General features: G+C 35.5%; 6 protein-coding genes across 7 annotated transcripts; 2 read left to right on the forward strand and 4 right to left on the reverse strand.

Annotated features, from left to right (window-relative positions):
• Positions 1 to 5658: 5658 nt before the first annotated feature.
• On the reverse strand, positions 5659 to 12400 carry srd5a2a (steroid-5-alpha-reductase, alpha polypeptide 2a). Its single transcript, XM_056456535.1, has 5 exons — positions 12050 to 12400; positions 8786 to 8949; positions 8034 to 8135; positions 7334 to 7484; positions 5659 to 5924 (listed from the first exon to the last, which is right to left on the reverse strand). The coding sequence occupies exons 1-5, from the start codon at positions 12322 to 12324 to the stop codon at positions 5858 to 5860; spliced, it is 759 nt and encodes a 252-aa protein (XP_056312510.1). The 5' UTR covers positions 12325 to 12400; the 3' UTR covers positions 5659 to 5857.
• A 3671-nt stretch (positions 12401 to 16071) lies between these two features.
• On the forward strand, positions 16072 to 27642 carry psen2 (presenilin 2). The gene is made up of 11 exons (XM_056456542.1): positions 16072 to 16193; positions 18691 to 18831; positions 19199 to 19419; positions 21676 to 21817; positions 22365 to 22432; positions 22598 to 22818; positions 24197 to 24295; positions 24392 to 24442; positions 24808 to 24927; positions 26173 to 26288; positions 27201 to 27642. Exons 2-11 carry the CDS (start codon positions 18700 to 18702, stop codon positions 27354 to 27356), a joined length of 1326 nt encoding a protein of 441 aa, XP_056312517.1. The 5' UTR covers positions 16072 to 16193; positions 18691 to 18699; the 3' UTR covers positions 27357 to 27642.
• spast (spastin) lies at positions 27324 to 59812 on the forward strand. Of its 2 annotated transcripts, XM_056456536.1 has the most exons (18): positions 27324 to 27415; positions 40991 to 41480; positions 43817 to 43900; positions 44600 to 44683; positions 46170 to 46250; positions 47807 to 47973; positions 48057 to 48196; positions 48890 to 48983; positions 50337 to 50411; positions 50502 to 50573; positions 52205 to 52280; positions 53335 to 53426; positions 53624 to 53703; positions 54020 to 54062; positions 56091 to 56170; positions 56255 to 56325; positions 56417 to 56457; positions 59206 to 59812. In XM_056456536.1, exons 2-18 carry the CDS (start codon positions 41174 to 41176, stop codon positions 59329 to 59331), a joined length of 1713 nt encoding a protein of 570 aa, XP_056312511.1. In that variant the 5' UTR covers positions 27324 to 27415; positions 40991 to 41173; the 3' UTR covers positions 59332 to 59812. The 2 variants fall into 2 exon arrangements, with proteins under 2 accessions (XP_056312511.1, XP_056312512.1); XM_056456537.1 differs by lacking the exon at positions 46170 to 46250.
• dpy30 (dpy-30 histone methyltransferase complex regulatory subunit) lies at positions 35659 to 39690 on the reverse strand. Its single transcript, XM_056456541.1, has 5 exons — positions 39626 to 39690; positions 38923 to 38963; positions 38800 to 38847; positions 38216 to 38364; positions 35659 to 35876 (listed from the first exon to the last, which is right to left on the reverse strand). Exons 1-5 carry the CDS (start codon positions 39633 to 39635, stop codon positions 35804 to 35806), a joined length of 321 nt encoding a protein of 106 aa, XP_056312516.1. The 5' UTR covers positions 39636 to 39690; the 3' UTR covers positions 35659 to 35803.
• A 2303-nt stretch (positions 59813 to 62115) lies between the features above and the next one.
• ugp2a (UDP-glucose pyrophosphorylase 2a) lies at positions 62116 to 85044 on the reverse strand. The gene is made up of 10 exons (XM_056456540.1): positions 84733 to 85044; positions 81101 to 81228; positions 79217 to 79324; positions 73817 to 74002; positions 71699 to 71832; positions 69023 to 69320; positions 68680 to 68877; positions 64282 to 64524; positions 64100 to 64204; positions 62116 to 64003 (listed from the first exon to the last, which is right to left on the reverse strand). Exons 1-10 carry the CDS (start codon positions 84746 to 84748, stop codon positions 63896 to 63898), a joined length of 1524 nt encoding a protein of 507 aa, XP_056312515.1. The 5' UTR covers positions 84749 to 85044; the 3' UTR covers positions 62116 to 63895.
• Positions 85045 to 91070: 6026 nt separating this feature from the next.
• mdh1aa (malate dehydrogenase 1Aa, NAD (soluble)) lies at positions 91071 to 107827 on the reverse strand. The gene is made up of 9 exons (XM_056456543.1): positions 107719 to 107827; positions 107044 to 107142; positions 104965 to 105061; positions 100203 to 100378; positions 98380 to 98502; positions 97269 to 97445; positions 95691 to 95804; positions 95200 to 95289; positions 91071 to 91501 (listed from the first exon to the last, which is right to left on the reverse strand). The coding sequence occupies exons 1-9, from the start codon at positions 107719 to 107721 to the stop codon at positions 91379 to 91381; spliced, it is 1002 nt and encodes a 333-aa protein (XP_056312518.1). The 5' UTR covers positions 107722 to 107827; the 3' UTR covers positions 91071 to 91378.
• Between the last annotated feature and the right edge of the window lie 36352 nt (positions 107828 to 144179).

The following is a 144179-nucleotide window of genomic DNA, read 5'->3' on the forward strand; positions in this document are numbered from 1 at the left end:
CAGGCGTAGCAACAGTAACTAAGAAGGGCGGGGCTTAGTGAATGGTAGAGTAAGGAGGGAGAGTTTTTTTTTTTTTTTTTTTAGAGAGAGAGTATTTCTACAGGTGGTTTGTCAGGCCTACTCACCTGTGTGAAGCACACTTCATAAATGCACTGTTTTTATATAATAATATATAATATAATAATACCTTCCCATTGACAGAAATTCTTCCCACTTGCTGAAACACATGCTTAATATAAAATAACACTCACAAGTTATACTACTTTCCTTTATTGAATTCTGAAATCACTTCAACTGCGATCAACTTGGTACCCTGACCAAGGCAATTTATTTTAACTGCACTAATGAATGTGATGTCTAAGGTCTATAATCATCTTCTCCTCTCCTTCTGCTGTTCAGGCATCAGTCTGTTCACGTGTTGATAGACATGAGTGGGCTCCGGAGATTCTGGAATAACTATAAAGTGCTGCTTGTTATGGTCCCTGGGCTCGGCTTGCTTCACTGGGGCTGGTATTCGATCAAATCCAACCCGCTGTTGAAGAAGGGCAGAGACGACGAATATATTCCTGAACCGGGTATAGTGTCGTACGTCACGCAGCCTGCACCGGCTCTGCCCCCTCTGCCCGAAAAGAAGAGCAAGAAGACCAGAGATTAGGAGTAACTGGAGCTGACTGTTTATTGAGGTGAAGTTGGTTTTATATTCACACATTCAGACTTTCTCCTTAACCCTTGTATGCTGTTGGGGATGTTTTCATTTACTCTGGGGTGATTTTGAGTCCTAATTTGGCCATAATTTTCTCTGTGTTTCAGTAAATGGAATGGACAAATCTTATTTTGACACATTTTGGTAAAACGCTTTGAAAATTTTCCAAAATTCAGCAAAACTATGCAAATGTACTACCCTTTCCTTATGTTCGGGGCTGTTTTTGCTGCATTGACTTCCATTTAAAATGATTTTTTTATTGCAAAGCCATGACTGATGGCTTATGCTCAGGTTTTAAGTGGTTTAAATGTATTTATGGTAATTGTAAATGATAATAATGTTCATTTTCTTGCACAAACTTTTTGTGTTGTTTCATAAGGATTCTAAGGACTATAGCCACGGATATTAAAGAGAGAGTTTGCCCAAAATTTTAATCATTTACTCACATTTGACTTCTATGAGTTTCTTTCTTCTTTTAAACACAAAAGTAGATATTTTGAAGAATGTTGAAAACCTGTAACCATTGACGTCCATAGTATTTGTTCATACTATTGTCAGTGGTTGCATGTTCATTGTTGACAGCTGTTATTTTGACATATTTTGGTCAAATGAAATTGAAAGTTTTCAATAACTCAACACTCTGTTTTGGTGACGTATCTTATTTTGACATATTTTAGGAAAATGCTGTGAAAATTTTCCAAAATTTTGCAATACATTCTGGGCAAATTGACTACCTTTCATTATGTTCAGGGCTGTTTTTGCTCCAATAACTTCCATTATAAGGACATTTTATGATTGGAAAGCCATGACTGAGGTCTTGTGCTCAGACTTTAAGTGGTTTAAAGGTATTAATGGTGTAATAATGTCCATTTTCTTGCATAAACTGAATTTATTTTTGTTTCATAAGAATGTATGCATCATAGCCACGTTTATTAAAGGGAGAGATCACCCAAAAGTCTGTCTTTATTTACTCACATTTGACTTTTATGAGTTTCTTTTAAACACAAAAGAAGATATTTTGAAGAATGTTGAAAACCTGTAACCATTGGCGTCTATAGTATTTGTTCATACTATTGTCAGTGGTTGCATGTTCATTGTTGACAGCTGTTATTTTGACATATTTTGGTCAAATGAAATTGAAAGTTTTCAATAACTCAACACTCTGTTTTGGTGACGTATCTTATTTTGACATATTTTAGGAAAATGCTGTGAAAATTTTCCAAAATTTTGCAATACATTCTGGGCAAATGGACTACCTTTCGTTATGTTCGGGGCTGTTTTTGCTCCAATAACTTCCATTATAAGGACATTTTATGATTGGAAAGCCATGACTGAGGTCTTGTGCTCAGACTTTAAGTGGTTTAAAGGTATTAATAATGTAATAATGTTCATTTTCTTGCATAAACTGAATTTATTTTTGTTTCATAAGAATGTATGCTTCATAGCCACGTTTATTAAAGGGAGAGATCACCCAAAAGTCATTATTTACTCACATTTGACTTTTATGAGTTTCTTTTTTCTTTTAAACACAAAAGTAGATATTTTGAAGAATGTTGAAAACCTGTAACCATTGACGTCCATAGTATTTGTTCATGCTATTGTCAGTGGTTGCATGTTCATTGTTGACAGCTGTTATTTTGACATATTTTGGTCAAATGAAATTGAAAGTTTTCTATAACTCTACACTCTACACTCTTTTTTGGTGACGTATCTTATTTTGACATATTTTAGGAAAATGCTGTGAACCTTTTTTCAAAATTTTGCAATACATTCTGGGCAAATTGACTACCTTTCATTATGTTCTGGGCTGTTTTTGCTCCAATAACTTCCATTTTAATGACATTTTATGATTGCAAAGCCATGACAGAGGTCTTGTGCTCAGACTTTAAGTGGTTTAAAGGTATTAATGGTGTAATAATGTCCATTTTCTTGCATAAACTGAATTTATTTTTGTTTCATGAGAATGTATGCATCATAGCCACGTTTATTAAAGGGAGAGATCACCCAAAAGTCTGTCTTTATTTACTCACATTTGACTTTTATGAGTTTCTTTTTTCTTTTAAACACAAAAGAAGATATTTTGAAAAATGTTGGAAACCCGTAACCATTGACCAAAGTATTTGTTGTTCAAACTATTAAAGTCAATGGTTGCTTGTTTTTTGGTGACAGCTTATTTTGGCAAAATGGTTTGAAAATTTTCCAAAATTCAGTAAAACTGCAAATTGACTACCTTTTTGATATGCTGGTGGCTGTTTTTATCCCATTGACTATCATTATAATAACTTTTTTGAGTTCAAAGCTATGACCACGTATAATCATGCAATCTTGATTGTTGCTGGTCTTCCCTCTTGGGAAGAGATAAAATGTTTAAATATTACTGTTGATCATCGTTTGCTGTGCAAAAAAAACGTAGTTTCTGGCTTAATTCTATGGTTCTATGGCATAAGTCTCAAACTTAATTCCTAGAGGGCCGCAGCTCTGCACAGTTTTGCTTTAACCCTAACCAAACACAGCTGATGCAACTAATTAAGGTGTTCAAGACTCTTGAACACTCTTCTATTTGGATTAGCTTTGTTTTAATAGGGTTGGAGCAAAACTGTGCAGAGCTGCGGCCCTCCAGGAATTGAGTTAGAGACCTGTGTTCTATGGAGTGTAGTTTATGATAGTGTAAGAGACTTTTTGATAGGACTTAACACTTGGCATCTCAGCTCTCAGACCATTGTAAGCATAGTAAGTGTATTTATGCACACACACTGTGTTGTTTTTACTCCATGGAGCTTCAAATAAAAGCCAGAAACTTTTTTTGCAAAGGGTTAATGTTGCCAACTGATAATCAACATTATGTTGGGGCAAAAGTAGAATGAAAGGGTTGTCAATTTGAACAGTACACAAGGGTTAATAATATAATGTCATTGCTGATTTTATCAATCACAAATTATGACAGTTTTAGCTTAAAATCTTCTATCTCTTTAACTGGTGTGTGTGTGTGTGTGTGTGTGTGTGTGTGTGTGTGTGTGTGTGTGTGTGTGTGTAATCTGTTATCAGTCACTCAGGTTCATGTCTCTGGTTGTAGTTGTGTACATGTGAATATGAATGAACGCATGTGCTGCTCTTTCCTCTGCATGGTGAAAGGTGTGTGTTTTGTCTTATCTGTGAAGATAAGAAGACTTTCTTAGTAATGTCAGATTTGGTCAAAGTGTAGAGAGTGCAGGATTACGATGGCAGTTTTCTGCTTCTCCTGGGCAAATTTGCCACACATTCTTGTTTAAATTATATTTTATATTGTTATGTTTTTGTTTTCATTTAAATCTTTTAGTCTGTGTGTTGTGTTTGTAAGGCCTTGTTAAACTAGTAGTTTTCATTTTTATCCCAGCTTTATGTAAATCTGATTAAGCTAAATAAAAATGAGCTTGGTATGAACTAAATTTAAGTTTTACACAAGTAATAGTTCTTTTTTTTTGTAGAAACATTTGTACAATTGTAAATGTGTCCTTTTAAGAATTTTTTTAAATATATTTATTTATTAATTTTTTTTTTACTTCTATCCTGGGTGATTCACACTTGAAGGATTTAAAGCCGGCAGCTAGCTCTCTGTAGCTCTCACATGGTCGCCAACTGAAGCTAAGCAGTTCTGAGGCCAGTCAGTACCTGGATGGAAGACCACACTGGAAAGCTAGTTTGCTGCCGGAAGTGGTGTTATTGGGGCCAGCAGGGGGCGCTCAACCTGTGGTCTGTGTGGGTCCTAATGCCCCTATATATATATATATATATATATATATATATATATATATATATATATATATATATATATATATATATATATATAGGACCTTGTGCTGGGAATTAGCACCTTAGTTACCTTAGTGCTATGTATCAACGCTCAAACCACTAGGCTATTGGCGTTGACGTAACGCCCCAGTATATTGATGTGGACAATATACTGCTCAGTGAGCGCCGTCTTTCGGATGAGATGTTAAACCAAGGTCCTGACTCTCTGTGGTCGTTTAAAATCCCAGGATGTCCTCTGAAAAAGAGTAGAGGTTTAACCCCGGCATCCTGACCAAATTTGCCCACTGACCTCTGTGCAGTCTGGCACAGTATGGCTGCATCGCATCATCCAGGTGGATGCTGCACACTGGTGGTGGAGGAGGTGATCCCACCCCCCTTTGTAAAGCCCTTGTAAAGTGTCCTGAAAAGCGCTATAAAAATAAAAGGAATTATTATTATTAATAATTTAAATATATTGCTTAAGGGGGCTAATAATTATGACCTTAAAATGATTTTTAAAAATTTAAAACTGCTTTTATTCTAGCTGAAATAAAACAAATAAGACTTTCTTTTGAAGAAAAAATATTATAGGAAATCCTGTGAAAAGTTCATTGCTCTGTTAAACATCATTTGGGAAATATTTTAAAAAGAAAAATCACAGGAGGGCGAATCATTTTGACTTTATATTAACTGTATATTAAAAATAGCTTCTATATTTTAGTATTTGGTAGCGGAGTTATTAAAACCTTCACTGTTGGCTAAAAGTCAAGTCTAGTAATCTTCTCGCTTGCATTTGCAGGTCCCGTATCGCTCCTCCTTTCCTGAAAACCCTTCTGGGCACCAAGGAGATGAGAACCCACAGCTGGCTCAGGAAGAACTGGTTTTGGGTTGCCGGAGGTGCATTCGCTGGGATTCATTTCTGCACGTGGATCATGCAGAAGGCCATGAAGAATTCAGTACAGTCTGAACGGCAGCTCAAAAACAAGGCAGATCCAGGAGAGTAGAAAATACATGAGTGTCTTATCACAGTTCATTTAAGTGCATTAAAGTCTGTCGGGTGACAGAAATGCACTGTTTCTGATGCACACAAGATGAGACTTAATCTCTGAAATCAAATCTACTGATTATAAATGATGAAGGAATGAATAATTTAATGAGGGAAAAACACTTTTGTAGTGACACTTGAGTGGTTGTAATCATTTATTACTGATCAGTTGTTTTTGTGAGTGTAGATCGGTTAGCGTTGTTCACTTTATACAGATGTAAAGATGTATTTAAAAAAAATAAATACAAGGAATGTAGAAATGTCTCTGTCTTATATATGACTAGGAGAGTTAAAACATCACTGCACTTATTTTAGGATGTGTTTCTTTTTTAGATTTCTTATTATAACAGGAAAGGGATCACTGCCTTTCTTGATTTGGGGTAATCCTTAAATTTCTCCAAGTAATACCTGTTGGGGAAAAAGAGGAGGTTTTAGTAACTGTTATGTTTTGTCAGTTTAGTGGCTTCGCACGAGTTCAAACGTATGAAAATGTGTGATTTTTTTTTTTTTTTAAAAAGGAGGCGTGGCACCAAACCCCACCCCTAAACCCAACCGTCATTGCAGAATGAGCAAATCATACTAAATTGTACAAATGAGATCATACAATTTTATACGAATTAGCCGCTAAATCATAAAGTTACGTATTGCCATGAGATCGTGTTTTCAGGGTCATATATTTACAGTGGAGAATATAAGTTTTGAATATGTCACAATTTTTCTCGGAAAACATTTCTAAAGGTGCTGCTGACTTGAAATTTTCACCAGATGTTGATAACCAAATCAATATATGCAATGAAAACAAATCTAATTAGTTTACAAATTAATTTGTGTAATACGATTAATTAGATATAATATTTTCTATTGGAGGCGGTTCATTCCTCTGTGGCGACCCCAGATTAATAAAGGGACTAAGCCGAAAAGAAAATGAATGAATTTTCTATTGGATTCGAGTCAGGTGATTGGCTGGGCCATTCTATAGCTTGATTTTCTTTCTCTGAAAGCATTTGAGAATCTCCTTGGCTGTGTTTTGGATCATGGTCTTGCTGAAATGTCCACTGTGGTTTTCATCCTCCTGCTCATGTAGATGTTGGACTGAAGCAGCGAATATTCATTTACACTGAGGAAGGGCAGAGGGCTACTGAAGAACAACTGAGAGATTTCAGCTGCTGTCTGGGCTTTCACTGCCTTCCTACACCTCCCTTTCTTTATGTGTTCAATACTTTTTCCCTGCGTAATTTCATATAGTTTTATTTGCATATATGGATTTCTTTGGCTGTTATCAACATCCAGTGAAAATGTGAAGAAGTTTATCTGTAATTTCTTTAAAGCTACATTTAGTTATAATAGGGTTTTTCATGATCTGAAAGTGCTCTTTATTATATCTTTATATCTCTTTCTATTTTTTTTTTAAATAATTTTGGATATTATAATTTTTTTAGATCTCATACAAGTACATTTTGTGCAGTAATATCACTCAAATTATTTTTGCTGCTTGTTCAAACTATTTAATACAAGTTGTAACACAATTTGTAAGGTTTTTTGGGACAACTTAATTGTTTAATGTTGAATTCAGTTCAATTTGTGAAAACAATTAAGTTAACTTGATATATGATGGTACAACATGAGGAAACCTAATCACCTAGTTAACCTAATCATTTTTACTAAATTAAGTGGATTGAATTTAAAACAATTAAATTGTCCCCCCCAAAAAACATACGAGTTTAAACATTTTAAATAAATACTTTGAACAAGCAACAAAAGTAATTTTTAATGCATGTTTATTCTAGTATTCAGGAGCAGGATTGTTTGTGCAGCACCTGTGATGATGGTAGGCTCGAGGCCCGATGGAGCAGATGGTAAACAAGGCGAAGGAGAAAGCAGGAAATGACCAGCTGGCCAGGGCGTATCCGCACCATTCAACAATCTCCCCGAAGAAGTTAGCGCCGGACACCAGCTCAAACAGTCCTCCTAAACGTATGTCATTAGATAGAGAGAAAAAATGATCAAGAATATGTTGATGTTGGCTTGAGAAATCCATTTGAAGAAGTTCATTAATAAAATTATTAATAATATTATCATTATTAGTAGTAGTAGTATTAATAAAAAGCAGTTCAGATAGATTGTTGCTATGGTACTTGGTGCAATGGTTGCTAGAGAGCTGCTTAAAGTCAAAGACTATTGAATACACAAGACATGTCACTCGTATGATTTTGAATGGGGAAAACTGTAAGGCTCAGTATGGCGAACAATGCCCCGCCAGTTCCTCAGGGTTGCTTTTGTTGTTGGTAGGATATTAAATGCAGTTGCTAGACTTTACTATACAGTTGCTAGTATGTATTATTGTATGTGTTTCAAATAGTTCGAGAGATCGATCAATAAATGAATATTTTGTAGATTGGCTGTTTAAATTTTAGAAGAAAGGGAGAGAATAAGTCACATTTTTACATACAGTTCTATTCCTGAATCAGTTTGACGTAAGAATATAACAACATGAGCTGGTCGTGAAGACATACTGACCTCTAGGGATTTTATAGCTGACCTCTCCAGGTTTCCTCAGGTTTCGTAAAATATAGTCACTGTGGATATTGATGGCCATTCCACAGAAAAACACCAACAAACCTGTAAGAAACATTTGTTTTTATTGAGTATGGAGTGTTTATGTGAGTTGAAACCAATGTTGGGTTTAATTAGTTACTGTAATTATATTACTTTTCCATTGAAAATGTAGAGTAAGGGATTGCTTTTCATTTTTAATTTGATTATGGTTACAGCGACATGGTGGCGCAATGTGTCCCTTATTTATCAGGGGTAGCCACAGTGGAATGAACCATCAACTATTCCTGCATGTGTTTTACACAGCGGATACCCTTCCAGCTGCAACCTAGTACTGGGAAATATCCATACACACTTATTCACACACACACACACTATGGCAAATTTAGTTTATTCAATTCACCTATAGTGCACGAAACTGGAGCACTCGGAGGAAACCCACGACAACACGGGGAGAACATGCAAACTCCACACATAAATGCCAACTGGCCCAGCCGGGAATCGAACCAGCGACCTTCTTGCTGTGAGGCGACAGTGCTAACCACTGAGCCATCGTCACCCTTTACTAAATTTCAGACAAAGTAATTCTAAAAGTAGCTTAAACACAATTTGAATCAGTAATTAATTTGAGTTTTGAAGTAACCAATGCGGCAGCGGCCTTCACTGACTGCGTGTGAGTGAGTGATTTATTAGATGAAAGAGAAGTGATGCTGTACCGGTGATGAAGCGTGTGTCTGTGAGCCAGTCGCTGCTGTAATGTGTGCAGTGCAGCATGTAGTGACCCTGCAGAAAGCCATTGATGGAGCAGAAGACCACCGCACTGACCACAATATGGAGAGGAGATGGACGGCCTTTAGTCAGCAGCGAATACACAAACGTCCTGCAAGAACAACAGATACGAGGATTGACTTTCATTCTGGAGGATGCTCATTTCGACTGACATGTGAGTACTCAATTTTTTACATAAATTCATCTTTGTCCGGGACATGGGGGCATAGTCCCTCCAGCATGTCATGGGTCTTCCCCGAGGCCTCCTCCCGGTGGGACATGCCTGGAACACCTCCCTAGGTAGGCGTCCAGGAGGCATCTGAAACAGATACTCGAGCCACCTCAGCTGACTTCTCTCGATGTGGAGGAGCAGCGGCTCTACTTCGAGCTCCTCCTGGGTGACAGAGCTTCTCACCCCATTTAAAAAGGTGCGCCCTGCCGCCCTGGGAAGGAAACTCATTTTGGCCGCTTGTATCTGAGGTCTTGTCCTTTCAGGCATGACCCAAAGCTCATGACCATAGGTGAGAGTAGGACTGTAGATTGACCGGTAAATCAAAAGCTTTGTCTCTCGGCTCAGCTCCTTCTTTAACACAAAAGACCGGTACATAGACTGCATTACTGCTGCCGCTGCACCAAACCACCTGTCAATCTCACGTTCCATCCTTCTCTCACTCGTGAACAAAACCCCAAGATACTTGAACTCCTCCTGGGGTAAAGACTTTCCTCCATCCTGGAGATGGCACCATGGCCTCGGAGGTGTTGATTCACATCCCAGCCGCGTCACACTTGGCAGCACCCCAGTGCATGCTGAAGGTCCATGTTCGATGAAGCCAACAGAAGAACATCGTCTGCGAATAACAGAGATTAAATCCTGTGGTCCCCGAACCGGACCCCCTCCTGCCCAAGGCTGTGCAAAGAAATTATGAACAGAATTGGTGACAGGGCAGCCCTGCCGGAGTCCAACATGCACTGCAAACAAGTCTGACTTATTGCGGCAATGCGAACCAAACTCCTACTCTGTTCATACAGGAATGAGACGGCCCTTAACAGAGCGCCTCTGACCCCATACTCCCAGAGCACCCTCCACAGAATGCCACGAGGGACATGGTCGAATGCCACAAAACACATGTGGACTGGTTGGGTATACCCCTATGAACCCTCAAGTACCCTGGAAAGAGTATAGAGCTGGTCCAGTGTACCACGGCCTGGACGAAAACCGAATTGTTCCTCCTGGATCCTAGGTTTAACAATCGGCCGGATCCTTCTCTCCAGTACCCTGGCATAGGGCACAAGCACGCTTCAGCATGGTTCAAGGCAACTGTACCTAGTGTGAGTACGCCCTTAGGCAACAGGTTAACTCACTTTTTTAAAGTAAAGTCAACTTTATCACTTTAGGCAGCAGGTTTGCTCCCTTTTATTGAGTCAACTTTGTCATTTTTTAGGCAACATTTTTACATTTTTTAAGTAAAGTCAACTTTTTTGCTTTTTGGGCAACAGGTTTTCTCACTTTAAGTAAAGTCAACTATCACTATTTAGGCAACAGGTTTACTCACTTTAAGTAAAGTCAACTATCACTATTTAGGCAACAGGTTTACTCACTTTAAGTAAAGTCAACTATCACTATTTAGGCAACAGGTTTACTCACTTTAAGTAAAGTCAACTATCACTATTTAGGCAACAGGTTTACTCACTTTAAGTAAAGTCAACTATCACTATTTAGGCAACAGGTTTACTCACTTTAAGTAGAGTCAACTTTATACATTTTTAGACAACCGGTTTACTCAGTATTTTAAGTAGAGTCAATTTTGTTGCTTTTCAGGAAAGAGATTCACTCACTTTTTTTTACGTCACCTTTATCGCTTTTTAGGCAATAGGTTTGCTCACTTTTATAGTAGTATAGTATAGTCAACTTTGTCACTTTTTTGGCAACATTTTTACTTACTTTTTTAGGTAAAGTCAGCTGTATCGCTTTTAGGTAACAAGTTTACAAATTTTTTAAATTAAAGTCAACTTTGTTGCTTTTCAGGAAAGACATTCACTCACTTTTTTAACGTCAACTTTATTGCTTTTTAGGCAACAGGTTTGCTCAATTTTATCAAGTATAGTCAACTTTGTCACATTTTAGGCAACAGGTTTACTCACTTTTTTAAGTAAAGTCAACTTTATTGCTTTTTAAGCAACAGGTTTACTCATGTTTTTTAAGTATAGTCAACTTTGTCAGATTTTAGGCAACAGGTTTACTCACGTTTTTTAATTAAAGTCAACTTTATTGCTTTTTAGGCTACAAGTTTACTCATTTTCTTTAAGCATCTCAAACCACTGTAAATGTTTTTATATGCTCACAGAATACATCATTAATTCATCACATCATCCATCTTTAATTGCAGCGATTCGGTTGCATCTGCTTCATTTAGCAACAAGGGAAAGGAAGTGAAGTAATTTTCTTTTTGCAGATGAATAGAGCGGAAACCATTGACCTCATATTCTCATATCCTTCCTATTCGTTTTTCATAACGGAGCTGCTCTGTAACTGAAAGTGAAGATATTTCTGCTTTATACTGTAACCTGCAAAATCTAAAGACTGACAGATGATATGTCAACTGTTGAACTTTAGACATCCAAAGTACATTTGCACAGGTCACTATGACATAAATCATTCATGTTTTTGCATGCATGCTACTCACAATGAAATCAGTTGTACTACTAAATATCTAATAATAATAATGCATTTTATTTATATTGTATAATTATAACTGTATAACGGTACTTATTCATACCATAATACAAAAAATATTAATAAAAAGCAAAACAAAAACTGAAATATGAACAATCTTAACTCAAACTTGACCTTGATTAATGATCATAAACAATTTTCAAACAGTTTTAAACTCTCTTATCCTTAATCCTGGTTGTTTTGATGTAATATTTTCTGAATAATTTACTTGTGAACTTGACCGTCGACTCTAAAATATTTCAGATAATTCATAAAGTCTAATTTAAATGCTATTTTGTAATATATAATATTGTTGTCTACATAGTTTGCTTTTGAAATTGACCATCTACACTTTGATAACTATAATATTTATCACAGATTAATTATTATATTACAACGTTGTTTACAAGATCTGAGACACTCTAGAACATTCTCTGAAAAAATAAATAAATCTGTATATCTATGGTATCATATATGTGTGAAATGTGAGATTCATTACCTTTGAAAGTAGTGCAAGCAAAAAGTGCAGAACAGAATGTGTTTTCCAACGCCTGGCAAACTTTCGGTTGCAAAAAACAACAGCACGGGCACTAAGAATGATGGAAGTTCCTGTATAAACCAGCCTGCCCTGGCAGGGACCATCACCCCAGGGGATTTTGTGTCCACATAGCGTCCGTACGCCGTTTGCGTGGTCAGTTGTTTCAGAAGGTAAAGCAATCCACCGACTACAAAAGCCCAGCTGCCAAAGTTAACAGTGTTTTCCTGGCAGAGCATTGCTGTGTGTGTGTGTGTGCGTGCGTGTTTCTCAATGCCCTGCTGCGTTCTCCGTCTTGTTATGTGCCGTGAAAGTGACACCACTCTGATGTAAAATCATAAGGTTCCTCCCACGATGATTTATTGGTTCTGGCATGAAATGTACAAGTGCACATAAACAACTGCAGTTAATAAATGACTTCAGTCATGTATGAAGAACGTACTGTCAGCTCGGAGACTCTGGTGGGCTGGGAGCGGTCCCTAAAAGATCGGGACGTTCTGGCAAAGACTGCTGAAATACAAGTCTTATCTAGTCACATATTTGATGGGTAAGAGCTGAGTGTTGTAGTAATGATGTTGTGGATGATTGATAGGTGACGTCATGCAGGCTGTGTTCTCCATTTCTTTCTGTTTTTACTACAGCAATTTGGAAATGGGTGGCACGGTGGCTCAATGGTTAGCACTGTTGCCTCACAGCAAGAAGGTCGTTGGTACAAGTTCTGTGTGGAGTTTGCATGTTCTTCCTGTGTTGGTGTGGCTTTCCTCCGGGTGCTCCGGTTTCCACCACAGTCCAAACACATGCGCTATATGTAAATTGAATAAGCTAAATTGGCCGTAGTGTATGTGTGTGTGTGTGAATGAGTGTGTATGGGTGTTTCCCAGTACTGGGTTGCGGCTGAAAGGGCATCCGCTATGTATAACATATGCTGGAATAGTTGGCGGTTCATTCATCTAACACAGAGGTCGGGAACCTTTTTTTTAGCAAAGAGCCGTTTCTGATGTTTTTGGCAAATGCATTTTTTTAAAGACCCACGTGACTTTATATATATGACTTTATTAATCAGGGGTCGCCACAGCGGAATGAACCGCCAACTTATCCAGCATATGTTTTACATAGCGGAGAGTAGGACTGGGAAACATCCATACACACTGATTCACACACACACACACTATGGACAATTTGTGTTCGGACTGTGGGGGAAACCAGAGCACCAGGAGAGATAGATTGTATCCTATTCCTCTTATACTCCTCCACCTACTCTTTTCTCATACTCTTCTACTCCACCTACTCATCTGTTTCATTTTATTTTACTCCACCTCTCCTCTACTCCACCTACTACTCCTTCTCATTTTGTTCTTCTCATCCTTCTCCTTATCTAGTCCACCTACTACTCCTTTTCTACTCCTTCACCTGCTCCTCCTCCTTATTTTCCTTTACTCCTGTTTTACTCCACCTACTACTACTACTACTCCTCATTTTTCTTCTACTCGTCCTTTAATCCACCTACCCTCCTTTTCTCTTACTACTCCTTTTCTACTCCTCTACCTACAACTCCTTTTCATTTTTCTCTTACTCCTCCTGCTTCTATTCCTCTATTTCATTTTTCTCATACTCTTCTATTTCACCCATTCTTCTCTCATTTTCTTTTACTCCTACTCTCCTCCAACTCCTTTTCATTTTTTCTTACTCCTCTACTCTCCCTCCTCATTTTGTCCTACTTATCCTTCTCCTCCTCATCTACTCCACCTACTCCTCCTTTTCATTTTTCTCCTACTACTCCTCTACTCCTCAACCTACAGTATTTCTCTTTCTCATATTCTCTTCCTCGTCCTCTACTCTTCTGTATCATTTTCTCCTACTACTCCTTTTCTACATCTCCACCTGCTCCTCCTCCTTATTTTCTTTTACTCATCTTCTACTCAACCTACTTCTTTTCATACTCCTACTCCTCCTCCTCAATTACTCCGCCTAGTCCTCCTATTCATTTTCAACTACTACTTCTCTACTCCTCCACTACTCCTACTACTTATCCTCCTCATTTTCTCTTCTTACTCCTCTACTCCTCCTTTTCTTTTTGCATACTTCTCCACCTACAACAACTTTTCATTTTGTCTCACTCCATCTTCTACTCCACATACTCCTTATTTTCTCTTACTACTCCTCCTCTACTCCTCCTCCTTTTAATTTTTTCTCTACCTGTTCCTCTTGTCCTGTCCACTCCATCTTCTACTCCACATACTCCTTATTTTCTCTTACTACTACTCCTCTACTCCTCCACCTACTTCTCCTCCTCATTTTCTCCTCCTCCTCCTCTACTCCTTCATTTCATTGTTCTCCTCACCCTCATTTTCTTCTACTCCACCTGCTCCTCCTTATTTTTTTTTTACTCCTCTTCTACTCCACCTACTCCTTTCCATTTTTCTTCTTCTCGTCCTCTACCTTTCCCCCTTCCCTTTACTACTCCTTCTCTACTCCTCCACCTACTCATTTTCTCCTACTCTTTCCCGTCTTTTACTCCACCTACTCCTTTTTATTTTTATTTTACTCCTTCTCTACTCCTTTTAATTTTCTCCTCCTCCTCCTTCTATACTCCTATTCTCCTTTTCTCTTACTCCTCCTCTACTCCTCCACCTAATCATCATTTTATTTTTTCCTACTCCTCCACCTATGTCTCCTTTTTTTCCAATTCTACTGCTCCACCTTCTCCTCTTTCTTATTTTATTTGACTCCTCCTCTCCTCTACATGCTCCTCCTTTTTGTTTTTTCCTCTCCTGTATTGCTCATGTTCTCCTCCTCCTCCTTTTCATTTCTCTCGTACTCCTCCGCTACTCCTTTTCATTTTCTCCTACTACTTTCCCACTCTTCTGCTTGTTCTTCATTTTCACTTTTCTTCTCCTCCTCCTCTGCTTCTCCTCCTCATTTTTGTTTACTCCTCTTCTACTTCACACACTCCTTTTAATTTTTCTCCTACTCCACCTACTACTCCTTTTACTTCTACTTCTCGTCCTCTACCTCCTTCGTCTCTCTTACTACTCCATCTACTCCTCCTCCTCATTTTCTCCTACTCCTCCCCCTTTACTCCATCTACTCCTCCTTTTCATTTTTCTCCTACTTCTCATTTTTCTTCTACTTGTCCTCTACTTCAGTTACTCCTCCCTGCCTCTTACTACTCCTTCTCTACTCCTCCACCTATTCCTCTTTTATTTTTCTCTTACTACTCTTCTACTCCTCCACCTACTTCTCCTCCTTTTCACTTTCTCATACTCCTCGTCCTCTAGTCCATCTACTCCTCATATTTTTTATTTCTTCTCTGCTCCTCCTTTTATCTTTCTTCCCCTCATTATCAGGGCATAGGGATGAGCCCTTCTGAATTATCTTCCTCCTCCTACAACTATCACATCTTAAATACTGCAAACTATTACAATAATAAGCACTGCTAATTGTACAATATATAAACAATATAAACAAATAAAAAGACCGTAATTGTGCAAAATATAAGCTTATCCCCATACTTATTTCCTCTCTTGATTGCTTCATGATCTAGCAGCTTAAACACTGACATATATATTACTAGCAGTGTTGGGTGATGTATCGTTCTGGATGAAAGCTGCATAATGTTAATAATATTAGCAGAAATCATAACATTACACAGCAAAACACACGGAGACCAATTAACAAAACTGTGCGTTAAAATATCTGTAGTAAAATATAATAACATCGCATTAAAAATCGATAATTTTAATTAAATATTACAACAGATATTACTACAAATTACCGTTTTGATTATTATTGAAGTATCCCATGAATGTTTTCCCAGAGATGGGTTGCGGCTGGAGGGGCATCCGCTGCGTAAAACATGTACTGGATAAGTTGGCGGTTCATTCCGCTGTGGCGACCCCGGATTAATAAACGGACTAAGCCGACAAGAAAATGAATGAATATCCAATGAATGTGTTCAGGTGACATCACGCGCTGGCGTGCCACGTGATGCGCTGGGGATCAGCTGATGGGGAATCACTTCCTCACTGAATTGGCGATGTTTTGACGGAGTATTTCTCCATAATACAGCGCTGGATCATCCTTCATGTAAATTCAGTCACATTTAAAGGTATTTACCACCTCACCTCTCATCATATATCTTATTTTGACGCGGGAAGGAACTGGTTTTTCAGACATATTAGACGATGTTTAGCAGTCATGGATGATGAATGCTTTCATCTTTCTTTGAGGAACAAAATGAAAACATGACAGCAAAATATATACATTATAACTGCGGATTAACGCATATATTTGGCCCACGATTGTCGTTTGTTAGTTTGTATAGATCCACATTGTGTGTGTTTTGTGCTTAATCCCCTTACACAAGCATTGTAGAATGATGCTACTATTCCAGAGGGCTAAATAGAGCTATAAATATATATATATATATCTATATTATTTTGTCTGTTGTGTTTACATTAAACCTTCTCGTAATCTGTAATATTTCATCTTTAAACTAACGCCACTATGGAAACATGATACATCAGCATCATATCAGTTACTCAGTTGCTTCATTTAGAAGACATATTTCCTCCTTTTTTAAGCTTTTCTATGTTTATAAATTAGTTTGTAAATAGTTTTTGGACATCATATTAAAATAATTAGCCTAATTAAGCATCGTTAAACTTGAAAAATACAATAATAACTGATTTAAACATGTTCAGACTACTGTACAACATGTAAACAACTGCCGTAAATGTCCCACACAGATTTTGTTACTGATATATTGTGTATTAATCAGGAAAGTGCATTAAGAAAAGTAATATAGCTGCTCATCATTGCTTATGCTTCACATAATATAAATATTTACATTATGCTTCACATAATATAAATATTTACATCATGTTATGTTTTTACATTAATTTTTATGATATTTCACGTTGATACTAATCTCATAAGGGAGAATTTGCCAAACATATACAGTCAAGCCGAAAATAATTTCAGGCTTGACTGTATATATATCTGCTAGAAATGTTCTTTTAATCCTTTTGACAATGTAGTTAGTTTGTAAAAACTCTCATTTTGTGTGTGTTTTGAGCTTAATCCACTTACACAAGCATTGTAGAATGATGCTACTATTCCAGAGAGCTAAATAGAGCTATAAATATATATCTATATGACTTTGTCTGTTATGTTTATGCTTTTATTTTTAGATGTTCTTTAGTGTGTTATATTATGCAATTTAAACGCTTCTGTATATGTTCAGCAAATTCTCTCTTATGAGATCAGTAACATAACAATATGATGAAAATATAAAATATTTATATGTGATTTATACGTGAAAATAATTTCAGACTTGACTGTGTATGTATATATATATATATCCAAGGAATATTCTTTTAATCCTTTTGACAATATTCATATTTACAGCTATTTTGCTTTGTTTTGTAAAATGTGGGAAAATGTCTTTCAAATATTGTTATTTAGAGCAGTGTTTCCCAACCCTGTTCCTGGAGGCACACCAACAGTACATATTTTGGATGTCTCCCTTTTCTGACCCATTATCTTCAGGTGTTGGAGTCTCTTCTGATGTTATGATAAGTTGATTCAGGTGTGTTTGATTAGGGAGAGGTTGAAAATGTGTACTGTTGGTGTGCCTTCAGGAACAGGGTTGGGAAACACTGATTTAGAGCATTGTTTCTTACACTTTTTTTCTTTTCTTTTTTTATGGTAAACCATTTTGTTTAGTGGGTTATTTCACCAAATATTGCTTGAATATGAATAATGATGATTAAATGATGAACAGTGTGTCCCATAAAATGCTTTAAACTATTTTTATGACATGTTATTCATTATTCAAGCACTATTTAGTAATTGCATTACTATTAATACTTTAGCTATTAAAACCATTATGTTTAAAAATGAGGTTAAAAAGTAGTTTACAGAATAAAACAAAAATGTTTCACTCAAACACATGACTACTAAAAATAAACTGGGAATTTTCAAGCGGTCTCTTGATTTTTCCATTGCTTTATCTCGCTTAAAAGGTATATTATATGTCAAATTAACACATTTATTCAATATATTTAATGCACACAATGTCAGACACAGCGTAATACAGTTTCTTCAAGAAAGCAAAAGAATAAAAAGGGGGAAAAAGAGAAGAAATCCATTATATAGAGAAGTGGCTCAGTGTTTAGCACTGTCGCCTCACAGCAAGAAGCTCCCTGGTTCAAGTCCCCGCTAGGTCAGTTGGAGTTTGCATGTTCTCCCCATGTTGGCGTGGGTTTCATCCGGGTGCTCCGATTTCCTCCACAGTCCAAAGATATGCACTATAGGTGAATTGAATAAGCTAAACTGGCCGTAGTGTATGAGTGTGTATGGATGTTTCCCAATACTGGGTTGCAGCAGAAAGGGCATTTATGTGTAAAACATAATAAAAGGACAAATCTGAAGGAAAATGAATGAATATAGAGAAGTGTGTCGGCTCCACAACTTAGCACTCGCCAAACCAATTTCTTACTGCATCATTTAAAGACATGAAGCGTTGGTAGTGTTGATGTGTTGTAATGTGTGTTCAGAACTCTGGTCATCGATATGTGTCTGTGTGTTTGTGTGTGTGTTAGTTTCTCTTCATGAATACCTCAGACAGTGAAGAGGACTCCTACAACGAGAGGTCCGCTCTGGTCCAGTCCGAAAGCCCAACCGTGCCCTCATACAACCAAGATCATGCCATGTCTCTCCCCCAGGACACAGACAGCAAACGGGTCAGAGCTCAACACTCTTTACAGTCTGTGCTGTGTTGTATGTATATTACGGTTCAAAAACCCTTGTAATAAACTGCCAGTACATTTTCTGTTCTTTTACAGGCTTATTCCTCCATATGTTATTATTTCTTATACATTATATTATTATTTTACACTACTAAGATGTCAATAAAAGTCACTTTGTTAAACTGGTTTAACTGAGTTAAATTCGCAACATCAAATGTCGACAGAGCAGAGATCAACATCCCATAATGCAATTCACAACCCTTAAATAAGCACTTGTAAATCCCAAAATGCTGAAGCTGTTAATCAGCAGATGTTTATTCCAGTGTGAAGTTAAAGCTGATGTGTTTGTGGTCTCCTCCAGAGTGGTGCGGTTCGCTCGAGGTCCGCCTCGGGCTCTGGAGATGCCGGGCCGGTGGATAGAGAGCGCACAGACACCCCTGATGGAGAAGAAGAGGAGCTCACACTCAAATACGGCGCGAAACACGTCATCATGCTCTTCATCCCCGTCACGCTCTGCATGGTGGTCGTAGTGGCCACGATCAAGTCCGTCAGTTTCTACACCGAGAAGAGCGGACAGCGGCTGTATGACCCGCATTACCTTTCAGTTCACATAATATCACCACTGTGGCTATTTGTGTACTCTCATGTTGCTTTAAATGCAAATTCTGTTTTTCTCTGTTATTAAGGAGATTAAAAAACAGACAGCTTTTCTCTTTTGGCAGACAAAAAAAGTTCAGAAAATATAAGAATTGTGGCTATATTTATTCACCCTCACGTTGCTCTAACGTTGGTATTTTTTATTTATTTTTTTCTGTTGTTAAGGAGAAAATTGTACACCTTGCAGACAGCAAATGAGAGTTGATAGTGTCTCCAGTATTAGGTGGATTAACAAAAGCTATTATTGGCCTACACTAGTATTATTTTAATATATGTACTGTATAATTTAATATATACAAGTGTTGGTATGTCAGTAAAAGGTATTTTTATGTACAGTTTAAATGTATATTTTTCTATTTTTTATTTGTGTTATACTTTTTAATACCTGAGGATAAACAATATTTTATCTTATTTACTTTACTCACTTCTATCAGATGTCACCACAGCAGGATGAACTGACTTTATTTTACTTTTTTGTTTTGCTTTGTTTTTGTTTAGTTTTTAGTTTAGTTTTGTTTTGATCTTTGCTTTGCTTTTTGTTTTGTTTAGTTATGTTTTGTTTGTTTTTTGTTATGTTTTTGTTTACTTTTTTGTTTTTGTTCAGTGTTTTGTTTAGTGTTTTTGTTTAGTTTTTTGCTTTGCTTTTTGTTTTGTTTTATGTTTTTGTTTAGTTTTTTGCTTTGTTTTGTTTTTTGTTTTTGCTTTTGTTTTGTTTTTTGTTGTTTTTGTTTTGTTTTTTGTTTTTGCTTTTGTTTTGTTTTTTGTTGTTTTTGTTTTGTTTTTTGCTTTGCTTTTTGTGTGATGCTTTTTGTTTTGTTATGTTTTTGTTTTGTTTAGTTTTTTTTTTGTTTTTTGTTATGTTTTTGTTTAGTTTTTTGTTTTTGTTCAGTGTTTTGTTTAGTGTTTTTGTTTTGTTTTTTGCTTTGCTTTTTGCTTTGCTTTTTGTTTTGTTTTATGTTTTTGTTTAGTTTTTGCTTTGTTTTGTTTTTTTTTTTTTTTTTTGTTTTTTGTTATGTTTTTGTTTAGTTTTTTGTTTTTGTTCAGTGTTTTGTTTAGTGTTTTTGTTTTGTTTTTTGCTTTGCTTTTTGTTTTGTTTTATGTTTTTGTTTAGTTTTTTGCTTTGTTTTGTTTTGTTTTTTGTTATGTTTTTGTTTAGTTTTTTGTTTTTGTTCAGTGTTTTGTTTAGTGTTTTTGTTTTGTTTTTTGCTTTGCTTTTTGCTTTGCTTTTTGTTTTGTTTTATGTTTTTTTAGTTTTGTGCTTTGTTTTGTCTTTTGTTTTGTTTTTGTTTTGTTTTTTGTTATGTTTTTGTTTAGTTTTTGTTCAGTGTTTTGTTTTATGTTTTTGTTTAGTTTTTTGCTTTGTTTTGTTTTATGTTTTTGCTTTTGTTTTGTTTTTTGTTTAGTTTTTTGTTTTTGTTAAGTGTTTTGTTTAGTGTTGTTTTGTTTTTTGCTTTGCTTTGCTTTGCTTTTTGTTTTATGTTTTTGTTTAGTTTTTTGCTTTGTTTTGTTTTATGTTTTTGCTTTTGTTTTTTGTTTAGTATTTTGTTTTTGTTCAGTGTTTTGTTTAGTGTTGTTTTGTTTTTTGCTTTGCTTTTTGTTTTGGTTTATGTTTTTGTTTAGTTTTTTGCTTTGTTTTGTTTTATGTTTTTGCTTTTTTTTTTTTTTTTGTTTTGTTTTTGTTCAGTGTTTTGTTTAGTGTTGTGTTGTTTTGTTTTTTGCTTTGCTTTTTGTTTTGGTTTATGTTTTTTGTTTTGTTTTGTTTTGTTTGTTTTGTTTTTTGTTATGTTTTTTGTTATGTTTTTGTGTAGTTTTTTTGTTTTTTGTTCAGTGTTTTGTTTGGTGTTTTTGTTTTGTTTTTTTGCTTTGCTTTGCTTTTTGTTTTGGTTTATGTTTTTGTTTTTGTTTTGTTTTGTGGTGTTTTTTGTTTTGTTTTGTTTTAGCACTCTCCTCATCTTATTACCTTTTTTTTTAGGGGTAGGCGCACTTTACATGAATCCCCTTTTTTTACCTTATTTTATATTTATGTGAACCGTCTATTTTTTTTTTTTTTTCAAGTTACAAAATAGCCATTACTTTCATAGCTTTAGTTTTTAAATCACTAAATAACTGAACAACATAATGTCTAACAATAAATCACAAGCATCACCTCGATTAAAGTGTGAGTGTGTTTGTGTTTTTCAGCATTTACACCCCTTTTGAAGAAGACCCGAACTCAGTGGGCCAGCGTCTGCTGAATTCTGTGCTCAACACTCTGGTCATGATCAGTGTGATCGTCTTCATGACCATCATCCTGGTGCTGCTCTATAAGTACCGCTGCTATAAGGTGAGACTTGCTTTACTCTTACTATAAAACTATTGCTGTTTCCAAAATCATCCTTATACCTTCATGTTTCCTACAATAATTTATTAGTACAGTAGGGATAGTTCACCCAAAAATGAAAATTCCCTGTTAATTTACTCACCCACAGGTTCTTTCTTCAGTAGAACATTATGGATTAAAGATTTTGAGCTGAATTTGTGGTCCTTGGTGATTTATGTAGTGAGTTTTAGAGATGCATACAAATGCATACAAATGAGACCAAATCAATTGTTGTGGTTCCTGATGACACACTGAGGTCTTGTAAATCCAAATGATCGGTCCGTGTAAGAAATTCGACATTATTTACAATGTTATTAGCTTTAATCCACAGCCTGGTCAAGCATGGCATGTGTGAATGTAGTCCGATTACTGTCCTGATGCTTTAATGTTGGGTTCTCCCTCAAAAAAGTGCACTATTTAAGGGTTTAGGGAGCCATTTTGGATACAGCCTATGATTATAAACACTCGTCAAGATAAAAACCAAACCCTGTGTGTGTGTTTGTGTGTGTAGTTCATTCACGGCTGGCTGATTCTGTCCTCACTGATGCTGCTCTTCTGGTTCAGCTTCATGTATCTGGGGTGAGTTCTGCTTATTTCCGCTTCTTGTTTTCTTTTATTTTGGTTTATTTCCTTTTCATTTTAATACTGTTTAATATTGACTTCTAAGAAGGTCGCTGGTTCGAGCCCCGGCTGGGTCAATTTGACTTTTTTTTTTAGAGTGTTCAGAGTTTTGTTGTTTTTCAGAGAGGTCTTCAAGACGTATAATGTGGCGATGGACTACCCGACGCTGGTGATGATCATCTGGAACTTCGGTGTGGTGGGCATGATCTGCATCCACTGGAAGGGTCCGCTGCGGCTCCAGCAAGCGTATCTCATCGTCATCAGTGCCCTCATGGCCCTCATCTTTATTAAATACCTGCCAGAGTGGTCCGCCTGGGTCATCCTGGGAGCCATCTCTATATACGGTGTGTTTTGGGGTTTTAGTTTCAGTGTGAAGTTAAAGACACATTTTTTCAGTTCAGCATACTCTAAGAAATGCTTGTTGTGGAATGTTTTTAATTTAATGTTTGTACTTGGTTGTCCGTGTTTTTTGAAATATTTAACATTTTAACATTTTTATGTGTTATGTGAAGCACTTTTCAATTCACAATTCACCTTGCAGTTAAATGTGCAACATAAGTAAAGAAGTTGAAGTTGAATTATGTTATTTTGAATGAATGAAATATGTAATGGACGTCAATGCTTATTTAAAATTTCTTTTATGATTCGTAGAAGAAAATAAGTCATTTAGCTCGTATCCCTTTTTTTTCACTTTACTTCTATCGGGGTAACCAAAGTGAGATGAACCACCTTTATTATTTTATTTTATTTACCTTATTTCCTTCTTTATCAGGGGTCACAACTTTACTTTACTCATTAAAGGGGGATGAACCACCTTTATTTCTTTTTTAATTTAATCTAATAAAAAAAGTAATAAATTTTTGCACTTTTTTCATCTTATTTTTTTATTCATCAGGGGTCTCCACTTTACTTTACTCATCAAAAGTGGGATGAACCACCTTTATTATTTAATTTAATTTAGATTAATTTTATTTTATTTTAGCACTTTTTTTCATCTTATTTTTTTATTCATCAGGGTCTCCAATTTACTTTACTCATCAAAGTGGGATGAACCCCCTTCATTATTTAATTTAATTTAATTTAATTTAGATTAATTTAATTTTATTTTATTTTAGCACTTTTCTTCATCTTATTTTTTTTATTCATCAGGGGTCTCCACTTTACTCATTAAAGGGCGATGAAACACCTTTATTTTATTGTTTTCTTTAATTAAATATAATTTTTTACATTTTATTTAATTTTATTTTAGCACTTTTCTTCATCTTATTTTTTTATTCATCAGCGGTCTCCACTTTACTTTACTTAATTTATTTACTTAATTATTTTATTTTATTTTTTCCAAGTAGCCATTACTTTCATGGCATTAGTTTTAGATGACTAAATAACTGAACAGCATTATGTGCAACAAAAAACACAAACATAATTCAATTTAATTTTAAATGTTATTTAATGTAATTTAATTTAATTTTGCATTAAATGTAATTGTACTTATTACTTTCTTGTCCTCATTTGCTTTTTTATCAGAGGTCGCCACCTTAATTTTATTTTAGCACTTTCCTTCATTTTCTTACTGTCTTTATTATTGTTTATTACTTTATTAGCATCAAATGTAAATTGTACTCAGTTTTTCTTTTTTTAATTATAATTTTTTTACTTTTAATCACTAAAAATGCTCATATCTGCTGTATCCGATTATGTGAGTGTTGTGTGTTTGTTTTTCAGATCTGATCGCGGTGTTGTGTCCAAAAGGCCCGTTGAGGATGCTGGTGGAAACGGCTCAAGAAAGAAATGAGCCCATTTTCCCTGCGCTCATATATTCATGTATGTCCTGACCAATGAAACTCAGCACAGAGAGACTCAAAGTTAGTTTAATCAGTATAAATTCAGATACATACTAATAAATGTTTATCATCTCAGCTGCCATGGTCTGGATGGTTGGAATGGCTGACTCTAATAATACAGATTCAGGTGAGTGCTATATATATTGCTAAACGCCCAAACTATTATCCCAAATGATGATTAACAGAGCAAGGAATTTTTCACAGTATTTCCTATGATATTTTTTCTTCTGGAGAAGGTCTTATTTGCTTTATTTCAGCAAGAATAAAAGCAGTTTTACGTTTTTTGTTGACCATTTTAAGGTAAAATTATTAGCCCTCTTAGGCAATATTTGTTACCGATTGTCTACAGTACAAACCATCGTTATACAATGACTTAACCTGCCTAATTAACCTAGTGAGGCCTTTAAATGAATAATTTAACTGTAAATATAGTGGAATATAGTTGTTGTATTTTGGAAAATAGTGAATTATCTGCCGTTTTCTTCCTCTCAGCTGGTGGAAGGCGGCGCAGTGGGGGCGGAGTTCGGACACAAGAAGGGGTGGAGTCAGAGGATGATGCGCCTCAGGCAGGGAGGAGGCAGTATTCAGCAGAAGAGGACCTGGAGGAAGACCGTAAGTGGTCACATACATGCTTCAGATACATTTGGTTAAGACTTCACCTTTTAGTGCTCAGTTCTGTTCTGTAAAATTTACGGAAGTGGCAACCGCATTCTGCATGCAAATGAAATTCTGAAAAAATCAGGTAGTGCCAAGCGTGTTTACAAAACTGTGTGTGCAGAAGTGAACTGGACTAGTTGTTAATGAGATATTTGAACTGTGTATCAAAGTACTCTCTCTGGTTCAAGAAAAATCACAACGAAGGAGTTGCATGTTGACTCATTAGGGTTGCCAGAACTTGGTTGAAAAATACATCTGAACAAGAACAAGCCAGCATCTTTACTTTAGAACTAAGTCGCATAATAAAATGTGACATGAACTGCTTTATTGCGGCATGGTGGCTCAGTGGAAGCAAGAAGGTTGCTGGTTCGAGTCTCGGCTGGGCCAGTTGTTGTTTCTTTGTGGAGCTATAAGCGAATTGAATAAACTAAATAGTTTATCAGTGTGTGTGTGAATGAGAGAATGTATGGGTGTTTCCCAGTAATGGATTGCAACTGGAAGGGCATCTGCTGCGTAAAATGTGCTGGAATAGTTGGCAGTTCATTCCGCTGTGACGACCCCTGATAATCAGGGACTAAGCCGAAGGAAAATGAATGAATGAAATGCTTTTCCTAACTCCACAAACTTGATCATTTTAGCTTAAAGGTGCTTCATAAATGTAGCATAAATTAAGAGGACATGGCAAAAACTCAGTGACTGTTGATGTTGGTTTAGTTAAAATCATAAAATGATTATTTATTAATTAATCATTTATGGTTTATAAATTATTAGTGCTGACAAATTATTAATTGGGATTAATCACATCCAAAATTAAAGGTTGTATTTACTTAATTTATGTGTGTACTGTAAATATGTGTGTATGTGTTAATTTTTAGATACTGTATATACATAATAAAATTACACAGGTACTCTCGCATTTTATGTGTTATTATACGATTCATCGTTTGGCAGCTCTGTTTATTATTAATATTAGTACTATTATTTTGGTAAAAAATCATCAGATCATAATCAGTTCATATTGTTTGATTACAGCTTTGCTTTAAAGACTTGAGTTGGGTAAATGTGCATAATGAAGTTAAAATGCCTCAGGATGCGAAGGCAAACTAAACAAACAGGTTTAAGGTTTTCTTGAGTCTCCTGTGATTAAAGCTTTGTGTGTGTGTGCGTGTGCGTGTGCGTGCGTGTGTGTGTGTGTGACAGGAGGAGTGAAGCTGGGGCTGGGAGACTTCATCTTCTACAGTGTGCTGGTGGGAAAAGCAGCGGCGACTGGAGGAGACTGGAACACCACACTGGCCTGCTTTGTGGCCATTCTCATCGTAAGTCTAACAACTACTCATTCACTAACAACTGCTGAACTACTTTAACAAGTCTGTTATTTTGTCCTGTTCTGCAGTAGTTTGATTTTTTGATTTGTATCGATATTATATAATATATAATATTCAATATTGCAAAATTGTATGTTAGGGATAAACATCTGTTATTAAAGAATAAAGCCTAACAGGTTTATCAGCTGCCCGACTGAAGTCTGAAGGGATTTATTTATTTTGCGAAAACAACCTGAAATGAAACTAATAAACCTACTTTATTCGGCTTATTACGTGGCTACTTGACACAAATGATAGATATTAGACATAAAACATTGTTCTGAGTTGTAATAGTTCATTAATTACTTAATTAAACGCAAAGCTGACAGAAAGGAAAACAGCTGATGGAGTTTACATTAACCTGCGCATTATTCAGTCACAAGATGGCGCCAAAAGCTCAAAACCGCGAAGCTGACTGAAACGAAACTGACAGGATGAAGAATGACGAACATAAGTATTATTCAGTCTCAAAACGGCGCCAAACTGTTAAAAACCGCGGCGTGACATAAACAGATACATATGAATGTGGAAGTAAGTGGATGTGTTTTGACGGTCAAGATAGTTCGAAGTACCCAGAGAAGCGTGTTCAGCGGTTGTTACAGTCGGATGGAGACGGACAGACAGATAGATAGATAGATAGATAGATAGATAGATAGACAGACAGACAGACAGACAGACAGACAGACAGATAGATAGATAGATAGATAGATAGATAGATAGATAGATAGATAGATAGATAGATAGATGAACACAGAAAGATAGATTGATAGATAGAGTGAGCGAGCTAGCTAGGGCCCCCATTTCACTGCAGCTGCCCCTGACTGAAATGTGTAACTGTGCTGCTGGTGTCTGTGTGTGTGGTAGGGTCTGTGTCTGACGCTCCTTCTGCTGGCCATCTTCAAGAAGGCTCTTCCGGCTCTGCCCATCTCCATCACCTTCGGCCTGGTCTTCTACTTCTCCACAGATAATCTGGTGCGGCCCTTCATGGACAGCTTGGCAGCGCATCAGTACTACATCTGACAGACTTTTAAGAGCCCTCATCAGGTCACACACTCAGAGCGTTTTCTGAGACGCTCTCGGTGAGTCCAGCACACCTGTAAATATATCAAACCATCTTCTACGTTTTGGTTTCGCTCACATCAGCACTGTGGAGTTGCTATTTTTTTTTAACATGGTAAACATTAAAGTAAGGTGGTTTTTCTTAAACAACGACGACTTCCAAAGAGAAAGAGGAAAATGCTGCTAGATTCAGTAAATGTGGCCTACGTGTTTGGTAGGTTCAAGCATAATAAACGAATGACACAAACACACGTTTTCCCAGCTAGTTTTTATTTGACTATTTTACTATATTATTTTACTAACATTAAAAATATATATATTTAGATTTTGGCATACAGTTAGTCAAAATTATTGTTTTTTTTCTTTTTCAAATATTTCCCAAATGCTGTTTAACAGAGCAAGGAAATTTTCACAGTGTGTCTGATAATATTTAATTCTTGTGGAGAAGGTCTTATTTGTTTTATTTCGGCAAGAATAAAAGCAGTTTTTCATTTTTGAAAAAGCATTTTAAGGTTAATATTATTAGCCCCCTTAAGCGATATTTGTTTTGATTGTCTACAGAACAAAATACATGTATACAATACTATATTGATACAAGCCCCTTTCACACAGTGATACCAGTAAATATCCGGAAAATTGCTGGAACGACTTTACCGGTAATTTAAAAAAGCGCTGTTCACACAGGCAAGAACGTTCCGGAATTTTTCCCGAAAAAATTATTCACACATCCATTCCAAAAACCCTGTAAATTCTGACATCATTAAACAGAAATGAGCTCTAAACGACTGCGCTTGTATTTGTAAACATAATAGGGGTCGGGCTTTTGTTGATGGTTTCACTTTTATTTAAAGCTTTAGCATTCATGCAGCTGCTTTGTCCTAGAGACATCCAACGGCAGAAGTTAATGTTAACACATTACAAATTCTGTGGATGGATAAGTATTGTGAACAACTTGGATGAAAACATATGGAGGAACACTTTCACCCCGGCTCCTTCACGTGCACATGCGTCAAGCAACTGATGCAGAGCTTGAAGGTAAACAAACGGCAGTTTATCATAAGCATTTTATCGATAATTTTTTACACAGTTGGCATTAAGAAGGAACATAGAAACGTTATCTGACTAATAACTAGCAGCTAAATGTGTCTGGAAAATATTCAAAGGCTTTTATTTTCATAAACAGCGCGGATGTGAATGCATCTGAATGATCTGATTGGCTGGAGTAGACGTCTCATGTCAGCGCGGTTCTAATCGTGACCACGCTCTTTCCGCCAATCTTCCCTCTGTTCACACAGCGCAGCATTCTAGCAAATTACCAGTAATGTTACAGCTTCTCTTTCCGGAAAATTGCCAGAACCAATTTACAGGTATTTTCAAAAAGGGCCTGGTCACACATACAAACTCTGTATTTGTGAAAGGGGCTACAAGCCCCTTTCACACAGTGATACCAGTAAATATCTGGAAAATTGCCAGAACGACTTTAGCGGTAAATTCAAAAAAGCGCTGTTCACACAGGCATGGACGCTCTGGAATTTTTCTGGAAAAAGATCATTCACACATCAATTCCAGTTCCATCCAATCCATTTATACTAGTAAATTCTAATTAACCAGAAATGAGCTCTAAACCGCTGCGCTTGTATTTGTAAACATAGAACGGGTTGGGCTTTTGTTGATGATTTCACTTTTGTTTAAAGCTTTAGCATTCATGCAGCTGCTTTTGTCCCAGAGACATCCAACGGCAGAAGCGCGAACCGCAGCTAAATGTTTACACATTTGACTACATTACAAATTCTGTGGATGGATAAGTATTGTGAACAACTTTGATGAAACATATGGAGGAACACTTTCACATGTCGAGATCTATGTGTGTGTGCTGGCGCTCACCGGCTCCGTCACGTGCACACGCGTCAAGTAACTGAAGCAGAGCTTGAAGGTAAACAATCGGCAGTTTATCATAAGCATTTTATCAATAATTTTTTACACAGTTGGCATTAAGAAGGAACATAGAAATGTTATCTGACTAACAACTAGCAGCTAAATGCGTCTGGATAAGTATCCAAAGGCTTTTATTTTCATAAACAGTGCGGAAGTGGATGCGTCTGAGTGTTCTGATTGGCTGGAGTAGACGTCTCACGTCAGCACGTTCTAGACATGAACACGCTCTTTCCGGCAATTTTCCTTCTGCGTTCACACAGCGAAGCATTCCGGCAAATTACTGGCAATGTTACAACTTCTCTTTCCGGAAAGTTTACCAATTTACCTGTATTTTCAAAAAGGGCCGGAAAATTGCCGATAATTTTCCGGAAAGGTCTATATGTGTGAAAGGGGCTAAATTACTTGCCTAATTAAGCCTTAAGTTTAGCCTTTAAATGTCACTTTAAGCTGAATACTAGTCTCTTGAAAAATATCTAGTCAAATACGATGTACTGCCATCATGGCAAAGATAAAAGAAATCAGTTATTAGAAATGAGTTATTAAAACTATTATGTTTAGAAATGTGTGTTGGGAAGTGTTTGAAAAAGATAAACAATTTCGCAAGAGGACTAATGACTTTTGTCTTCAATTGTAACTACGTAATTCAACATTTTTTGTTAGATAACATGTAAACCACTTTTTAAATGAAATGTTAATATTTTAAGGATTGCCAAAATAATCAGTACCAAACTGCAATATGGAGAAGTTACATTTAATTCACAAAGACATCAAACGTGACCCTGATAAAACACTGAAAATCCTGCTTTCCTGGTAGGTTTTTTAGGTTGACTCAAAGACATCAACATAACCTTTGACTATAAAACAGACCGAACTGTGTTTTAGGAAAGAAAGAAAGTATGCATCGGACGAGTATAAAATTGTGGAGCCCTAAAAAAACCTGTTTGCTGGTTTTTATCTCACAATTATGACTTTTTCTCTCTTATATAAATTCACAGTATCAGGAAAGAAAAGTCAGAAGTTTAAGATGAAAATATTTATTATTATTCATTTATAATTATAATAATTCTGATAATAATATTATAATAATATAACCATTAAATATAGTTAATTTTATTAATATTATTTTAGAATTTTGTGGCAAAATTCCAAGAACAAATGCCAAAAATGTAAACTCCGAATTTCTAAAATAACTGAATCGCAAGAATGTTCGGTTGTCCTCTATGAATAAGCAATTGTGAAGCAAAAGTTGATGATTTACATTGGTTATTTTTATTCTGTGGCTAAAACAGGTATCCATAAGATGTTAATACAGTAATATTTTTTAATGATCTGTCTCATTTACCTCAGTACCAAAATTGTCATTTTATTAGTCCATTTTTTTGTCAGTCAGTTAAAAAAATGTTCTCTAACATCCCTGCATGCCTTTATTTTATACAATAAATTTGAGTTTACATATGTTGGCTTAGTTGTATTTTATGTAATAATTATAAAAAAAAAATATTGGTGCAGTGTTGAAGAATCATTAACATTTAAAAAAAACTACATTTTTTACATATTATAGTTTTTAATATAAACAAATACCACTACCAATTATTAAATATAGAAAATATAGTACTTTTATTAGGCGAGGAGTCATATAGAGGAACTTCATTGGCTTCGATTACAATATCATTAGTCATAAAACTTCAGTGGTCCTGTAATAACCCCCCAGTGGCACTCCAGGTATTTTATTTTCCAATGAGTGTTATAAAGGGTTCGTGATTTTCTTTTTGCATTGTTAGTTCATGTTAAAGTTAAATGCAAACTGATTATGAAGTGCTGGGCAAATACATATCAGTGACTACTTTTACATGGACATCAGTAATCAAATTATTTGCCTTAATGTGAATAAAACAATAATATGATGAAAGTGTTTACATGAGCTGTTTTTTGATCGTTCCTTTCATGGTCCCATTTCACATGTTACAGCACATAGATCGATTAACATCATTATCACCAGGCTATCCACATTTCCTTCGGCGCTTAATGTAATTTCGGGCTTCATTTTTAGTTTTTTGGCTTTAACTGCAGTTTGGCACTTTCACTTTCATTTAGGAACATTTCATTCATGCCCCCTATGACAAAACCAAGATATTGGATGCGAGTATGAAGTAAGGACTGCTGGAAGAGTGTAGTTTTAATGCAATTTGAGACCGCACGCCAAATGAGAGAAATAAATTCTCTGCATTTCATGGTGTGCGTGTCTGTGGTCCTTTACTGACTCAATAGGTGCAGAGAATAGTGTCAAACAGCAGTGTGTGTATGGACTATCTTGTTGCCAAATGCGGTGAAAAGTCCTACACGATGGTAATACGTCGTTTACATGTCTGTACTGCACTTTAATAATGCCACTAAAATCAGCATCTTAATTCGATTTCTGTTTAGTTCGATTATGACCTTAATCGGATTAAATGAATCAAAAATCCAGACTCTTCATCAGAGTATTGTCTTATTCATATTAAAATCAGATTATTGGTGTCCATGCAAACGTGATTACTCTCAAACTGCTGTAAAGTTAATGATGACGGCATTATTTCCTATCTGTATCATCCAGCCCCAGTCTTGAAGCCACTGCAAAATCATAATCACCAATTTTTTGTAAAGATTTGAAGGGTGTTTTCTTTGGTTTACATAGATTTAGAAACCCTCGTCAAAGGTACTGTTGAAATGCACACACTGGGAATGTGAGCCTCGTCGTCGCTCCATTTTTTTTCTTCTCAGCTTGGATCAGGTTTGCAGCTCATAGAAAGTGTTGGTGCCTTGCTTTATTGTTTTGTTTTTTTCAGTGCCATCAAAAATGCACACCGAGTTACTGAGACAAAACGGCATTTATTACTTGAGATTCAGGTCAATAACAATGTTTTCCTTAAAGGGACAGTTCACTCAAAAGTGGAATTTACTCAGCATTTTCTCACACAGTTGCACACTTTTTATTCGATAAGAAAAGATGTGCATCAACTACGATGGAAACACTTCTAGCGATTCCAGTATGCGCATTAAAAAGTCATGTAATTTCGTTATAAGAGATCACGTGATGATAAAAATGTGTGTGAATGGACAAACCAGCAGGCTGAGCACACTGTAAAACATCTGAAATGTTGATTTCGTCATTCTAAACCGCTGTATTGACCTTATTCTTCAATGCGGAAGTGCGCGCGTTTTTGCGATTGTTTTAGAACTTCCGATTCAGCTGCCTATGGGAGAAATGACTAGGAATAATAAACGGCAGAAAACGGTCAAACTACTTACTCCACAGACAAGTGTTTGCATTAGAATACAGACAAAGTAGAATAATATAATAAGAAAATATCAGTTTGCAACACCAAGCAGCAAAACGAGCTGTTTTTAACGTTTAAAAATGATTGGAAGTGAATGAGACTGGAAGTTTCGAGCCAAAATGATTCAAATGGCTGCGCCCACTCGAACGCAGAGAATAAGGTGAATTGTTTCAGTATTAGTGTTAATATATTATTGATTGCGTCCAGAATTGTTAAGAGCGTCTGTGCTCCACATCTCACACCTTCAAACTCATTTATTAAATAAGGAAAAGATTCACGCAGCTTCTCCTACCACAGTAAATTCAGTTCTTATTCTTGATATTTGGCGCCAGTTAATCAGGAAGTGACGATTTTGTCTTTGACTCATTGGATGGAAACACTGCTTTATTACGTCTTTTATGCGATATTTCAGTTTTGCACTAATTTAATTCACATCTTTGGATGGATACAGCTAATGGCTGTATTTTGCCGACATTCATCAGTATATCGTTATCTCAAGGCCCCGGTGTACTTCAAACAAACGTCAAACTAATTCAATAATAACTTCATTTTGGCTGGATCTTGTTCGAAATTGTGTAATTTCAGTTCTTTTTTCGATTTTGTTTGATCTTTGATCTACCGGGGCCTTTACATTGTGTTCAACTGAAGAAAGAAACTCACACAGCAACAGGTGAGTCAATTATGACGGAATTTACATTTTTGGGTGAACTATCCCTCTAACATAAAGTGGCATCTATAACTACTTGACCCTAGTGTGGGTTTGGAAACGTGTTTGTGGCGTGTAATTATAACAGGCTAACGAGAGTTATTCCCTGTACGATTCTCTCTCAGCTGTATAAATCTCTTGTTTTTTATTAGCTGTTAACTGGATTGAAACAAACATCACTTTCAATGGTTTTTATATGGCTTCATGAGACGGTTCATGGATTAGAGCTGCCTGAGAAACATGTGTGGGTGGTTTAGGAATATTTTGCAAATGCAGAGTGCGTTTTATCTTTATACTGAAGAAAAGAAATTATATTTACTACAGATTAAAATTTGAATTGTTTTTATATGTTCACCGTTTTTTCTTTCGTCTTTGTTATTGTCATGCACAATGCTCAGTGTCGTGTAATAATAATAATTTAAAAAGTATACAAATAAATAAACCAGAATGAAGGATTTTTCCTGAGCTGGATTTCTGTGGATTTTCCAACAGTTTGTTGCATAAAATGTTTAGAAGTACTACTGTGTTTTTTACTTTATTACTTTGATCATGTAAAATCTTTGTGTGTATCTGACTTAATTTTAAGGGGACCTATTATTCCCCTTTTTACAACATAAATCTTTGATGCCCCTAGAGTGTGTATTTGAAACAGTCCCTTTGCTGTGTTCACACCAGATGTGAAACATGCGGATAAATCGCTCATAAATGAATATTTTGAGTTTACTCGCTTCATTCGCGCGTCAAATTCACTTCAGAACAGATGCCGATTCGCGTCATCGGGAGGGCGTCTGTCTGTCTGGTGACTGTAGCTGCATTGCTAAATAGCTAACATGGATTTTATTGAGAAAATAGCTGTGTTTATGTGCTTTATGAAGGCTGAAAAACAGCGTCAATTCGTTTGGAGCCGTGTCTGAGTCCACTAGATCCTTTCAGAGGTGCACCCAGCTCTGTGAACTCATAACCTCCTCCAGAAACTTAACCTGGATGATGGAAGCATTTAGCGGCGCTTCTGACTGAGCCGAGCCCAATTTGAAAAACTGTTGTCGGTGTAGTCAGGAGGATTTTCCCCCGGGACGCCAACAACAGGCGCTACATCATAATCACGCCCCTACAAGAGCAAGCTCCTGATTGGTTAACATGACGCGAATGTCCGCTGAAGTCCAGATATTCGAACTTGAGTGATTCGTGCATAAAACGTGCCGCAGGATGTCTATTCGTCTCTCTGCATTGACTTAACATGTAAATCACTCGCGTTTGGCGCGTCTTCTGCGTCTGGTGTGAACGCAGCATTAGTCGTTGATCCAAATTGTCGTTTTGGTGACTGTCGCTTTAAATTCAAATGAGACTGTGCTCTTTTCAAAAGAAGGCGGAGCTACAGATGTCTATGTGTCAGCATAGTGGCAGATTCAAAACATGACTAACTTAATGTACTAATGAGTGAGAAATTGTCACTAATGGGCGGGGCTTCCCACCTCTGACGACACGAACAACAGGGGAATGTCAATCAAATTGTTTCTGCAGACTGTTTTTAACAAGTGTGATTATAAACAAATTAAATTAATACATTTTGACCATTAGAGGCTGGTTATATTCACAGACTATTGCCACTCAACTGTGTTTAAACCCCTTATTTTTGCCCCTTATTATTCTTTAATACTCGCCAACCACCATTCTGTGCTTTCATGAGAGTTTAAACTGACAGGACTTTAGAACACATGCAGAAGTTTTGCTCAGGGAGTGAAGCTGCAGTCGCACTGCACTTTTTGCCCCATAGACTTCCATTCATACGCATGCCAATGTGGCAGACCAGAAACGTAACCTCTTGTGACAATTTTCGCAGTTTGCTGCATTGCAAAGTTCAAGCTTGGAGAACTCTGACCTGCGAAATCACATCATTTGTCTCTGTGGGACCAATCGAAGATTAAAACGTGACCTTTCTGGACAAAACTGTAAAAAAATGTACCAATCCCTCGCTTTTTTAAATGTCTAATCATCTAGTTTAATCCCGCCCCTTTTCGCAGTGCCATCCAACAGAATTTCGCATGCTAAAACTCTAGCGTGACCACAGCATAACTAAGAAAAGCTGTAAAGGCTTCACCCCTCTTCTGGAAATAAGGGCAGGGAGCAGCTGCCCACTTGCATTTAAAGTAACTTAAACTTTTAAAAAGACTATGCTAAAACTAAAAAAGGGGCATTTAGGGTATAGCATAATAATATTTGAGCTGAAACATTCTGTGAATACTTTAGCCAAAACATTTGACTATTTTGGTGCCCAGCAATAAAGAAAAGCAACACTGAATACATATACAATTGCTGCTTGAACGTTTTATTAGTTTAAAAAAACTACAGTGATGTTGGCAAAACAAAACAAGAAGTGAAGTGTGACACCGTAACATTTAAATTCACAACACACAAACTAAACAAAACCCTAATTCCTCCACGATGTGCCTTTAATTCCGCTCCTCAAACTGAGATTTGTTCTTCAGTAAGAAAGCTGCTAAAAACTCGATGGGATTTGGAGGCCTGGAGAAAGACGGACAGAGAGATTAAACACTTCATTGATCAGGGAGGACATTTAATTAGACAATAAACACTTCGGTCACACTTTATTTTGATGGTCTGTTTGTTGAATTTAGGTTACATTTGCATCTACATGCCAACTAATTCTCTCATTAGATTATAAGTAGACTGTTACGTTGGGGTTAGGGTTGGTGTACATTGACATGAAAGTTATTTATAGTCAGTTAAATGTCTGTTTAGCAGCAGTATCACCAGATATTCAGCAGACAGTCTACTAATACTCAAACGGACCATCAAAATAAAGTGTTAACAACATTTCAATATATATATATCCATGCATTATTGAAATCAATATTTTACAATCAGGTTCCAGAAGTAAAAACTGCATTAGTTTTCTCTACAGGGAAACTAATTTTTATCAATTACTTGTGGTAACTTTTAAAGACAGAATTAAGGCTGATTTAAACTTCTGCGTTGAGTGATCAGCATAACCCAGGGGTGGGCAAACTCGGTCCTGGAGGGCCGGTGTCCTGCATAGTTTAGCTTCAACTCTAATAAAACACACCTGAACATGCTAATCAGTGTCTTCAAGATCACTACTTATCTATAAGCAGGTGTGTTTGATCAGAGTTGGAGCTAAACTGTGCAGGACACCGGCCCTTCAGGACTGAGTTTGCCCACCCATGGTGCCTGCCTTGCGCGTAGTCCTGCATTTATACTTCTGCGTGCTGTTCGCAGTACGTTATGTTATGTTTCTCTGTGTCGAGTTTCTTCACTGGTGTTTTGTATTTTTTCAATGGTATCTTACTGTACAAATAGCTAAAACTTGCTCATTCAGAGGCGGGAACCGGCGGACATGCAACAACTTTAATCATAAGGTAAACACAGAACAAAAGTTTCCATCTGGAGCTCCTTCACGGGACTCAACACTTGTTAACACTCGCACCATTGGGCTCTCAGCACTGCCCACACGTCACTGTTACCTAGCCAATCAATCATAGCTTGCGCTACGCATTGTTGCGATGTGTAGTTAAATGATTTGAGAGATGCGCATCATCATCTGCGACAAGCAAAGGCTGGACCGGTGCATATGCGTGCGCTTGACGCAGAAGTATAAATCAGCCTTCACTGTGAGCTTTGAGGATGATCATCAATGGTTTATGCTTTTCTTCAAGCCCTCTGTTGTAACACTGCAAATTATTTTTTTAAATAACCAAGTTTGATCTTGAAATTTGTGCAGAAAAACTTAATTACCCATGATGCTTTACTGAAAATTACACCAATAGCAGTTACAAGTACACCAAAAGAGCTTCAGCTCCACCCACTCTCACTAATGTTTGAGATTTTTGTCTGTTTTAAATCATGTGGTGGTAAGTTTCCAGACTGGTTGGTTTGATTCAGGGCTTTTTTTTTTCTTTTTTCTTTAACAATTCTTTAACAAAAAGTTTTTTTATATATTTAAATATTTAATTATGTACTTTTATATATAGTTTAAGGCAAAATAAGTAGCCCTCCTGTAAATTTTAATTCCCAAGTGCTGTGTAATATGATTTTTTAGCACATTTTTTTAAACATAATAGTTTTAAATAGTAATTTCTAGTAATTCATTTCATAATCTGATGAAAAGACATAATATTTTACTAGTTTGCAAAATTTAAGTAAAATTTAAAGACTTTAATTAGTTTAAAGTCAGGATAATTAGGTAAGTCATAAGACAATCTTGGTTTATTCAGCAGCCAATCAGAAAAAGATCATCAAGGAAAATAATAATATTAACAAAAGTATTCAAACTGCTTTTATTCCAGCCAAACTAAAACAAATAAGACTTTCTCCAGCATAAAAGATAAAATAGAAAATACTGTGAACATTTCTTTGCTCCATTAAACATCAATTGGGAAATATTTGAGAATGAAAGTTTTATAGGCGTTTAGCTGTATCTCTATTGGAAAACAACTGGAAAGAATTACTCTGGGAACCTCAACAAGGTCTGTCTTTCAAACGTTGATGGAAATCATAATCTATGCAAAGAAATTAATTATGATGTTTGTGAAGAACACAGCAAGAAGTTAAAGGCAAAGTTCACCTAAAAATAAGATTGACTATTTACTTGACTTTAGAGTTTCGTTCTTCTGTTAAACACAAGAGAAGACAATTTGAATAATGCTGAAAACCTGTAACATTGACTTCCATAGCAAGTAAAATGAATATTATTGAAGTCAATGGTTACCGGTTTCCAGCATTCTTCAAAATATCTTCTTTTGTGTTTAACAGAAGAAAGAAAAGCAAGCAGGTTTGAAGCAAGTAAAGGAAGCGAACTATCCTTTAGATGAACTAATACAGACCTTTCCTTAGCCAGAACCGACAAGCCCTGCAGCAGAATAGGAACCACCGTCTGATCCAGATACGCTCGTGTGGGAAGAGTCTGCAGCGTCTGAGGGTCCACCTTCTGTTTGCCCACTTTTTCAGCCGTTTTCTCATTCTCCGCTATTCTCTGGAGAAACATACAAATAAAACATGCGACTGCGTTAAAATAATAATATCCAAATATAATATATCCAGATACCATTAATATATCAAAAACTAAAGTATTTTATATCGAGATGCAATGTATAATTTATGCAATGTATATTTAACTATTAGGTATTTTAATTTTAGTATTTGGATATTTAGTATTTGGATATATTAGATATTTCTGATCCCTTTGCTGCACATTTTTTTCATAATTGTTTTTTTTTTATATATACATCTTTTAGCTATTTTAATTGATTTATTTGCTTTAATGTTTCAGATATTTTCATTTGTGTTTTGGTCTTCTTGTTTTTCACTTGCAAATAATGCATTAAAGAACAACTTTTTATTTATTTGTTCATGTTTCTCAGATATAACCAAAACATTTGTCAATGTAACAAAAAGCAAACCATATTACCTGGATGTTTTCCGTGAGGCCATATTCTGCATGAGGATTTTCAGGGACCTGAAATAAACCGAAAAACACAAGAATAAACACAAACTCTCTTACTTTATATGAACTTCGACTAATGATACTTACAGCAGTGTGTCCCTCCATGCTCTCCCCGGCATCAGTGTGTTCTGTAAGGGCCAATAAAATGGATTATTAAATCATATTAATCAGACCATTTCGATGTGGTCATGTCATTGGCCTGCTTGTTATCAAACTATTTCATAACTGTAACAAGAGGCAAGTCAATCATAACTCAATGTTAAAACAGCGATCATAACATTATTTATCAATATGTGACTCTTTTTGGATTCTCGGAAGCTATAGAAATTAAAAATGTAAAACAGGAAATTTGCTGGGACCACTGTTTTTGTTTACATCCCTCATAATGGTGTATATTAAAGTTAAACGATGTCGTTACATTAATATGATTGATTAATATGACTCCGTTTAATAAAACCGGTCGGTTTCAGTAGTGTTTGAGCATATGAGTTAGTCATTTTTGCTACTGCACAATAAAACCGCCCATTAGGAAATATTAAATACATTTAATTTAACAACTAATACATTGCAGTACATTCTGAGTCTTGCATATGTGCATGTGAAGTTACATACTGTAGTCAATGGCGGGATTCAGTGGGCCACTGCAGAAAAGCTCATTACTTAAAACAAGCAGAGATTTAACGCTCTTTGTCGTTTGCTAACACTGAGGAGAGCTAAAAGTGTGGTAAATATAGTAACTGGATAATTCATGAGCGTAAGATAAAGCACAAAGCTCAGAAACTGCACTTACCGTCCGCCATAGTTTGTTGTTGGTTTCTACGCAGTGGACGTTGCGCATGCGCAAAACGCGCGCTTGAATGACGCGAAGTAGGATCTAAACCGGGCGTGGCCTGCAGAGACTTTTTGTCTGCTCTGGTCTGAATCGATCCCTCCGTCAGAATGAGAAGTGAAAGCAGGAGATGGGCTGTGTTTCAGGACACGGATTAGATTTAATTCACCTTTATTTGTATAGCGCTTATACAATGTAGATTGTGTCAAAGCAGCTTCACATAAAAGGTCATAGTAAATTGGAACAGTGTAGTTCAGTTTGTAGTGTTTAAGTTCAGTTCAGTTTTGCTCAGTTCAGAGTGGTTTAATAATCACTACTGATCAAGATCACTACTGATCAAGATCACTACTAGATCAAGTTCAACAGGTGTATAGTACATTTCCATACACACAAACACACGCTCTTTGTCAGGAATACCAGTGCGGTCACTTGTCCATCAATGTAGAAAAGTGATGTAAAATTATAATTTTCGTAATTTAAAAAAAACATTGCATATTGACCGCCGGGAAAACTCCCAATCATATATATATATGTGTATATATATATATATATATATATATATATATATATATATATATATATATATATATATATATATATATATATATATATATATATATATATATATATATATATTAATGGCTCTGGATGGCCACAGTCCTCCACTGCGGGACCAAGCTGCAGTGGAGGACTGTGGCCACCCAGAGCCACACACACATATATATATATATATATATATATATATATATATATATATATATATATATATATATATATATATATATATATATATATATATATATATATATTAATGGCTCTGGATGGCCACAGTCCTCCACTGCAGCTTGGTCCCGCATTCATTTCAAAGGAGCCCTACCCTGTACTAAAATGGCGGCTCTATTGACTCTTTCTTTCCAATGGGGTATATGCCGAAGCATGCTAATAGGAGTTTTAATTTGACAGTAACCTGGGTTAATCGGTCTGCTTTCTTTAAAAATCAGCGATCTCCACTGGCTAAAGTGATATCAGATATAAAGTGGGTCTTAGATTGTACAAGAAGCACTGCATTAAATGACATTTTCCCCCGCCATGTCTTTATAATATGAGCATTTATTTTACCCCAATATATTCAAATGAGTGTGTATGGATGTTTCCCAGAGAAAGGTTGCAGCTGGAAGGGCATCCGCTGCGTAAAACGTGTGCTGGATAAGTTGGCGGTTCATTCCGCTGTAGAATTAACAAAGAGACTAAGCCGAAAAGAAAATGAATGAAACACATTTCTCATATTTTTATTGCTAAATTTATGTCTGTTTTGTGAAAACACAGTGCTCCGCGACGCGAGGTCTTTGACGTCATCAGCGCGAGACCGGTTTGCTCCAAACACAAACAGCAGACTTCCGCGATCGATACGGTCGAAAACAAACTGGACAGCTGGACATCACCCTGGAATAAACTCTCCTTTGCCCATTATCCCGGTCCGTTATGGTATGGAGAGCCCGAGTAGGGTGAATGAATTCTGGGCACAGAGTGAGACTCAGAGGAGGACGCGCCTGCGGTCCGGTGTCTGACGGGAGCGCGCGGGGGAACCGCCTGCGCTTTTACACCCGCTCCCTGTCCAGGGTCCCGGAGTGGTTTCTGCGAGTGCTCCTATTGCTTCTCCGGTGGCTGTGTCAGCCGATCCGCCGAGCCATGGCGGCCCGGGCCAAAGAGTGCGGCTCCGACGGCAGTGAAGAGACAGGAGAGCGGATCCGAAACTACCACAAACAAGCCTTCGAGTTCATTTCTGTGGCTCTGCAGATCGACGAGGACGAGAAAGGTAACTTACCTGCTGTTATATCTATTGAAGTCAAGTTGGTTTTATATTCGCACATTCGTTCAGTGACACGCTCCCTATATTGTTTAACATGGTACTTTATATATGCGGCCTGAAATCACATGTAAGTATGACTTCAAAACAACATTAGCACTAGTTATTTAACTGTGAACAGTGTTGTACTTTGATAGTCATTGGCTGCTAATGCGATTCTACTGTTTAAATTAACAAAGATAACGTTTCTGAAAATATATTCTTAAGGTGAAAGTCCAAATGTGTGCGTATAAAACTACCTCAATCCATTATTGATAAAAAGTTGGCTTTATATTCCTACATTCGTTCATTTTTTTACACACACACACACACATATATATATATAGTTAGTTTACCATGCTACTATGAATATTTGGTCTGAAATTGCATGGAAGTATGGCTTCAGAGCAACATTAGCACTATTTAGTTGACTGTGAACAATGTTAAAATTGGATAGTCAGTGCTAATATGGTTGCTCTATTTAGGATTTGCAAATAATACTTTTTAAAAATAATATTATTAAGGGGAAAGTCTGAAATGTGTGAATATAGAACCAACTTTACCTCATTCGTTGATACTTATTGGCTGCTGTTATGATTTCCCTGTTTAGAATTTGCAAACAATACTTTTCTGAAATTATATTATTAAGGAGAAGGTCAGAATATGCAAATATAAAACCAACTTTACCTCACAATATGTTACTTTACCCTTATTTGACGGGTGTTTGAGTATGGTTTTTGCAAAAAATATTAAATTGAGCCTACGAACACGTTTGTATGTGAACATTACGAATACAGTTATTAATTATCAAAGTTTCATTAAAGTGAATACTATCATTGTTGTTAAATGCGGTAGTTCAGCCAAAAATAAACATTTCCTCTGCCTTTACTCACACTAAACGTGGTTATAAATATTTGTGTGTTTCTTTCTTCTGTCAGACACAAAAGAAGATATTTTGAAGAATGTTTGGATAAAAGCAGCCATTGACATCCATAGTGGAAATGAAAAATACTATGTAGGTCAATGGCTGCTTTTTCCAAACATTCTTCAGTATTTCATTTGTGTTTAACAGAAGAAGTTAATTCCGAGAGAGGTGTAGGATGAGAAACGGTTGGGTGAACCACCTCTTTAATCCTATTTTCATTAATTTATTCATTTTCCTTCGGCTTAGTCTCTATTTCAGAGGTCGCCACGGCGGAATGAACCTCCAATCCTATTTTTACTATGCAAACACATCATAATATTTTAAAATGATGTTATTATATTATTATGTTAATTATATAATTCATCCAAAGTATTTTAAGTTATATTACTGTTTCTCACCTGCAAATATTGCAATAAAGGAGTTATCTAAAACATTTTAACAGTTGATCTTTACATAATCATCTGTAGACTTGATTTTACATTAATTTAAATAGGATATTAGGTCTCCATGCTATATAAATAAAAATATAGTTTGTATTGTTTAGTCATTAATTGTATGGCCATGATAAGAAGGCTTCATTTTGTTTTATATAGGTTGGAAAAACAGGAAGTATCTGACTCTAGCATTCAAGCACGGTAAAGTGGGCCACGGGGTGTTTTTACTGCTGGTTTTACTTTCATTTCCAGAGCTTAAAATTATCATGAATAATGTTTGCCTTCAGCTCCGGGAGCTATACCTGATATAGGTGTCCAGTATGTACTGGGAAAACATGCAGTATTGTTAAGTTTTGCAATAACAGTATAACATTGTGATTTCAATTTTTTAATCAAGTACTGATCATACTAAAACAAAATATAAGATATTTTTCTGATATGATAAAATCTAATCGAGGCAAAAAAAATAAAAATGTTTCAAGGTGCAAACATTTATACTTTAAAACTACATGACTGAAAATATGTAGTTCTATGTTTAATAAATTATATTTAAAAAATGTTGAATTAAATTGTGAGCTGGATTTGCTCCGCTGCTCATATCACGTGATCATGTTGTTTTTGTCTGTGTAGTTTGGAGAGATGCCAGCAGCAGCATCAGTAGAAACAAAGAGCTCAGTTCAATAGCTTCATCATCATCAGCAGTGTCCCATCATGCCCAGGGCCACATGGCTAAGCCATGCATGACTTTTAGCACGTACTGATTTATTTAAATACATTCTTTCCAACTTTGAGCACTGACAATATAATATAATAGAATAATACCTGTGAAGTGAAATGTATCTGAAAGTTTGAAAGTGGTCTGTGAGATCGACTGTGGCGTGTTAGTTTTGGGTGGTGGTCTTAATATTTACTGTGCTTTACTGTGTGTGGTCTGTGTTTTGTTGTAGGTGATAAGCAGAAGGCGGTGCAGTGGTACAGAAAAGGCATCGCTGAACTGGAGAAGGGCATCCAGATTCAGGTCACTGGAGCTGGTGAGATTATTCAGTCATATTGATTTCTGTCAGTGTGTAAACACATTATTACACGGCTTATTACAACACTGCAAGAAGAAAGTCAAAATTGTGAGATGTAAATGTCAGTGTGTCTGCGGGGTCTTAATATGTCTTAAATTTTAAATATTAAATTTTAAGCCTTAAAATGTCTCAAATTTACTGATAAAATGTCTTGCAGGTCTTAAATCACTTTTAAATGTTCATGTAAGTTTATTTATATTTAGTTTATTATAATATTTAAAGCTTCTTCTTTTAAAGAAAAGCTATGTTGAAAAAAAGGCTTGTTTTGACACATTATTTAAAATGTGGCTAAGAATTTTTTTTTTATAGGGCAAGTTAAAGACAATTCTAGTGGCCCAACCAGGCTATTAGAAAAAAAATCCTTAGCATTTAACCGTTTAAATCTAATATTTAATTCATAATGGTCATAAAAGACCTTAAAAAGTCTTAAATTTCACGTGAGGAAACCTGCAGACACCCTGAAATAAAAAAAATGGTTAAAATAGTCAGAAATGTGAGATGTAAATACAAAATTACAAGAAAAACATCAGAATTGTAGGACAAAAAGTCATCTTTAACATAACATTTTTATTCAGTGGTGCATATTGCCTTCCATGTTTCTGTTTAGGAGTTATTGCACTTTTGTAGGAGCTGACAGAAGCTGTTAATCTGTTTTAGGCGAGAAGGCAGACAGAGCCAGAAAACTCCAGGACAAAATGATCACCAACCTGACCATGGCCAAAGACCGGCTGGAGCTTCTGGGTAAGCAGAGACTGCGAGGATTAGGCCTGCATGATATTGGAAAAAAACAGACATTACGATATTTTATTTTTATGCATTACACATTATAATTTTTTTGTACATTTTCACCAGAGGATATGAATGGCTCTATTTAGAAAGAATTCATAATTTTAGATTGATTGGGTTGATTCTGTAGGGCAATTAAGACTATTCTAAGTCTTTCTATAATGATTCATGTCACATTTATGCTTGTGATTGAAAGGTGATCAAAGGTGAAGGTGTGTTTAGTGTTTAGCCCTTCACATGTTATGGCTGCTTTATAGTCATCTCTGTTAATAAAAGAAAGATAGGAGAGAGCATTTTTAACATGCTTTATTGAATTAATCATTGTTTACTGACTCTATTCCTTCTCCTCTCTCAATGTACAACACTTTTGTTGGGTTTCTGCTTTGGGACCTGCTTAAATCTGCCAATAAACCAGTCAAGAAAATGTCCAGGTTACTTAGAACAAAGCAAAACAAGCCTCTATTGTAATTGAAATCAAAATTAAGTATTTAATTTCTATTTACATCTTTATTCTGTGGCATTTGTTTAAAAAAAAAGCCCTACAAAGTGATATTTACCCTTTTCTGTGAGGCTTAAAATATTTTTGTAGGAAAATGTTTATAAAATTGTACCACTTCATACATGCATACATAGCTATGTGTTTTCTGTATAGTACTTTACAATTAGTTTGTTGTATCCTCCTTTTATTGCAGTTTCATACAAAATACATAAACTGGTCATTACTAAATTGCTATTGTTTTATTTAATAATGCTCAATATTAAAAAATCTGAAATATACACTACCTGGCAAAAGTCTTGTCATTGATCCCAGTTGTAAGAGCAACACATAATAACTTGACTTCTAGTTGATCATTTGGAAAAGTGGCAGAAGTTCGATCAATCATCACAAATACTGCAGAAGACCTATTGGAAGATTCTCATGGAAATCAGTCAAGTTTGGTGAAGGAAGAATCATGGTTTGGGGTTATATTCAGTATGGGGGCGTGCAAGAGTAGATGGCAACATCAACAGCCCGAGATATCAAGACATTTGTGCTACAAACCACAGGAGAGGGCATATTCTTCAGCAGGATAGCGCTCCTTCTCATACTTCAGCCTCCACATCAAAGTTCCTGAAAGCAAAAGTCAGGGTCCTAATTACATAATAAAAATCAGGGCATGTTTTATTTTGGTAAAATAAGCGTATTATAGAGGCTTTTACCTTTCATATAAACCACTTCTGATACCAAATGATCAACTAGAAGTCAAGTTATTAATTGTTGTTCCTAAAACTTGGATAGGCGACTTTTGTCAGGCAGTGTAAATATGTATAATGTTTATAAGTGTAACCTGGACATATTCTTCACTATTTAATCATATCTTTACTGATTTCCTCTGGAGTTTTGGTTTCTCCTCAGATATTTCTCTCTCTTCTTTCTGTTTTCTGTTCTTCAAACACAAAGGCAATCTGCTCTCAAAGTCTCCAGCAGATAGCAGCTCTGATGATTCTTTCTGCTCTTTCTCCAACGGGAATCTGCGTCCAGGTGGGTGTGTGTTAGGGCTGAGCACAGGATTCTGGGAATTCTGTGTGCCGTATTAAAGGCTCAGCAGACAGACTTTAGAGCAGAGGTTGGCTGATATGTGTTTTTAGGGCTGATTCTGATTATTACAGTTCAAGTAAAATGATAACTGATATTTAAGTTTGGCATAAAAATAAAGAAAAAAAGGCTTTGACAAAAGACTTTTTAAAATGCTTTAAAACATATATTTATAATATTATAATTGTATTATGGTCAAGTATATGCAAAGCTAAACAATGTAGCTTTTAATTCTGCACTGAATACTATAAAGTAAGGCATTTTATTCCTTAATAAATGGATGAGAAAACATTATGGCACTGAAGGATTTTATATAAAAAAAACTTGACTGATGTTGTGCAGCGGGACTTAAAACATGATATTAAATATTATTTGTTCTACAAAAGGTTAATAAATGCTGCTTGTGTTTGAAGAAATATGTTGCTTTTTTAAATGTAATGCAAATTATTAAATTATTAGCAACTTTAACTCTCAGTGCTTTCAGATGGAGCAGCCTTTACTACTGGTTTACTACAAAATTAAATTATATTATCTGCAAATCAGTTTTTTAAAATTGACCCATTCAGATTACCATAAATATGTTTAACATTGACATCGATAATTAGTCAACCCCTATTCTAATATTGCATTTTTATTAATGTACATCAGGTTTTTAAATTGAACAATACAGATAAGCTAAAATATGTTTAATATCAGCACTGATAATCAGTCAAGTGCTATTATACAGTGACAATTCTTTGAATGTACATGTTTTTTGTTGACTGATACAGATAACCTAAAATCTGTTTAATATCGGCATTATAATCAGTTAACCCCTATGCTAGGGTACAATTTTTATGAATGTACATCAGGTTTTTAAATTGACCAATACAGATAACCTAAAATATGTTTAATATTGGCACCGATAATCAGTAAACCCCTATTCTGTAGTGACGTTTCTATGAATGTACATTAAATTGACAGATACAGATAACCATAAATATGTTTAATATCGTTACCCATAATCAGTCAACCCCCATAATATAGTAACATTTTTATGAATGTACATTATCAGGTTTTTAAATTGACTGATACAGATATCCTAAAATATGTTTAATATCAGCACAGATAATCCGTGAACCCCTATTCTAGAGTGACATCTCTATAAATGTACATCCTGTTTTTTATTGATGATACAGATAACCATAATTATGTTTAATATCGGCACCAATAATCAGTCAACCCCTATTCTAGTGACATTTCTATGAGTTTACATAATTTTATTGACCGATACAGATATCCTAAAATCTGTTTAATATCGGCACTGATAATTGGACAACCCTTATACAAGAGTAGCATTTCTATAAAAGTTCTTTTTTTTTTTTTTTAATTGACCAATGCAGTTAACTATATATATAAAAAAATAATAATTACAAAAAAATAAAAAAAAAGTTCATATCGGCACTGATAATTGGTCAAACCCTAACATTTCAATGAATTTCTTTCAATGTGTTTTTTTGTAGCCCCAGCTGCTGGAGCAGTCTCCAAAAAGAAGGACACTCTTACAATCACAAATCAAACTTCTTTGCGCCCCAAAAATCCTCCCAAATCTGCCCCGAATGCATCAGGTCTGAACCGCACTCCTTCAGCAGCTCAGAGTGGCAGGACTGGCACTCAAAACAATCAGAAGGTTTGTCTCACAGGGTCCGACTTCACATTCGGTCTATACAGGGAGCACAATGTGAACTGTGTAATTGTGTTTGGTTTTTTTAGGGGCCCACGGTCAAAGGCAAAAATAATATTAAAGCCGGCACCACTGCCACTGCATCACCTCAGAGGAAAAGAGACATGAAGAACTTCAAAAATGTGGACAGCAAACTGGCAAACCTCATCCTCAACGAGATCGTGGACAGGTAGAGTTAGAAACATTAATATTTAAGTGTTGAATGTTTTAATACAGATTCCAGAATTGATTTGTATTATTATTTAGGTTTGGGTGCATATTGAAGTTTATTACAAGGCATTATTGTTTTGGTGCTTGTAAATAAAAATTTGATACTATGTGGGATTGATTTATTTATTCATTTAATAAAAATAGTTGATGAACTTAAAATATTCAGTTTATTAAAATAAAATTCAATTTTAGAATTGTTTCATTAAAAAGTCATGTTCACGTGTGTGTATATATATATATATATATATATATATATATATATATATATATATATATAAAATTATTATAATTTTTTTATTTTTTCATGCAAATCTTAATGTTTTTTGTTTGTAATACTCTCTTATAATATTGTTTTTAAACTGCTGTCTACTAGACTGTTATTTAAATATAGAATATTTTTATTATCAATGTTTTGGTGCGTATTCTAAATATTTATATTATATAATAAGTTAATTGCTTCATATTTTTACAATTTTTTTTTACCCCGATTTTTTTCAAAAAGTAGTTTTACCCCAAAAAACAAGCATTAAAGACTCTTTGAGAAACCGTGATGACAGTGTTAATTGCTATTAGATAATGTAACAAGTATCAGAAACATATGATGGCAGAAAAAAAAGTTTTCACATTGAAGCTGATGTTTTGTGTGTTTCAGCGGGTCTGTGGTGAGGTTTGATGATATAGCAGGACAGGATTTGGCCAAGCAGGCTTTGCAGGAAATCGTCATCCTGCCTGCTCTCCGTCCAGAGGTCTGTTTTCACATCTCTTAACATCTGTACGGCCTCGAGCTGCTGGAGTTATTAAAGATCTAAGCCTGTTTCCAACAAATCTGACTTACAGAGATAATTCATCCAAAATGAAAAATCTGTCTTCATTTACACACCCTCAAGTTGCTCTAAACCTGTTATGAGCATCTGCAGGACAAGCTACTACTGGGTTATTCGCATTCTGTATTCAAATATATTCATTTGTGATGGATAAAATGAACAGAATGACCACTTTAAACCCCATATAAGAGATTTTCTACAGTGTTTTACCCATTGAACATGTTTTACAAAACTGGGATTACTGGCATTGTTGGATTTATAATTTTACTTCGTTTAGTCATTTAGCAGACACTTGTCTAAAGCGGCTTACAATTAAAGAGGCATTCAGTGATTCAACAAGTAGAGGCAATACACACAACAAGTGCTAGTTATACAAATACCTGTTAGTTCTCAGAGAATTAAGTGCTAGAGTTAGGAAGGAGGAGTGTTTTCTAGAGTGAAAGAGTGTTTCTACAGGTGGTTTGTCAAGCCCACTCACCTGTGTAAAGCTCACTTCATAAATGCAGGGTTTTTTAGATGTGTGATTGTAAGAAAGTGTCTAGTGCAATTGTGCAAGAGTTGGCTAAAATGTCAGAGAGATGAAAGAGTATGTTTTCTACAGGTGGTTTGTCAAGCCCACTCAACTGTGAATTGCATAATGTTTTGAGGTTGTGTGTGTGTGTGTGTGTGTGTGTGTGTTGTGGGGTTTTTAGTTGTTGTTTGAATAATACTAGTGAATCAAGCAGTCCATGTGGGAATGGGAAGATTGTTCCACTAGCGAGGAACTTCGAATAAAGGTTTTTAATGAAAATGACATTTTCCCTTCACCTTCAAATGAATGAATTCAGAAATATCTGGACTTAATATGTAAGGTTACTTCATCCAGATTTTATAGAAGCATAAAATAATTGCTGCATGGTTTTATTCAGCATGTTAGGCATTTTCTAATTTAATAACCAGTAAGCTTTCTCTCACAATCACCTCTTCAGACTCAGAACAAAGATTTCATATTATTTAGCATAGACTTTGACTATTAGGTGTATATTTGACCTTCCCTGAATTGTGCAAATTGTTTTACTAATATTGTTTACATTATCACTTTATTGTTATTGTTATTATTTACTTTGTATATTTAATGTATTACATTGTGTTTTGTTGCTTTACATTGTATAAAAAAGTGAAATGATTGCCAGTGAAAAATGTATCTGCTTTTAAGCTAAAATATTGTATTGGTTATGCTGCTACAACCAATATAAAAGAAAAGGTTGTTAATGGCTTTATTGTGGATCTCCTCAGTTGTTTACTGGTCTCCGGGCTCCAGCTAGAGGACTCCTGCTCTTCGGCCCTCCTGGCAATGGGAAAACCATGCTGGTAAAACTCCAGAAATATGTTTATTTGTGGATTTGTGTATATTTGTGTACATTTTCAGAACTATAAGTGAACTCCTTAATCTTGTTGCAGGCGAAAGCGGTTGCAATGGAATCTAATGCTACTTTCTTCAACATCAGCGCTGCCACTCTCACCTCCAAATATGTGAGTATTCATGAGATGTTGTTTAGAGATCGCACACAGTTGACTAATCTGCTTTAATTCTTCGGAGAAGAAGGTTTATTTCATGAATTTCATTTGCTTCATAAAAACATTACCAACCTTTGGTTTCTAATCAGGTTAGCACTGTGGTTAGCACTGTCAGCTCACAGCAAGAAGGTCGCCGGTTCACATTTCAGTTCTAAATTGGAGTGTGTGTGTGTGTGTGTGTGTGTGTGTGTGTGTGTGTGTGTGTGTGTGTGTGTGTGAATGAGTGTGTATGGGTGTTTCCTAGTACTGGGTTGCAGCTGGAAGGGCATCAGCTGTGTAAAACATATGCCTGAAAAGTTGTCGGTTCATTCCACTGTCGCAACCACTGATAAATAAGAGACTAAGCCGAAGTAAATGAATGAATGGTTTCGAATCTGTGGTTTTGTGGTGCGTATCAAATTGGCAAGGTCATGTGATTCCAGTAAACGATGCATCGTTACGTAATTCCTGTTTCAAAATGTTTCGAATATGTTATAGTTCTTTGCTTGGTGACGATCTGTATAATACCATGATATACATAAGAATTACTTGACTTCATTCAGATTGCTACCTAGTGGTGAATTAATGAACAGGTTTCAGTTTTTACCTGATCTCAGATCAGTTTTACGAGTTTGTAGACATTTTAATGAGACGTTTGAAAAAATTAAAAGGAGTTAATAGTGTCTTGTTGGCCTGCTTAGCAGAGCCCACCATGGAGCAATCAATATATAATCCTTGAAGATATCTAAATGAACACATTTTTCAGACACAAACTGTTCAATGATATTAGATGATAGGCTAAGAGCATTTATAGGTTAAACTTTCACTTTAAGTTTCGCGATATGTTTGAAAAAGCCATTTGTAATCCATGTTTTGACAAGTTTTTCTTGCATTCACATGGTTTTGACCAGCAGGTGTCTTGAACACAAGGTGTTTCGAACACTTCAAAGCTATAAAAAGAGGATTTTTGGATTTGACCAAGCCGCACAGATATGACGCAAATATATTTTGATGTTCTCTAAAATAACAGAAAATACATTTTTCCAACATTGGCCTGGCCGGTTGTCTTGTAGTATTTTTATCATAGCATGCTAATCTCTCGCTAATGCTAATGCTAATGCTATTCTTAACTTATTAAATGGTTAGCAAGGTAACTAATGCTGTTGTGTGTTCATTCTCACTCTGAAAGGCATCAGAGAGAGAGATGGTGTGTCCTTACCATGATAGCCAACCAAACCAACGGAAGGTTATCTGTAAACGACTGTATCTCTTTCATTCTAATCTATAATTTTTTAGCATGCAATAATCTCTCCCCTGCGTCAGAACAAGCATGTTGTGAATCAGCCGAATGGTTTTGTGATTAAATCCTCAATGCTGCAACTTGTGTATTGCTGCTTTTATTATGCTAAATAAGTTCTATATATACATGTGTATATATAAATATATTATTATTTGCAGTTATAAAGGTTTCTTCTGCTGGTCCATGTGATTTTTCGTTTGCTGAATGTTACTGTTATTAATACATCCATCTTTTTATTTGTGTTGGAATGTTGTTTATCATATTACTGTTGCTGTCATTTATATGCTGTTTTCTGGTGTGTGTTCAGGTGGGAGAGGGAGAGAAGCTGGTTCGAGCTCTGTTTGCGGTCGCTCGAGAGCTGCAGCCGTCGATTATCTTCATCGGTAAGAACTGAGATTCAGTCCAGCTTTACCGCTCATATGGTCTGTGAATTGAAAATACACATAAAATATGTCCATTTCCCCAAAACTGCCTCACATTAGGTGTTTTTATTTGGCAACATTATAATTGATTGTTTCACAAAACAATTTCATTTTTATTTATTTATTTTTTCATGTATCACATCATGTGTGCTATGCATTTATAGTACAAACGGGTTCTCTAAGAGCCGGTACACACCAAGCTGATAAACAAACAACTAAAGCAGACGAAACCTGTGTTGTCGCCTCACGTCTGGTCCAAAAAGCTGCCCCCGGAACACACCAAACAGATGACAGCCGACTGAAACGACAGTGTGCGTTCTGCATCTGTGTGGGACGGAGTGTCTTTCTGCACCACGGGAGGAGAGGGGGTAGGGGGGGTTGGGGGCAGGTTATTTTCTCCTTTACAATGGGAACGTGGAACTTCCATCGTGTGCGTGCAAAGCATAAACAAAGCAGTGTTTGGTACCATTATCACAGTATTTGTCACTCACCACATAAGGATTCACTCATGCAAATATGTTTGATAATCTAATAATCCATATCGTTTGCACATGTTTGAGAAATGTAGTGAAATTACAGCCTTGAATTGACTTGAATTGTTTACTTGCTACGTCACTTCAATAAATCACACACACATTCTGATTCGTTGCTGAATAACCAATCAGAGGTGTCTTTAGCCGATGGCCCTCCGCCAATTCTACAGGCTGAATCAGGCCAAAGAACCAAACCAACTAGCTGGACCGACGCTGACTGACATCCCGGCGAGGCCCAACGAACGATTAAAAATTGTATATTTATTTTTATGGGCTTATTTATCAGCTATCGGCCTCCAAATCTAAAGATTTTAAAAGAAAGATGGGAAAATTATCATTTATTTATTGAATTATGAAATAATTCATATAAGAATGTTTCTGTGTAAACTATGCCGTTAGAGTCATTTCGCAATTCGTTTTTCAACATTTAGAAACTGAAATGTGTTGTGTAAGTGTGTCTGTTTATGGTGATTTGATTGCAGATGAGATCGACAGTCTGCTGTGTGAGAGGAGGGAAGGCGAACACGACGCCAGCAGAAGACTCAAAACTGAGTTTCTCATCGAGTTTGATGGAGTGAGTCTGTGTGTGTTTATATCAAACATCTTTTCTGCCTTCCCATCACAGGTGACTGAAGTGTGTGTGCATACGTGTGTCTGTGTCGGTGTCTTTATGTGTGTGTCTGTGTCTGTGTCTGTGTCTGTGTGTGTGTGTGTGTGCGCGTGTGTGTGTGCGTGTGCGCGCGTGTGTGTGTGTGTGTGTGTGTGTCGTAGGTGCAGTCAGGAGGAGATGAGCGTGTGTTGGTGATGGGAGCCACTAACAGGCCTCAAGAGCTGGACGAGGCTGTTCTGAGGTAAAGTTTCCCACAAGCACAAAGCTTTTTAACTCGCTGCTTTTCAGTCAGCAATACATATAAATGTAAAAATTTTCACATAACACATTACATACTGGCTTATTATTAATTGTTTGGGCACATGGCAACCATCAGTTTTGACAAAAAAAAATGAAAACCAAATATAAAGCTTGTGAAATAAATATGTCTGATTGGTGTGTGAGGTATATGAAAGTAGCATTTCTGTTTTCTCTTTACATTATATGTGTATTATTATTCACAAATATTGAATAATTCTGCATTCACTAATGGTTCTGCTTGTTTGTTTCTTCCACAGGAGATTTGCTAAACGCATTTACGTGGCTTTACCTACAGAGGAGGTATTATTGCTTCTCTTTCACTTCATCACATAGAAGAATATGAATGTTTCTCCACTGTGGATATCATTCAGGGAACGGAAGTAAATTAGCCAGCAGCTAGCTCTACAAATCTCACATGGTCGCCCACTGAAGCTAAGCAGGGCTGCGCCTGGTCAGTATCTAGATGGGAGACCACATGGAAAAGCTATAGGTTGCTGCTGGAAGTGGTGTTAGTGAGGCCAGCTCAATCTGTGGTCTGTGTGGGTCCTAATGCCCCATTATAGTGATGGGGACTCTATACTTCTCAGTGAGCGCCATCTTTCGGAGGTCCTGACTCTCTGTGGTCATTAAAAATCCCAGGATGTCCTTTAAAAAAAGAGTAGGGGTTTAACCCCGGCATCCTGGCCAAATTTGCCCACTGGCCTCTGTCCATCATGGTCTCCTAACCATCCCCATATCATAATTGGCTTCATCACTCTGTCTCCTCTCCACCAGTCAGCTGGTGTGTGGTGTGCGGTCTGGCGCAATATGACTAGAATCCAGGTGGATGCTGCACACTGGTGGTGAATGAGGAGACCCCCTATATAAATGCACTATATAAATGTAATAATTATTATAGTTTTTTTTTATCATTATTAAAATGTCTATATACAAACTAGTTTAAAAGTTGGTCATATTTTTGAAAGGGCTCTCTTTGCATTTCGTTGATCATAAAATACTATGAATCTTTTCCACGTTCCCGTGTTTCTCAGCAGCTGAAGTCATCATGGTTGGGTAAACTTGAAAGGGAGAGTACTACAAATAATTTTTACAATCCTATTAGCTGAAATAATGAAAGAAAAACTCCTCAATTGGGTTATCAAGACTTTCAGAAAAAGGGGAAAACAGTGTGAGGGTACTTTCACACCTAGACTTCAGTTTTGGAACGTGTCTCGTTTCCCCAGTTAGCGTGGTTCATTTGGCATTTGTGAATCCAGCAATTGCGCTCTGATCCGCGTCAAAACAATCGGTCCGAGAACACCTGAATGATGTGGTCTCGGCTCGATTGAAACGAACTCTGGAGTGGATCGATTGTATTGAGAAAGCAAAACGATCTGAACCAGGCTATATTACAGTGTATTATGGATATGTAATAGACATATAATTCTCTCTTCATAAAGCCGTATATATGAGTAACGTTAAGGCAGGATATCATTGCTAAATGTGCGTTTCATGTCAAATACGAAAGTGAAAGCATTTTAACTATTAACGAGAGCTGTTGATCCGAAAATTGACCGAACAGCAGTCTTGGTTTATCTGTTATTTCTCTCTATAATGTAAAGCCTATAATGCATAAGCCAACTGCTATATGTGAGCAAGTCTTACCTCTGATTTATATCTGGTGACGATGTCTGTTGGTGTCACCATTCAAAATGAAATTGCAGCTTTCCACTTATATTGTCTTATTGCTCATTGCCATAAATTAAAATAAAGACGCATGACAGCTGAGCGGGACTCTGCAAAATAAACCGTGGAACTCTGACCAATGTGAGGAGAATTTACTCGCACGTGACTTGTTTCGGCTCTTTTGGTCCATTTGGAAACTTTGCCGTGTGAAAGCGAACCGAAGATTAAAGTGCAACATTGTATAATTTTTATCCGTTTCGGAACAAGAGAATCGATCCACAGGTGTGAAAGCCCCCTGAGACGAATGACGGCAGCCAGAAGAGAGAACAACATCAAATGTACTGTCCCACCCTCATAGACACTGCATTAGAAACGTCTCGCATAAGCGGAAATTAGTTTTTTGGAACTTGATGCAAAGATGATGTAACACACACATAAATACATATAAATGTTCATGTTTTTTAATCTAAATATTAAACATTTTGAAGGATTTAAGATGCTGATGAACGAAACGTCTCATAACAGTCTTGTGAAAAGGTCCATTTAAGATTAAAGTCCATTAATATTTATAATGTTATTATAAACCACATGTGTGTGTGTGTGTGTGTGTGTTTGTGTGTGTGTGTGTGTGTGTGTGTGTGTGTGTGTGTGTGTTTGTGTCAGACTCGACTGAAGCTGCTGAAGAATCTCCTCAGTAAACACAGAAATCCTCTGTCTCAGAAAGAGCTCAGTCAGCTGGCCAGGTAAAACACATTCTGCTGTGTTCTGTGTGTGTTCGGTGGGCTTTTACATGTAATTTTGTGAGTTTCATTTTATGTTTGTTTAAGGATGACCGACGGTTACTCTGGCAGTGATCTCACCTCTCTGGCTAAAGACGCTGCTCTCGGCCCCATACGAGGTGTGTTGAATCAGATGTTGAGAGTTTATTCAAAGATTAGTTTTTGGTTTCGGCGTTGAACATTTTGCCTGATAATTCTTCCTCATCACAGAGCTGAAGCCGGAGCAGGTGAGGAACATGTCAGCTAATGAGGTACAGCGTTTACTCTTCTCTCTATTTGTTTACGTTTTACTTTAAAGTCGGTGTGAAATTGACTGTTTATTTTGCTAGCGCACATTGTTGTTCTTTAAGTGAACAATTTTTTATTGAAGGAAATATTTTTTTGTACATACAATACCACAGTAAACCGTTTCCTTCTTTCTGTTTTTGTTTTAACCCAAGACCTGAACATTCCAAGGCAGTTTAACAAAATGATTAGGATCAAATACAATAATTACAGAGCCATGCATGTCATGACATAACGGTGATGATGGATTTTTTAAAAATAAATAATAAAAAACAAATGACAACTAAAAGGGGGAAGAAAAAGTGTGTAGGACAAACTACATTAAAGACGAGATAAAGACAGATTATTTAACAGCTGGAGAATTCTTTCAGATTTTTAAAATATAATAAAATAGGTTCCCAGTATATATAAAACCTGGGGGGGGGGGATCGGTTGAGAACACGGATACAAGTGAAAGGAAGGGGGGGTGTAGGGGCGTTGTAGGACCCTTGACAAACTGTCTCTGGGGGCCCCTAAATGTATGGGCCCTTAGAATCGTCCTAACTTAAACCCTACCCCCCACCCCCAGCGGCGCCCCTGGTTTAGGTGGACAATTAGTCAGTGCAAGTTAATCCACTGATAAAAAATAAAGTTTGTTTTGGTAATCTTCAATCAAAATCCGAACATTTGCTTCAGCGTTTGAAGTGGCGAATCTTCTTCGATGATGTCAGTTTGACGCTTCAGACGCAATATTCATAGCCATGCCCCTTTTACCATTAGTTTGCTATGAGGTAATGATGTGCAAATAGAAAGCCCCGCCCCCTACTCAATATTCCGTTTCAGTTGGAAGTGCATCAACATGCTGGTGTAAGTGACATGCCAAATTTTTTGTCAAATTGAATGAAAAATGCTAATTAACTATAGTCAGTGTGAAAGATTAACACGCATGGTATTGTCATGTGGCAATCATGTAACATTAGCACTAAGCACAAACTAGCCATGTTTGCATCCAATTAAAGTTATATGCAAAACTGAAATATCATATAAAACTGAAATATAAAACATTCTCAAATAAAGCACCGTTTGAGTCCAAGAAAACAAAATCATCACTTCCTGATAAACTGGCATCTTAGAACATGTAGACGAAACGCAATGTCTTATATCCTTTTAGAATCATCTCCGCTCGATTTAGTTGACAAATCTCTATCTCAAGAGCAATCAAGTGGCCTGTCTGAGATATAAAAGTTATTGACTCTTCTAAAACATTAAAATACCACAATATGTTTGCATTTAATACAGAAACATGTTAAGTGAAAATCCTTGTTTATCTGAAAAACAATGCTGAAGTCAGATATTCTGCTTTGAAAATGTGCGTTATCGGGCCGGAACGTCTGTCTTTGTGTTGGTCATTTAACCCACCCACTGCCAGATTAGCCAATTATATTTCAGCACCCCGAGTTGCCTTGGTGGAAAACAGCGTATTTCATTCATTCAGTCAGGAAGGCTCTCAAAGTGTGCGCCCATGACCGAAATGTGACCTCCAGTGTACAGTAGCAGCCTCCGAAATGAGGCGCAGATTCAGAGTTCCACATGATTGGACTGGTATTTATTCATTAGTAAATAATACAAATATTACAAACGTAAACATTAGTTGAGCAGGTTACATTTTAACCCTGTGTTCACCTGTAAGAAATAGAAGCTGTATCTAAAACATACATTTCAGGTGTTGGTTAGGACAAACTCATTTTAGTATGGAAAGTATTCCTTCTATCATATTCCTTTGCTTTGAGTTAGAAAATGGTTCAAATCAGCCTTAAATTGGTCTTATAAATAAAGATAAATGATCTGTTGATGCAAAATCACCTGACTTTTTTGATGCGCATTCTGGAATTTATTCAGTAAATGCGCTTCCATCATAGTTTATGCACATTCTTTCTTATCTTATAAAAAGTTTAACCTTCTCAGCAGAATTTTAAAATGTATGCGGATCTTGGCGTTTCCATCTAAGGTTTTTTTAATGTGATATTCCAAAATGCTCTTAAAATAGGTGGACTGAAACGCAGATCCTGATACTTATTGTATTTCTATTTTACATGTAGTTTCTGACAAAATGAAGGCTAACGATTTTTTTAAAGTTTGCACAAACTGGAAATTGCTGAGACTTTTATTTCAGTATGTTGGCATACTTCCAATGGAAACAGAATATTGGGCGGGGCTTTCTATTGCGCATCATTCCCTCATAGAAAACTAACAGTAAGAGGGGCGTGGCTAGGAATATTGTGTCTGCAGCATCAAACTGACATCATCACAGAAGATCCGGCTGTCCAAACGCAGAAGCTAATGCTCAGACTTTGATTGAAGATTACCAAAACAAACATTGATTATCAGTGGATTAACTTGCACATATTAATTCTTCAACAGAAGAATAACAATGTGCGCTAGTAAAATTAACGTTGTAAATTTTGACGTCACACAAACTTTGAACTCAGCCTCTAGCAGTGTTTCCAAGCCCTGTTCCTGAAGGCACACCAACAGTACATGCTTTCAAGCGCTCCCTAATCAAACACACCTAAATCAACTCAGAGCATAACTAGAGACTCCAAAACCTGAAATGAATGGGTCAGATAAGGGAGACATCCAAGAAATGTAGTGTTGGTGTGCCTTCAGGAACATGGTTGGGAAAACACTCCTCTAGCATGTGCAGTTTCTCCTCACGTCTGTGTGTGTGTTTGCAGATGCGTGACATTCGCTTCTCTGATTTCCTGGAATCTTTAAAGCGGATCAAGCGGAGCGTCAGTCCTCAGACCCTGGATCAGTATGTGCGCTGGAACCGCGAGTACGGAGACACAACCGCCGTATGACAACACGCGCTTCTACCACAGACACAGAAGTGAATTTTCAGTCTTCTTGACTTCTTGACTTCACTTTTGACCTGGAGCAATTTTCTCTGAGCCGCAGATGAAATTCAGAGGATTTCTATGCACACTCAAATGTTTTCTTGATGAGTTTAATTCTGCACCTTGATTTGAGTATAATGAAAAGCACTTGTGATCGGGAGTTTCTGTGCTGTGTGTCTCTTCTTTATGTGTTTCACAGGAATCAGTGTGTGCTGGCAACAATCTAATAACACACTTGAAGATTTGAGGATGCATATTTGGCTTGGTTTGACTTTATAAACACTCCTGAAGTTCCAGCAGGGGGCGTCATCTTAATGTTTTCCTCAAGAACTTAAACTCTCTTCAAGTACGAATGTTTTTTCCAAGTTTGCGGTTTTTAATGATGTCAGATTTTGAAATGTTGGGATTTGATTTGTTTGTAAAGTGCATCAAAGATTTATATAAAGATTGAGTTTACTGTGGTGTTTTCCATCCAAAACGTTTGGAAATAGTTGAAATTACTCATATTTCTCATGTTAAACAGGGAGATTAGCAATATTTTTGAGCAATTTCATTGAAATATTTGGTCTAAACTTTACTTTTCTCAATTCTGAGTGTTTCGCAATTAAGATTTAAAGACGATTAACTACACTGTAAAACTCCAAAAGTTAAGGCAACTCAAACTGTTTGAGGAAAACGATTGCAACAAACCATTTAAGTTCAAAAACTTATCCTAATGAGTACTGTGAACTTAATCCATTTGAGTAAACGAAGCAATTTGAGTACTGTAAAACCAAATAAGTTATGGCAACTCAAACCATTTGAGGAAACCGATTGCAACAAACCATTTCAGTTAAAAAACTAATCTATGTGAGTACTGTGAACTTACTCCATTTAAGTTGAAGTAATGAGGTATTTAATTAAGTCATTACCTTCAACACTGAGTTCAAAACCCTTTTCAAATGAGTAGAATTAACTTTCAGTACATTTTGAGTTAAATACACTCATTTGATAAAGTTGACTGTTGGGTTTTACAGAGCAGAGAGAAAAAACGTACTGTAACCTTAATAAAAACATACAGACATGCTTAATATTATTAATAAGGTTTAGTCATTTTGGTGAAGATGTGTATTTGTTGTGTTGTGCTATTTCTATCGACATTTAATCTAAACATGTCTATATAGCTTTTATGTTGCACAAACATTTGGAAATATTTGAAACTACTCTTATTTCTTATTTCATTAACAGAGATTCAAACTATTTTTGAATAGTTTAAAATATTTGGCCAAAATTTGGATACACATTAAAACTTTCTCACAACTCTGAATATTACAATAACGTAAAAATGTTAGAATTTTGAGATATAATATAAACAGACATAAAACAAACTAGTATTACCTTGTTTATAAGCTTGTTTTTACTAGTTTTTCATTTTTATCTGCTCTAGTAATGTTGGTTCAGTTCTTTTTTTTTGAAGTTTGTTTGTAACATTTCAGATTAGTAATACTTTTTAATTTTGATTAATTGAATTTAGAATAATATCAGGGCGTCCGCTGGGTTTTAAAATGTTTTAAATTTCAAAACCTGATTTTAAGACCTTAAACAGTCTTAAATTGACTGACATTGTCTTGTTGGTCTTAAATAGTTTTAAACAGGTCTTTCGCTTTGTCTAAGTAAAGCGACTCAATTTGGGCCGATATCCATCCAATGACCAATACATCTCAATAAAACCTTATTTTTTACATTTAAGTTTTTATTGCAAAGAGATTCACAATTCACAAGAGCTGTTTTTACGTCAAATACCCCAAATTAAATTCCCAAATCAGGGAAAATTTAAAAATTACACCATTCTTCATGATAATACTGAGCCATTAGGAAAAAAGGAAAAAAAATCCTAAAAATTCAGATTTCAAATTTTAAAAAAAGGCCTAAAATTTCAGTCCTTGTGCTCTTAAAAAGTCTTGAATTTGATGCTGAAACCTGCAGAAACCCTGAATATTTATGTGGACAACTCAATTTTCTCACAATTCTAACTTTTTTTTTCTTCCTCAGTTGTGAAATATATACTCAGAATTGTGAGAAAATTGAGTTTGTCCACATAAATATTCAAAATTTTATGAATTAAAATTACAAATATATTCCTAATCTGTAAAATTAAACTAAATAATAATAATAAATGATGCCGCCATTATGTATGCTGTCATTAATAGTATCGGTTTCCGTCATTTTGGTTAAACTAAATGACAATGTTTGTTGGGTTTTTCAATATTGTTACGTTTTAATTTAAAAAAAATTATTACGTGATTATTATTTCACCTTCATATATTCATATGTGCTGGTGACAGTGGCTCAGTGGTTAGCACTGTCAGAGCAACTGGTTCGAGTCACAGCTGGGTCAGTTGGCATATCAGTGTGGAGTTTACATGCTCTCCCCGTGTTGGTGTGGGTTTCCTCTGGGTGCTTTACATTCCCCAACAGTCAAGACATGCGCTATAGGTGAATTAAATAAACTAAATTGGGCGTAGTGTATGAATGTTTCCCAGTACTGGGTTGCAGCTGGAAAGGCATCCGCTGTGTAAAACATATGCTGGAATAGTTGGCGGTTCATTCCGCTCTGGCGACCCCTGATGAAGGACTAAGCCGAAGGAAAATAGATAAATAAAATAGAAAATGCTCAGTCTGGTCTTCCTTTGCCCCAAATTGTGTTCAGGCTTCCATTATAAAATATCTTACTCTTATATTAAAGTAATTTGTGATTTAAAATAAAAATTGATCTTCAGAATGGTGCTTTTTTTATTTTTATTTCTATGGACAGATGAGGTTTTAAAGGGACAGCACCTGTTTCCAACCTCTGCCATTACTGAGAGCTACATAGCAGCAAAACCAGTCATGCTTAACCTGAATATTCAGCCCAGCTCACTGTCATGTCTGATGGGCACTTAATGCTGGTCAGATGGATGGCTTTTGATGGCCACACTCACATTTATACACACACATAAATGATAAATGCCCCGGTGACATGATGGAGGCTTTATGCTGTAATCATAGTTGTGTTGTAGTAGTCATGCTGTAGATGTGTTGTAGTAGTCATGCTGTAATCATGTTAGAGTTGTCTTGTTTCAGTTATGCTGTGGTTTGTAGTCATAGTGGTGGTGTAGTAGTCATGCTGTAATCGTGATTCATTTGCGCTGTAGATGTGATTTAGCATTGTAGTCATGTTCTTGTTGTAGTTGTGATGTAGTCATGTTGTAGTCAAGCTCTAGCCGTATTGTTGTAGGCATGCTGTAGTCGTATTGTAGTTGTTTGTGCTGTAGTTATGTTGTAGTCATATTTTAGTTGGTCAAAATGTTATATTTTAGTTGTAGCCGGGTCGTTGGTGTGTTGTAGTTGTGTTGTACTCATGCTGTTGTTGTTGTACTGTAGTCAAAATGTCACATTTAAGTTTTTGTGTTGTTTGTGTGTTGTAGTTGTGTTGTAGTTATTTTGTACTCAAAATGTCATACTTTAGTTGTAGTCAGGCTGTTGTGTTGGGTTGTAGTCACGTTGTTAGTGTGTTGTAGTCATGCCGTTGTAGTTGTTGTGTAGGCATTCTGTAGTCAATGTCATATTTTAGTTGTTGTGTTGTGTGGTAGTCTTGTTGTCGCTGTGTTGTAGTCATTTTGTAGTCAACATGTCATATTTTAGTTGTTGTAGTTGGGTTGTTGTGTTGTAATCTTGTTGTTGGTTTGTCATAGTCATGTTTTTAGTGTGCTGTAGTCATTTTGTACTCAAAATGACATTTTAGTTGTAGTCAGGTTGTTGTCTTGGGTTGTAATCTTTTTGTTGGTGTGTTGTAGTTATGTTGTTAGTGTGTTGTAGTCATGCTGTTGTAGTTGTTGTGTAGGCATTTTGTAGTAAAAAAGTCATTTTAGTTGTTGTGTTGTAGTCTTGTTATTTGTGTGTTGAAGTCACGTTGTTAGTGTGTTGTAGTCAAACTGTCATATTTTAGTGGTAGTCATGTTGTTTGTGTATTGTAGTTGTGTTGTAGTCATGCTGTTGTAGTCGTGCTGCAGTTATTTTGTAGTCAAAATGTCACATTTAAGTTGTTGTGTTGTGTTGTGTGTTGTGTTGTAGTTATTTTGTACTCAAAAAGTCTTTCAGACTCAAAATTGTAGTCAGGCTGTTATGCTGGGCTGTAGTCACGTTGTAGTTGTTGTGTAGGCATTTTGTAGTCAATGTCATATTTTAGTTGGGTTGTTGTGTTGTGTTGTAGTCTGGTTGTCGGTGTGTTGTAGTCACATTGTTAGTGTGTTGTTGTCATGCAGTTGTAGTTGTTGTGTAGTCATTTTGTAGTCAAAATGTCATATTTAAGTTGTTGTAGTTGGGTTATTATGTTGTGTTGAAGTCATGTTGTTAGTGTGTTGTATTCATGTCTTTGTAGTTGTTGTGGTGTAGTCATTTGTAGTCAAATATTTTAGTTGTTGTAGTCGTATTGTGGGTGTGTTTTTAGTCATGTTGTTGGTATGTTGCTGTTGTGTTGTAGTCATGCTGTATTTGTGTTGTGAAGGCCTCAGTGGTCCAGGATGCGCAGGTTTCCAGAAACGATCTTGTTCTCCAGCATGGCTCCGGCCGGGATGTCGATTCTGTCTCCATGATTAGCGATGATGATCACTGTTCCCTGTCACACACAATCGTTGTGTTACATTATACAGTTATGAACACAGTGTTTGCTGAAGATCACGTCAGATGTGTGTGTGTGTGTATGCGTGTGTACCTTCAGTGTGAGCTGTTTTCCGAAGGTCACATCTCCTGATACAGTGAGGTGGTCCAGCTCCAGCATGTCCGGGATGCTTTCAAACCGCTTCAGGAAGTCTCGCACCTAGAAAAAAAGTATTTTAGTATCTAAAAAAAGCATCTATCTGTTTGTCTGTCTGTCTATCCATCTGTCTGTCTCACCTTAGTGAAGGAGCTGCCCAGTTTGACATGTGGTGTTGTGGGAAACTCTCTCTTAGGGCTCATGGTCAGCGATCCGGCGTTCATGCTGTACAGGTTGGACATGACCAGCAGCAGGTCAGACGTGGTTTTGACTGGCAGGAAGCGGCTGCGGGGAACATTAATGCCCAGTGCGTTGTCAAAACTCTTCATAGCGGCGCCGACAGCCGTTTCCAACTGTATGACATTCAGACCACCGTCTAGAGTCTGGAGATTAAACATAACAACAGAATTAAACGTTCAAATTCTAGATAGCTACATGATCACTAGTGCTGTTTTTTTAATTCACCTACTTACACTACACCCTAAGTGTGTGTACCTTTAAGTGTGTGCTTCATTATTAACACACTGTTCTGTTGCTTAGATAAGTGCCGTGTCAATCATCTTGCCTCATACATTTTACAGTACATCAAATGTAGTCAATGAACAAACGTGTGATATTTGAAATTATGACTTACCAAGTTAAAATTACGAGATAAAAAGTCAATTTCGATATTTTATCTTTTATTTTGCGAGGTAGATTTTAGTCATAATTTTGACTCTATCTCATAATCTCTACATATGTCCTAATTTGAATTTTTTAGGTCACAATTTCGACTTTAAAAAAAAAATTGACATACTATGTCAAAATTATGATATAATCTCATAATTTCGATTTAGTAAGTCATAATTTCAACATAGTGAGTCGAATATTTAAACTTTTTGTCAATTTTGATTTAGTAAGTCATAATTTCGATATAGTGAATTGGAATTTTGACTTTTTATCTCGTAATTTCAATTAAGTCATAATTTTGACTTTTTATCTTGTAATGTTTATGATAATTTGGACAGTGAGTCATAATTTTGACTTTCTAAGTCATAATGCTGAATCATAATTTAGACTTTTTTAAATCAAAGTTTTATCATTTAAAGGCATAATTTTGACATGTCATACTTTAACTTAAGTCATAGTTTTGAATTTTTATATCGTAATTTCTATTTAGTGAGTCAATTTCAATAGTGAGTCAATTTCGAAAGTATGAGTACAACAGAGTAAGTCAATTTTAACTTAATCGAAATTATGCCATATGACTTATGACTTAAGCCATAACTTCGACATAGTGATTCATAATTCTTAACTTAAGTCTTAACTTCGACTTTGCTACATCATAATTTTGACTTAATTTCGACATAGTATGTCATAATTTCATTATGACATTATTTCTTTTTATCTCGTAATTTCGATTAAGCTAATTTTGATAGCAAAGTCGAAACTAGATATTAAAGTTTGAGGACAAACTTTATGGTGGCTTGAAAAGCCGAGTCTGAATTAGCATGTTACTAGCATGAATTAGCAAGTAACTAGCATAATTCTAACATAAATTAGCATGTAACTAGCATGATTCTAGCATGAATTAGCATGTTACTAACATGTTTCTAGCATGAATTAGCATGTTACTAGCATGTTTCTAGCATGAATTAGCATGATTCTAGCATGAATTAGCATGTTACTAGCATGTTTCTAGCATGAGTTAGCATGTTACTAGCATGTTTCTAGCATGAATTAGCATGTTACTAGCATGATTCTAGCATGAATTAGCATGTTACTAGCATGTTTCTAGCATGAATTAGCATGTTACTAGCATGTTTCTAGCATGATTTAGCATGTTATTAGCATGATTCTAGCATGAATTAGCATGTTTCTAGCATGAATTAGCATGTTACTAGCATGATTCTAGCATGAATTAGCATGTTACTAGCATGTTTCTAGCATGAATTAGCATGTTACTAGCATGTTTCTAGCATGATTTAGCATGTTATTAGCATGATTCTAGCATGAATTAGCATGTTTCTAGCATGAATTAGCATGTTATTAGCATGATTCTAGCATGAATTAGCATGTTACTAGCATGATTCTAGCATGAATTAGCATGTTACTAGCATGTTTCTAGCATGAATTGGCATGTTACTAGCATGATTCTAGCATGAATTGACATGTTATTAGCATGATTCTAGCATGAATTAGCATGTTATTAGCATGATTCTAGCATGAATTAGCATGTTACTAGCATGATTCTAGCATGAATTAGCATGTTACTAGCATGTTTCTAGCATGAATTAGCATGTTACTAGCATGATTCTAGCATGAATTAGCATGTTATTAGCATGATTCTAGCATGAATTAGCATGTTACTAGCATGATTCTAGCATGAATTAGCATGTTACTAGCATGATTCTAGCATGGATTAGCATGTAACTAGCATGATTCTAGCATGAATTAGCATGTTACTAGCATGTTTCTAGCATGAATTAGCATGTTATTAGCATGATTCTACCATGAATTAGCATGTTTCTAGCATGAATTAGCATGTTATTAGCATGATTCTAGCATGAATTAGCATGTTACTAGCATGATTCTAGCATGAATTAGCATGTTACTAGCATGTTTCTAGCATGAATTAGCATGTTACTAGCATGATTCTAGCATGAATTAGCATGTTACTAGCATGATTCTAGCATGGATTAGCATGTTACTAGCATGATTCTAGCATGAATTAGCATGTTACTAGCATGAATTAGCATGTTACTAGCATGATTCTAGCATGTTACTAGCATGTTTCTAGCATGAATTAGCATGTTACTAGCATGTTTCTAGCATGAATTAGCATGTTGTTAGCATGATTCTAGCATGAATTAGCATGTTTCTAGCATGAATTAGCATGTAACTAGCATGATTCTAGCATTAATTAGCATGTAACTAGCATGTTACTAGCATGATTCTAGCATGAATCAGCTTGTTTCTAGCATGAATTAGCATGTTGTTAGCATGATTCTAGCATGAATTAGCATGTTACTAGCATGATTCTAGCATGAATTAGCATGTTACTAGCATGACTAGCATGTCACTATCGTGTTGCTAGCACCTTTCTAGCAAGATTAGCATGTCAGTAGGATGTTAAAACTGTTAGCGTGTGTTAGAATAGCTAGTCACAGTCTCTGGGACAGTTGCTAGGGTGCTGAAATTGGTTGCTAGGGAGTGGCTAGTAAGTTTAAAGGTAATCAGTGATTGGCTGCTGGCTAGACTGAGTTGAATGAGGCCAGACTCTAGTCTGTAGGACAGTCTGATGCAGAGTTATGAGCTCACAAAGGTTGATCCAATGTTAAGTAAATGGGAGTCTTTTACAATGGAAGTCTATGGGACAGTTGCTAGGGTACTGTAAGTGGTTGCTAGGGAGTGGCTAGTAAGTTAAAAAGTCATCAGTTATTGGCTGCTGGCTAGACTGAGTTAAATGAGTCCAGTTAGAAGTCTGTAGGACAGTCTGATGCAGAGTTATAAGCTCACAAAGTTTGACCCAATGTTAAGTCAATGGGACTTTTGGGATTTTTCTGGGTCGTTTTTCGGAAAACCCAAGGTCGGATCAGTTAGAAAAGATATAGCAACCCGAGTCAGACCAGTTCGAAGGTTTGACGAAAGTTTGAAGTATGTAGCTTGAAAGGCCTAGGAGGAGATACACTTAGAAATTAGTCTCAGAAGAATAAGAAGAAGAAGAAGAAGAAGAAGAAGAAGAAGAAGAAGAAGAATAAGTTTAAGATAGATAACAGTATGCTGGCTTTTCAAGCCACCATAATTATGACTCACTAAGTCATAATGCACAATTAAGTCATAATTTTGATTGTTTATCTCATAATTTTGAGATGATGTCATAATTTTGAATTTTTAAAGTCATATCTTTGAATTAGCTAAATCATAATTTTACCTTTCAAGCCATTTTTTTTTCCTTAGGTGGGAACGAGCTTCCATAAAGAACAGTCAATCTCAATGAACTTGTCTTCGGAAAAGATAATTTGATTCACTTACATTAGAAACGGCGAATCCCCTTCAAAAACTGGCTGTCATTCTTACTTCATTGTTTTGTAATAATTCATATTTTTTTTGACCCACCCACTGGTGATGGCCAGCATTTTATGCAGTTCATTTTTACTCTTGTAATTTCGACATAGTGAGTCATACTTTCAAGACAGTATGTCATAATTTCAACTTTTTACCTCATAATTTCAAGTCATAATTATGACTTTTATCTCGTAATTTTAATTTAGTAAATCACAATTTCGACATCATAATAATTTTGACATAGTGAGTCATAATTTGAACTTAAGTCATAATTTCGATTTTTTTTATGTTGTAATTTCGACATAAGTCAATTTCACCTCTACTAAATCATAATTTTGACTTTTTACCTCATATTTTTGACTTATTTCCCTTATAATTTTTATTTAATAAGTCATAATTTTGATATAGTGAGTCACAATTTCAACTTTTTTAAGTCATAAATTCTACTTGGCCACGCCATAATGTTGAAGTGTGTGATGGAGACTCTTCACCTTAGGGTTGACGATGATCTCCATGTCCATGGCGTTCTTCTCGTGGAGCCGTTTGATGGCTGGCAGACTCATCCACAAGTTGTTGGTGTTGAAAATCTTGAACTTGGTGACTGATTTGAACTCGTCTACATGAGCTTTGGGCACCTGAGCAATCTCCAATAGCCGGAGTTTACCGTCATACTGAGTCAGTGTACCACCCTGAACACAAACAACAGCAGAACAATGAGTGAATTCAGTGAATTAATACAAAGATTTGCCTAAAGACCCTTCCTCACCTAATTAACCTACTGTAGTTAAATTGCACTTTAAGCTGAATACAAATGTCTAAAAGTTCTGGTCTCACCTTGACATCAGCTCTGGTTTTATCGGTGACCTCCATCACGAACTCGCAGCGTTTGTCATTGGGTTGGCTCATCAGGTGGTTTAGGATGTGCAAGTCCACCGTGGCGCCCAGATTATCAATGTTGGACACGAAGATGTACTCTTTCCCTTCGGCGATGAGCTTGTCCAGCAGGCCTGAGTTGTAGAAGCTGGCGTAAATGTCTCCGTGACCCGGTGGGTACCAGGCCTCCTCATTCTCTCCCGTCAGGCTCATATTTGTGGCCACCGGTAACAGAGACTCCTTGTTGATTCTGGGGTACCTGTGTGGGAGATTAGTAATGTGCTATGAGGGAGTAAGCTTTGATTACTGATGTTTTATTCTGTCCCTTTACTTACTTTCATACTTATTAATTGATTGTTTTTTCCAATTTAATCTCCTTTACTGTGGCTTTGAATACTTGCATTAATCATTATATTAATCATTAGCAGTATGACTTAGCAAAGTCGAAATTAAGACTCACTATGTCGACTGTGGGGGAAACTGGAGCATAGAAATGCCAACTGACCGAGCCGAGGCTCAAACCAGCTACCTTCTTTCTGTGAGGTGATAGTGCTAACCACTGAGCCACCATGCCACCACCTTTATTAATTTTTCCATAGACATTTTTTTTTTGTTGCATATTTACAATTTATGATATTTTGGGGGGCTGAAACTCATGAATGGACAAAAACTCATTATTTTCTTTTTGTGTAGTTATTAGGTGTTTAAATTTTAATCTATATATTTCAATAAGCACTGAAACATTTTATTTAATTTAATATTTTTAATAAAATGATTGAGCATTCATGTTTGTTTGGACCAGGGGAACATTTGTATTTACAAACATATACATTTTTAATAAGAAAACAACATTTTGCAAATACCATAAACTTACAAAAATACAACCGTTATTATCAGAAATGTGTAGCTGTGCAGAGTAAGGTTGGGCGATGTCGATCAATTTGGCATCGTACGATGTCTAATGTGAAACATCGTGATGGACGATGGCATCGTCATCATAGGCAGAGGTGAATTAATTATTTATGAATTATTAATTCATGTTGAATTAATTATTTGTAGCCTACCGTTTCAACTACCTGACCCACATGGTCTTTGGTTTACCCATAAACAAATCATAAATAAATAAAGAGAAGTTACACACAAATTACCACCAGTCAATCTCTTTTTCAGTGGGACTCTGGCATGAACAGGCAGAGTGATCTGTGTTGTTATAATGGCGTCGACAAACTTGGTCGGTAAAAAAGGTGCACAGCCAACAGTATCTGAGGTTTAGCCTAAAATTATTAAGCACAAGTGTGAAAGTGAAAGATTGAAGCAGTGTACTGATGCTGTGACACGCTATCTTATAGATTTAAAAAGACAGAAGAGTCGTTATATAGAGACAAGATTAATTAAATATCACGTTTAACAACTATAGTGAGACGCAATCCAGCGGTACATCCTTGATAAACTGTCCGATGTGCACTGCTCTCTGGAGCTCAGACGAGCGTATGACAGCGTGTGTGTGTGTGTAGTCACGTGATGTGCGTTTTCAGTGGACGGAGGGCTGTTCAGAAATACAAGGTAAAACACAGTGTGTATGTGGGTCATTTTTGTACTTAAATACCATTTTAAAACTAAGACCTGTTAGTGTAAACGTGGCCTAAGTGTGTATTTTTCGCGAGCGGGTTTGTGACGGGGGCGGGGTTGAGGATCGGCGATGCCGGCTCAGCAGCGTGTTGTCTATCGGCCATCAGCATCGTCTGTCGACCCAACCCTAGTGATGTTCCCTAAATGTGGCTCTGAGATATATATATATATATATATATATATATATATATATATATATATATATATATATATATATATATATATTTGAATATTTACAATGTATTACTTTTGGGCAAGATTAAAATCAAGAAAAAAATTATATATTAGATATTTTCTATTTAAATAAGAAATGTTACATTAAAATAAACACTGGAATCGTTTTTATAAGTAAATGTGCATTTCACATGTTTTGCCAAAAGAAAGATATTTGCAAAAAAAAAAAAACATCATGTATTATACTATTATATTAAATTATACATTATATTATCTTATATATATATAAAGAAAACAATAATGAGTTAAAATGTTGTCAAATTATGATTATTTGTGTAATGTGAAAATAGTAGAGAGATTTTGAATATGTTATTAAGGTAAAAACTGCTAAAATATAGATTTTAATAAGTTTTTTATAAAATAAATCAAACTTGCATAACAATATTAAGATTATATCCACCACTTTATGATATTAATCAAGGCATGATTGCATGACTCCAAAATACTCCAGAAAATATGGTATTGTATGATTACCTGTATAAGGAAGATGACAAGTGTGTGTGGGTTTTTGTAACCTATCAGAACACAAGTCTGTATAATGACATAGGTTTGACACAGGTAGTACAAGGATGTGTTGAGTATTTCTCAAAAATATCAACCACAGAAAGAGAATTAGTTTTTCTTTTGAGATAGTAAAACTGTACTGTTTCCTCTGAGGGTTGGGTTTAGTGGTAGGGTGGGGTGAGGGCAATAGAAAATACAGTGTTTACAGTATAAAAACAATGGAAACCTATGTAATGTCCCCACAATTCACAAAAACAAATGAGTGTGTACCTGCTCTGGTTGAAGGTGTGTATCTTGACGCGGTGATGTGTGTATTTCTGCAGGATCTTCTTGGTGTCTTCGTCAGTGTTGAATGAGTTCATCAGCACCAGCGGCACGTCGGCATTATACGTTTTATTTAAATGCTGAAGCACACACAGAGAGAGAGAGAGAGAGAGAGAGAGAGAGAGAGAGAGAGAGAGAGTTCACCAAAAATACATCATTTAACATCACCAGAAAAGCTACAACCCCTTTATTTGTACAGGGCATCTGAAATAAAATGAGTAAAAATGTTATACCATGTTAGATTTAGTTTATTACATTAAAGCATATGATGGCATGAAGAAAGTGAATTCTCAATGTTAAAATATGTGCTTCTCAAAACAAGCAGGACTTGTACGCTGTAAAAGTTGCATTAGAGGTATTCTGTATTGCATAACAAACGGCATTTCTCAAGAGATTTTACGAACGGCCTTCATTTTTGTTGAAAAAATTGTGATTATGCAACTTTGGGGTAAACGGTCACTGACATGCAGAGAAAACTGTACCAAGGTCTGAAACTGTAAACAGGGTCTTACCTCATATGAAACAGATTATATAAAAGGTAAAATAAAGCATACATCTAATATTTATAAATAGATGTTACATGTAATTCAAGGCTGTTAAACTATAAATACTTCAAGAAATGCGTATTTTAATATATAACAAAATAATATAATTATAAATATACTCTCACCGGCCACTTTATTAGGTACACTTGTCCAACTGCTCGTTAATGCAAGTTTCTAATCAGCAAATTACATGGCAGCAACTTAATGCATTTAAGCATGTAGACATGGTCAAGACAATCTGCTGCAGTTCAAACCGAGCATCAGAATGGGGAAGAAAGGGGATTTAAGTGACTTTGAACGTGGCATGGTTGTTGGTGCCAGCAGGCTGGTCTGAGTATTTCAGAAAATGATGATATACTGGGATTTTCACGCACAACCATCTCAAGGGTTCACAGAGAATGGTCTGAAAAAGAGAAAATATCCAGTGAGTGGCAGTTCTGTGGGCGCAAAATGCCAGAGGTCAGAGGAGAATGGCCAGACTGGTTCCAGCTGAGAGAAAGGCAACAGTAACTCAAATAAGCACTCGTTACAACCGAGGTCTGCAGAAGAGCATCTCTGAACACACAACACGTCCAACCTTGAGGCAGATGGGCTACAGCAGCAGAACTTCATTCATTGGGTGCCACTCTTGTCAGCTAAGAACAGGAAACTGAGGCTACAATTCGCACAGGCTCACCTAAATTGGACAATAGAAGATTGGATAAATGTTGCCTGCTCTGATGAGTCTCGATTTCTGCTGCGACATTCGGATAGTAGGGTCAGAATTTAGTGTCAACATCTTGAAAGCATGGATCCATCCTGCCTTGTATCAACGGTTCAGGCTGGTGGTGGTGGTGTAATGGTGTGGGGGATTTTTTCTTGCCACACTTTGGCCCCATGAGTACCAACTGAGCATCTTGTCAATGCCCGGAATTAAGGCAGTTCTGAAGGCAAAAGGGGGTCCAAGCCGGTACTAGTAAGGTGTCCCTATTAAAGTGGCCAGTGTGTGTATGTTGTTATATAATAATGTTAATATAATATTTTTAAATAAAATTCCATATTGTAAATGTTTATTAATTTTATCTATATGGAATTTTATCTAAAAATTATTTAGATAATAATTATTTAAAATCTAAAAATGAAAAAAAACATATATATATATATATATATATATTTTTTTTTTTACATACATTATTATATAACCATATTATAATGCATAATAATGTATGTTTTACATTTCTGTAGATGTATGGTTTATAGTTATTTATATGAGTGACACATACAGTATATTATTATTATTATTTTGCTTTGTAATCTAATTAAAATTCTTCATTTTTAACAAGAATGTTGTCATTTAGAGCATAAAACAACAAAATATGCCTTCAGATATGTTTATATTCATTATTTATTTCTAGACAAAAAATAACAACCTATGATTTAACTTCAGCAAAGTTTTTACTTATTTGTCGAGTACATAAGATGTCAAATCTACCTCAAGCGTTTGTACTGTAATGTGAGGAAACAGTAGGGAAGTAAATACCTCAATCTGCTGTACAGTCAGGTCCAGGAAAGTGTTTTCATTTCGGACGCTGATGAGACTTTTGGGCCCTTTGCAGCCCATGCTGGTCCCCAAACCTCCATTGAGCTTCAACACGGCCAGTTTATTAAGACTGGATGCCACATCGGCTGGAAGACCCTTCAGCTTGATCTTCTCATATGGCTGGATCTGTCCAGGCAAAAGAAATCAGACATTAACTTAAATCAGTCCACATCCGCTTTTTTAGCATTGGGCAACAATTACAATCTTTAATCGCATGATTTTTCTGGGATTTATCACAAATAGTTAATAATAATAATCATAATAATAAAGCCTAAATTGTAGCATTTTTTTATTTTCAATGTGAAACAAAATCCAATAGAGGTGAGAAATGGACTTTTAAAATAATCAAAATAACAATTGTCAGCTTCAGTTAATGCAATAACGTGATCATTTTTACTTGATTAGAAATGTACTACAGGTCTATAATCTATTGTTACAGTACCTTCTGAGGTTACTTTAAAATCAAAGCAAAGACGTACAATCAAATGAGGTCAGAGAAAGGCTGAAGTTTATTTCTCGGCAGGTTTATTTACTCCAGTCAAACAGAGCAACGTTGAAGGTCCTTCAATCTGACCTAAAAAATTACCCTTTAAGCGATATCTGCAAACACTCCTGTTTTTCTAAGTAGTGGTACAGCCCATTCTAGTTACGAAAAATCACTTTTTGTCCATGATTGTCAAGTTGCCAGATCTTGTATGAAGCTTGTCGGGTCACACAATTGACTAAATATTAAAATTTTAAAGCATTTTTACCTCAATTTGACAACCCAGTTGTGCTGTTAATTTCTGTGCAGGTGGTATTGTGGTGGTAGACAATACTGCAATACAACCCTGAAAAGCAAAGTCTACTAAAGGAGGTTGAGCCTTCTCATTTATGGCGCCTAAACTCTGAAATAACCTTCCTGATAATGTCTGAGGCTCAGAGCCACTCTCGCAGTTCAAAACTAGATTAAAGACCAATCAAGGACCTCAAGGACAACACATACGAGGAGATGAAGAGATGATGCAAACCATCGAGGATTTTGAGGAGACCACATACACTTAAGACACAAATACACTTTATTAAACATACACACAGACTTCCCCTATATGCTATAAGATTGCAGGTTAACTATGTCTGTATATAATCATTTCTATTTGATTGCAGCTTTAACTTAATCTTAGGTTTGCATGTTCTCCCCATGTTGGCGTGGGTTTCCACCGGGTGCTCCGGTTTTCCCTCACAGTCCAAAGACATGCGCTATAAGTGAATTGGATTAACTAAGTTGGCTGTAGTGTATGAGTGTGTGTGTGCGAATGTGAGAGTGTATGGATGTTTTCCAGTACTGTGTTGCGGCTGGCATCTGCTGTGTAAAAAAAAACTTATGCTAGAATAGTTGGCGGTTCATTCCGCTGTGGCGACCCCTGATAAATAAGGGACTAAGCCACAGGAAAATGAATGAAGTTTGCAGATATGAAGGAAGTAAACCCAGAATCGATTTACTGTATAAACAAAGATATGCCAATGCTTGAACCTACGAGCGAACAGATCAGACCATCCTACCCGAGTGTACAACACACCATGATGAGTGAGGGATTTAAGATTTGTTTAAATATTGTTTAATATTTGTTTAAAGTGACTCACAGTAAAGCTAAACCAAGTATAAAATTTTCAGACGGCACCACAATGGAATGAACCGCCAAGTATTCCAGCATATGTTTTTACGCAGCGGATACCCTTCAGCAGCGAACCCAGTGCTCATTCACACACACTCATATACTATGGGCAATTTAGTTAATCCAATTCACCTATAGTGCTGTTTTTGGACTGTAGGGGAAACCGGCCAACACGGGGAGAACATGCAAACTCCACACAGAAATGATTATTGGTCCAGTCGGGACTCAAACCAGCGACCTTCTCGCTGTGAGGCAACAGAGCTAACCACTGAGCCACTGTGCCACCCCAACACAGTTCCAATATAATGTTTCAGCCTCCCTCTCCTGACTGCACGACCTCCAATGTGACAAAAAAAAAACAAAGCACTGGAGACGTGCACCAAGGAAACGGACACTCTTCCAGCTGACCCATCAAGCATTCAGCCAATGAGTGCAGAAACCGAAATAGAGCCATTGAGAAATACACTTCACTCCACAGCACTGATCTACAGTCAGTTGTGACGTTTATTTCATAATGGGTTTGATATGAGCATCTGTCCGCCAGAGCTGATTTCGGATCATTTGTCCTGCTTTACTATGTGCTGTAATATGAGTTTCCGAGAGGCGGCTTGAAAAGAAATGTCAGCCAAGGTTGTGGGACGCTGGAAGTGCTGTGCTATTCATAGTTTAACCTTCAGTGCATTTCTAGAGGGGCCGTTGGGTTATTTGGAGAGGGGATCAGCGGGGAAATGTCATGGACTTGATAACCACTCGCACACGCACGTTCTTTGTGTTTGCGGTGACAGTAAAGTCACAGAAGCAAATGTAGCCCTGCCTCAGATACTATATGTAAATATATTATTGATGTAAAACATTGGGTATGATTCAATTCATGTTTGAAATTAAATATATATATATATATATATATATATATATATATATATATATATATATATATATATATATATATATATATATATATATATATACGTATGAATACATAAAAATAAATCATCATTCAATGGATTCAATGGATCCCCAGAAGATAAAATACAATAGTAAATACTATAGTGTTTATGAACCATACTACAGTGCATCCGTAAAGTATTCATAGCGCTTTTTTGTTACAGCCTTAATCCAAAATGAATTAAATTAATTTATTTCCTCAAAATTCTACACACAAAACCCCATAATGACAATGTGAAAAAATATGTTTTTAAACTGTTGCAAACTTATTAAAAATAAAAATCCTGAAAAATCACATGTACAGCAGTATTCACAGCCTTTGTCGTGAAGCTCTAAATTGAGTTTAAATTCTGTTTCCACTGATCATTCTTGAGATGTTTCAGCAGCTTAATTGGAGTTCACCTGTGGTAAATTCAGTTGATTGGACATGAAAAGGCATACACCTGTCTACATAAGGTTCCAGGGTTGACAGTGCATGTCAAAGCACAAACCAAGCATGAAGACAAAGGAATTGTCTGTAGACCTCCGAGACAGGATCGTCTCGAGGCGCAAGGCTGGGGAAGGTTACAGAAAAATTTCTGCTGCTCTGAAAGTTCCAATGAGCACAGTGGCCTCCACCATCCGTATATGGAAGATGTTTGGAACCACCAGGACTCTTCCTAGAGCTGGCCGGCCATCTAAGCTAGTCAGGGAGGTGATCAGTAATCTGATAGTCAGCTCCAGATAGACTCTGTCTAGCTCCAGCGTTCTTCTGTGGAGAGAGGAGAACCTTACTGAAGGACAACCATCTGTGCAGCAATCCACCAATCAGGCCTGTATGGTAGAGTAGCCGGACGAAAGCCACTCCCTGCTTGGAATTTGCCAAAAGGCATCTGAAGGACTCTCAGACCATAAGAAACAAAATTCTCTGGTCTGATGAGGCTAAAATTAAACTCTTTGGAGTGAATGCCAGGCGTTACATTTGGAGGAAACCAGGCACCGCTCATCATCCCATCCCTACAGTGAAGCATGGGGGTGGCAGCATTATGCTGTGGGGATGTTTTTCAGCAGCAGGAACTGGAGGACTAGTCAGGATAGAGGGAAAGAGGAATGCAGCAATGTACAGAGACATGCTGAATGAAAACCTGCTTCAGAGTGCTCTTGTCCTCAGACTGGGACGACCCAAAGCACACCGCCAAAATATCAATGAAGTGGCTTCACAACAACTCTGTGAATATCCTTGAGTGGCCAAGCCAGAGGCCAGACCTAAATCATATTGAACATTTCTGGAGAGATCTGAAAATGACTGTACACCATCCTTTCCCATCCAACCTGATAGAGCTTGAGAGGTACTGCGCAGGGGAATGGGCAAAAATTCCCAAAGACAGGTGTGCCAAAGCTTGTGGCATCATATTCAAAAAGACTTGAGGCTGTAATTGCTGCCAAAGGTGCATCAACAAAGTACAGAGCAAAAGCTGTGAATACTGATGTACATGTGATTTTTCAGGTTTTTTATTTTTAATAAATTTGCAACAATTTCAAAAACTCTTTTTTTCCATGTTGTCATTAAGAGGTTTTGTGTGTAGAATTTTGAGGAAATAAATGAGTTTAATCCATTTTGGAATAAGGCTGTAACATAAAGAAATGTGGAAAAAGTGAAGCGCTATGAATACTTTTTATATGCACTGTACATAAAATATAAATAAACGTAAACCGTAAAAAAGACAAAGGACAGTGGACAGATCATTAACTAAGTAGATGAGTAAAGTTTGATGAACTTTGATGTTAGTCTTCTAGGTCTAAAAGATAAAAAAAACAAGAATGGTTAACATGCTGCTAACCTAGCTAGCATTTTGTTAGTCTGCTGCATAGAGTAATATGTTATTAGCATGTTTGATCATGTTGATAGCATGAATATGTTTCAAACATCATCTTGTTAACATGACTTAGTATGTTTTAACACATTTCTAGCATGTTATCATGTTGATAGCAGCAACTAATGTTTTATGTTAACATTTTTCAAAGGAATTAGCATGTTGTTAGCATGTTTTTCTAACACTAGCACGTTAGCAAGGCTATGTATCAATATGTTGCTTGTTTAAACAATTAACAATTAACATGTTGGTAACATGAATGCTGAATGTTAAAACATTACTGGCAAACGTTAGCAAGCTGCTAACAAGTTTTGACATTAGTCTTACCATTGTCAACATCGTTTGCATCAATAAGTTGCTAGTCTAGCTTGCTTCTAACATAAATAAGCATTCTGCTAACATGGATTAACATTGTTAAAATAAATTAGCACGATGCTTGTGTTTATTGCATGTTAGAATATTACTGACACACATTCATGTTTCTAGAATGATGTAGCATGATTGCTAATATATTGATAACATTGTCAACATCTTTTTTTATTAATTGGCATGCTGCTAGTATGTTTTGCTAGCATGTTTACAACATGAATAAGCATCTCGCTAACCTCAATGCCTCAATTAAAGTCTAATGTTCACATCAAGCCTAAATTTAAGTGTTCACACGAGTCAATTACACACAAAGTCAATGAAAACGTGGAAATAGAGATGAACTGAAGGAGATCCTGTTTAACATTTTGCCCTAGAAAAAGACTTTTAAACAGGATTTCAGCATGTTAGCTTGAATTAACCTAACAGTATGTAAGGAATGTTTGCAAAGTCGATATATATTGCTGCAAATATGTAACAATGCCTAATTTAAAATGCATCTGAGCCTTCACTGGTCTCACCGAGTCTTCGGGTGGTCTCTGGATCTTGGCCCAGTCAACAGACGGCCCCTTCTCCTGAAGGAAACGGTGGAAAAGCTTCTTGAAGCCCTCAAAGTCCTTCCTGGAGATCTAGAGGACACACAGAGAGAAGCATATTACAGCTCAGGGGTCTGATTCATAAAGATTTGCACAGAAACCTTTACATTTATTATTTAATTAATAACGGTTACGGCTCAAATGATGATTTAAAGTGGTTCAATTTAGTCAATATTTAAGTTAAATATGTTTACTTGGAGTTTACTTACAACTGCACACATTCTTCAGTCATCCATTTTTAATAGATTATAACCTTTGTAAAACGTGTTGTAGGTACATTTCTGGCCCTGTTTTGTGCATACACCACGTTTATAAATGAGATCCAGGTCTGTACACTTTTAGTTTGATATATTAAATCTGAAAATAACAAATCTAAAACTTGACCGGTAAACATCTGGCTCTTTTTAGGATTTCAGTACCAGAGACACCAGAAACAGACTGCATTACACAAATTTCCCCTTTTTTTTTAACTTGATGCACAATACACTACAAAACTACATATATATTTAACCTCATTTAATCTGTAATATACATGCAATGTTTTACTAAATGCCTTAGAAAAATGAAGCTGAATATGAATCAACACAATGAAGTGTCATTAATCACGTCCATAATTATACATTATAACACCGTGGAGCATATACGCATAATTAATACTCTGAAGAGCCTCCTTTAACCTATACACTAAACTCTGCTGCATCTTGGGATGACAGCCACCGTGGCGCCCTTACTATCAGCTAATAAATTCTATATTTAATAAATCAGATCATAATCAAACAATAGTTAAAATGTAAACATTTTATTTCACGATTAAACAGACTTAGATTCATAAATATCATGATGTTAATTTCATTTTTTGACAACCAAAGCCAACTTTACAAAAAAGCTCAATATTTATTTTAAATACATTCAGCTAATATCTGTGTATGATATGACCACAAAACATGCACAGAAATGTTTTTGGCTATAGTATGGGTCAAAATTTTTTATTTAAATTTGATGCTAAAAATCATTAGAATATTAAGCATCATGAAGATATTTTGTACATTTTCTACTGCAATAATAGCAAAACTCATTAAAAAAGACAATCAAAAAAAATATTGTTTTAGGGGGCTAATAATATTGACCTTAAATGTTTTTTGTAATCATAAAACGGATTTTTTTTCTCCAGAAGAAATAAATATTGCAGGAAAGACTGTGAAATATTCTTTGCTCTGTTAAACATCATTTGGGAAACGTTTGAAAAAGAAAAAACTAAATGACAGACGCGTGAATAATTCTAACTTCAACTGTATGTTAATCTACAATTGAAGTCAGAATTATTAGCCCCCCTGTTTATTTTTTTCCCCAATTTCTGTTTAACTGAGATTTTTTTTTACATATTTCTAATCATAATAGTTTTAATAACTCATTTCTAATAACTGATTTATTTTCTCTTTGCCATGATGACAGTAAATAATATTTTACTAGACATTTTTCAAGACACTTCTATAGGCTATCGAAAATATATAGCTTAAAGGGGCTAATAATTTCGACTTTAAAATTTGTTTAAATAAATGAAAAACTGCTTTTATTCAAGCCGAAATAAAACAAATAAGACTTTCTCCAGAAGAAAAAATATTATCAGACATACTGTGAAAATTTCCTTGTTCTGTTAAACATCATTTGGAAAATATTTAAAAAAAAGAAAAGAAAATTCAAAGGGGGCGAATAATTCTGACATTAACTGTGTAGGGTTTACACATGGAGTTAAGGACAGAAGCGCCACATGAACGTGTTCACAGACAGTTTGCAGGACTGGTGTTTTACCTCGACCTCTGGTGTTTTTGCGGTGCTCAAGAGCTTCTCCAGCTCTGTGTGCATGGAGTTCTCATGCTGCAGTCTCAGCTTCTCCTGAAACTCCGCCATTCCTGCATTAGGACTCGATTTATACAGGTCTATGGAAATAAAAACACACAGGGAAGCACGATATTACTGACATCTTTTAATACTGATGACTGTTAACATTCCTATTGTACATACATACATTTTTGCTATTGGTGAATTAGCTTGGAGTATTGTTTAAATAATTCAGGTAGAGTGTCAAAAGTCTGGAATAATTCAAACTGAATATTAATGCTGCATTTATTTTATTAAAAATGAATATTTTTCACCTACTATTAACAATTAAAATAACAGGTTTTAATTGTTTTACATGTTAAAAAAACTACTCCTGCTGAATTTGCAGCATTTTATATTATATTATTTTTGTGGGGTTTTCACCTTTATTAGACAGGACAGTAGAGAGTATTGACAGGAAAGCATGGGGAGCAGAGAGAGGGGAAGGATCGGCATAGGACCACAAGGCGGAATCGAACTCAGGTCCGACATTATATTATATTATATTATATTATATTATATTATATTATATTATATTATATTATATTATATTATATTATATTATATTATATTATATTATATTATATTATATTATATCATAGCTAGCTCTAGCTAGCTCTCTGCATCTCTCACATAGTCAGCCACTGAAGCTGAGCAGGGTTGCGATCGGTCAGTACCTGGATGGGAAACCACATGGGAAAGCTGGGTTGCTGCCGGAAGTGGTGTTAGTGGGGCCAGAAGGGGGCACCCAACCTGCGGTCAGTGTGGGTCCTAATTCCCCAGTATATTGACGCGGACTCTATACTGCTCAGTAAGCGCCGTCTTCCAGATGAGACATTAAACCTCTGTGGCCATTACAAATCCCAGGATGTTCTTTGAATAAGAGTAGGGGTTTAACCCCGGCAACCTGGCCAAATTTGCCCACTGGCCTCCTAACCATCCCCATTTCATAATTGGCTTCATCACTGTCTCCTCTCCACCAATCAGCTGGTGTGAGGTGTGCGGTCTGGCTCAATATGGCTGCCGTCGCATCATCCAGGTGGATGCTGCACACTGGTGGAGATGAGGAGATTCCCCCAATGTGTAAAGTGCTTTGAGTGCCCAGAAAAGCGCTATATAAATGTAAGGAATTATTATTATTAATAATATTATTATTATTATTATATTACGTTATATTGTTCTGCTGGGCAAAAATTAATCATGATTAAATTGTGACAAAATAAAAGTTTTGACATAAAATATGTGTGTGGGTACTGTGTAAATTTATTATGTATATATAAATACACACATGCACGCAAACATTTGAGAAAATGTTTATTTATGCTTGGATATAAAATATATATAATACAAATTATCTATACACTTAAATATCTATGTGACAAAATAGTTTTGTACAGTTTTGTTTCTATGCATGTGCGCAACAAAATATCTATATTTACATAATAAATATATATAACACACACACATATTATATCAAAACAAACTTTTATTTTGGATGCGATTAATCGTGATTATATTATATTATATTATATTATATTATATTATATTTAGAAAAACAGTTGTGTTTGTGTAGTATCATATTTGTTTAGAAGCTGTGATTACTCAAAAATATAACATATTTATTCAACAAGTGCACAAAAATTATTTCACATTACAGCAAGACACTCATAATATCACAAAAAATAAGAAAAGACGCTGTTCATTAAACTTCCTATTCATCAAAGAATCCTGAGTAACACAAAACAAAACAGTAACACAAAAATATTACAACAAAAACTACTTTTAACATTGAGGTAACATGAACCAATATTAATAATCAAGCACAAGTTGTAGTTTATGACAACTGAGAACCAAATCAATGACTCAGAGTAATGGCTGACTGCAGGAAACTACTATAATATTTCACAATATTAGGCTTCATACTATATTCTTCATCAAATAAATGCAACCTTGAATAGAACAAAAGATAAACTGTATCAAAAACACGTCTAAACTAACAGTCCATTTATATATAAAGCATTGGTAAACTGTTTCAAAAACAGTCAATTTATACAAAAAGCATTGATAAACTGTTACAAAAAAACGCCTAAACCTAACAGTCTATTCATACAGTTGAAGTCAGAATTATTAGCCCCCCTTTGAATTTTTTTTTCTTTAAATATTTCCCAAATGATGTTTAACAGAGCAAGGAAATTTTCACAGTATGTCTGATAATATTTTTTCTTCTGGAGAAAGTCTTATTAGTTTTATTTCGGCTAGAATAAAAGCGGTTTTTCATTTAAAAAAAAACATTTTAAGGACAAAATTATTAGCCCCTTTGAGCTATTTTTTTTTCGATAGTCTACAGAACAAATCATCATTATACAATAACTTGCCTAATTACCCTAACTAGTTAACTTAATTAACCTAGTTAGGCCTTTAAATGTCAAAAAAATATCTAATGAAATATTATTTACTGTCATCATGGCAAAGATAAAATAAATCAGTTATTAGAAATGAGTTATTAAAATTATTATGTTTAGAAATGTGTTGAAAAAAATCTTCTCTCCGTTAAACAGAAATTGCGGAAAAAAGTAAACAGGGGGCTAATAATTCAGGGGGCTAATAATTCTGACTTTAACCATATATAAAAAGATAAACTGTAACAAAACACTTTATTTATAGTTAAAGCATTGATAAAGACATGTTTTGTTTAGTTTATCAATGCTTTATATATACTTAAAGTGTTTTTGTTACAGTTTATCTCTTTATATATAAACTAACAGTCCATTCATTTATAAATAAACTGCAACAAAAACACTTAAACTAACAATCCATTTATATGTATAAAGAGATAAACAGTAACAAAAACACAATTTATATATAAAGCATTGATAAACTGTATCAAAAACAGTCAATTTATACAGTTGAAGTCAGAATTATTAGCCCCTTGAATTATTAGCCCCTCTGCTTAATTTTTCCCCAATTTTTGTTTAACGGAAAGAAGATTTTTTTCAACACATTTCTAAACATAATAGTTTTAATAACTCATTTCTAATAACTGATTTATCTCATCTTTGCCATGATGACAGTAAATAATACGTGACTAGATATTTTCAAGATACTTCTATACAGCTTAAAGTGACATTTAAAGGCTTAAGTAGGTTAACTAGACAGTTTAGGGTAATTAGGCAAGTTATTGTTTAACGATGGTTTGTTCTGAGACTATTGAAAAAAATTTTGCTTAAAAGGGCTATTGACTTTGACCTTAAAATGGTTTTTAAAAAATGAAAAACTGCTTTTATTCTTGCCGAAATAAAAAAATAAGACTTTCTCCAGAAGAAAAAATATTATCAGACATACTGTGAAAATTTCCTTGCTCTGTTAAACATCATTTGGGAAATATTTGTAAAAAAAAAATTCAAAGGGGGGCTAATAATTCTGACTTCAACTGTATATAAAGTATTGATAAACTGTATCAAAAACACGTCTAAACAGTCCATATAAAGTAGCCACCATGCATACAAGCTGAAAATCATGGTACCCCCACAGTATTTGTGTAATCCAATAAAGACACCACTTACCAGCAACAAAAGACATGATCAATAACTTTTGACGGCTGTCAGAATTAAAAATAACAGTGTCTATTACTCCTGAATGGATTTCAGCAGTCCAGAAATGTCCAACCTAACAGTGTTTTACAGCTCGTTCAGTTACACTGGATAAAACTACAACTTCCTCAGTTTAAGGAAGCTGTCACACAGATGTTCTGGGAGCCTCAGATCGACTAAAATAAAAACAAAAGCTATACTAAAACTTAGTTGTTGAGAAGAAGAGCACAACCCGCTCCAACATCAGCACATGAAGAGTGGACACCCGATGAGGGCTTTGTAGAGCAGACAGACAGACAGAGAGAGAGAGAGAGAGACAGAGAGACAGAGAGACACAGAGAGCACAGAGAGAGAGAGAGAGAGAGAGAGAGAGAGAGAGAGAGAGAGAGAGAGAGAGAGAGAGAGAGAGAGAGAGAGAGAGAGAGAGAGAAATTCGTGCAATAAACACAGCTGTGCTTAATCGACGCGTCACGGACACACAAAAAAAAAAATCATTCAAAAGCAGCGAGACTTGCAGGCAAAGTATTTTTAACAAGTTTGGATTCTATAAATTGATAAATTGAGTGTCGGACGTTCATACTGGACTCATTTCTTAAATCTGATTTATTCCCCTGTCAGAAATCTTTGAATTCGTTGACAAAAAGACCCCAAGGCGATTACGCGAGGCCAAACTGATTCACTCGAGTTACTACGTATTTTTATTTTTAATCACTGAAAACGATCTAAAAATCACTAAACCAACCAGAAACTTTATGTGGCTAAAATACTTACGTGGTGAATTTGATTAATTAATTGCTGATTGCGTTTGTAGTGTTCACACATACAGTTGAACGGCGCACTGAGCTTTAATTTGATTCTTTTGAATTGGATCTCTCAAATGAAACAGTACCAATCCGATTCATAAGCGTTCACATTAGCTACATGTTAACTAAAAAGTTCATGAGGCAATAGGGTACACACGTTGATTAGGGCTATTTAGAATTCAAACACGCATTCTGGTCCATACAGCTTATTATTATTATTATTATTATTATTATTATTATTATCATCATCACTAAATAAGAATCTAAAAATCACAAAAAGGAGAAAACAAAATTAAATATTTACTTAGTGAATTTGATTCATTACTATCAGAGCTATATTAGTGTTCACACACAGCCTACATATCCATTTGCTGGGATTTTACATCTCTTTTGGATTAGTTCTCTAAAATAAACATTACAAAGTCAATTGGATTCACTAGTGTCCATCTATTATTTTGAATTCATTCACTAAAATCAACATTCAGTCATTCATTCATTTATATAATTTGTTGTAAGTTTTTTACAATTTAATTGTATTATCTTTCAATTTCTAAATGTTTGGTGACTAATATATTGTTGTAATAAATATATCTGTTTAATAAATCTGGCTTGTTTAAATGCACCGAAATACATTGACTATATTCACTGAGAAATGGATACAAATATTCATTTTCAAAATGGGGTGAACTCTATGCGGAGCACTGTACATATATATGAGCATATATATGTATATGAGCAATATCACACGAGTAGCAGTGCGATATGACTATATCTTCACTTGTGGGAGGCGTGCATGCCTTAGTGTCCCATCAGCAACGATATACAGCCACATCGCACTGCTACTCGTGTGATATTGAGTTTATACAACAGTTTGACGGCATAATCCATCTATATAAAAAGAAAATCAAACATGGAGAGTCTAAAAACCCTTTAGTATGAGGAAATACTTCCGCCATTCATTCATATCTGCAGCTGACGTCAGAGCAGCAGGAACCGTTGCTAATTCACCAAAGTCACTTTAGAGCTAGTGTTTGAATGATTCTCTAGCGTAATGTCTAAAGTGACGACAAAACAGGTGATTTTGCTCACATTTTAAGATTATAAAAGCTTTTTCTAAGAGATTTCCCAGTATTTCTCTGTTGTAATCGGGAGATCACAATATTACTATGGTAAAAATACAGCACTACAACGTACAAAAGAGAGAGATCGACTGAAGGGCGTCACACACCGGCCGTGACACGGCACGCACAAGATAGTTACATTTACATTTTGTCATTTAGCAGACGCTTTTATCCAAAACGACTTACAAATGAGGACAAGGAAGCAATTTACACAACTATAAGAGCAGCAGTGAATAAGTGCTATAGACAAGTTTCAGGTGTGTAAAGTCTAAGAAGCAAAGCATTAGTAATTTTTTTTTAAAAGTTAAAAGTATCGCACACCAGATGCTATTTAAAACAAAAGTATTCAGAGGCGGTACAAGTGCTGTTATTTGCAGAATATCGCATGGCTATCAGCCAATCAGATTCAAGAACTAGACAGAACTGTTGTATGAATATATATATATATATATATATATATATATATATATATATATATATATATATATATATATATATATATATATATATATATATAAAAATAAATATATACATATATTATATATACATATAATATATATACAATAAACCTACAATATATATACATATATGTATATATATATACATATATGTATATATATATATATATATATATACACATATATATATATACATACACACACACACACACACACACACACACACACATACATATATATATATATATATATATATATATATATATATATACACACACACATACACACACACACACATATATATGTGTGTGTGTGTGTATGTGTGTGTATATATATATATATATATATATATATATATATATATATATATATATATATATATGTATATGTATATGTATATGTATATATATATATATATATATATATATTTGTATGTGTGTGTGTGTGTGTATTATATATATATATATATTTATATATATCCTTTTTTTTTAAAGGCACTCGCATACAGTAAAATTCATTCTGCGTTCTAGAAACAGTTCAGTTCACCCAAAAACTAAACTTTCCCCATTTACTCACACGAGTGTTTATAATCTTTAATCATTTTTTCTTTCCTTCTGTTGAAGAAAAAACAAGATATTCGCTATTCCTATTGTGGATGTCAAGATATTGACATCCATAATAGGAACTGAAATTAGGCCTACTGGAACCAATGATGTTCCCCAAGATTCTTCATTTGTGTTCAACTGAATAAAAACACAAACATGCATGTAACAAGTGGATGAGTACATTATGACAATATTTACATTTTTGAGTGAACTCTATTCAATAATATGCCCATAAACAACAGTTCAGAGTGGGGGGGGGGGGGGGGGGGGGGGGGGGGAAACAACTTTTTTCGGTAGTACTTTAGTAAAACATGCTTCAGTCAATCAAATTTATGAATATATTTAAATTACATCTGATTTATTAATGAAATGTAAACGTTTTTGTTGTGTTGAGGGGTATTTAGTGACTAGAGGTTACTGAAGGTCAAATTAAACAAAATGTGTCTAATGTTTCTATTTTAAGGCTATATGCAGATATAAACACTTAATTTACCAGGAATGTTTTTCCTAGCATTGATTGGTGCGATAATGCATTCACAATGGTATAAACCATTATAGGGGGATCAAATGTATTTACTATAAATAAATAATGTAATTCCCACGCTGTTTTTATTTCAATAAGCATTAGCTACTGCATTTATTTTAGTAAGTCAGCAAGCCTCTTGAGCCCAAGCTTTAGCCAGTTTTATCCACTTTGCGGTTTCTTACAGCTGGTTGTCTGAACGGCCCCTTTAAATGTCAAGCTACCTATTGGCACTACAAATAAGCAGAAAAGGCCAAACTACCTGCTTCTGTTTGTCCAAACACAACAAGTCACAGAAAACATCCAATCCATTTATAGGATTAAAGCTGTCATGAACTTTGCCATATATGAATAGGGCAATGGCCCTTTGGAAGCAAACACAAGCGCGCTGTTCAGATATCAGGTCTTTTTGAGGGGTTTGGGGAACTATAATAACACTCAAGCACAACTAGACAGCAGACAAACTTGCTTGCTCATTTTTTGACAAGCCATGCCAGGATACTTACGTTCACTGACTGTACAACGCGGCCGCACGGCGGAAGTGTCGCAAGAAGTTGGTGTGTGGGTTTGATGTTAGCTTACGGACCAATCAGAGGATGAGGAAAAACTGGATGGACCAATTATAAAGCATTCAGTTGAGTTCCAGTCGTTGACAGCGTTTAAAAGCGTAAAACAGCGCTCTCTGTTGGTTATAGTGATAATTTCTACATAAATATGATATGTACTTTTATTTCGAATTAAGCAAGTCATTTAATCCTAAAGCGTACTGGTGTATGGTGTCAGTCTGGAAAGGTTTATAGGTATGTTTTTCGGCAATTACATTTTATGAAACTGTAACTTGACAAAAAAGACACATACAAGTCATAACTGACAAATTCACGTTGGTTTTAGTGGTAAACACTAAATAAACCCTTACATTATAATTATAATTAATCAAATTATTTAATTATAAAGTGCATCACCTTAGTTTGTAGAAGTTTTATAATATTTTTTTTTTTTACAAAATTTGACAAATACAAGTTATAACGGACAAATTCATGCTTTTTTTCTCTTGGTTATAGTGGTAAATACTGAATAAACATTTACATTTTAATTCTAATTAAGTTATTTCTAAAGCATAGTGTATGGTCTTAGTTAGTAAACGTTTATAGATATTATGTTTTTTGGCACTGACATGTTATTAAACCATAATTTATAAAAAAATATCACGAATACAAGTAATAACTGACATAAAAATCAACTTTTTTTCTGTTAGGTATAGTGGTAAACACTAGATAAACATTTACATTTTAATTCTAATTAAGCTACTTATAGTCCATACACTAGTATGCTTTAGCAACAAAGTTTGCAAAAGGTTTATACACTGCTGATAAAAAACCTGCTTAAACCAGCCTAGGCAGGTTGGCTGGTTTAAGTGGAGTTTTAGCCATTGCAGGCTGGTTTCATCCATTTTCCAGCCTGCACGACCAGCTAAAACCAGCTCGACCAGCCTAGCCAGGCTGGGAGCCCAGCCAAAACCAGGCTGGAAACTAGCCTGGAAATGGCCAGATCCCCTTAAAACCAGGCTGGTTGACCAGCTAAAACCAGGCTGGTTTAAGCGGTTTTATTTTATTTTTTTCCAGCAGGGTAGATAATGTTTTTTTTGCACTTACATCTTATTAAACCATAATTTGACAAAATAATGACAAAGTCATAATTGACATTTAAAATAAATAAATAAATAAATAAATTTTTTTCTGTTGGCTATTGTGGTAAACACTAAAACATTCACATTTTTCAGCGTACTAGTATATGGACTTAGTTTGCAAAAGTTTATTAATAAGATGTTTTTTTGGCACTTACATGTTATTAAACCATAATTTGACAAAATTATGACAAATACAAGTCATAACTGACATAAATCAAGTGTTGTCTTTTGTTTTTAATGGTGAACACTGCATCAACATTCAAATTGTAATTCTAAATAAATTATTTACTTCTAAAGTGTACTAGTGTATGGTCTTAGTTCGTAAAGGTTTATAAATAAGATGTTTTTGGCACTTTATTAAACCATAATTTGACAAAAAATATGACAATTACAAGTCATAACTGACATAAAACCATTCCCCCCCCTAAATTTTCTTAATTGTAACTTCTAGACTCATACATTCACAACAAACTATGACATGGTTTAGTATGTAAATGTTTTCAAGAGTTCACACTTCGATATTGCTTGATAATAATAGCAGATTTGGTATGCTGTCCCGGGAGAGAACCCTGTGTTCCGAGATAATTGAGCTCAGGTCTCCCACCTGGTCGATGAGCATGTGAGCGTGGGGGGACAAGATCAGGTAGTTCTCGAGAGCTCCCCCTGTTAAAGGAGGAAAAGGGGTGGATGGGGGGATTCTTCAAAAAAATGGAGATAAGGGAATGATGCTAGATGGGATATTTATAGTGAGTTTGGATTAATCCGATTGGCTTATGCATGATTACAAATGAGAGACCAAATGCGATCAATCATATCACTTGCTCCTCTCGAAACTGGTTTGTAAAATTCACTTAGTATTGCATACCATTATTCCTCATCTTTAAACATGAACTAGTCCTAATTTATCAGTAGAAAACAACAACTTTTAAATGCAATACTTCCCCTACAGCTAATTACAGTTATAGAAGCATAATTACACAGTTATGAGCCAAATATTCAAGTAGCTTTGTATACATTTGTGATGAAAATAAATCCACTCCTACAGAACCCGTGTTCACAGCTGAAGACAGAGACACGATCTTACACGAGAAAGACATACACCAACAAAAAAAAGTGTTTTCCACATGGTCATTTAATGTTGTATGACAGAAGATGGATATTTCTCTTTAGTCAGGACAACTATGTGCGTAAAGATTCAGATTGGAAATAAACTCCTTCAAGTGTTGCCCCAAACACTCCAAGCAGAGGGAAGTTACATTGAGAACGTTTCTTGTTTAGTAACACACACTCATACACTCACGCATACAGGACATAAACATCCAACACTCGATCACGGCCAGCTGTGAAATCTACAGGACTTTAGAGTCGGGAATTCTGGGACTTTGAGTCTAGCGTCTGCCGCGTGTTTGTGGAGTGATGGAGTCACGCTGAGAGGAAGGTGAGCGCAGTGTCTCTCTCCTCCACCAGCTCGGCAGCGGTGGCGTCCATCTTTCCACGGGAGAAATCGTTGATGGAGAGGCCGTCAACCACCTTCCAGCTCTTGTTCTGTTACAGGAGACACGCAGTTGTGTTTTTCATTGTGAGAAAAATTATATTGAAGACATCGATTAGATGAACCCTTGTGTGCAGTTGGGGATGTTTTAATTCACTCTGGGGGGATTTAGAGTCTTAATTTGGCCACACATTTTTCTCGGTTTCAGCAAATATAATTATTTTGGGTGACAAATCATATTTTGACACATATTTTGGGAAAGTTATTCTAATATTTCTGAATTAAATATTACATGGGACTTCTAAACCAACGCAATGTGTTTTCTCTTGCAGATTATAGAGGAGTGTGTGTGATTAGGGCTGCACGATTCTGGCAAAAATGAGAATCACGATTTATTTTGCTTAAATTCAAGATCGTGATTTTCTCACGATTCTGTAAATGTGAAATAAAGGTTAATATGATTAGCCTATTATTATTGTTAATTCTCAAACATCTGATAAAACACAACAATAATATTAGGCCTGTGTGTAGCTCTACTGTTGCTTACAATGCTAAATTTTGTTTAGTCATTATGGTGCACTTGAACAGACTTTCAATATGTTGTCCTGTTTGTTAATTCATAGTAAAATATGACATCTGAATAAACTATTCATAATTATAAAAGATGATTTATTATGTTTAAGACATGTGCTTGTCATCTGTTATTGAAAACATTATTAGACCATTTGTTTTCACTGGTAAAATTAGAATTTAGTCATTATCAGATTCCCTCTTGCATTATATTCAACATTATATATAGGCTAGGGTTGTTATACTGACACGGTGAACATTTATTTTCATGCACAACCCTTTGTGTTCGCTATGAAAGAAAAAAACATATCAAGCTTGCCGTAATCATAACTCTAAAATGCGATATGATCATTTAAATGTGCACACAGGTTTCACTTTCACTTCCTAGTGCGGCTCATGGTCGCAGTCACTGTGAGAAAAACACACACACATGCAAATTAAACCTCCCGCATATCCCTCAATCGATCGCTCTGTGCAACAAACAGAACGTTATTTACAACTTCATTACCTGTTATTCACAGCCTATGCAGCTTCTGTTCACTAAAGTAGGCGTCATAGACGGGCCGCGCACGTTCTCGGAAGCAAACAGCTGGCGGTCAGCTCACGTGAGATATCGCGGCCACGAATACATCATTACATGAAGACAGAAATGACATTTCTGGGTGAATATACCTTATAAATACAGTATGACACTTTTAATGCCATTTGAAGGTGTCAGTGTTGCTGTGAAGACTTGTGCGACTGCCTTGCTTCTCTACTGACCTTGAAAATATAATTGGCTGTACAAAACGCTGAATTAAGATCGTGTGTAGGGTCGAATTGAGATCGTGATCTTTTTTTGATGAATCGTGCAGCCCTGTGTGTGATATTAGCAAAATTGATAGCAATTACTTATGGGTTGAAATTTTACGATAACAATAATGAATTGAACAGAATTTTGCGGTGTTTTTGAGCTGATGTCTTAGCTAGTTTAAGCCTTTTGTGCATAAATAAATATAACCAAGGTGCGAATCACAGGGGGTTTGGGGGGGGGGGTTGACACTCCTAATAAAGGCTTGATCCCCCTCCCTGAAGGACATCAAAGGGGGTGGGGGGGCTTTGAAACTGAGGAATAAAAAATAAATAAATAAAGTTCGCTGATCCGTATTTTTTATAATAATTTTAATAATTAAAGGAATTGACGTCCATTTGACCACCCCCATACCGGTTCAAACCATTTTGAATGCATAATCGCACCAATCAGTCCATGTGAGAAAAAAATTCATTCAACAGTCTGAAACCAGCTGATTCAGGGCACTGATAGATACCATAAGAGTTCACAAGACATGGAGAAGCTGTCTACTGAAAAGTCCTCATAAAATAGGTGTTTGTTTCTACATATTGCCTAAATGTAACATCAAATTAGATGCATTGTTTGCGTAGTTTGTCCTAAAGCAGGGGTCTCAAACTCCAGGCCCACAGGCCATTTACGGCTTGCCCTCCTCCTCCCTCTGGCCCACAACTGACATCAAAAACATAAGGTGATTCAGTCCACCAAAACATATGTTTTTGAATCACTTGTGCATAGTGTTCAACCATTGGTTGAAAATGCTGTCAATCACCATTATGACACATTCAACGCACTAATCAGGAGCTGGCCCTAATTAGGGCTTCCACTACCATCATACACCTAAAACACTAGTCGTTTTCACTAGTCTACGGCAGGGGAAAGGTTAAGCGAAATCATTTTTCGATTTGACGCACGTCATAATACCAGCCATACATTGTAAGCTGCTTGTAGCTTGCTGCTTCTTAGATGTTTGCTCACATTTTGTTGTAGTCTGACGCCCAAACAGGGTTCATACACATTTTTACTCCAAAAATTCCAGGACTTTTCCAGGACTTTCAAGTCAATTTTCAGGACCTAATGTTTCATGTAACGTCTACGTGTGCATGGTAAATCATAAGAAAATCAATGCAACGTATTTTGATATCTATGTAAAATAGATGATGCTTACACTAATAATGTGAGAGCATGTTTTTGGCCAAAAAAGAAAAGTAAAACAACTAAACCTCCATTCCAGTTTACAGATATTTGTCAAACTAATTTTAGATAATGTTAATAGTTTGTTAAACTAGTAATAGTAGATATAACTACTTCTATTATAAAGCCGCGATCACACTGCACTTTTCGCTCCATAGATTTCCATTTATAGGCATGCGAATGCAGCAGACCAGAAACCCAAGCACGTGTTTCGCATTTCACTACATTTGAAAGTTCAAGCTTGGTGAATTCTTACCTGCAAAATCACATCAGGTGATTGCGTGAGATCAATAGAAGATCATTTAAAATAAGAAATGTAAAATATGGAGCAATCGCTCCCTTTTATTAATGTCTAATCATATTGTTTAACCCCGCCCCTTTTTGCAGCACTGTACGACAGAATTTTGCAAGCACAAGCTCTAGTGTGACCGCAGCTTAAGCAGCTTTGGACAAACATGTCTGCTACATTACTAAATGTAATTTCCATGACTTTTCCAAAATCTTGTGAGTCTTTCTGTTTTTCCAAAACTTTTCCAGGTCTGGTAAATGCCATGTCAAAATTCTATGACTTTTCCAGGTTTTCCATGACCGTATAAACCCTGCTCAAATCACGTGTGCTGTTGTATGCAACGCCATTAAGTCACATAAAACAAATAATTGCAAACTATAAAATAACATAATTTGATTGTATGTATGGTTTTAACTGGTTGTTTTAAGAGAATATTTAATTTTTTGTGATTATTTTGTGTTTATATTAAGAATTTTGCAGGATCGCAAAAAAAAAAGCGACTGTTGATTTTGCGTTGGATTCAGCGATCACAAAATTAAAAAAACTAGGGGGTCTGCTTAGCACACTTGCTCGTGTGATATTAACTATATTCTATTTTAAAAATATAAAAACAAACAAACAAACATGCTTGCATAACTTGAATTATAGGGTCATTCAAATCACATACTCAATGCTTTTGGACTCAACCATAACAATAACAGCACAAACAAATGACATATTTTAAATTCTAGAATTGTTGAATGATAATGGTATTGGCAACTAATCAGAATCCACCCAGCTTTAAAGCAACAGATAATATTATGCATCAGAACAGTTGCAAATATTGATTGTTTGTGGTGTGAAAAGGCCGTAAAGCAAGTAAAACCAACCTTGATCTTAACAGGGAAGGAGTACATGAGGTCATCAGGAACTCCATAGGAATTGCCAGATGAGTAGATCCCCATAGACACCCATTCACCCTGTTCAGAGAGACATATCCAATTCAAGTTCATTTGTATAGAGCTTTTCGGAGTAATTATTGTTTCAAGCAGCTTTACAAAGGTGCACATTATTGCATTACAAACAAGTTAGTTAAGGTTATTAGTTACAACCAACTTTAACTAACTAACTAGTAATTAATAGCTTTTAAAAGCTAAAGTTATTCTATATAAACATAATTAACCTGTAGTTATATAGTATATAGGTGATGTCTATGTGTACATGTTGAATGAAGTGTATTTGCATCTGCAGATTACATGCAGGTCATTATTTAGCATTAATATATTCTGTGTTTATGACAAACTCTACAGTCTACTTTAAACCAGCACTTCATATTCTAGACAGTTGATGGATCTGTAAATGGTTCATGGAGCAAACTCACATCTGGAGTGCCGAACCAGATGTCCCTCATGTGGTCACAGATGGCTTTGGCAGCAGACATCGCGCTGGAGAGTTTTCTGGCCTTGATGACGGCTGCACCTCTCTGCTGCACTGTCTGATGATGGAGAAATTAAAGAAAGAAAGGAAATTAGACAACAAAGAGGTTGTGAAAATATTTATTAATCACAAGGGGATCCCTATTGAAATGGCTGGATTTTACCTGCAAAATGCAAAAAAAAAAAAAAAAAATCTTAAATCGATAAAATATTACATAAATAAAAAAAATAAAACAAAGTAAAATGAATAAAAAATAAAAATGAAATCAAGAAAATGTAAAAAATAAATATAAAATAAAAAAACTAAATACTAAAACAAGTAAAAATATAATAAAAATAATTAAATACAAACAAAAGAAAAAATTAATAAATATGAAATTATAAAAAAAAATATTAAAAATTAAATAAAAAGAAGAAACAAAATATATACAAATAAATAAAACCAAACTAAATACATAAAAATGAATAAAATTAACCAAATATAAACCAAATAAATTAAAATAAAAAAACAAGTAAATATATAATTTATAGTAATTTATATAATATAATAATAAATAAATAAATATAAAATATATAAAAACAAAAAATTAAAATTAAATTAAGAACATTTATAAAAACAAAAAATATATAAACATATAAACATAAATAAAAATTAAATATATAAAAATTAAATAAAAAATAAAAATACAAAAACAAGTAATAATATAAAATAAATCAATAAAAATAAAATATATAAAAACTATCTATAAAAACAACTTATAAAAACAAATAAATAAAAATATATAAAAAAACAAATAAATAAAATACAATAAAAAATATAAAAATAAATACATAATAAAATAAATAAAATTGAAACAAAATATGAATAAGATAAAAATAAAATAAACATTGTAAGGCTACCCAGTATGACTATTTTTATTGATATACAAGTTCATATTTCGGCGTCGGCCTTCAAAGTGAAAATTAATGAATGAAAGTTTGTTTTTACTGATATTCATTAAAATTTTTTTTATATTTTTACTAAATACGGTTTAAGGAAAAAAAGATTAATTTTAATATTACATTACAAGAGCTTTCATTTTATAATAAACATTATTAGCATTATTAACTCTTTCCTGAAATTGTCATGATATGTAATCTGGATTCTTTATTATTATTATTTTTAAATTATATTTAATAAGCTCATACATTCATAGCAGAAAATATTCTGAGGGCTTAAATCTTAAATTTAGGTGAAAATGATCAAAAATGACTGAAAACATTAAAAAAAAAAAAAAAAAAAGGTTAAAAAACTATTTGCTTACGATTTATTGAAACAAATCATTTCATTAGGTGGGAGCCTAGGGAACCTACAAATACAAAATAATCCAGGCGTGCATCTGTGAATGAGAGCCATTTTGTCTTTTCCAATGGGATCACTAAAATACTGCATTTTTCGATCCAAACAAAAGCAGAATTTAAAAAGACAGCAAATGGAAAATTTCCCATTTTTATATTAGCATCTCATCTAGCATTGGACTTACGGAGATAAAGTCCCCCTTCAGCCAGCTATCGTCATTCACAGCGTCAAAAGCAGCGATCTCCTTCCCATTACGGGTCACAATAGCATGGTGCACATCTGGGTACTGAGTTGAGGAGTGATTCCCCCAGATAGTCACGTTCTTCACACTGTCAGAGGGCACGCCGACACGCATCGCCACCTACAGGCACAGAGAAAAACTGCAGATGAGTGAGAAGCCTGTTTATTTCATTCATAATGTACCACAACTGAAGCTATAGGGAGAGCTACAACTCCTCTAATAACACAAATGACAAATCATATGCAATGCCAAAGTCAATCTGATGGTCTACGATCTAGTCCATTCCTAGAAAAGGTTGCTCAAGAACAGTGGTTTCCAACCTTTTATCAAGGGGACCCCATTTTAACACTCAAAATCCTAATGACCCCCTAAAATAATGCAAATAAATGCACAATTTGCTTATTTTTGTTTAATATTTGCTAAAGCTCAGTCTAAACCAGTCTGTGGTCTAAACAAAAATGGCATAGTCTGAATGAAACATAGTTTCATTTATTTACACAACACAAAACTAATGCTGCAACTGTTTTTACAATTTACATATCTGAATACTGTAATTGAATAAGATATTAATTATTAAATATGCAATCTTAACCATGTGGTTTATCATAAATAATAAATATAATAAATTATAATAAATTGGCTTTATTACTTCATACTAGAGCAGTGTTTACCAACCACATTGCTGGAGGACCAGCAACACAGCATTTTTGGATGTCTTTGTCTGTCACACCCATTACAGCTCTTTCAGTCTGTGCTAGTGAGCTGATGATCTGAATCAGGTGTGTTTAGTGAAGGAGACATAGAATGTGCAGAGTTGGTGGTCCTCCAGGAACGTGGTTGAGAAACACTGTACTAGAGTGAGTTTGGTGACTGTTAATAAATCTTTGGTGACCCCCAGGTTGGGAACCACTGCTCTAGATGTAATCTAGATGTAGGACATTGAGAGAAAAGCTTTGGTTACCTGAAGCTCTGGAAAGCAAAAAGATTGAGTTAGAGCACATCATTAAAGCAGAACGAACACTGAAGGTGTATGAGGAAGGCGGTGGGTTCGGACCTGAGAGCGGGCCCTGTTGTGGTCCAGACGGGTCAGGCAGGAGAAGTTCTCCTTAGGAATGGAGGGAGCGGATTTGGAGGCAATCAAGCAGTTGGTGTTGGCTGGGTTCCCAACAACTAGCACCTATTTAAAAAAATAAAAGCAAACAGTTTTTACAAATATATATTGCATTCATACACAGATCCTAAGTGATGTTTAATGGAGCGAGAAAATGGTTATATTTTCCCATCAATATCCCATTTTTCTTCTGGAGAAAAGCCTTTTACTTTGGCTAGAATATTTATTTAAGGTCATAATATTAGCCCCTTCAGAATTTCCTTTTTGATTGCCTAGTTCAGTGTTTCCCAACCCTGTTCCTGGAGGCACACCAACAGTACATATTTTGGATGTCTCCCTTTTCTGACCTATTAACTTCAGGTGTTGGAGTCTCTTCTGATGTTATGATAAGTTGATTCAGGTGTGTTTGATTAGGGAGAGGCTGAAAATGTGTACTGTTGGTGTGCCTTCAGGAACAGGGTTGAGAAACACTGGCCTAGTTAACCTAATTAACCTACTAATAAGCCTTTAAATGTCACTTTAAGCTGAATACTAGTATCGTGAAAAATATCTAGTCAAATATTATTTACTGTCATCAGACAGAAAGAAAGAATTTATTAAAGTTATTAGAAATTAAACAATAGAAATTATATATATATATATATATATATATATATATATATATATATATATATATATATATATATATATACATACATATATACATATATATATATATATATATATATACACACACATACATACATACATACATACATACATACATACATACATACATACATACATACATACACACACACACACAATTATACAATTAGAAATAGAACAATAGTTGATCCAACATTTTTTTTTACTTATTTAAATAAATGTAATGCGTTAAACAGCACATTTCACAGGGCTAAAGCGGTCTTAACTTTATAAAATCTTGTTTTATTATTACAGATTTTTACTTGGATAAACTCACCAATCAAAAAAAAAAATAAATAAAAAAAAAAATAACTCAACAAAGATTCTCTCTTTAAAGGTGCAGTATGCAAGTTTGACACCCAGTGGTTGAACTAGGTATTGCACTCCTGGTTCAAAACACATTTTCATGTTAGGGCAGGGGGTTACAATGCAACCTGCTCACCTAATGTTTACGTTCATAACATTTATATTATCTGCTAATTAATAACCTCATGTGGAACTCTGAACCTGCGTCTCATTTCAGAGTCTGCTACTGTCCACCGGAGGTAGCATTTTCAGTCGCGGACGCGTATGAGAGCCATCATGACGGAATGAATGATATACACTTTTTTTCCAGCAAGGCAACCCGGGGTGCTGAAATGTAATTGGCTAAACTGGCAGAGGACGGGTCAAATGACCATAACAAAGACAGACGTTCCGGCACGTAACTCACATTTTCAAAGCAGAATATCTGACTTCAGCATTGTTTTCAGATAAACAAGGATATTCACTTGGCAGGTTTCTTAAATATATGCAAACATATTATGGTATTTTAATGCTTTAGAAGAGTCAAAAACTTACATACAGCACCTTTAAAAACAGCTATTCAGGTTATCTGCTGAAAATGTTTGCCTTTTTTCCAAAATCACATAAAATTTCCAATACTGCTCAGCCAAATTACAGACTTACACGTGATTCATTCTGTTAGAAGTAAAAAATATATATATTTTCGAACAAATGTTATATTATTGGTTACTACACTGTAGCCTAAAGGGCACCAAAACAAATTTAAGTTACATCATTTGTTTTGTTATTTTTACCTTGACGGTCTTCTTGGCATACTTCTCCAGTGCTTCACCTTGGGTTTTAAAAATGGCCACGTTGGCCTTCAGAAGGTCCTTCCTCTCCATGCCCTCTTTTCTGGGCATAGAGCCCACCAAGATGGCAGCATCGAGATCCTTGAAGCCCACCTCAACCTTATCAGTGGGAATCACCTCTGTGGAGGAGCAAGATACACAATGAATGAGTGAATGTGGACCATAAACCCAGTCTTAAGCTGTATGTGTATATTTGTGGGAAAGGCAAAAATACATTGTATGAGTCGAATAGAATGTTAGAATATTTAGTAGAGATCATCCTTCTTGAAAAGGTTTTGTAAATGTCTTTCTATAATATATATATATATATATATATATATAAAAAATAAAATAACTTCATTTTTGATTAGTAACATGCATTTCCAAGAAATTAATTTGGAAAACGTTATTTAGATAGGACAATATTTGGCCAAGATGCAACTATCGCAACAATCCAAACTTAAACACAACCTTAATTATTCAGTTTTTAGATGTATAGGTCTTACTTTTTTTGTTAAATTTCCTGTTTTGTGGTCTGGGGTCATTTATATAGCCAACAACTTTCCATGGCAAGTTCATTACTACTAATACTACAATTTATACATTTTAAATGTTAATTAGATTATTAGGCAAGTAATTGCATAAATATTAAATGTTTACATTTTTTTGAAGAATGTTTATAATGAAAATAATTTTCTGTATTTATAATGTTTTACAGAAAATGATTAGCCATTAAAATAAGTTGATGTTATTTTTGTGACACTTTCTTACACCTCAAACCTACAGCTATAGAAAAAAAAAACTCAGTTTTTACAAATTTCTACATTTATTTGGTATGGGTTTGAGTAAATTCTGAACATTTGTCTTATTCTATAAGAAATGCTCTTCAATATTTGGACTCTCAGTAGTGATTATTAAACCACACTGAACTGAGCTAAACTGAACTGAACTTAAACACTACAAACTGAACTACACTGTTCCTATTTACTATGACCTTTTATGTGAAGCTGCTTTGACACAATCTACATTGTATAAGCGCTATACAAATAAAGGTAAAGTGAATTGAATAAAGGTCTGATTACAATTCAAATATAAAATGTGGTCATTTCTAGCTTTTCTTTGGAGAAAATGAAAACTGGTCAAAATAACACATGTTTTCACTTGACGTGATTGACAATCAGGGTTATTCTAGCAAATAAAAAATAACATCAAAGTTAAAACAAAGTATTGTGCGAGTATAAACATTGTTTATGCCTCACTGTTATTTTATGCCCTAAATAACAACATAATTATTTTTTACATATTAATATGGAAGAAATGTCACCAGTATTTTGCAGAACAAAACAAACAAACCATTAATATAAATCACAAATCCAGAGAAACCTAATTGATCATGCAATTAAAGTTACAGTTCACCAAAAAACGAATATTTCCACACACTTAAGTGCTTCTAAACATTTATAAACGTCTTTCTTCCGCTGCCCAAAAAAAAGAAGATATTTGCAGAATGTTTGGAAAAAAAACAGCTATTGTCATCCAGAGTAGGAACAATAGGAACAAAAATAATAATAAAATAAAAATAATTATTTTTATTCATAATATATGTATATATATATATATATATATGTATATATGTATATATGTATATATGTATATATGTATATATGTATATATATATATATATATATATATATATATATGTATATATATATGTATATATATATGTATATATATATGTATATATATATGTATATATATATATATATATATATATATATATATATATATATATATGTATATATATGTATATATGTATATATATATATATATATATATATATATGTATATGTGTATGTATGTATGTATGTATGTATGTATGTATGTATGTATGTATGTATGTATGTATGTATGTATGTATGTATGTATGTATGTATGTATGTATGTATGTATGTATGTATGTATGTATGTATGTATGTATGTATGTATGTATGTATGTATGTATGTATGTATGTATGTATATATATATATATATATATATATATATATATATATATATATATATATATATATATATATATATATATATATATATATATATATATATATATATACACATACATACATACATACATATACACACACAATGAAAAGTTAATAGTTTTTTTTTTTTCCTCCAGAATATCATCAATTGTTCTCAACAGAAAAAAAGAAATCAGTGAAGGATGAGTAAATGGCAGAAATGTCATTTTTGGGTTGACTATCCCTTTAAGGAACGCATTCGACCGAAATAATGAACTCGCATAACCTGCTCATGCAAACAGGTACAGCATTGCGAAACGCAGCCACATTACACTTGTACCCACACCTATTCTTTCTCAAGATCATGTGCTGACACTGATTATCTCCTGACACTTTCACCTTATCATAACGGACCATAAATCAGGCTGTTTGTGTTTCCTAAAGTGGCTAATTTCATTGATAATCTTCAGCAGTGCTAGTACAGCGATATTAATCAGTGGACTTCAACCAAAGCTCAACTTCAGTGATGCAAGATGTTCTTTGGACTCCTCCTGCATTGTTGTGGCACCATCACATTTCTCATTGGATCATGACTAGTTTATGTTACGAGCCAATAAGATCAGCCGGAGCGGGTTACTCCTCCCTGCTCCACAAATACAGCATAACACAGGCTGTTTCTGTCAGATCTGTTCTGCACAGTCATGCTAAGTCTTCTGCATTTTAATACAGTCCAGATGTGGGCTAGACATAAATCAAGCCCAAGTTCAAAAAAGTAGTCTTTTAAGTGTACATCCAGTCAACATTATTAAATAAGGCAAGATACTGCAGACAAAAACACAGCTTCTGTCAATTTAGATTGTTTTGACTTTTCATAAATAGTGTTTTTAGGTTTAATATAAATAGAACATCGCAAATGCACTTTTAAGTGTTACTTTTGTTGCACTTTATCAATTTGTGTCTGCATATTTGAACATATTTAAAGCTTTTTTTTCCCTTTACTTTTTCCTGCAAAACTTCTTAAGCCTCCTTTCCACTGCACATGACAAGAGGCAGACCGGAAGTCATTCATTTCCAATGGAGAGTAGTCCGGAAGCAGCGTGGAGTTCCGATCATCTCCGTATGTGGAAAATTTGCATGCGATTTGAGCTGCCGATCCATGAAATATTTGAAATCCTGCGACTAGACCGTATGTGACCAGTCGTGATGCGATGCATTTCAGTGTTGTCCAAGCAGGTCCGTGCACGCGAGATGGGAAATACTTATTTTTTTGTTTTTTGTTTTTAATCAGGAAAAAAAATCTATATTAGAAAAAAAAATTCTATTCATAAATGAGTAATATTAAATATTATTTTTTTTTATGTTGTCTCCACATTCCCTCCAAAATTTAGCGGTCTATGAGTTTCTAGTATTCATCATTCAACCATAGTGAAAGCATGGAAAATAAGGGCTCTTGCTTTTGAACTCCTTTTGGACACTGCGAGAACAGCTCTCCCATGGTGCACGAGTCGACAAAACTGAAAATTCTGTGCGACAGCCACAAGGAGGCGTAATGCGACAGTCGAGTCCAAATGTCGTGTGGTGTGGTGAGGCAGCTTTACTGTGCGTTCACACCGAAAGCATCAGAGCAGTTAGAAGTCATTCATTTTCAAAGGGAGCAGGCATTGATAATCGGCAAGGAGCGTCTTCGCCGTTGAGGGCGTCAAGGAGAGTTGAAATCAAGTCAACTTTATGGTTCTGAGCTATGACACTGTTTGGCGGCAAGCAATCAGAATGTAGATGTCAACTGCTTGAGAGAATTCCAGAAAACACAGCCCTGTGAACTTTGGTTCCGACCACAGTTGCTCCCAAGTGTTTGATTATTGCGGTCGCTGGATTTCCAATTATGGTTTACTTACAGGGACATAGATAAAAAAAAATTACTAGCGGGTTACTGACGTGCATTAATATTGTATATTCATTAAGAAAAAAAAAAGCAGGAATTTCATGCCAACTATAACGACTTCAGAATATTTCAGACATAAAGACGCATATTGGATAAGCTAAGCCACACCACACTCAACAACTTGATCTTCCATAGTTGAAACTTCATGCTAGAACACATGTTTTATGTAGGAATGTAACTGATTAGCTGATATGCTGCAACAGCGCCTTTAAATACGAGATCAATGTAGTGAATTTTGACGCTCTCGCAGCCGGAGCTGTTAGGGCAGACAGCGTTGTCGCCAGGGCGGCCAGAAAGAACTTTGACTCTCTCACCACCTTCACTGCATCACAAATGGAACACTGTACACTATGCACTACACTTACACATTTACCAGCATAGTATATGAATTTAATATACTATGCTGTTAATACAAACAAATAAAAATAACATTTCAGTGTGAATGCACTACTTGCACAATTCATACTACAAAATTATGTAGAACAGTGCATGTATTTGTTATTTGTGATGCACCTATAAATGTCTACATTAGCAGCTCTTACATACAACATGTTTTATTCAAATCTATATTCTGGAGGTTTTACAGAAAAATAGGTTTATATACAATATGCCAGGCTATATACATAACTTATTCTACAAAACACCATGTTTTTAATTGACTGTTTGCAGATATGGCATGAATTTTAATCTATGGTGAAAAAAAGATGTGTTTGGACACTACTGATCTAAAGTCTCTGGCCATAAATGAAGAGTAGAGTATCTTACCCCTGAGAAGAGGAAGAGCACAATCCTGCAGCTCCATGACGACCCCGTCCAGCACCGGCAGCATGGGAGTGATATCCAGGAGCACCAAGATGATTGGCTGACAGAGGAGGCAGACAGAGGCATGCATGTAATGCAATCAGACACAGCACAGCACATTCAGAATGCATAAACAATAGGCATGCAATTTTATTTAACAGAGCAGTACACACCACATTATTATTATTATATTTTTTGCATTTTAGGCTATAACTATTTATTCATCAAGCCATGAAGTTCTACCAATTTGGTTAGCGAGAAGTTTTTATTTATTGAAATATGATTATGAATTTAAGTACAAGTACAAATAAGAATGACGTTTCATTTTAACATTTATTTATCAATCAAATTAACAATAAACACATTTTATTTTAATTTTAACTTCACAAAGGTTACCTTAGATATTCAAGCATTAATTCTATTTCTAAATACATATTCTATTTTATAATTTTACCACAAGATTTAGCAATTCACGAAGCCTTTATTTCTAAAAAGATTCACTTATATTAAAGCTTTAATTTAAGTAAAACAACTTGATATTCATCATGACTGCATCTTGTAATAGACTAAAGATTAGACCATGTTACATTGCATTTATATATATATTTTAGCAATTAAATACAAGCAATTTTATCATTTATACATATATAAGATTTAGCAATTCACAACTATTTATCTCTAAAAACATTGAGTTATAATAGTTGTAACTCAAGTAAAACAACTTAATTCATCATGAACGCACCTTGCAATAGACTAAATATTAGACTATGTAATACTGTATCTATGCATTTAATAAATGCATAAACCTTTTTAAATAAAACCTTTACATTTTAAAATCACTTCAATATTGTTTATTAATAAAAGTTTTGCTCTGCAAAGAAAACCACCCAACAACACTATACATTTACCTTGCTTAAAAAGGTTTTCAACACAAAATAATTCCCTCACAGTGGTGCAAGTAGTACAGCCTAACAAAATTGAGGTAAAGTTGGTTTTAAATTCACATCGAGACTTTCTCCTTAGTTTCAGAAAAGTATTCTTTGCAATATCTAAAAAGGGAAATCATGTTAGAAGCCAATGACTATCAAAGTGCACCATTGTTCACAGTCAATTAAAAAGTGAATGTTGTTTTAAACTCATGATTGCATGCGATTTTAGACCGAATATTCAAAGTAGCATGGTAAACAATAACAGTGCCACTGTTCAAATATGAAACCAACTTTATATCAATCCTAACAAAATATGTATAGTGGCACACCTTTCGTGGACATTCTTATGTACCACCTTTTGCAGCTATTCCAACAATCAGCATTTGAAAGACCGAATCTTCTTTTTAAAAAAGGTTTACTGAAGAAACGCAAAACGAAAATACAAAAAGGTACAATAGACTTGATAGCTTAGTCAAAAAACTGCATTGCTTCCAACATCCACAACTGCAATCTGACCTAAACGTACAAACTAATGACATCATGACGTATTACTGTCGGAAGACAAAAATACCAAAGTAAAAGTTTTAAAATTTTATTATTAAATTATGTATTTTAGATAATACAATCACTATGAAATCTTATTACATTTAAATATCTATTTTCACCATGTTTTAACTAAATTATTATCACAAATGAATTATGCATAACTGGCTCTTACAATATGTTTGATGGACAGTAGGTTTGGACCAATAAAATGTGAAGATATCAATGATCTGTCTATGTGTTTGTCTCTACAGCATCAACTGTAGTGTATTTTCCGTCATCAGAAACAAACCATATTTGCCTGTTTTTAATTATCAGTTGATGGAAATCTCAAAATAACAATAAAGTGATGCATGCATACACACAGTAAGCTATATATAGTGCAGGAGCAGTGACTGTGCGGTTTTATTCTGAGCAGACTCGCATCACAGTGGGACGCATATTTTAATCACACATTCTTAGTTACATAACACTGATGGATGATTTAAAATCCAGTTTGTTCCACTTGCGGGGTTTTTCCCCCTTCAAATGTCCTGTTACGCAATAACAGGAGGGTCTCAGACAGTCTCACCTGGTCCTTGCCGAACACATCTCCTTTAGCGATGCTGTAAAGCAGAGAATAGGCGATCTGTCCGGCGGCGCCAGTCACCAAAACACGGATTGGTTCGGCCTGCAAAAGAAAAACAAACAGTCAATGTCGTCAACAGTGTGACCTATTTATCACTACAAAGCAAAGGCCTAGTAACGTTATGCGAAATAAGTGCTCATATCAAAGATTATATCATTCATTACAGATTTGACCGTTAATATATGACGCTTTCTGAGAAATTCTTCAATGAATGAATGAATGAAACGGTGATGCAACTGATGCTCAGCTCGACGCCACGCACTGTAACGATGGAGACGTCATTATGTGCGCGAACTTCGACGTAAATTTCCGTCCTGAAGTATTCATACCAAGACAAATAAGCGAAAATGGGTGCAAAATATGGCATCCCATAGTTACACCCATATAAACACGGAAACGGTCGTTTTTAAAACACTTCAAAAACATTTCTTCAGAAGAATCCCGATGAGTTATCGTTACGTGGCTGCTAATCTAACATTTCACACCCATTTCAATTATTAAATCTCACCACAAAAGTGTTTAAATTAAACTATCCGGTCACGTTGTGCATACAACTCTCCCAGCTTGATTAACGCTAAAACACTGTGCTGGACTAAAATGGAGGGCTGAGAGTCTCACCATGATTCAGGTCTGATTGTGCAGGTTGAGATGTTCGCCAAAGATGTGCTGCTCTGCCACTCAGACAGAACGGAGGGTCACCTCTATTCTTGTATGGAAATGTCATACGCTTTCACTGACACGAAAATGCTGCACACTGGGATATGTAGTTGACATTGCGTTCTCCGCCATCACTCAGCGAACTAAAAGAACTTCATTTCCCATAACCACCCTCTCTGGAGGCATCTCATTCTACACGCCCACCGCAATGCCATATACGGAACAAAAGCCTTAAAAAAACGTATAAAGGTCGACTTTGGAAACTCTCACCGAGTTAGTGCGGATAGATTTGAAGATTTAATTAGTTTATAAATAAATATATGAACTATATGTTTAAATCACCTGCAATATGCCATTTAAACTGTGCTTAAATTTAATGTTATGACGTTTGAATAAACTAATAAGCATCCATTATAAACACTTTCAAAGTCATACTGACGACATTAAATTGTGTAGCCTTTAAACAAATCCTTATATTTTGGAAAATATATACACACTACAAAAACGTGTTAAGTATTTGTCGTATGTTCAAGACACAATATTGATAAAAATATACAAATTTTAAATTGTATTAGCTGGGTGACAGAATGGTTCTCCAAACAGCTGTATATTAATACTAATAACAATATTTCCTGCTCCGGTGGTGATATCACGTTGGATCAACCTTCAGATGACATTAACAGGACAACTACAGCAGTAAGAGGCCGTGCAGATTCTTGCGGCCTATTTTAACGACACTTCCTTTGGAGTACAACATGATATTGTAAACATTTAATAAATCCTGCTGAAAAGCACAATTATCATGTTTTGTTTGCAGAATTTTTAAATCAACCAAAAGATGTTAAATTCAATTGTTGAAATAGATTTTGCAAAACATTTTTGACTTAAATCGATAGCATTTAGCTTAGTAGTTCACCCCAAAATTTCTTAGATTTACTTATTAAAATGTAGGTGATTACGTTCAATACAACATTTAAATACTTGTTGTAAACATTCATTCAATCATTCATTTTCGTTCTGCTTAGTCCCTTTATTCATCTGAGGTCGCCACAGCAGAATGAACCGCCAACCTATCCAGCATATGTTTTACACAGCAGACGCCCTTCCAGCTGCAACCCAGCACTGGAAAACACCCATACACACTCATTTTAGTTTATTCATTTCACCTATAGTGCATGTATTTGGACTGTGGGGGAAACCGGAGCACCCAGAGGAAGCCCATGCCAAAGAACATGCAAATTTGACACAGAAATGCCAACCGACCCAGCCGGGACTCGAACCAGTGACCTTCTTGCTTTGAGGCAACAGTGCTAACCACTGAGCCACAGTGTCGCCCCACAAACAAACAAGTTATAATGTTGTAAATAATGTTGTTTCATAGATGGTTGTTTTGCTTCAGTTTATCGTCAGGAATTAAATTAGCTACTGTATGCCTGCATGTGCTTATTTGACTCTGTAGCACCAGTAACTGCTGAATTTAGAATCAAGAAGATGCAGATTTTCAGCTAAAAATCTTCTTTAATCTTCTACTGCAGAAAGTCCCCAACATCCTGAATGGCTTGAGAGTGAATAAATGAACATTAAATGTTAATTTCTGAAAGAACTATCCCATTAAATTTCACAATAAAAGCCTTTTCACTCCTGTAAATAAACAATTCCCAAGCATAAAGACACTTAGTGTTTATAAAATCAAGCTCATTCACTGTTGGATTTAGTGTGAAAATTCCTAATTTAGCTCTACTTCTGTCAGCACAGACTAGCATAAACTCTCAATTGTGTGATACCAAACTGTTTTAGAGACATGATTTCACCTTGCAAGCGTTAAAGGGATCGTTCACTCAAAAATGAAAATGTACTCAAGTGTTTCCAAACCACCTTAATAAGCTTCTTTCTTCTGTTGAACACAAATTAAGATATTTTAAAAAATGTTAGAAACCTGTAACCATTGATTTCAATGTTTTTTTGTTTTTATCTTACTAAGGAAATCAATGGTTACAGGTATCAAATAAAAATTGTGTTTAACATCAACAAAAAATTATTTACACAACCTTCAGTTGTCGCAAACATGTTTAAGTGTTTTTTCTGTTGAACACAAAAGAAGATATTTTGAAAAATGTTAGAAACCTGTAATCATTGATTTCCATGGTTTTCTTTTTTACTAAGGAAATCAATGGTTACGGGTTTCAAAATTTATTGTGTTCAATAACAACAACAAAAACATTACTCATTATTTTTCACAACCTTAAGTTGTTGCAAACATGTTTGAGTGTATTTTCAATACACAAAAAAAGTTATTTTTGAAAAATGTACCCACTAGTAAGAATAAAATAATATGAAAGTCAATGGTTACAGGTTTCCAACATTTTTCAAAACTTCTTTTGTGTTCAGCAGAAAAAAAACAAATTTGGCTCATCATTTACATTATTTTCTCAACCTTCAGCTGTCGCAAACCTATTTGGGTTTGTTTTTTTCTATTGAACACATAAGAAGATATTTTGAAAAATGTACCCACTGACTTCCATAGTAAGAAAAAATAGTATGGAAGTCAATGGTTACAGGTTTTCAACATTTTTCATAATATCTGCTTATGTTTTCAACAGAAAAGTTATACTTATCATTTACTCAAACTTCTGCTGTCGCAAACCTGTTTGGGTGCGTTTTCTCTGTTGGACACAAAAGAAGATATTTTGAAAAATGTACCCACTGACCTCTATGGTATTTTTTTTTCTTACTATCGAAGTCTATGGTTACAGGTTTCTAACATTTTAAAAAATACCCAAACATAACACATAAACAGGTTTGCGACAATTGAAGGTTGAGTAAATGATGACAGAATTTTATTTCATGGGTGAATTATCCCTTTAATTCATGAACCACTGTCACTAATTTAGTTTGTGCTTTCTGGCTGAACAGGAACCATGGAGATCACGAGCATTTCCTCGAAAAAGGTCAGTGAGGTCATATTGATCATGTGCTTTCACTTCTGTAGTCTGCTTTGTTTGTTGTGTTTTCAACCCTTTTAGACACATTAAAATGACAGTTCACCCAAAAAATGAATATTTCTTCACTGTTTCACACTCAAGTGGTTCTAAACGTTTCTTAATTTCTTTATAATTGAACACAAAACAAGATATTTTGAAGAATGCTGGAAAAAAGCAGCCACTGACATCCACAGTAGGGACAAAAATATATTAGAAATCAATGGCTGTTTTTTTTCTACAGTATTATTCAGAATATCTTCCTTCCCAAAAGAAATGAGCTCAAACAGGTTTGCAACAACAGGAAGATGAGCAAATGATGATAGTATATGCATATTTGGGTGAACTTTAATTTCTAAGATCCTAAAATCATCAAAATGACAAAAAAAAAACACACCCTGAAAAACACAACCTTCGCTACATTTTAGTTAATAACTAAATGGGCCTTGTAGAATAGTTGCTTTAAAATCATCAGATTTTTAAGACGTAAACATTAGATACATTTTTAGATTATTGTTAGTAATATTTTAAGATCTACTCTACTGAATCAACTTTTCATCACATATTGCACATTAAGCTTTTAAGAATTGTTTATTTATTTATCTCATCTATTCATTGTTGTCATATTGCATTATTATATACTCAACGGCCACTTTATTAGGTACACCTGTTCAACTGCTTGTTAACGCAAATTTCCAATCAGCCCAACACATGGCAGAAATTCAATGGATTTAGGCATGTAGACATGGTCAAGATGATCTGCTGCTGTTCAAACTGAGCATCAGAATGAGGAAGAAAGGTGATTTAAGTGACTTTAAATGTGACATCGTTGTTGGTGCCAGACGGGCTGGTCGGAGTATTTCAGAAACTGCTGATCTACTGAGATTTTCACGCACAACCATCTCTAGAGTTCACAGAGAATGGTCCGATAAAGAGAAAATATCCAGTGAGCGGCAGATCTGTGGGTGCAAATGCCTTGTTGAAGCCAGAGGTCAGAGGAGAATGGCCACACTAGTTCCAGCTGACAGAAAGGCTACAGTAACTCAAATAACCACTAGTTACAACCGCGGTATGTAGAAGAGCATCTCTGAACGCACAACACGTCTAACCTCGAGGCAGATGGGCTACAGCAGCAGAAGACCACACCGGGCGCCACTCCTGTCAGCTAGGACCAACATGGAAAAACGTTGCCTGGCGTGATGATTCTCAATTTCTGCTTCTCATTTGGATGGTAGGGTCAGAATTTGGCGTCAACTACATGAAAGCATGGATCCATCCTGCCTTGTATCAATGGTTTAGACTGGTGGTGTAATGGTGTGGGGGATATTTTCTTGGCACACGTTTCTATGAAGATGCCGTCTCCATAGCACTGCACTCTGTACTCACACACCTGGACAATAAAAACACTTATGCACGAATGCTGTTTGTTGACTTCAGCTCAGCATTCAACACTGTAATACCCTCTAAGTTACTGATCAAACTCAGAGACCTGGATATCGACACGTCTCTCTGCAACTGGGTTATGGACTTTCTGACTAACAGACCTCAGAATGTTAGATTAGGCCACATCTGCTCCACCACCGTCACACTCAACACTGGTGTACCACAGGGCTGCGTGCTGAGCCCCTTCCTCTACTCTCTCTTTACCATCGACTGTAGGCCTGTGAACAGATCCAACACCATCATCAAATTTGCAGATGACACCACAGTGATTGGTCTAATCAGCAATAATGATGAGACTGCCTACAGGGAGGAGATACAGCATCTGGCCACTTGGTGCACCGACAATAATCTGCTCCTTAACACCAGCAAGACCAAGGAGCTCATTGTGGACTTCAGGAAGGGACGAACAGGCTCACATGATCCCATCCACATTAATGGGATGGCCATTGAGCCTGTCTCATCCTTCAAGTTCCTGGGGACCCACATCTCTAAGGACCTTTCCTGGACCACCAACATCTCCAGCCTGGTCAAGAAGGCTCACCAGCGCCTATTCTTCTTGAGGCAACTAAAGAAAAACCAGCTTTCATCAGCCGTCTTGGTGAACTTCTACCGATGCACAATAGAAAGCATCCTGACCAACTGCGTCACAGTCTGGTATGGAAGCTGCTCTGTTGCTGAGCGTAAGGCACTGCAGCGGGTGGTGAAAACTGCCCAACGCATCACAGGGACTACACTGCCAGCCATAGAGGACATCCAGAAGAAACACTGTCTGCGCCGAGCACGCAGTATTCTTGAGGACACCTCTCACCCTGCTCACAGACTGTTTTCTCTCCTGCCTTCCGGCAGGCGCTTCAGGCTCCCCCGGACAAAAACCAGCAGACTGAGGAACAGCTTTTTCCCCAGAGCTGTCTTCCTTTTGAACTCTGCCCCTCACTGACTCTTTTGCCCCCCCAATACACCCCCCACACTCCTCTAAATTATACTCCTCACAATCACTGCACTATTTAACATTTCGTTGCCTTGTACTTGTACATGTGTGATGACAATAAATTGAATCTAATCTAATCTAATTTGCACATTTAAAGTTTGCACATATTCATTGCACTGATTCACTTATTTGAACTGTACATACCCACTGCACATGAACATTTGTAATTATGTTTATCTATCTGCACACTTCTGCTATTAATAGTATCCGGTACATATATTAATTTATTGTAAATCTGTTCATAGCTAATACAACCTGTATATAATGTTCATAGTACATCCATCTGTAAATATCACCATAGTTTTTCTATACCTGCACTTTATAACTTATACCTGTATCCTGCACTTGCTGCTATTGCACTGCTGGTTAGACCTAAACTGCATTTCGTTGCCTTGTACTTGTACATGTGTAATGACAATAAAGTTGAATCTAATCTAAAATCTAATCTTTGGGTCCATTAGTACCAACTGAGCATCGTGTCAATGCCACAGCCAACCTGAGTATTGTTGCTGACCATGTCCATCCCTTTATGACCACAGTGTACCCATCTTCTGATGGCTACTTCCAGCAGGATAACGTGACATGTCATTAAGTGCAAATCATCTCAGACTGGTTTCTTGAACATGACAATGAGTTCACTGTACTCAAATGGCCTCCACAGTCACCAGTTCTTAATCCAATAGAGCAACTTTGGGATGTGGTGTAACATGAGATTGGCATCATGGATGTGCAGCTGACAAATCTGCAGCAACTGTGTGATGCTATCATGTCAATATAGACCAAAATATCTAAGGAATATTTTCAGTACCTTGTTGAATTTATGCCACGAAGGATTAAGGCAGTTCTGAAGGCAAAAGGGGGTCCAACCTGGTACTAGTAAGGTGTACCTAATAAAGTGGCCGCTTAGTGTATGTTTTACTCCACAATTAAAAACATAGAGCTTTTAAAGAGCCCATATTATACATGAAATAGGGTCATATTTAGGTTGTAAGGGTCTCCAACAACAGTCTAATATGCATGCAAGGTCATAAAACACTTTGATGGTCTTATAATCTGCATTTATTTTTACCTAATTATCCCAACGACTCCCATATGAATCGTCCAGCGATTCATTTGTTCCCAACCCCCTCCTCAGCGCGAAGCTAATCTGCGCTGATTGGACCGATGACAGCCTGCTGCGATTGGTCGACAGTGACAGGCTTCAGCACGAGACAGAGTGAAATGCCCAGCTGGTAATCAACTATATAAAAGTAGTCACAGTGCATACACGCTTCATAGTGTAAGGCTTTTTTCACACACACACACACACAACCCTCCTCAGAAGAACTGGGGGAAGCGACGCGAGTCTCTCTCTCTCTCTCTCTCTCTCTCTCTCTCTCTCACACACACACACAACGCTCCTCAGAAGAACTGGGGGAAGCGACGCGAGTCTCTCTCTCTCTCTCTCTTTCTCACACACACAACGCTCCTCAGAAGAACTGGGGGAAGCGACGCGAGTCTCTCTCTCTCTCTCTCTCTCTCACACACACACACACACACACACAACGCTCCTCTGAAGAACTAGGGAAAGCGACGCGAGTCTCTCTCTCACACACACACACAACGCTCCTCAGAAAAACTAGGGAAAGCGACGCGAGCCTCTCTCTCTCTCTCTCTCTCTCTCTCTCTCTCTCTCTCTCTCTCTCTCTCACACACACACACACACAGCTAGCTTACGATCGCCATAGCAACGACATACGGCAGTGGAACGCGAGCTCACAAAAGCCTTTAACGTTAAATCCGTAAACAAAGCGGCACGCGTCGCGTTTTTAACGTGGCTTACATGTGATAAGAGAATATAAAGAGTAACCGCGTGTACTGTACCAGGTTAACAAGTAACAAAACACAATAAATACATAATTTGCAAGCTAGAGTAAACGAGGCAACAATTTTAATCGCACTTACTTACACTAGTGAATAAACCTCAACCACTGACTCTTCACAGTTTCATCTTTGGGTAGAGACTGTCAATATTATCCATCTGAGCACAGCGTGACTTCATTGGACCGGCGGCGTCTGTGTGTGTGTGTCTAGTGTTTTTTCTGTGTTAGTGGGCGGGGCCGCAGGTTTCAAATCTCCCTGGTTTGCGCGCGTAACTACTGGCGAGGCTTGTGTTTCGTGGCTGCGTCATCGCGAAACACCTAATGACTCGTTATCAAGGCGACTCGTTTGAAGCACTATGAGTCGACTCTTTTATAGATGAATCAATAGTTTTAAACACTGTACACTTACACATTTAAGCCTTAGCTGGATATTTCACTTCACTTAGAGCTGTGGTACACACTACATGGAAGGGCAGTTTCAAAAACCCATAATATGGGCTCTTTAAATGAAAACTGCTAATTTACGGCTATTTTTTACATTGTATACTTAAAAAAAATCAAACATAACCAGAGAAAAAGCATGACAACTAGACTTCTACAGTGCCAATTACTAACCCTGGTTGAATTTTGTGTATTGTGTAAACCCATGATTACACTAACCCAGGATTAACTGACCCTGGGTTAAACATTTCAAGTGTGAAAAACCTCTAATAGACTTGGATCTGCTCCACAACCTCTTGTTCTTCAGGCTAACTAAAAATGCATTTTACAACCCAAAAGAGTCTCTCTCTGCATTTCTCTGCTTTGAACAGCGCAGGTGTGTTTAAAGCTCAGTACAGCGCTAAAGAAAGACTGATGCAGACATTTGCTCGTGTTCTGCACTTCAGCCAACTTAACATTACATAACACCTCTCAAAGGGTGTGTGTGTGTCCATATGGAGATCCAGACCGGAGCGAGAGCTATCCATGGTGCTGGACTCGGTGCTCGCCAAAGCTTCGTGAATTAATCATCAATGAGGTCTCTGCCCTCCTGCCTTACTAAGTTTTCGAGACGTGCATTATGAATGAGACAAATGTTTTTGAATACACTACAGCTGGTTTCTAAGAGGTCCATGATGGTTTATATTTGGTTAACCAAACTGGAGAAAAATGCTGGGTTATTTCAACACAATTTTGGGGTAAAATGTGGACAAAACCAACCTCTGGGTTAAATGTTTGTTATTTAAATTTGTGATCCAAACCTTGAATTGCGCTGGTAGCCTATGTTTTGTTTTTTAGCAAGAGCTAACAATGCATTATATGGGTCAAAATTATACATTTTTCTTTTATGCCAAAAATTATTAGTGTATTTAGTAAATTTCCTGCTGAAAATATATTAAAACTTTTTTTTTGTTAGTAATGAACATTGTTTGGAAATTAATTTGGACACTTTAAACTAAAAGGCAATTTTTTTCAGAGTTTTGATATGTTTGAACCCTCAGATTTCATGATCTCTCAGCCAAATATTGTCATATCCTAACAAAGGAAAGCTTTCAGATAATGCATAAATCTCAATATCCAAAACTCGACACTAATGACTGGCTTTGTGGACCATTAATAACCTAACATTTTTTGTGTGCAGTACCCAAAACTAGCCGCAGAGCCCTAAATTAGTCTGATTACCTAATTAACGACTGTCTAAATTGGTTTAATTATATTAATGACCAGTCTGAACCAATTCTAGACCACCCAATGACCAATATAAACCCTGGTTGATAGCCCGACCAGCTAATGACCACATTCCAAAACACAACAACCATTTTGCAAGCTAGAAATCACTTGTTTTATCAAGCATATGGTGAAATGTGCACACTAGGGTAAAATCCTCAGATATTTTGACCAAACTGATACAAAGAAATAACTAATGATAATTTTGGGGTAAAATACGGACAAAACGAACCTCTGGGTTAAATGTTTACCTAAATTTGTGATCCAAAACTTGAATTGCACTGGTAGACTATTGTTGTTTTTAGCAATAGCTAACAGTGCATTATATGGGTCAAAATGATCAATTTTTCTTTTATGCCAAAATCATTAGTGTATTTAGTAAATTTCCTGCTTTAAACATATCAAAACTCATTTTTTTGGTAAGTAATGTACATTGTTTGGAACTTAATTTGGACATTTTACACTAAAGGTGATATTCTCAGTATTTTGATATATTTGAACCCTCAGATTCCATGATCTCTCAGCCAAATATTGTCATATCCTAACAAAGGAAAGCTTTCAGATAATGCATAAATCTCAATATCCAAAAATCGACACTAATGACTGGCTTTGAGGTCCAGGTTAGCTATATTTGACCAAACATAACCCAACATTTTGTGTGTGCAGTATCTAAAACTAGCCCGAGAGCCCCAAATTTGTCCGATTAACGCCTGTCCAAATTGGTTTGTCAGATTAATGACCAGTCTGAACCAATTCTAGACCACCCAATGACCAATATAAACCCTGGTTGATAGCCTGTATTATATGGCCAGCTAATGACCACATTCCAAAACACAACAACCATGTTGCAAGCAAGAAATCACTTGTTTTATCAAGCATATGGTGAAATGAGCACGCTAGGGTAAAATCCTCAGATATTTTGGCGCAAACAAAATAAATAGCGTGAACGTTCGTACTGCATTTCATGCTGCATTTACGCCTCCGTTGTCAAGGAGAGGCGTCTTACCTGCGCCGAAGCCGTGCGCACCACCAAGTACATAGCCGACAGCAGGGTCAACATTTTCAAGCAGTGTGTCCCTCGAAGTGTCCGACGGAGTGTGTTTCCCCCCTTGAATGCAGTGTTTTGGGACGCGCTCAGACGCAGAGAGGTGCGCGCGGTAACCCGAGCTCCGGAGACGCGCAAGAGCCGCTTAATTTTCTCGTTTCACCGTCAGCCTTTCACACCTAATGAGCTTTGGGAGACAGAAATAGCTCGACATCGAGTAATCTTTCCGCCATTTCTGATCGCAAGGCTAAATGAATGAGCTATAGCGAGATGCGAAATTTGGGGAGTGACGTCAGTGTGGGATTGATGCTGCAACGCCGAGCTGAGAGAATAAAAACATCTCTCATTGATCTCCAGGCTTCCACATTTCCACTAACACACAACGACAAGTGGTTTCATAGCCTATTCTATGAATGCAGTGAGCTAGACATTTTATCGAGGCTTATTGCTTTTATTTATTCATTGACTGACTGACTGATTGATTGATTGAACGCTATCAGATAGCCAAGGCCTTCCCGACTTTGCGGTACATTTTTAAGTCCCCATCATTTCTTAAAGGGATAGTTCATCTAATTCACAACATTGAGGAATGTTGGTAATGGTAACCAAACGGTCTGGTCACCGTTGACATTCATTAGAGGAAAAAAGTAGGGGTTCAATCTTAAAAAAAATGTCCATAATGCATATAATATTAAAGTCAATGTGAAATCAGAATTTAGAGTTTTTTTTGCGCACATTCTTATTCTTTATAAGTAAACAAATAATCTGTGCAAGTCAATTCACATATAAAAAAACGTAATTTTCAATCAAGAGTGTGACCATTTCCTTCAGCATTTGGATTGGCGGTCCTTCTCTGTGGCGGTCAGTTGGTACAGCCACAATATCTTTAACCACGCCCCTCTTACACTTATTAGGCTGCGTCCGAAATCCCCAGCTACTCAAGTATGTACTACATTTGAATTTACTACATTAAACTGTTAAAAAGTTTGTTCTATACAGTATGAATGTGAATAGTATGAATGGATTTCGGACGTTCTACATCTGCCATATCACGTGACCTACCAGTGACAGTTGCGTCTTATGATTATTTATGGGGGCTCGTCCGGGATCATTTAGTTATACATTTTAGTTTGGTTTAAAATAAAATATAACAAAATTTTTAAAAACTATTATTTTTATATTGTTAGCCTCAAGATGTTTTTGGCCAATTCACTACAAACCAAACCCCTGTTCTACAATGACTTGCCTAATTAACTCAACTTGCCTCTTTAACATAATTAACCTAGTTAAGCTCAACTACTTTTAAACAGGTATTTTATAGTGCAATAACATGTTGAAAAAAATCTCTGTTAACAGCATGGGCAATATTTTGAACAGAATCAAAAATTAACAGGAAGACTAATAATTTGATCTTCACCTACATATATACTTTAAAAATAATTAGTTCATTACTCTCTTTGGCTTGCATTCAATTGGCATTTTAACCATTGATGTGTTCATGAGATGTCTTGACTGAGTTAGCAACATTGAAAGGATGTAATGCACAAATCACAGCTAAACACTACTCATGCAATTGCGTAAATTATAAGCTGAATGCTCTTTTTTGATCTCTACTATTAGAAATACGGGGCTCGTCCGGGATCATATAGTTACTTATTTTACTTTGGTTTGAAATAAAATATAATAAAGATTTTATTTTGTTAGCACAGTTCAGAATTTGTTTCAATTCGCTACAGAACAAACCACTGTTGTCCAATAACTTGCCTAATTATCCTAATTTGCCTAGTTAACATGTAAACGGCACTTTAAGCTGAATATCTTGCAAAATAACCAGTGAAAATAATATGTTCTGTCAGCATAGCAAAGACGAAGAAAATTAGTTATTAGAATTTGGTCTAAAACTTTTGTGTTTACATCTGTGTTGAAAAAACTCTCTAATAACAGCATGGACTATATTTTAAACAGAATTAAAATTTAACAAGAAAACTATTCATTTGGTTAATTAATTTGGAAAAAACATCATTATACAATAACTTGCCTAATTACCCTAACCTGCCTAGTTAACCTAACAAACCTAGTTAAGCCTTTAAATGTCACTTTAAGCTGTATAGAAGTGTCTTGAAAAATATCTAGTCAAATATTATTTACTGTCATCATGGCAAAGATAAAATAAATCAGTTATTAGAGATGAGTTATTAAAACTATTATGTTTAGAAATGTGTTGAAGAAATCTAAACAGAAATTGGGGGAAAAAATAAACAGGGGGGCTAATAATTCTGACTTCAACTGTACATATTTTAAAACACTGTAAAATAATCAGTTCATTACTCTCTTTGGCTTGCAGGCTTGCATTCAACTGACAATTACCAAAGCATTTTAACCACTGATGTGTTCATGAGATGTTTTGAATGAGTAAGCAACATTGTAAGAATGCAATGAATAAATCACTGCTAAACACCGACCTCGCAATTGCTTAAATTATAGGTTGTATACTGTATTTTGATCTCTATTTTTGAAAAAATATGGGGGCTTGTCCAGGATCATATAGTTACTTATTTAACTTGGGTTGGAAATAAAAAAAAAGAAAGATTTTATATTGTTAGCCAGAATTCACGACAGAAAAAAACTGTTGTCCAATAACCTAATTTGCCTAGTTAACATGTAAACGGCACTTTAAGCTGAATAGCTTGCAAAATAACCAGTAAAAGCAATATATACTGTCAGCATAGCAAAGACAAAGAAAATTAGTTATTAGAATTCAGTCTAAAACTTATGTTTACATGTGTGTTGAAAAAAATCTCTATTAACAGCTTGGACTATATTTGAAACAGAATAAAAATATAACAAGAAGACTATTAATTTGGTCTTCACCTATATATATATATATATATATATATATATATATATATATATATATATATATATATATATATATATATATATATATATAATTACTCTCATTACTCTCTTTGGCATGCCTCCAACTAACAATAACTGAAGCATTTTAACCATTGATGTGTTCAATAATTGGCCACACGATGGAGGCAAAGTACCTTTCTCAAAGGCACCGGTGAAATTCAGCTGCACTTCTAACATCCACCAAAAGAGGCCAGTAGAGCACGACCAAAACAGCATCTGTGTTAAAGTCAAACCAATCAATCATCAATATGATCCGCCACTTGCGTTTTACAGTAGTACTAATACATTCTTAGGCCTGCTTTCAACACTTGCATTTAAAACAGCATCATTTCACAGCCAAACAAGCTTCTCCGAGCATCTGAAGCATGCATGAGGACAGATCTGAATGAGCCTGTCTGTATGAGACTGCATTCCTCACTCAGCACTTCTTCTGCTTGATTAAACCGCCCAGAGCCTTTTTTACACAAGTCATAACCTGACCTCCAAACACACTGGCCCACTTAACTGCTTCACACAGCTCTTTATTAACACCTGTCAGACGAGTGAGAGAGTTTTCTCAGCTTGTCCTTCTCAATATTACAATTATTATTATTGCTGTTACTAGAATTGGGTTTAACTATACTACCAGGAGAGGCATTGATATTGCAGTATGTCTTGTGATCTAATCTTAATCAATACACACACCTTTGACTGTGTGAACATTTGTTTGCATGTAAATCAGGTCTGTGTGAATTTTAAATTCACAATGTTTATTTTGCTAAAACTATTTTTAAGTGAGGGGCGACATGGTGGCTCAGTGGTTAGCACTGTCGCCTCACAAGAAGAAGGTTGCTGGTTCGAGTCTCATCTGGGTCAGTTGGCATTTCTGTGTGCAGTTTGCACGTTCTCCTCATGTTGGCGTGGGTTTCCTCCGGGTGCTCCGGTTTCCCCCACAGTCTAAAGACGTGTGATTAATAAAGTCCCTTTATTAATCAGGGGCCGCCACAGTGGAATGAACCGCCAACTTATCCAGCATATGTTTTACACAGCGGATGCCCTTCCAGCTGCAACCCAACACTGGGAAACACCCATACACTCTCGAGTTCACACACACACACTACAGCCAATTTAGCTTATTCAACTGACCAATAGCGCATGTCTTTGGACTGTGGGGGAAACCGGAGCACCTGGAGGAAACCTACGCGAACACGAGGAGAACATGCAAACTCCACACAGAAATGCCAACTGACCCAGCCGGTCAGACCTTCTTGGTGTGAGCCGATCCTGCTCCCAACTGTGCCACCTTGCCGCTCTATCTCACAGCAATTCGTGACTTTGATTTAGTGGCCTATTCGTATGAAATCGTACAATCTCATTCATACAATTTAGTTATATTTGCTGATCCCCCAGTGACGGTTGGGTTTAGGGGTGGGGTTTGGTGCCACGCCTCCTTTTTAAAATCAGACATTTTTCAACCCAGGCTCATGATGCAAAATTCTGTAGTGCGACACTGCGAATAGGGGCGGGATTAAACAAGATGATTAGGCATTAAAAAAGCAAGCGTTGTAAATTCTGTTCAGAGAGGTCATGTTTTGACGTTTGATTGACTCAAGCAATCATGTGATGCAATTTCGCCGGTCAGAGTACACCAAGCTTGAACTTCCCAATACAGCGAACTGCAAAACTTGTCGCACGAGCTTGCGTTTCCAATCTGACGCATTCGCGTGCGTATGAATGTAAGTCAATGGGGAGAAAAGTGCAGTGTGACCGCAGTTTCATTCTGACGTACCCCTATAAACATTTCTGGAGAGCACCAAATACGTCCCAGGAGCTACATGTTTTGCCATTTTTGTTTTCTCGAATTCACCAGAGGCCGCTGTGTATGCTTTTTGAGATCACAAACTTCTCTCGCGAGTGCCATTCGCGCCTGCTGTTCTCACGCAAATCCACTAGAGGCCGCTGTCGACTGATTGATCAATCCACCAACCCACCCCCTTCCCTAAACCCAACCAATTGTGTTTTAAAAGCACCGATAGACCAGCGCCCACCCACTTCCCTAAACCTAACCAACACTGCTTTCAAAAGCAATCCAGAAAAAGAAAAGCCCTCGCCTGATTTTTACCACATTTTCAGATCTTACCTCATTCTCACCCTGTTAATTTACTTGTTTATTAATTTTTTTGGCTTGTGTCTGCTTTCTGGAACTGTTCTTCACCGGACTTGAACCCTGTCCTAATGATCAACTCCGCTCTGCACCTCAAACCCACTGACGTGTGCGCCGTGCCACTGGGCAAACTTATAGAAAATAGAAAAGTCATCCACACAGAGGTAAACAGTCAGCTGGTAAATGCGAAGAGGAACAATATCATAGCGCTCCCTAGCGTTCGTTTTAAAGACGAAATGCAGCCATATGTACCTCTGGCTACTTAATTCGCGATCTCCAGAAATGTATATAAGGCTACATTTTCAGAATGAGCCTATGTTGGCATTTTCGTACGACTGAACTGGTACAAATTAACCACTAAACTGTCAAAACATAAAACAGTTATGTTTCTTCATCAGATCAGGCTGGTATTTAAACATATATAATTAAACGTAAAAAGGAAATAGCTCAAAAGGGAAAGAGAGTGTGGTTTTGTCTGCACAGTGTGCTATGTAACACAAGTTTGGCCTGCAGTGATCGACAGTCTGGAGAAATGGAGCAGGATTTCACTCATTTCTTGTTTCTCCACTTCTGTCAGTCTGAGGGAAACAGCCAGAAGAGGCTTTTTCAATAATGGATGTGAGTGACTTGTTCCTGTCTCTCTCTGTAATTACAGCTGCACTGACAGCGGCTGTCAGTAGTAGATTAGAGCACCAAGGCATGATGGGAATGTAGTTTTATATGCATATTTTAAAAATTGGCCATCTTTGATATTTGCTGCCTAAACAACTCTGCACTGGGAAAAGTGGTTTCATTTAAATAATAATAATAGTTATTCAACCTCTTAAAGTAACATTAAAATAATTATTAATATTAGTCATTTTTAAAGAATATTTTAGGCTTGCTATTGTCATTTCTCAATTTTTTTGTCATATTTGTTATATTATAATAATTTAATTTATTATATTATATATAGGGGCAGCACAGTGGCTCAGTGGATAGCACTATCACAGCAAGAAGGTCGCTGGTTCGAGCTTCGCCTGAGTCAGTTGGCGTTTCTGTGTGGAGTTTGCATGTTCTCCTGCTGTGTTAGGTTATTTTTTTTAACCCTTATTGGGTTTTTTATTAATAACTCAACCAGTTGGGTTAAATATTTGATGCTTTCTTGGGTTATTTTTTAACCTTTATTGGGTTATTTATTAATAACTCAACCAGTTGGGTTAAATATTTGGTGCTTTCTTGGGTTAGTTTTAACCTTTATTGGGTTATTTATTAATGACTTAACCAGTTGGGTTAAATATTTGGTGCATTGTTGGGTTATTTTTAAGCTTTATTGGGTTATTTAATTAATAACTCAACCAGTTGGGTTAAAAATGATGAATTTCAACAGTCAACTGATTTAACTGACACAGAACAGCTGGATTATTACGCATATGTAATGTTGTTTTTGCAATGTAAATTTTATTTAAGCTCTGACGCAATATATATGTAATTTTAATATATATTATAATTTTTTTATATCATTACACCAGCACTCTTAATTATTGATGATACAAATGCGCACTTTCATAGTCGATTAAACAAATAAAATGCTTTAGTGTCTGGAACTTAAAATGTAATGGAAATGAAGCATTTTCAATATTTTTAAAACTGTATGTTGTTTATTTACACAGCCATAATTATCAAATCAATAGTAGTACTAGTAATTGTAGCAACAGTAATACCAGAATGGAAAAAATAACATTTAAATAAAATAACCCAATGCATTGGGTTATTTTAGACACACAAGTTCTTTAAACACATTTGCTTTTGTGTTTTATTTAAATACATGGGTTTGGAAAAGGGTTTGGCCTAATCTTATCTTTTTTGGCCTAGATCTCCTTATCTCTAGAAAATCATGTCATATAAAAGTAATTGTCATGATTTAACAATATTTTCAAAAGAGTTTCCAATGCACGGCAATAGAGGATGTATTTGAACAGAACAGGTCCACGCATTGATCTCTAAAGCTCCTCCATGTGTGTTATTACAGTGTGTGTCAGTGTTGCAGTGCAGAACTGTGGGCAATCTCTCCTTGACACACACTTGAACTCTGCGCCCGTCATCAGACCTGTGATTGGTGGGTTTATCTCCATCTCTGCATGAGCGCCAAAAGCTGCTCCGCGAGCTCTACGTGAGCTGTTTGTGCTGTGACCCGACGACACTCCAGTCCTGAACTTACACACAACTGCACAACTTTACAGCTCTCCAGCATGCTTCAGGCCTGCTGACACACAACAGCAGCGGCGGCTTTGTTCCAAATCTAATTGCGCTGTCTACATAGAATGCTTCCTTCTAAGACAGCATTCTAAATGAAAAGAAAGTTCACATACATTAATTTTACTTAGGTTTAGTCCCTTGTTTATCAGGGGTTGCCACAGCGGAATGAACCACCAACTATTCCAGCATATGTTTTATGCAGCGGATGCCCTTCCAGCCACAACCCAGTACTGGGGCACACCCATACACCCTCACATTCACACACATTCATACACTATGGCCAATTTAGTTTATTCAATACACCTATATCGCATGTTTTTGGACTGTGGGAAAAACCAGAGCACCCAGAGAAAACCCACAACAACACGGGAGAACATGAAAACTCCACACAAAAATGCCAACTGGTACAGATGGGACTTAAACCAGTGACAGAAGTTATGTGGCTTAGCAAAAATTCTCCAGAAATTTTTATTTAATCCTTCGCATTTAGGAATTACCCCCACAACAAAAAGATTGGTTTTGACCATATTTGGAATGGTCATGAATATTAATGAGCTCTGCTCTGATGCTCCTGCAGCTCACACTCTAAAACGAACAAACAAAAAGAGTTCTGCTGCTTGTTAAAACTATTCATTTGTAATGACCAGAAACAATTCCAGAGATTTTTTAACCACTTAATTGTTTTATGTTGAATCCACTTAAATTTTGTGGAACCCACAATTTTTTACAGTGCCTGATGCTCACACACATGCATGCACAGTTTGCTCCAGGAATGTGTTTTGGATAAAATATTAGCTAAGTTATAGTTACAATCAACAAAATGTACAGACGCAGATGTATTTATAAGTGTTAACCTATATAAAAACACAGGAAGGGATTAATATCAACTGGTGCCTACTTTTTAAAATTTATTTATTGGTGTTTATTGAAAGTAAATGCTTTGAGATATGACATGATCAATAAATGTGGACTTAAAACACTTATATTCCGCAGTCTACATGTGTTTGTTGTCTTATTACAAACATACACTAAGTATATTTCACAATATACATGTAAACTAACAAGAGACATATATAAACAGATCTTATGCCTCTTTGGGGTGGCGCAGAATAAATATATAATCTGTATATCCTGCATTTTGCGTTCTGGCAAGCTGTGAACACTACGTACATAGTCGTACATAGCTTCCTGCTTTACAAAACAAAAAGAGTTCTGCTGCTTGTTCAAACTATTCATTTGTAATGAGCTGAAACAATTCCTTTTTTAACCACTTAATTGTTTTATGTTCAATCCACTTACATTTGTAAAAACATTTACATTTGGCATCTATTTGTGTTGGGACAAGATGAAGGAATTTTGTGGAACCCAGCATTTTTTACAGTGCCTGATGTTTGATGCCACAGTTTGCTCAGAGGATGTGTTTTGGATAAAATATAGGCTAAATTATAGTTACAATCAACAAAATGTACAGATGCAGATGTATTTAGAAGCTTTAACGTGTATAAAAATACAGGCAGGGATTAATATCAACCTACGCATGTACGTTTTTTAAAGTTTATTGGTGTTTATTGAAAGTAAATGCTTAGAGATATGACATGATGCATAAATGTGGACTTAAAACACGTATATTCCTCAGTCTACATGTGTTTGTTGTCTTTTTACAAACATACAAACAGTATGTTTTACAATATACATGTTAACCTAACAAAAGACGCATATAAACAGACCTAATGCCTCTTCAGGGTGGCGCCGAATAGACATATAATCCGTATATCCTGCATTTTGCATTCTGACAAGCTGTAAACACTATGAAAAGCTTCCTGCATCACAAAACTGCTTCATTGTAGTCTCCCGCCTCTCTCGTTTTCAAAATAAAAGTCCCATATACATAGAATGTTTAATACTAGCTTAGAAATAAGAGGAAAATATTGTTCTAATCGCATTACAAAATGTTGTGATCAATTAAACACAGCCTGGGGACTACAAAATGATAATCTAGTGTGCAACATAGCTGTGAACACAATATAGTCATCCATAGCTTCCTGCATCACAAAACTGCTTCATTGTAGTCTCCCGCCTCTCTCGTTTTCAAAATAAAAGTCCCATATACATAGAATGTTTAATACTAGCTTAAAAATAAGAGGAAAATATTGTTGTAATCGCATTACAAAATGTTGTGACCAACTAAGCACAGCCTGGGGAGGGCAAATTAATAATCTAGTGTGCAACATAGCTGTGAACACAATATAGTCATCCATAGCTTCCTGCATCACAAAACTGCTTCATTGTAGTCTCCCGCCTCTCTTGTTTTCAAAATAAGAGTCCCACATACATCATATGTTTAATACAAGCTTAGAAATAAGAGGAAAATATTGTTGTTATCTCATTACAAAATGTTGCGACCGATCAAACGCAGCCTGGGGACTACAAATTAATAATCCCGTGTACAACGTAGCCGTGAACACTGCATAGTCATACATAGCTTCCTGCTTCACAAAACTGCTTCATTGTAGTCTCCCTGCTTCTCTCGTTTTCATAATAAGAGTACCACATACATAGTATGTTTAATAAAAGCTTAGAAATAAGGGGAAATATTGTTGTAATCTCATTACAAAATATTGTGACCAATCAAAAGCAACCTAGGGAAGTGCAAATTAATAATCCCGTGTGCAACATAGCAGTCTGTGTTTTGTTCTGATCAGCCTGACTTTACATTCACAGGATTTACAGTAGTATAATATACACCAGAAAGGACCTTTTGTGAAATAGAGAGATGTTTTAGAATACTATAATGAAACTTTTACTTTTAGGTACAATTTGCAATACTCTAGTACACACAAAATTTTGTAAAATAGTTACTACACTCCAAAATATGGCACTGATGGTTCCATGGAGAAGTTAACACCCATAGAAACATTCCACCCAAAAAAATAAACGCTTTAAAGTGGAAAAAACATATTTAGATGACAAAAAATAAATAAATGACACAAGAAAGTACATGGTGGTTAGAAAAACTGTCACTAAAAGTTTCTTTAGGGAAGCAAAAACCGTTCTTGTTCCTAAAAACCACCTTTCAAAATGTTGACTGCATGAGTATATGACATTCTGTGACTGGAAAAAGACGTCAATGTTTTATAACAGCATAACATGTTGTTTTTACATGTGCGAACATCAGTTTTACTCTAGAGTTCAATGAAAGGTAATATGTGCGATCAGTATCTTAATACGGGAAACACACACATACACACACACACATGCATACATTCCGACAGGGATTAGCAAACAGAAGCAGGATTGCTATCTTCATCCGGATTATCGCTGAACGTTTGATAAACTGATACGAGATGCTCTTGAAACAAATAAAGCAGTATTTGCTGGTGTTGTTTTTTGGATTGGATGTTTTCGATCCTGCATCAGACACAACAGATCGCGCAGACATCTCGACGTCTCATTGACAACGTCCAAATTCCTGCATTTACCTCGCCTGACATGAGGATTACTGGGGTTACTGAGGGGAAATGTCATGTTGCGAAAGATTTATATTAAAATGGTGTCCTTCTGAACTTTGTCCATCACGGCTTCAACAAAAATATTGAGCTGTTTTCAACATTAGATGGCTTTCCATCACCATGTGTTAATATGCAGTCTGATGTATCGCATGAGAAAACTTCAAATAGAAATCTCTTAATTCCGAAAAAAAAAGTACACTCACTTGAGGTGGTTTTGGACTTGTGTGAAAGAGTTAATGCGGACAGAAAATTGACGTAGTGAAGATCAGCTTGTTGCTAGGTAACCAATACTACAGTGAGCCACTCTAAAAATTGACGAAAATGCATCTAATTGAGTGGAGGAACTATGACGTCACCTTGTAGGCCGTCACCTGCTAGCATAAAACTGGTTTCCTTGATAAAATCCCCATAGGATGTTCCCATAGGCTTTTCGAAGACTGCAAATAATAAGCTCTGTGTTCAAACACTGTTCATTACACTTACACGCTTTGTCCAACCAGATAATCCTCACATGAAAATACAATTTTCATCACTTTTGGATCTTAAATGCAAACGCAAGAACTGAAAAGCTAACATTAGGCTATAGATGGACTACAGTGACCTTAGAGCGCTCGCCTGTGACGTCAGCACCGCCCTGCTAACGACAACTTCATTAGTATCTTCATTATATCGTCCAATTAAAATAAATGGTCAACAAATGAATGTCATGACGGTCTCTACCAGTGAAGACATTATCTGCACAAAACATGAATTCCCAATTAGAAAAATACTATAAATACTATAACTATAAAATACTATTTATGAAAAAGTTTAATAAAATAACAGACAAATTCAAATGCCCAACACAAGCGGACTGCGTTCCAGACAAATTCAGCTCCATGATGTATAATGTCTCCGACACCGCCTGTAGTCCCATTCAGCAACTTCATAGCAACCGTCTTTTTAAAGAAGCGTAACCGATTAAAAAAAAAATCAAGAGTGTAGTGTAACTGATGTGTTTTATGTCGTAGAAAAAATAAAATATGAAGGTATCTTGAGTTTGTTAGCCACGAACCTTATTTAAGCGATTTAACCGAATAACCATTGAAAAAAAACATTGACTTTGGGAAGAGGGAACTGCTAAAATGCAAACTTGCTTCAGGGTTTTTGCATACAAATTGACGACATTGACGTCCTCCACTCTTTCGGATTTGACTTTTTTTTTTACGAAATTTGAAAAGATTCAGAAAGGAAACTCTGGTATTGATAAGGGTTTGTGTGACACTGAAGGCTGGAGTAGTATAGAAATCTCTTAATTCGACAAACAAGTTTTTACACTCGCTTGAGGTGGCTTTGCACTTTTTTGAAGAAGAGTTATGTGACAAATAATGAGAGATGTAAAAGCATTTTTGACGTAGTGAACATTACACCCCCCCCCATGTAGTATGGAGTATGGGGTCAGAGGCGCTCTGTTAAGAGTCGTCTTATCCCTGTATGAACAGAGTAGGAGTTTAGTTCGCATTGCCGGCAATAAGTCAGATTTGTTTTCAGTGCATTTTGGACTCAGGCAGGGCTGTCTTTTGTCACCAATTCTGTTCATAGATTTTATGGACAGAATTTCAAAGCGCAACATTAGGCTGGAGGGGGTCCGGTTCGGGGACCACAGGATATCATCTCAGTTATTCGCAGACAATGTTCTTCTGTTGGCTTCATCAAACATGGATCTTCAGCATGCACTGGGGCGGTTTGCTGCCTAGTATGGCGTGGCTGGGATGAAAATCAGCACCTCCAAGTGAGAGGCCATGGTGCCATCTCCAGGTTGGAGGAAAGTCTTTTCCCCAGGTGGAGGAGTTCAAGTATCTTGGTGTTTTGTTCATGAGTGAAAGAAGAATGGAACGTGAGATTGGCAGGTAGATCGGTGCAGCGGCAGCAGTAATGCGGTCGATGTACCGATCTTTTGTGTTAAAGAAGGAGCTGAGCCGAGAGACAAAGCTTTTGATTTACCGGTCAATCACCGTTCCTACTCTCACCTATGGTCATGAGCTTTGGGTCCCCAAATATGAACATTATTGCGCATGTCTGGGGTAAGATGAAGGAGGAGGCTTTAAAGATGAATCCAAAGAATCTTGATGAACTCTGGAAGTCCTGCAAGAACTATTTTTTAAGTCATTGCAGAGATGTGGATGCAGTCCTCCAAGCTCATGGGAGTCATACACAATATTATGTTTTTCCACTACACCATGACTTTTCTATACTGTACATTATTTCTGTTAAGTGACAAGACTTTGTCTAAGCAAAGTCAGACCTTACTGTTCTAATTAAATAATAAAAATCAAGGCATGATCATATTTTATTTTAGTGAAATAAGTATAATATAATAATAATCTAGAGGTTTTTGCCTTTTATATAAGCCACTTCAGATACTAAATAATCAACTAGAAATCAAGTTATTATTTGTTGTTCCTAAAACTTGGATAGGCGACTTTTGTCAGGTAGTTTATAAATAAAACTTAAATAAATATAACTTTCAAAGTTGCAGTTACTTGATTTTAAAAAAATGAAAAGCTACTAAAAAAAGTGTTGAACATTAAAGAACGTTAACATAACCTAAATCAAACGCTCTCTGTCATCTCACAGCTTTAATAATAAAAAGTTGCGCTCTGCTGTCATTTTCCTCAGTGCACAGGCTTTATTTATTCGTCATCTTAGTGACGTCTGTCAAACTCTGACCTTCAACCGCAACATGAACTCTTCATCTCGTCACCTGCTCTCAGGTGCCAAAGACGCATTTCTTCGCCACACACACACACACACATACATGTGCTGGCATGAATAGAGACACATGACAACACACACATGCACACACATACCGCGAGCTGTCATGTCTGCCATTGTTTTTAGAAGGAGACACTTGATCGGCCACTAGGATTTTTGGTGGTTTTGAACAGTGGCCGTGTGCTGGCGCCGCTCTGTCCCTGTCCCGCTCTGAATGGCATCGGGTGCGGTTGTGCACTCGTTCTCCTGCCCTCCTCATCAGCCCTTTCTTTATCTCCTTCATGTCTCTTTTCTTCTCCTCGGCTTCCCTCGGGGGCCTGAAGAAAGAGAGAGGCTGAAACTCGAGAATGGAAATTAGCGTGACGCAAATTGAGGTTGGATGTCTTTTTTTTAGGTGTGCAAAAGGCATTGAAGTGATCAGCTAACTGGCTAATACAACACAGCCGGAGTTACAAAAGCCTCACGTTTTCAGAGCTAAGCCAACGTTTCGGGGTCAGTGCCGGATAGAAGTCAAACAAAACTTAAAATGTGCTCTTTTTTTGCACTGCATTGGATAAAATACAATACACTGTAATAGAAACTGACATGAGTGCTTGTTATATATTATACAGCCACCGGCCACTTTATTAGGTACACCTGTCTAACTGCTTGCTAACGCAAATTTCTTATCAGCCAATCACATGGCAGCAACTCAATGCATTTAGGTATGTAGACATGGTCAAGACGATCTGCTGCAGTTCAAACTGAGCATCAGAATGGGGAAGAAAGGTGATTTAAGTGACTTTGAACGTGGCATGGGTGTTGGTGCAAGACGGGCTGGTCTGAGTATTTCAGAAACTGCTGATCTACTGGGATTTTCACTCACAACCATCTTTAGGGTTCACAGAGAATGGTCTGAAAAAATATCCAGTGAGCGGCAGTTCTGTGGGCGCAAATGCCAGATGTCAGAGGAGAATGGTCAGACTGATTTGAGCAGACAGAAAGGCAACAGTAACTCAAATAAGCACTCGTTACAACCGAGGTCTGCAGAAGAGCATCTCTGAATGCACAACATGTCCAACCTTGAGGCAGATGGGCTGCAGCAGCAGAAGACCACACCGGGCACCACTCCTGTCAGCTAAGAACAGAACACAGAGGTTATGAATATAGCCAATACTGCTGATATGGCATTACAACATACATTGTACTGAGTAGATAAATAGCACAGTGTAAAAAGTTTTTTTAAACATAATAGTCCAACAATTTCCAGCTACCTTGATAGTTGTAAAAGTAACAAAAACATCAACAGGACAAAGAAAAAAGAAAATAAAAAGATAAAAAACTAGAGAGAAATAAAGGATAAAACACTCAATAAATAATGTTTGCTTTTTGTTCAAACTACTTATTTAAAATGAGCTTAAAAAAACACAATGCTTGAGTGTTTTGGGACCACCTCATTGTTTAAAGTTCATTCATTCAATCATTTTCTTTTCGGCTTAGTCCCTTTATTAATCTGGGGTCACCACAGCGGAATGAACCGCCAACTTAAACTTATGCTGGATAAGTTGGCGGTTCATTCCACTGTGGTGACCCCAGATTAATAAAGGGACTAAGCCGAAAAGAAAATGAATGAATGATGTTTTAAGTTCAATCCACTTAAATTAATAAAAACTGCTAAGTCAACTAAATTCCTCCATGTTTTCCCAACACAAATCAATTGTGACCCAGCAATTTTACTGTGTAGATGTATATAGTGAATAAAGAAAAGAGTCAGCTTGTGCATAACAATTTGGCTTGTTAAAAAAAGTCAAATGTTTTTGAAAGAACTCTTATGCTCACTAAAATACAGTAAAAACCGTAATATTCAGAAAAAATATTACAATTTAAAATAACAGATTTTTATATTTAATATATAAAAATATATATAATCTAATATATAAATCTAATATACATAAATAACAAATACAAATAAATAATAAATACATTATAAATTGTAATTTATTTCTGTAATGCAAGGCTGAATTATCAGCATCGTAACTCCAGATAAGCAAAGGTTTCAGGATCAGTGCCGCTAAAAGTTGTGAAAAAGTCAAACAAAAACATAATTGCAAAAATACAATAAAGTGTAAAGTTTTTTCTTACATGTTAATCCATCAATTTCCAGTGACCCAGAAACTTGTAAAAGCATGTAGAAAACAAGAACATCCTTAGGACATTTGGGGGGGGGGGGGGGGGGGGGGGGGGGGGGAGCGTATAATACACTCAAAAAATGGCGCTTGTTTTTTGTTCAAACTACTTATTTAAAATAAGCTGAAAAAACACAGTTCTTGAGGTTTTTTTGGGACAACTAATTGTTTTATGTTCAATCCACTAAAAAAACTACTAAGTCAACTTAATTGCTTCATGTTGTTTTAACAGAAATCAACTGTGTGAAACCCAGCATTTTTTTTTACAGTGTAAGACAGGGGTCACCAATCTTGTTTCTGGAGGGCCGGTGCCCTACAGATTTTAGCTCCAACTCTAATCAAACACACCTGAACAAGCTAATCAAGGTCTTACTAGGTATACTTGAAACATCCAGGCAGGTGTGTTAAGGCAAGTTGGAGCTAAACTCTGCAGGGACACCGGCCCTCCAAGACCGAGATTGGTGACTCCTGGTGTAAGATGTAATAGTAAATAAAGAAAGGAGTAAGCTTGTTCATAACAATATGGCTTATTAAAAAAGTCAAATGTTTATGAAAGAACTCTTATGCTCGCTAAATTACAGTAAAAACAGTAATATTCAGAAAAATATATAAATTTAAATTGTAAAATAACTGATACGATACATCATAAATTGTAATTTATTTGTTTGATGCGAAGCTGAATTATCAGCATCAATACTTTAGATTTCAGTGTTCCATAATGCTTCAGAAATTATTATACACAAACACTAAAAAGTTTTTTGCCGCTTGTTCAAACTACCTATTTTTAATGAGCTAAAACAACAGAATTGTTGAGATTTTTTGGGGACATCTTCATGGTTTTAAATTCAATCCACTTAAATTAGTTAAAACTACTAAGTCAACTTAATTCTTTCATGTTGTCTCAGCACAAAATAATTGTGAGGAACCCAGCATTTTTTACAGTGTAGATGTATATAGTGAATAAAGAAATTAGTGACCTTGTTCATAACAATATGACTTGTTAAAAAAATAAAATGTTTTTGAAAGAACTTACATGGTCGCTAAAATACAGTAAAAACAGAAATATTCAGTAAAAATATTACAATTTAAAGTAACTGATTTTAATTGAGATATATTATAAATTGTAATTTATTTGTCTGATGCAAAGCTGAATTATCAGCATCACTTCAGTTATCAGTGTCCCATGATGCTTTAGAAAACAGTATACACTCAAAAAAATAATTTTTGCCTTTGGTCAAATTACTTATTTATTATGAACTAAAACAACAGAATTATTGAGACATTTTTGGTACAACTAATTGTTTTAAGTTCAATCTACTTACATTTGTTAAGTTAACTTAATCAATTTGAAAATCCAAAAAAGTTTTTTAAAATAAGAGTCATGCTAACTAAAAAAACAGTAATATATATGTTCAATATATTTTTAATAATATATAAAAATTTTATTTATTCAATTATAAACAACCATATTGAAACAACCATATTGTATTGTTTAGGTAAATATATCTGTTACACTAAATTATTTCATCCATATTTTGCCATTTGAAAATAGGATCACAAAAGTTATTTGAAACATCATTAAATTTGCTAAAGATACAGTTGAAGTCAGATTTATTACCCCCCCCCCCCACCCCCACCCCCTTTTAATTTTTTTTCTTTTTTAAATATTTCCCAAATGATGTTTAACAGTGCAATACAATTTTCACAGTATGTCTGATAATATTTTTTCTTCTGGAGAAAGTCTTATTTGTTTTATTTCAGCTAAAATAAACGCAGTTTTAAATTTCTTAAAACTAATTTTAAGGTTGAAATTACTAGCCTCTTTAAGCTATATTTTTTCGATAATCTACAGAACAAACCATCATTATATACAATAACTTGCCTAATTACCCTAACCTGCCTAGTTAACCTAATTAACCTAGTTTAGCCTTTAAATGTCACTTTAAGCTGTATAGAAGTGTCTTGAAAAATATCTAGTCAAATATTATTTACTGTCATCAGGATAAAGATAAAATAAATCAGTTATTAGAAATGAGTTATTAAAACTATTATGTTTAGAAATGTGCTGAAAAAATCTGCTCCCTGTTAAACAGAAATTAGGGGAAAAAATTAACAGGAGGGCTAATAATGCTGACTTCAACTGTACATCAAATCATAAAATGAAATGCTGCACTGCAGAAGATGCTTTTCTTAGTTTTTGTCTTGTTTCTAGTACAAACATCTAAAAATCAGCAAACATAGAGCAAAAAAATATTGTCTTGTTTTCAGAAATAATATGTCAAAATTAAGCAAGCATTTTCTTAAAACAAGCAAAGCAATCTGCCAACAGGGTACACAAAATAATCTTATTTCACAATGAAAACTTTACTTTGCTTATGCCATTGGCAGATTATTTAGCTTATTTTAATAAAAACAACTCACTTCATTTTGACATATTTCTTAAAACAAGACTATATTTTTTACTGGTCTAAAAAAAGCTTCAAGATTTCATAATTTTGTAAATATTTTGACTAGAAATACGACAAAAACTGTAGGTAAGAAAAGCTTTTTTTTTTTTAAGTGTGGCGAATCCTTAAACCAAAAGAATCAAGAAAAAACATTGAATTTTTGGTTACACTTTACAAAAAGGTTTCATTTGTTAATGAATTTACCAACATGAATACTTGTAAAGCATTTATTAATTATAGTTCAACATTTACTAATGCATTATTAAAATCCAAATTCATGCTTGTTAACATTTGTTCATTATGCAGTTGTTCACAGTGCATGAACTACTGTATTTTTATTAAATAACATGAACAAATACTGTAATGAATGTATTGTTCATGTTAGTAATTGCATTAACTTACACAACCTTATTGTAAAGTGTCACCAAACATTTCTACAGTATTCTCAGTGACATAATTTTTCTATATAGACCAAACACGCGAGAAAACATCAGGACAGATATAATCAGACGCCATTAATCAAACGGTGAGATTTACGCCATCGAATGTCTCATTGTTGCCGTCTCCTCGCTGTGAATGAGATTAAAGCATATCCAACAATACAAGACTCATGAGGGCCGTAATCCAGATTATGCTGCTAAAGCTGGAGATTCTTGTGTAACGCTGTTGTCTGTGCACTCATCAAGCCGGATCGATCGCATTTTAAAGCACATTAATCCCCCTGATGCTGGTTTCTTTAGCTGCTATTGTGGTCTTTCTAATGGGCAGATAGAGTGATAGAGAAGTAATCTATACTATAGTGCGGTTTGGATCAGGAGAAGGAGAGCGATAAGACTTACACCACGGTCGTAGGCTTTGTTTTTTGGCTTGAATCCCTTAAAAAGGCTTTAATTCTTAACCAATAAAACCGAACGCCTGTTGAGGAACGAGTGCTTGAATAACAGTCATGTCACAATGCTGTTTTCTTAATGTAATTTGCACTTTTATTATATTTTAGCGAGTGAAATGTGTATGCAAAGCTGTTTCTGAATATGGGGTTTTAAAAAATATAAGGTAAGTGTGACTTCTGCAGGTACCTTTTTTATTTTTATTTTTAAAGAATTTAACTTTTTTTATTTGTTATTATTTTACAATAATTCAGAATTAAAAAAAAAAAAAAGTCAGAATTATAAGACAGACTAAGAATTCTTATTATACACTCACCGGCCACTTTAATAGGTACACCTGTCCAACTCCTCAACGCAAATTTCTATTCAGCCAATCACATGGCAGCAACTCAACGCAAGACGATCTGCTGCAGTTCAAACCGAGCATCAGAATGGGGACGAAAGGTGATTTAAGTGACCCAGACGGGCTGGTTTGAGTATCTTAGAAACTGCTGATCTACTGGGATTTACACACACAACCATCTCAAGAGTTTACAGAGAATGGTCAGACTGGTTTGAGTAGACAGAAAGGCAACAGTAACTCAAATACCTACTTGTTTCAACCGAGGTATGCAGAAGAGCATCTCTGAACACACAACACATCCAACCTTGAGACGGATGGCTACAGCAGCAGAAGACCACACCGGGCGCCACTCCTGTCAGCTAAGAACAGGAAACTGAGGCTACAATTCACACAGGCTCACCAAAATTGGACAATAGAAGATTGAAAAACGTTGCCTGGTCTAATGAGTCTCGATTTCTGCTGCAACATTCAGATTGTAGGGTCAGAATTTGGCATAAACAACATGAAAGCTCGGATCCATCAGTTCAGGCTGGTGGCGGTGGTGTAATGGTGTAGGGGAAATTTTCTTGACAAACTTTGGGCCCATCAATACCAATTGAGCATCGTGTCACCGCGACAGCCTTCCTGAGTATTGTTGCTGACCATGTCCATCCCTTTATGACCACAGTGTACCCATCTTCTGATGGCTCTTTCTAGCAGGATAACACACCAAGTTAGACTGGTTTCTTGAAAATGACAATGAGTTCACTTTACTCAAATGGCCTCCACAGTCCCCAGGTCTCAATCCAATAGAGCACCTTTGGGATGTGGTGGAACGAGAGATTCGCATCATGGATGTGCAGCCGACAAATCTGCAGCAACTGCGTGATGCTAACATGTCAATATGACCCAAATCTCTGAGGAATATTTCCAGTATCTTGTTGAGTCTATGCCAAGGACTAAGGCAGTTCTTAATGCAAAAGGGGGTGCAACCCGGTACTAGTAAGGTGTACCTAATAAAGTGGCCAGTGAGTGTATAGTACCTTTTACATTTAAATTTAGGTCATTTAAAACAATAATTACAAAACATTTGTCATTTTTCTGTGAGATTATTTTTATATTCTGTGGTGGAAACTAACTTCCAGAGAAAACAAACAATTTGTATTTGTATTTGATAGGCGTTTTATTTATTTAAAAAAATAAATAAATCACATTTTGCACAAAGCAAGCTTTGAACTTTCCTGCACAGTTTTGGTTTTGACAGGCCCCAGCAGGAGCTAAAGAGCATAAAACCATGCAAAATTCCTAAAATAAACTTCAGTTTTACAAATATAACACAACGCAAATGTGCTGATGTCCAAGAATAACGCAGCTTTTTAATCAGGTTAATTAAGCAAGCAACAACAATAAAAAAACAAACCCGAGAGTGCCTGAACTCCCTATCTGAGCTCGCTTTCCTTCTTGCACACACATATCTAATTAAAGTGTGTGTTGTCAAACGGCTGATCTTCGGCGTGAAATCATCTTAGCGGATCGAAGGCCTGGGAGAAAGACCGAGCGGCAGAAAGAAAAGAGACAGGGACTTCAATCGGCTCCAGCTGGGACGGTTGTTCCCATTGTGGCCTGCAGTTTAAGCCTGTTTTCTGCTTCTGCACAGACGTCACTGCCAGCGCTCTTCACCTGCTCTACTTACGACACACTAACATACGCTCACTGATCCTCATTCATTATCAAACACTACTGCACTGGAAAAAATGATTCACTAGATTTACAGTTTCTTTAAAGGTAAGTGGTTGCAAACAATTTATCAGGGCTGAATTTAAACTAACAAATTAAGTTGAACATTCCTACATTTAATTTGTTTGTTTAAATTCAGCCCATAGGGGAGAGCAGAGCACAAAAGTGACCCTTTTTGGTTTTTGGCCAAATAATGAAGTAATGAGGTTAGACAAACCATATTTTTACCAACAACACACAAGCCTCTCCTACAAATGAGCACTGGCTGTATGATCGCCGGACCTATGGTTTCTGTGCAGTATTGCCAAAAGTCAGAGGAGTAAAAATGTTACTATTTACTCCAACTGCGGGGAAAGATGTAATAGTTAGAGGGTTAATACTAACACATGCTTAAAAAGGCAGATTTCACGCACAATTAATTTAAATCCAGTTTACTTTTAATAGTAGCTATATTTCTTCAGTATTTGGCTCAATTTTTTTATTCTACATAGCACAGTATGTTTATTTATTTATTTATTTATACATTTGGATTTATTTGCATCATTATCCATTATTATACAATGCATTTATTTGCATTATTAGCAATAAAATTATATTTTTCTTATAAACAATATATTTTCTATTAAAAAAGCATTTTTTATTTTAAAACTTCTCATGATTACACTCAAAATTCAAAAATTATTTTATTAGTTTAATTGGTGTACAACAGTGTGTGGCTTATTTGTAACATCCTGTTAAAACTAACCACGCTGTGTCATCATAGGCGGAGCGTGTGTAAGGCTGGGGAAGGCTTAGCTTCCCCCTGGCAAGAGACCACAGAGATAGCAGCAAAGAAAAAACTGCATTGAAAACATGTAACGGGTGTAAGGTAGAATATGAATGTAATTTAATGTTAATGATTAACAGAACACTTTAGTTAGTGTAAGTTTGTCAATCAAATTTAAAGTCCCCCTCCGCACAAAAATGGAACTGTCCAACTCCGCACTTTGCACTGACGAGCGCGGTGTTTGACTGGAGTTCGCAGCAGCTCTGAAAACTAATCCAAAAGTGCTGGCCAGCTGACTTTTCTGATTTGCTGGTCAAGAAAGTAATAAAATGACAAACGAGTATTACGAGAGAGGTATAATAATATAATATTCTGATTTAATTTGTTTTCAGCATTAAATGAAATCCTATTTGCAGTGTTAGGGAAAGTAATAGGCCAAGGCTACATTAGAATCTAGTCACTTAAAAAGTAGCTAAATGTGTTACTTCACTACTTTTTAAGGAAAGTAATGTGAAAGTATGTGTCATTTAATTATTTATATGCGTTTTTTTAAAGAGTAACTTTAGGCTTATTTAGAAAACTGCTTATTTGCAGTTCTTAAGGGTAAACTTACTTTTTAATACCATTATTCTATAATATACTATAATATAATATAAATAATATAATATAATATAAATATAACAAATATAACATAACATGATATAAAATAAATAATATAATATAAGATAATATAATATATATATATAATATAAATAAATAATATAAATAATATAATATAATATAATATAATATAATATAATATACAAACAGATATTAATATAAGAAATATAATATATATAATATAATATAATATAATATAATATAATATAATATAATATAATATATAACATAAACATGATATATAATATAATATAATATAATATAATATAACATAATATAACATAACATGATAATAATATAATATAATATAATATAATATATAACATAACATGATATATAATATAATATAATATAATATAATATAACATAATATAACATAACATGATATAGAATATAATATAATAATATAATATAATATAAATATAATAATATAATATAAATATAATATAATATAATATAATATAATATATATAATATAATATAATATAATATAAATAACATGAGATATAATATAATATAATATAATATAATATAACATAATATAACATAACATGATATATAATATAATATAATATAATCTAATAAGATAATATAATATAATTAATATATATAATATAATATAATATAATATAATATAACATAACATGATATATAATATAATATAATATAATATAATATAATTCATAATATAATATAATATAATATAACATAACATGTAATATAATATAATATAATATAATATAATATAATATAACATAACATATAAGTATAATATAATTATAATATAATATAATATAATAAATATAATATAATATAATATAATATACCATGATAATATAATATAATATAATATAATATAATTCATAATATAATATAATATAATATAATAAGAATATAATAATATAATATAATATAATATATAGTAAATATAATATAATATAATATAATATAATATAATATAACATAAACATATAATATAATATAATTTATAATATAATATAATATAATATAATATAATATAATATAATATAATATAATATAATATAATATAATATAAATGATATATAATATAATATAAATTTATAATATAATATAATATAATATAATATAATAATATAATATAATATAATATAATATAATATAATATAATAATATAATATATATAATATAATATAACATGATATATAATATAATATAATATAATATTTTTTCAGTGATGAGTTGCAGCTGGAAAGGCATCCGCTGTGTAAAACATGTGCTGGATAAGTTGGCGGTTCATTCTGCTGTGGCGACCCCGGATTAATAAAGGGACTAAGCCGAAAAGGAAAATGAGGTGAATGAATGAATATAATATATACAATGCATTATATTTATTATTATATATAGATAATTATATAGTGGGTTAGTTTAATAAAATAATTTTATGTGTGTGTTGAATATAGTAGACGTTTGTTGATAGGCTGTGCTTTTATTGAAACCTCTTCTTGGTCTGTCGCAAATCAGCGCTTATCTTAGCCTTTCCCTGGAGTTTATTCACCCTCCGCCTATGTGTGTCATGTTTTCCTCAAAACTAGCTGCCAGTCACTGTGTGTTTATATATCTTTCTAAATGGTTTCATTGTTTAGCCTAGAAGACATGATTATAACAATATAAGATATTACGTTTACACTTTCACAGATTTTTTTTAAAAATAAAAAATATCGACTATAATAAAAAATACTTTAATGCTGCAAAAATGGTTTCTCCTGTATTTCTCATCCAAATTATGCAGAACTTTTTTAAAAATAGGCAGGAAGACGTGTGCTGACACTGTGGTGAATACCTCGCCAGCATGCCATGGTTGACCCTGAGCAAATACCTTAAAACTCTGTTACAATTTACCCCGAGTTACTTTGGGGCCAGTGCTCCCCTATAAATTGTTTGCAACCACAAAGATGTGGTGTAAATGTTCACACCAAACTCCATTAACTCCTTTCTTTTCCGACTTTGAAACAAACGACCCTTTTCAGTGCTGACACCTAGTGGGCAAACTACGAAGTGCAAAAACCATTTAAAGCACACATGCGAGCTGCTCATACATCGAAAGAATTAAGCTGCATATATACAGTGGGCAGATTTAACAAAAGTTACAATTTACTATTAGATTACTTACGGATTTCAAACGTAGCCTACTGGTTTCTTCATTTAAATAAGCATGTTTCCAATACTCCACGTCCTGCAATCTCTGATTTCAGGGATTTAGGTACACTGAAACGAGACACCAAACTCTGCATTCTGATTCGTTCCAAGTGCATAATGGTTATATAGGATGGCACTGGGTTTCGGTGCCCAACCCTAATTGGCGGAAGTGAAAGACTGCAAGTTTCGAATGCTCCTATCTTCTAAATGTAACCTCACTGTTACGGAGCACGCTAGCATATATTCAACCTAAGACCAACGTATTTACAATGAAAGGCTGAAACTTTCATTTTGATTTCATGGTAACAGCATGGTGGAATTTTACTAAAACAAACAAAAATACTGTGAGTTTCTGTCTCCTGATGAACACAAAAGACTGTATTTTGACGATTGTTGGAAATAGGTTGCTATTCCCTTCAATAGTAGGAAAAAGATTGCTGCAAGTTTCAAATACATTCTTCAAAATATCTTTGTTTGTATTTAGTAGTTCCCTAAGATTTCCATAATGCTGAAAGCACTGACGAAATTGCAGATAATAATTTCTAATCCCATTTAACTCATTTACAACTGCATGCTTTTTTGGCATGGTTTCATTAACTGACGCATAAAATGACAGAGCGTTACTAGGGTGCAAAATTACGCTACATTTATAAACACTGAAATTATCATGTTGGAGAGACCATCTGAGACTGTAAAGGCTTAAAAAACGGAATGATTTTGTCTGAACTTAGAGAAGAGTGATGGCACCCTAATGATGTTTATGGCTCAGGACAGCAACTGCACTGCAAAAAATGCTTTGCCAAAATTAAGTGAGAAATAATTTGCCAAAATTAAGTGAGTTTTTCCTTAAAACAAGCAAAATAATCTGCCAATGGGCTAAACAAATAATCTTATATCGAATGGAAAAACAAGATTATTTTGCTTACCCCATTGGGAGATTATTTAGCTTGTTTTAAGGAAAAACTCACTTCATTTTTGCATATTATTTCTTAAAACAAGACAATATGCTTTGCTTGTCTAGCAAATGCTTCTTGATTTAAGAATTTTTTGATATTTGGACAAGAAACAAGACAAAAATTCTAGGTAAAAAAAGCATTTTTTGCAATCAACTATACACAAAAATCAACCTGCGATGACCAGCTGATGTCAAAACACACAAGCAAAACAAGGAGATGCTACAAGCCAAGAGTTTATGCTTACGATGTACTATAGCAAGTATAGTAGCATCACTAGAAACCCATACAAACTCCAAGGTGTTCAACATATCTTCTTTTGTGTTCAACCGAAACTCATGAAAGTTTGAAACGAGTAAAAGCTGAGCAAACCAGGATATTTTGAAGAAAGTTGAAAACCTGCAACCATTGACATCCACAGTAGGAAAACAAATACCATGGAAGTCAATGGTTGCAGGTTTTTAACATTCTTCAAAATATCTTCTTTGGTATTAAACAAACTCATAAAAGTTCTGTTGAACAAAGTAAAAGGTGAGTAAACCAAGCTATTTTGAAAAATGTTGAAAACCTATAACCATAGACATCCATGGAAGTCAATGGTTGCAGGTTTTCAACATTCTTCAAAGTATCCACTTTTGTGTTCAACAGAAACACATAAAAATTTGAAACATGTAAAAGGTGAGTAAATTTAAGATATTTTGAAAAATGTTGAAAACCCTAT

This window comes from Danio aesculapii, chromosome 1 (assembly GCF_903798145.1).
Source record: "Danio aesculapii chromosome 1, fDanAes4.1, whole genome shotgun sequence".
Lineage (NCBI taxonomy): Eukaryota > Metazoa > Chordata > Actinopteri > Cypriniformes > Danionidae > Danio > Danio aesculapii.

Coding starts and splice junctions, on each gene's coding strand:
- srd5a2a (XM_056456535.1), bottom strand. CDS start 12,324: ATGCTCTGCCAGGAAAACACTGTTAACTTTGGCAGCTGGGCTTTTGTA. Junction 7,485..8,033: donor CAGCTATAAAATCCCTAGAG/GTCAGTATGTCT, acceptor ACATACGTTTAG/GAGGACTGTTTGAGCTGGTG. Junction 5,925..7,333: donor CGAGCCTACCATCATCACAG/GTGCTGCACAAA, acceptor TTTCCCCAACAG/GTATTACTTGGAGAAATTTA.
- psen2 (XM_056456542.1), top strand. CDS start 18,700: ATGAATACCTCAGACAGTGAAGAGGACTCCTACAACGAGAGGTCCGCT. Junction 21,818..22,364: donor ATAAGTACCGCTGCTATAAG/GTGAGACTTGCT, acceptor TTGTGTGTGTAG/TTCATTCACGGCTGGCTGAT. Junction 24,443..24,807: donor CTCTAATAATACAGATTCAG/GTGAGTGCTATA, acceptor TCTTCCTCTCAG/CTGGTGGAAGGCGGCGCAGT.
- dpy30 (XM_056456541.1), bottom strand. Junction 38,365..38,799: donor GCCTCACGGAAAACATCCAG/GTAATATGGTTT, acceptor ATGTTTCTCCAG/AGAATAGCGGAGAATGAGAA. Junction 35,877..38,215: donor TCGGTTCTGGCTAAGGAAAG/GTCTGTATTAGT, acceptor GTCTTTCTCCAG/GCCTCCAAATCCCATCGAGT.
- spast (XM_056456536.1), top strand. CDS start 41,174: ATGAATTCTGGGCACAGAGTGAGACTCAGAGGAGGACGCGCCTGCGGT. Junction 43,901..44,599: donor GATTCAGGTCACTGGAGCTG/GTGAGATTATTC, acceptor AATCTGTTTTAG/GCGAGAAGGCAGACAGAGCC. Junction 56,458..59,205: donor GGAACATGTCAGCTAATGAG/GTACAGCGTTTA, acceptor GTGTGTTTGCAG/ATGCGTGACATTCGCTTCTC.
- ugp2a (XM_056456540.1), bottom strand. Junction 74,003..79,216: donor AGAGACCACCCGAAGACTCG/GTGAGACCAGTG, acceptor TTGCCTGGACAG/ATCCAGCCATATGAGAAGAT. Junction 71,833..73,816: donor TGACTGTACAGCAGATTGAG/GTATTTACTTCC, acceptor TGTGTGCTTCAG/CATTTAAATAAAACGTATAA.
- mdh1aa (XM_056456543.1), bottom strand. Junction 97,446..98,379: donor ACAACAGGGCCCGCTCTCAG/GTCCGAACCCAC, acceptor CTGTGCCTGTAG/GTGGCGATGCGTGTCGGCGT. Junction 95,290..95,690: donor TCTGGTTCGGCACTCCAGAT/GTGAGTTTGCTC, acceptor CTCTCTGAACAG/GGTGAATGGGTGTCTATGGG.